Here is a 144,179-nt window from a genome sequence, read left to right as displayed (position 1 = left end):
TAGGAGGGGCATTCAAGAGTGGTCTTTTTGAGAAGTGACAGATTACCTAACACAATAATCCATGCGATTGGACAAATTGGTTTGAAAAGGAAGACAGCTGGCTTTGTTCCAACACCAATAATACTATTAACAGCAGCGGCGGAATGATGCCAGGAGGGCGGGGGGAGGGGGTGCTGCTTGGCAGACCTGGATCCGGGCCAGCTGAGGGGAACATGCTCAAAGAACTTTCTCCCCCCCCCCCCCCTGTTTTTCTGTTTACACTCGGCCTTTGGCAGCCACAGAAGGGCTGTTAACATCGGATGTTGTGTAAATCTAAACAGGTAAAGAGCAGAACCGATTTTTAAGATGGAGAATTTTCCAGCAATTCATCTTGAACACAGAACTCCAGCATTCCTCATTCTCTGGGAGGCCTCCTTTGCCACCAGATAATTTATGACTCCTCGATCTTGGCATTGCGTTAAAACCCAAGGCATGTGACAAACGATATTTTTTAAAAAGTTTTCTGTGAGTCGGTTTCTAGCAGGAGGAATTTATGATGAGTTGACTTAATCCTTGCTTTTCGGAGACTTCTAAAAAAAGTTCTTTCTCTCAACAATGGAATTGTGTGTAGGGGCTGGGAGACCAGGCGATGGTAAGACGTCAGGGCCGCTGTGTGAGAGAAATCTCCCCAGACGACTTCTTAAAGGCCCCTGTGTGCAGCCCGGCATCTGTGTCTGCCCTCTGAGCTAATTGTGCTGTATGGCTACTGGCAGGCTTCCAGCTTTACCTGAACCAGTTCCGCTCCTGAGCCCAGCCAGGTTGCCTCTGAATTCAGTTATTACAACTAACCACTGTGAAATCATTCACAGACCTTGGAAATAACATATGTAAGGTGATTTATTTATATATTTTGACTAATAATCTTAACTTGTCATTTCGTTTTTAAAATTTGATAAACGGACTGGGAATTTGAAGAGGGAGCTGTTTGTGTTAAATTTATAACCCTGCTTCCTGGCATTTTGGAATTGGTTATTGCTTTTGGATTCTGTTCTTGTCAGAGGGGTGTGTGTGTGTGTGTGTGTGTGTGTAAAGAGTCCCTTGCTCACTCTTTTCTGGTTTTCTCCCCAAATAGTATGATGTCACAAAGACAATATTTGAGAGGTGTAGGTTTCACAGGATGCATTGGTGTTTTCCAAATTTCTATGCACTGACAAAATGGAAAAGTGAAAAATGTGGGCAGTGTTTTACTAGTGCAGTTTTGGCCTTCTCTTGCTGTACTTCCCAATATAAAGTCAAATGGCGTTTCAGCGACTGTTCCGTTATTTTGACAGGCAAATAGAAAATTCAGAAGCCCAAATCGATCTATTTCTTGTCTGTTTCCATTGCCAACTGCATGAAATTCAGTGATGTTCACGATTTCACTTCACTCTGACCTGAATAGACATGGTTATCTTCCTAACCCTTGTCTGTTTCTATGACCAAAGAGAAATGGATGGAGAGCCGTGAGACAAGGGTCTGAATATTTCATATCCCAGTTGCGGTTGCTCGAGGGAAAAATAGGAGGACAATTATTTTGACTGAATGCAGTTGACTGATACATCTCTTCCTAGTCTCTGCCTGTGCAGACGTAGATCTGCGCAGCTTGGCTAAACAACAATAGTTCCGGCAAAGAAAATCAGAGATGTGGCAATTATCTGCATAATTCAGGTAAAAAACTACTCGCCCTGGAAACACTTTCAAAGGGAAAAATGGTTTTGTGGGGACTTATTTAGATCAGAATCTAGCAAACTTTCTTCAAAGAACCAGGTAATAAATACTTTAGACTTTGCAGACCAGATAGACTCCATCGCAATCCCTCAACTCGGTGGTTGTAGCACTGAAAAAGTCAGAGGAAATACTTAAAGGGGTAGGCATGGCTGTATCCCATAAAACTTTATTTATAGAAACAAGCAGTGGACTGGATTTGGCCTGGGGGGTCACGGTGGCCAACCCGTGATTTAGTCCCACTTCCTCAGTTTACTGATGAACAGATGGACCCAGTAGGATGGAGCACAGTACTCTGAGTCACCCAGCCAGGTATGTGAGGCTAGAATCCCTCACTTGCGGCTCCCGGATACCATGATTCCTTACCCAGACAGCTTTCCTCAGTTACTCCCCTGTGGATCCTCGTTCTCGAAGTCGTGTAAACGTTGACAGCCAGTGATTGCTATGCTCTGTGGGAGTAGCAAGCACCTGTGTGAGAATGTACCCGCGTGGAGCTGCCAGGGCTGTTTATGGGTGTTAAAATGAATCAAGATATAAGAAATCTGAAGTGTGTGCAAGCTACTTATTTTCAAAATTGGTAATGTTTTTACACGGTCTTTTCTCCTGTCAATCTTTGTGGTTGCCCCGGCTTTTCCTGCAGACGTGCCGGTGGAGCTCGGGGTCTGGGACTGGCTCAGGGTGCTGACAGGCTGTGGGAAAGGTCTCAGGCAGAGACTGAAAAATGGAAAACCGACACCTTACAGAAAATGAACAGGATGACATGGTCTGGGATGTCTGAAGAAGTGAAGAAATGAGATGTTAAAGCTGGATTAGGCTGCAAAGCCTTTCTGAGGTTCAGAACTCATCTGTCATGGACAGGTACTGCTTTTGTCTGCCCCATGACTGCTCCATCGGCCATAGAGACTGGGGCAGGATTGCCACATGTCACCCACTAGGTGAATCGGAAGCCTTCCCCGCACTGTTAGAACACGGGTCTGGCAGTGAGGGCGTCTTTCCTCAAGCCGGAGCTGTCTGTGACCGTGCTCCCTTTAGCAAAAGAAGCCCCTTGGCAGTAGAGAGAATGGCTCCAACGGCATATAGACCCAGGCACATGAGATGCGCAGAAAGAATTCTGGTGCCCAGCTTTCCTTTGCGATGCCCAGATCAGCTCCGATCCCTGAGGTCTTTCTCTGGCTCTGTGAACACAGCAGTACCTCCTGATTACTGTCACCCCCCCACCCTCCAACTTTGCTTGAGCTATTTTTAGTTGAATATTCGACAGCCCAAACCAAACAGTACAGACTGTTTTTTTAAAAAACCGTATCATTGGTAAAAGTATCTGTCTTCAAATGTCAAGTTGTATATAAAATCTATATTTTCATGTAAAATCTGTTTCTTTTTAGCAGAACTGATGCTGCTATATTCCTCTGACATTCATTATGCTCCTAAGAGAAGCAAAAGTTACCTTCCAATGTCTTTTTAGGGAGAAATGTATAATTATATCCAGAACTTAATGAGTTTATGTGCACACACTCATAGCACATACATACAATCATACTTACCCTCTCTCCTAGTCTGCAAGAAAGGTTGCTATTTTGAGACACAGCTACCTTTCGTAAAAAGAACAAATAATAAAAAGAACAAAGAATAAAACTTCCACAGAGGTTTAGGCCAGTATAGAGGAACTGAGCAGTGTTTAAAGAGTGCTTTCATTGCATAAGGGGATTCTTTGAGATTTGGATTCATATAAGCACATAACTGGTCTCCTCTGCTAAGGTGAAACAGAAGCTCAGGACAGAAAGCCAGGTGGAAAACCAGAAATGAATGTAAGCAGTGTTCACAAAGTATAAATTTCAAGGAAAAAGATTCTATTTGATATGCCAATTTTCATATGAGGCAGTCCATAAAAAGCTTGATAATAAATAGTATATTTTAAAGAAACCTCTTGATTCTATGCAATGGCTATGCAACCAAGTCAATAGTAGAGACAAATTCATGAAAGAAAATGTCAATCACCTTGATTTCCAATGGTGAAGACATTCTTTTGAGTTTTTACAACTTATGTACAGTACAAATCTTAAGTGGACAGATTAGTCAGTGAATTTTGATATGGAATCACCACTCAAATAAAGATTTACAGTATTTCTAGCACTCCATAATGTTCCCTCATCTCCCCCTGCCCCCGGCTCCATAAATTCCCACCAAAGGTAACCACTGTTCTGGATCCTTTACCATATATTAGCTTTGCCTGTTCTTAAACTTCATATAAATGAGATCAAATGCCATATACCCGTTTAAGTTTGACTTTTTCCACTCAATATATCTGTGAGAATCATCCAGGTTGTTGAATGTAGCAGCAGACTTTATTGTTTTGTTTTGTTTGTTTGTTTTTCTGTGTGTCTCTGCTTTGGTCTGTGTGTGTATGTGTGTGTGTTTGTTGTGGAATAGTCCATTGTATGAGTACACAGTGATTTATTTAACTATTTTGTTTTTTTTTTAAGTTTGTGGCTATTACACATTAAAGTGCTAAAAATATTCTTGTATATATCTTTTTTAAAAAAATTTATTTTTAAGTAATCTCTATACTCAACATGGGGCTTGAACCCACAACCCCAAGATCAAGAGTCACATGCTCCACTGACTGAACCACCAGGTTCCTCTCTTGTATGTATCTTTGAGTGGACACATATACCTTTCTTTCTTTGTTAATATATCCCCAAGAATGGAATTGTTGGGTCATAGAACAGGCATATGTTTAGACCTAGTAGATACTACTAAACAGTTTTCCAAAGAGATTGTACTAATATCTACCCAAAAATGTTCCATATCTTCAACACTTGACATTGTAAGTGCTTTTAATTTTAGTTTTGTTGGTGGTCTTGTACCGATATCTCATTGTGGTTTTAATTTGGATTTCTCTGAAGACTAGTAATGTTGAGCAATTTTTATTTGCTTACTGACCATTTGGCTATCCTTTTGTAATGCTCAAGGTTTTTGCTCAGTTTTAAAAACATTGGGTTGTCATTTTCCTTATTGATTTGTAAGAGCTCTTTATATATTTTGGGTACTAGTCATTTGTCAGATATATGAATTATAAGTAATCTTCTCTGAGTCTATAATCTTTTAATGTTGGGTTATAATGAACAGAATTTCTTAATATTAAGAAAGTCCAGTTTTTCAAACTTTTGAAATCAACGCTTTTTGTGTTCTGTTTAAGAAATCTTTGCCCACTTCAAAGTTATGATAATGTTCTCTTACATTTTCTTCTAGAAGCTTAATTGCTTCGACTTTCACATTTAAGTCTATGATATGCATTGAATTAGTTCTTGTATAAAGTGTGAGGTAGGGGCTCAAAATTCATTTTTTTTTATATGCAGATCCATTTGACATTTTTAATCATTTATTAAAAAGATTCCTCACTGAATTATAAGGTACTTTCATTGTAGATCAGATAACTGTGTATGTATGGGTCTATTTTTGTGTTCTCTATTTTTTTTCCCCTTTGGTCCGTTTCTCTATGCCTATGCTTCCATTACTGTTTTTACTGCTGTAGCTTTCTAAGTTTTGTTATCCAATTACATAAGTCTGCCAGATTTGATCTTTAAGATTTCCGTGGCTAGTCCTTTGTATTTTTATGTACATTTTAGAATCAGCCTGCTAGTTTCCACACAAATCCTGCTGAGATGTTTAATGGGATCACACTGAATTTATAAGTTAAATTTATTCCCAGGTATTTTATGATTTTTAGTGCTATTGTATTTGGCATTTAAAAAATTTAATTTCTAATTGTTTTCAGTATTACATAAACATACAATTATTTTTTGTATCCAACAACCTTGCTAAATTAACCTAATAAATGTAATAGTTTGAAGTTTCATTTGGATTCTCTCTGTACACTTAATCATATTTTCTATGAATACTGATATTTTACTTTTTCCTTTTCAATCATTTTACCATTTATTTCTTTTACCATTTATTTCTTTTTCTTGCCTTACTGTACTGGGTAGGACCTCTAGTATAATACTGAATAGAAGGAATATGAGAGTGTTGCATGTAGAGTTTTGTAAATTCTTTTATCAGATTAAGGATTTTCTCTGCTCTTTCTAGTTTGCTGAGAGTTTTTTTTTTAAAGCATAAACAGTTGTTGAATTTTATCAAATGCTATGTCTGTGAGTATATTTGAGATACGACTATATTTGAGATGAGAATATTTCTTTCTCCTTTATTCTGTTAATGTGATTAATTATTTTATTTTATAATGTCAAATCAACTTTGCATTCCTGGAGCAAATCCCATTTGGTCATGACTTATTACCTTTTTAATCTATTGCTAGATATGATTCATTAGTATCTTGCTTAGGAGTTTTGCATCAGTAATTTTCTTAGGTCAGGTTCTAATATCAGTGTTATGGTCTTCATCAAAAAGTTGAGAAAAGCCTTTTTAAAAATATTCTCTGGAAAGGCTTGTGTAAGAATTTATAACTGAAGCCATTTGAGTATATGATTTATTTTGGGGGAAGTCTTTAAATTATAGATTTAATTTCTTTAATTGATGTAAAAATATTCAGATTTTCTATTATTCTTATGTCAGTTTTGGTAAATTGTGTTTTTCTGGAATTTGTTTATTTCACCACATTTTCAAATTTATTTTCATAAAGTTCTTCATAATATCATCTTATTATCTTTTTAATATCTGTAGGATTTGTGGGGATAGTCTCTTTTTATTTTTATTCAAAAATAAATTATTTTATTCATAAATAAATACATTATTAATTTACTTTTTAAAGTTTATTTATTTATTTTGAAAGAGAGAGAGAGAGCGCACTGGCAAGCGGAGAAGAGGCAGAAAGAGAGGGAGAGACAATCCCAAGCAGGCTCTGCACTTGAGGCCGACGTGGGGCTCAATCTCATGAACCATGAAATCATGATGTGAGCTGAAACCAAGAGTCAGACGTTCAACAGATTGAGCCACCCAGGTCCCCCTAATATCTTCTTTTAATCCCCAGAATTGGTTTTTTGTGATTTCTCTCTTTTTAAAAATAGTCTTACTATATGAATTTTATTAACCTTTTCAAGCTACCAACTATTTGGTTTGTTGATTTTTCTCCATTACATATTTATTTTATCAGTGATTTATGCACTTATTTTTATCATAACTCTCCTATTTTTCTTGGATTTAATTTGCTGTTTTCCCCCCAAGTTTCTCAAGATGGAAGCTTATCTCATTAACTGTCAACCTTTCTTCTCTTAAAATATATGTAAATACTTAATATATTCATTTATATTTTTAATATATGCATTCAGTTCTGTAAATATCACTTCAAGCACTGCTTTAGCTGCATTCCAAAGGTTTTGATATTCCGTATTTTCACTTGACTCAAAATATTTTTTCATTTCCATTTTGATTTCTTTGATGATCTGTGAATTATTTAAAAGTGTGTTCCTTAATTTCCAAATACTTGGTGATTTGCTATTTCTTTTTCTGGTATTGATTTCCCATGCAATGCTACTATGATCACAGAAAATATTTTTATTTCAATCTTGAAATTTGTTGAGACTTCTTTTGGTCCAGTTTATGGTTTATTTTGATAAATGTTTCATAGGCACTTAGAAAGACTGCATTCTCCAGATGTTGGGTGGAGTATTCTAAGTACACCAGTTAGGTCAAATTGGTTAATCACATTTCAAACTATGTTTTTTATGGATCTATTATCTGCATGTTCCATCAGTTACTTAGAGAGGTGATTTGAAGCTGGTACCCATTTGGCTTTGAAGAAGGTGGGCTGGGCTGCCTTATGTAGCTGCAGAAGCTGGCCCTCCCCTTAGGGAATATGTATATGGCACTTCCTGAAGGTGTGGGTTGGAACTTCGGCTGAAAATGAACATCAACCTAGGACTTGGACCTCTAAAGGCTAGACAATCTCAAGATGAGCCCGAGGCCTGTGTGAAACATTTAGTGCCATATGTGAAGGACCAGTCAAACTCTGTCGTTTATGTAGTTGGCTTCTGGTTGGATTTTTTTATTTCTTCGCTGTGCTATTTCTTTTTTAAGTCAGGCCATAAAAACACCACTTTTCCCAGGCTACAGAGTATACACTAAGACCCCTGGCCAAGTTCTGTGTGAAGATCCTGAGGAATGTGAATGTGAATGTGGAATAACATAGATGCTGGAGGGTGGGTATATGGTAATTATCTTTTATATGGAGATTTGCTTCCTTAGCAATTTCTAATTTGGGGGACCTGACACTGGCTGAGCCATGGGTTCAAACATCTCCCTCAAACCTATTTCTACGTGGTGAACATTTCCAGATGGGTGTACATGCTGACCCCATATTGTCTATGGCTCTGGGCTTGGTACCGGTGAGGGGTTAACAAGCAAGCATAGACCTCTTCGGAGCATCACGCTGGGGAAGGACAAAGATTTTTGAATTCAGAAAGACCTGGATTTGAATCCTAGTGTTACACTTTCTTGCTACGTGGCAAGGACAAAGTCACAAGCTATCCGAGCCGCAATGTTTTTATCTGTAAAACTTGATTCACAGGACTTATGTTTAGGATGAAATGAATAGGAAGCTAGCAGCACTGTGCCCGGCTATAGAGAAAATGAACACATGCTCTTCCTCCTCCTTCTCTCCTAGTGTCCTAAGTGAAAAAACTGAAGAACGACCCTAGTTTTTGCTTTGATGTTAGACACAGAGTGTGGGGTTGGCAGAAGATCCCAGCAATGGAGTAAGGCCGGGAATAGAGAGGATTGGGGTCCACGGCTCTTTGCCGTTGAACAACAGCAAAGTTTTCTCACAAAAGGAACAAGCGCCCGTTCACAGCAATATTCGACCCTGCCCGTTACTCTTGGTGATGCTGATGCAGTTACTCAACCCAGGAGAACTGTAAGACAACCAGGAAAGACCTGACGGGCACTCCAGCTTGTGTCCAAACGTGGAAAAGGCCCTCACACATCCGGAGTCGACCCAGATATAATTCTAGTGTTTTACTTTTGCACAGGACTGGGATCTGTTAGCACTCATCACTTTCTGAGATTTGCAGTAAAGCACATCAGAGGAAAATGTTATTGCCAGTGACTGAAGGAGGGCTGGTAGTTGGGACTCAGCAGGAACTCGGGCAGAAATGGAAACGTCGGCTCAGGCTGGTGGAGGGCAAATCAGGAATAAAGAGTCATTTTAGGGCTTGGGTGGGAGCTTCTGGGAGCCCTAGTATCTCTGGGAGGGTGTTCAACTTGACCTGGGGTAATGGAGGACAAGCATTCTGGGTCAATACAAGCCTGTTTAAACTGTGAGAATAAGTTATAGGCAAAGCACGAGGCAGATACACATTAAGTAAGGTCTAGTCCCAGCATGGGCTTCATCTTTTGCAAGATAAATGGAAGATTCCAGAGGGTCTTCCTGGGTTGGTGCGAGATTAGGCAGCAACTGATTAGTGATATCTTCTGTGGAGCAGGGAAGGGCTGGTTGACCCACATGGGCTCTTTCTTTCTTGATTTCCTTTAGAATTTAATTTTAATTTTTCTCAAGGAAATATATTTACAAAATGGGAAAAGGCGATGATACTACAGGGCTTTAATGAGAGCAATGTCTGATCTCACCTTTCCCCATACTGGAGTCCTGCCTTCTGCCCCCTGGCTCCCTCTCCAGAGGCAAACCTCTTCCACTTTTTACAAGCTATAGATTCTTATGTCCATATTTCTTTTTTTTTTCTTTTATTAAGAAAAGACTCAGACACAAGAGTTGAGAGAATGGTATGAGAAACCCCTTATCCATCACTTGGCTTCAACCATTATCATCACATGGCCAGTCTTGTTTCTCTCTCCGCTTTATCTCTTTCCACTAAAGACTATTTCAAAGCAAGTTCAAGTCACTGAGTCATTTCATCTCTAAATAATTCACCATGACTCTATAAATAAGGAATCTTGTTTTTAACATAAACACATACCATCATCTCCTTAGTATCACCAAATATCTGGTGTTCCAATGTACTTGATGATCTTATCATTTAAAAAATATTTTGACTCACTGTTTTTAAATGATATGCTTATATTTGAGCCACTTATTTTCGAATCCAATAGCATGGTTGCTGTCTTCCAGGGACCCTCATCTATTTTGCAGAGCAAGGTTGCGAATCACTGAGGGGCACAAAGGTGGCCGTGGGTGAGTCCTGATGGCTTCCCAGCTGGGGTCCCCTCTCCTGCAGCCTCCCCTGCAGATGCTGGCATTTGGAGCAGCCGTGTGCTGGGATTAGCTAACATGGGGCTTTGTGTTTGAGAACACAGTGTTGGAGACAAGTGTTAGAAAGTGCACTTACGTAGTCACGTTTATTCGTTCTGGACACTGGGAAAGCAGCAGTAACAATGCCAATTGTTTCTGAGGTAGCCAGTGTGGAAAGACATCATGGGTTTTGGAACTAGAGAGCTGGGGTTTAAATCCAGGCTCTGTCACCTAGCAGCAGCTGTGTGACCTTGAAAAAATGACATGACCTCTCTGAGTCTCAGTTTTCATATGTGTGATACAGGGATACCAACGTGTACCTCTAAGGGAAGTTATTGTAAAGACTCAATGAAATAACACATATATCACACTGGAATAGTACCTGGCACATAGCAGGGACTCAGTGAATTCACCTGCTCTTTGTCTCTTGGTATATACATATATATGTTACATGTATGTGTACGTGTGTGTGTAAATATATATATTTCCAAATATAATATTTTACTTTTTATAGACAGATAGACAGCAAATCCCACTCAATTTTATTTTGAGTATTTACCATTGTATTCACTACAGAACCATATAGCCTTTCTATTTAAACTTCTACTTATGACTGCCTAAAATAAAAAACAGAAAACAATTCCTTTCAGTAAACCATCCTTAATTCAAATTAAGAATCAAATTATAGAGTTGAAAAAAATAAAATAACTTATCAGTTTCACATAATGCTAACTAATTGAATGTAAATTCTTTTGGTCTGAGGTGGTACTCGATCCCATGGCCCTGGGATCCATGACTTGAGCTGAAATCAAGAGTCGGATGCTCAACCGACTGAGCCACCCAGGTGCCCCTCCCTGTTTGGGCCTACTTTTCTTTTTCTTTTTTTCTTTTTTTTCTTTTTTTTACATTTTATTTATTTATTTTTGATAGACAGAGAGAGACAGAGCACAAGTGGGGGAGGGCCGGAGAGAGAGGGAGACACAGAATCCGAAGCAGGCTCCAGGCTCTGAGCTGTCAGCACAGAGCCCGACGTGGGGCTCGAACTCACAAACCACGAGATCGTGACCTGAGCCGAAGTCAGACGCTTAACCGACTGAGCCACCCAGACGCCCCTGTTTGGGCCTACTTTAATGGACACATGACTCATACAGTTAAAATTGTTTCAGTCAGGGCTCCTCTGGTTGCAAAGCACAGAAAGATAGTACCAACTTGCTTAAGCAAAGAGGCATTTTACTGGCTCCCAAATGGGGCAAGTGTAGAGGCAGAGTCGTCTCCAGTTATGTCATGATCCAGAGGCTCATCAAGCATTGTTAGATTTTTCTCTTTCTCTTGCCATCTCTCAGCTCTATGCGTTGGCGTCCATCTATAGTTTCTTCCATTGTCAAAGGTGTTCAGGGTAGCCACCTACCATCTCCAGCTTGTCTTGTCCATGCAGCCCTTAATCCCAGAGGAAGAGGAACTTTTGTTTTTCAGGATCCACAAATCACCTCTTCTGGAAGACTCATTTTGGCTCACTTTGGTCATATGCTCCCACAGACGGTGAGAGCACAGCATGGGCTGTGCTGGTTGCTGGGATAGGCAGTCTCACCAGGACCACATGGAGGCAAAGAGGTGAGTCTCCAGAGGAGAAGCAGAGTTGATATCCTCTAAGGATAGTGTTTAAGGAAAAATAATTATACCATTTACCTAACTTATTTGTCAAGTGGATATTGGTCATGCTCGCACAATCAATATATTGTAATTTTTATCAAACTGAGAGGGTGAGTTTTAAGCTGGGCTGTAAGGGAGGAACACACATGGATTAGCAAAAACTCAAGCAAAGCCATGGCTAACATAGGCATGAAGACTGACATTTATTTGTGCTGCCATGAATCAGGCAATCTATTAACCCCTTCATGTGTAGGCTTATATAATCCTCATGCATGATAACCCTACGGGGCAAGTATTAGCATTACCCTCATCTTAAAATATGAGGAAACCGAGTCATAGAGAAGGTTAGGCAATGTGTTCAAGGTCACACAGCTGGTAAGTAGGACTGGCATTCATGCTGAAGTTCTAGCTGTTCTAGAACCCCAATTCCAACCACTATGCCCTTAGATATATCCTGTTAAAAACATTTCCATTTAAGAAATGTTGAACTCTATCATGTATCATGTACAATGGTAAGACTGATAAAGCATTCATTTGGTTCTAGATGTGGGGAGATACCCTTGGGTCTCTGGTGCACAAGCGTGTGTGGGTTCTACCACCTTCACTCGTGTGGCAGAGCAGTTGACCTGGCAAAGGGACATCTACAGACATGAGTGGCACAGTGATATTGACACGAAGAAATGCCCAGGCTCCATATTGTCCAAGCTGGATCGTTCCAGTGATTTCCATGGATATCTTTCCTGGGGCCATAGATTACCAAGGCTCTGCAAAGAAAGTGAAGGTTGGACTATAAAGCACCAGTCTAACCTTAAGCCAGTGAAACCGCAAGGCAACATTATTCAGAGTTTGCTCACATCAGCATAATCTGGGTGAACCAACCCCAAGGACAAGCCAAAATGAGTAAGGAAAGGCAGGTAAATGACATACAGTCATCAGAGGCAGAGGAAAAGACAGGACAAATTGACAAAGCCAGCTGTGTGACATTTTCTAACCAGCTTTCCATCATCTTTTTGGCTACAGGGTCCACAGGCACAACCCAAGTCCCTAAGTTGACAAAGAAGAAAAAGGACATGTGTGTGTTTATTTTGCGTGCCTGCATGAGAATGTGTGAGAGTGTTTAAATTCATGACCAGCAACTCTGTTGTATGTGTTAAGTGGCTGAAAAATTAGGAGAATGCCAGGCTCTGCTTTAATTGAATTTTCTAAAGCATAAATAAAAGGTAGGAGAGGGAGATGGATTCTTTGATTGATGTCTTCCCTCAGAGTGTGCACAGCTGGTCCAGAGTCCCTCTCTTGCCTAATTAAGGGACCGTATTCTGCTCACGCTCAGAGCTGCTGCCTGTGTGCTGGTCTGGAAGCTAACATCAAACCCATGTGGCCAGAAAACGCCTCTAGAGGTAGGGTGAGTACAGAAGACTGGACCCCTAAAGTGTTCTGGAATCTATACAGGAACAAATGTTAACGTAATGGAGACTAAAGAAACATGATATACAGCTCTAGTTTGGAGAAAACGTCCCTAGAAAACTGGCTTCAAGTGAGGTTTAAAAATACACCCCAAGGGTTAACCTTTAAGAGCTTCATGAAGATAAGCCCCTAAAACCTTTGAAGACCAGCCTTTTGTGGTGGGAGTTGGATTTGGCGAGGCTGGGCGAAGAGAGAAACCATCTTGTAGTCTTGTCTTCTATCGTCCATTTTCCTCACTAGGGCCAGGACCCCAGAGAGGCAAGGTAGGCACTTAGGGCATGAAATTTAAGGAAACATTCACTCTCTGGTGCTTGCAATACCACAGTCAGACACATCTTCCAACCACGCAAATATGAGTGCCGCAAAGATGGAGTCCAAAGGCCTTAAGGCTTACAGAAGTGCTTCTCCCATTTTAATGTGCCTATAGACCACCTGGGGAGCTGTCAAACATAAAATGCAGATCCTAGGTTAGTAGGTCATGAGCTGGTCCTGAGACCATGGACTCATGGTCCTGGTCCATGAGCTGGTCCACATTTCTAACAAGCTCCTGGGTGAGGCTGAGGCTACTCGTTTGGGAATCACACTGAGAAGAGTGAAGATTCAGATGTCAGCTAAGTAAGGCCATGAGCCATATCCAGCCTGCTGCCTGTTCTTATAAATAAAGCTTTATTGGAACAAATTCATTTACATATTGTCTGTAGGTATGTCCTTGATACAGCAGCAGAATTGAGTAGTTCTGACAAGGACTGTACTGACCACAAAGCCTAAAATATTTACTATCTGTCTTTTATGAAAAAGTTTGCTGATCCTGGTTTACAAAATCAATTTTTGTTCATCACTCATATTTTAGCCAAATGCCATGTACTTCAATTTCTAGAGCTTTGTGAATGATGTTACTTCTCTTTTGATGTTCTCTTTTCTTTGTTACCTCTTACCTTGTCATTCTGATCTCAGCTTAGATGTCATTTTTTCCCATGATGCCTTGTTTGACCTCCCAAACTGAGCTAGGTGACCCTTATATATATTCTCAGAGATTCTTGAACTTCCTCTTGAGACACTAATTACCCTGGACTATAATTGCCTATTTCATCGTCTGTATCTCCTCTTAGAACACAGACTTCTTAAGGATAAGGACAACATCTGCTATTTCTTGCATTCCTAGCCCCAGACACACAGTTTTCAGTTTTAAATTTGATAATTTTATGATGACTTTAGATACCTTTCTTATTTTTAAGCACCTTGAATGGAAAGAGGTCTTGACATTCCAGGGAAGCACAGCCCAGTCTGTTTCCCATTACTGGCCTCCTTGAACAGGATGAAATACTCAGTGGTCATCCACTCTAGTGAGAATAATGCCACCACACACACCCAACACCACACACACACACACACACACACACACACACACACTCACACACACACACACACACACACACACACACACAGTGGTTGTCAGCTCAGATTCCTGCATTGGCCAGAGGACCTACATGCCTTTTGAGATTAAAAATACTTGACAATTGAAAAATGGATCTATTTTTTCTGGAATCTTCTGCATTAGGATGCCTAAGAGCTTCAGTAAGAGTTTTGGGGTGTGGGATGTGGAGGGAGATAGTGAAACTCTTGTTTATAATGATTCTTGGATTGTTCTCCTTTAACAGGGACCATGGAAATCCAGCTCAATGGGCCATTTCAAGAAAATAATCAACCACTGGGTCAACTGCCTCTTTTAAGAGGCCAAGGAGTGGTTTTCAAAGCTCATTTCAAAGCAGGGCCAGTGGAACATTGGGTGAAGGGCCAGAGTCTGCCCCATGAGTCACTGTGGGCCAGCCTGGGGTCTGGCTGCTGCAGACAGGCCCCTGCAGTTCCCTCAGATTGTTCCTTGAACAGCACAGCGTGTGCCTCCAGGGTGGCCCTCCGGCAGTAGGAAGAGGTGTCCAGTGGCGAGGCTTGAACATGTTAAGTCAACCATTGATTGAAGGTTGGTTAAGATTAGCTGGGTGAGATGGTCTGAGACAACCAGATGTACCTCCAACCACTGATTCCTTCATTCTTCCCTGAGATGCTGAAATCATCACCACAATGTTTGCACATCACGAGGCATTTACCTCTTTTCCCCACACTCTTCATTTCTGCCTGTTTATGGTCAGCTCCACCAGGCTCCATTCCCTCGAGTTCATGGGTAACTATCAGAATCTATGTACATCCAATGCCGCTGCTTTTTCGTTATCACAGATGAGTACTTATGACTTTTTAATATCATAGGCATTTCCTCCACAATTTCTCTCACTCTTTTTTTTTTTTTTTTTGAAGTGAGAAAAAAAAAAGCTCCTTAGGAGAAATTATGTAACTCTAGAAACACCAGCCAGCATTTGAGACATCCTGTGACAGTGAAAAGCCAAATTCCAGATGTTGGGTTTTGATACTCTAAAGCGATGTGTGAAAGGAAGGGAAGGATTGCAGGCAGGTCAGGAACTCGTTAGAGAATTGATGGTCCCCCCACCCCACCAAGGCGCACATGGTTAAGAGTTCAAGGCAGGCAGCTGAAAAAGGCTTCAAGGGACAGGTCAAGTTGGCCAGGACCTTCAGCCCTGTCCGCTGAGCAAGCAACGGTCCTCCACCTTCAGATGTCTGGCCTATCTTCCCTCCTGATGCTTTCGACAAGCTTTTACCGATGGCCATCTGAGGTAGGACGGATAGGACGAGGTGCTTGCAGAGGTTAGTTTATTTATTTTCCTTTGTGCGGGAAAGGAAATAAAAGATTTCCCCCCCTTTCAAATATGAAGTAGATGCTCATTTCTCTGTTTTAGTTTTGTCATAGCCAAGATTCCTCAGGCCACACGCAGACATACTTTTTAGTTTTGGCAAGAAGTAAACAGCCAAAGCTCATAAATTATATTCAGAAATATTTGGTGCACTTAGTTGTGTAGAGGGGTTTTAAAGGAAAGGAAAGAAAACTGAGACTGGGTAAAAACAAGCTTTATCTAGAGGAAAACGAAATCCTTCATTGTTTGAAGACTTGAAAGCAGTCACCAAGAAACAAAAATGAACTTTTGAAGTTTTCAAAGGAATCATATTCTGCTTCCAACGTTAACAGCATGGAAAATATCTCTTGATTTCAATATTTTTGGATTAAGTGTCCCAATGACAGGGTGAAGAAGTGGTTGCTTTTAAGAGCCGATGAATCACGAAGAAAAAGAAACTGCTCCTGGAACTAATCAGTGATCTAATACGGAACCGCTCTGGGGTCAGACGGTGGGCAGGAGTCAGAGAATCTGGCTTCTCATCTTCCATTCCTGGGGAGGGAAGCCTGCATTGCCCTCCTGTGTCTGAAAGAGGTAACTAGGTGTACCCCATGTGAAGAGGCTCTAAGTGCAACTCTTTGCATCTATCAGAAAGGATGCTGGTAGGAATGGTGCTTGTTTGGGGAAAGGATTCTTCACTTCTTAAGAGTGTTCGCCTCCATTTATCTAGTGGATTGCTTCAATACATTTAAAATAGAATTTAATTTCTAGAACTTGGATTGCCACAAAGTTTTTGTTTGTTCGTTTGTTTTAGGTCTCTATTGCGTAAAGTGAGATATTCTTGTATTCTTGTGCTGGCTAACTTTGTCTCAGATTTATGGGGTATCAACTCCAACTTCCTTGCTCAAAACCTCCGGTGTCTCCCCACCACTTGCCACAAGCTTTTGCAAGTTTGGCATTCTTGATATTGGGGCTGGATAATTCTTTCTTGTGGGCAGCCATCCTGGGCATTGTAGGGCGTTTAACAGTGTCTCTGGCCTCTACCCACCAGCTGCCAGAGGTATCCCCACTCTCGCTTGTAACAATCACAAATGTCTACAGACATTGTCAAATGTTTTTCCATGGTGGGCAAAACTGCCTTCAGATGAGAACTAGTCTCTTAAATGAAGGATATAGGTATTTCTTTCTCTACCATCAAAAGTTTGGACCCCACCTCCCTTGCTCTCTCCTTGAGGCACGTTTATCTACGAGTCCCCATGATACATACTTTGTTCATTATCTCTTTTTGGTCACGTGTCTTTCTCCCTTGACGCCTTTCTTTTTGCTTGTTCCTGTATAAAGCCTTCCCCTTCTTCAGATATGTCTCTAGTTCCATCTCCATCAGAGTTCTCAGCCCATATCTTTTTCCCTTCCAGACACAGGTAGTGTTTATTTTTCCCCTTGTGCTTTTTGGGCCAGCAGAAACTCCACCTATGGTTAGGGAAATCTGAGAGCAGGGAGATCTTGAGGTCCTGGGGACAGCCCTGGAGAAGAATCAAGAATCCAGAGTGGAAATGACTACCTGGAATTGCCCAAGAGTTCCTGTTACTCAGAGGGGACCAGATACTTCTGAGAGAGGACGAGACTCAATGCAACTTTGCAATAGGTTGGCAGTGATGCCTGGTGATCACCTGAGGAGGCTGATTCCAGAAATCCAGATGGGGACAAGGAACATGGCTCTTGGGGATGGGTGACAACACTGAGGATAATTTCCTTGCATGCCGACATCTTGGCACTGCATAACCTATTTCAGACAGTCAATGGTGGCACCGAATGGGTAGCTTAGAAGTTTAAGTACCCCACAATCCCATCCGATTCTTCTCTAGTCCCTATGATAATGATGATGATGACGATGATGACGATTTTATTACTTAAGAGTGACCAACTCTCTCAATTTGCCAAGATGTGTCGCAAGGAGAACCTGGGACTTTCAGTTTTCAAATTGAGGGAGGGGCACCTGGGTGGCTCCTTGCTGAGCGTCTGACTCTTGATTTCGGCTCAGGTCATGATCCTAGGGTTGTGGGATTGAGCCCCATGCTGGTCTCCAAACTGAACGTAGCGCCTCCTTAAGATTTTCTCTCTCTCTCTCTTTTCCCCCCCTTGACCCTCTCCCCCACTTGCATTCTCTCTCTCTAAAATAATAAAATAAAGTAAAAGTTAATTAATTAAAAAAATAAAATAAAATGGAGAGAGTCCCGAGCATGTTGGAATGAATTAGTCACCCTACTGCCACTGTTAACTACGGCAACTGTCACCATCATCATTACTGCAGGTTCTAGTCTTCTCTGTCATGTACAATTTAAGTTGTCTCAACTTTAGGCAAAGGCAACTGAAAGCTACTTAAAAAAAATTTTTTTTTCTGATCTGTAACATATAATCCAAGAGAAAAAAATTGTGCCTATCACCAAACATCTTTCACCCAGAGGTCCGTCCTCGTGAGGCTCCTCCTATATAGAATTCTGGAGTTCCCACTGCCCATAGGGCTTTCATTATGCCCCTGGCTGGGATACCGTTCTGTCTGATGGGGGTCATGAGTGTGGTCATGAGGTTGCCCAGTCATGAAAGAATATCCAAATATTTGAATGAGTAGGTTAGGTTTTCTTTTCCATTTCTGCAGTTCAGGCCTCTTTACTGATTGAGCCAACTGGGTGACTCCATCTATGCCCCCTGTATTTGCTATAGGCAACTGTTCCATTTGTAAACCACCTTGAGTTCCAGATAATTTAGTTAGCTAACCTGGATTCTCCAACAGAACAAAACTAGCCAGCAAAACTAGTTTAATTGTGCTAATCCGAGTAGACTTGGTCACAGAAGTACTTGTCCTGAATTCCAGTCTCATATACATTACTGACCAGTTAATTCTCCCCCACCTCTGGCTCTCTCATCTATAAAATGGAGAAAATATTGCTTCATTTACATCAAATGAGGTGAAAGCATGCTGAGAAATGTAAAATGTTATGCAGATGGAAGTCTTTGTACTGAAAATGCTTTCTTTTGGTGACTTTTAAAAGAGAATGTTATATTAACCTTATCCTGGATTTGTGTTCAAAATCTTATGATGCATCAGCACTCGATTTCACATGTGTGGTATAGCTGTTATTTTTGGCTAATGTCATTATTCCATTCACTGTGCAGTCCTGAAGTTTGAGCCCTGAGACAGCACATGGGGAACGGAGACAATGGAATTCTCTATCCTTGGATTCCATCAAATGCCCTCGACTTCACACAGGGTCCACTTGATGGTAACTCTGAGCTGTATTGCTCCAAAGATTAAACTACCACAAAGTATTAAAAGCCTTGTTCCGGATGGACAGAGGCAACACTACCTAAACACGCCTCAAAATTCAAGCTCGAAAGAAAACGATCCAATTCTATGATTCCTATGTGATGTTTCAGCCTGGGCTATGAGGGCTGGGTGTTGGGTAGGACGTTGGGTGGGGCCTATTTTACTGCTTCAATAGTATTTTTGGCATTGAGAACATCATGGAGGTTCTGAGAGAGAGAGAGAAAGAGAAAGAGAGAGAGAGAGAGAGTGTGTGTGTGTGTGTGTGTAAGGAGGATGGAGGTGCACATCAGCTTTAGAGTTAGACTACCCTGGGTTTAAAGAGCTCTTTACCTGTGACTTTGAATTAATGATTACTGAATTAATAATACTCATATTAATAATTAATATAATTATGCTGGCTAAGTTGAGATGAGAATGTGGTCTTTGTGTCAAGGATGCCTGCCTGGGTGGCTCATGATGAGACAAACCTGGGAGGGTGTTTGAGGGAGGATGATTCAAGACAGGAAGAATTAGCTCTGGCCTCATCCTATCAGCTTGACTGTCTTGTAGGAGAATCACCTGGGAAGTAGGTGTGTGGAAGGCTGGTTTCCAGAAGGGTCTACTGGCAGGTAGAAGAGGAATAGAGGAAAATTGTCACCTAACCTTCAGGCAAAGGGGAGAACACTTCAAAAGGTGTGGCTGGGAGGGGCAGCTGGGTGGTTCAGTTGGATGAGTGTCTGACTTTGGCTCAGGTCATGATCTTGCAGCTTGTGAGTTCGAGCCCCACATCGGGCTCCTTGCTGTCAGCCTGTCAGCGCAGAGCCCGCTTCAGATCCTCTGTCCCCCTCTGTCAGCCCCTCCCCCGCTTGTGCTCTCCCCTCAAATAAATAAATATTTCAAAAAAAAAAATGTGTGGCTGGGAAAAGAGAGTCTTCAAGAGCCAACTGCAGCCGGGCCCAGACTGGGCCTGGTGAGGGATGGGAAGGTGGGTTTCAAGGTGAAGGACAGGACCTCTGTCGTCTGGCAGCTCCAGGCTGTTCAAGGGCGTTCAGATAAACCTGATTCTAGACTGTGGATAGAATGACCCAGTCTTCCTTCTTCCTTCCTTGCTTTCTCTGCAGATTCCACTCACACCACAGTCATTTCCATGTGCTGGAATCCAGCCCACCTTGAGGTCCATCTCAAAGGACTCCTTCTCCCTGGAGTGACATAGCTCACAGTGCTCTCGCTGCCCTGACTGTTGGGGTGAAGGCAAAATAAAAACAGAGAAGGAAACAATGTGAGGTTTTGGAGAGGGTAGGTTGTAGATGGACAACGTTTATGTTACTAAGTAAGGATATTTTAAAATGCACGACCAAAACTATTGTTATTTAATTTTATAAAAGTTAATATTTTAATTTCAAAGATAGGAAGAACACGTATCCAGAATAAACAAAGGCTTTTTAAATACAACAAATTTAACCTTACAAAGAAATCTGTTGTGCTGTCCTTTTTTATTTTTCTTTGCCTCATTTCACCTTGGATTACTGAAAAATACACTATGGGCTTATATTCCCCCTGCAGAGAGTGGGATCTCAACCTGTAACAATCTCAGCCCTGTAACAATTTATTGGTTCTTTTTTGGCCTTTCTCAAGGTCCTCACTATGCTGGCATGCCTTTGGGCATCCTAATCTCCTTGGTAGAAGTCTGGCCTTTCTTATTTCTGTATCCTATAAAGCTCTTAGTCTAGAGTCAATCCCCATAAAAGTTTGAATGGATGGATGGATAGGCTATGCTTGAACAAGATAGACTTCTGGGTGGACCGGAACAAATGATAAGGGCTTTCTTAGGTGACCTTTACTGCCCTAGTTCCAAACTGGAACTAGTGCTATGATTGATTGCATTAGCTGTCCTTTTTCTGTAACCTTATAGTGCCCTACAAGGGGCCTAGCCATATGACTTATTTGAGAAAATTGGACATTAGCACACATAATGCAAACAAGGGCTTGAAAAGGATACTTGCTTATTTCCACTTGTGTTCTTGCACTTGGTTATTGCGTTGAAAAGAAAATGCTGGAAAACTGCCTGCTGGGAAATGAGGTAAATGAAGAAAGCCAAGTTATCCCAGTCAAAGCCAACCTATATTAGCCAGCGGAAAGCCAACACTCCGACACCCAAGTAAAAAAAATAACACTATTATAGGCAGAGGCAACTGGTCAAACTGCAGCTAACAAGAGGCTCATGAGATTTCAACTGAGATCAGCTTTGTTAAAATCTGAAGTGAGCAGAAAGAAGACTGAGCCAGAAGAGGGGATGGAAAGAAAAGGAAACCTGCAGAGAGGGGAGGGGGCAAAGACCACCTCTGCCCACTCAGCAGTTATCCCTGGGCCTGGACTCAGCGGTGGCCCTCGAGTTCCTGGGGACCAGCTGAGAGGGGTGTGGCACCTCTTGAACAGGATCAAGGTCCCAGGAGATGCCCCTCTGCTCCCTGGGACTCTTGGCCCTATAGTCCCAACCTCTAGCAAATGATTTTGCTGGTCTGATACACAGGTAAGTACTCACCTGATTCTGAGTTTGTTAATTAAACACATATAAAATGCATCTACATATTTTCAAAACAATGTGCCATAAAAAATAGCAAAGTTTTGATATTTAAAACTAAGCCAGACTAGACAGGCATCCCGCCTCTTGATGCCTCTGCTGCATTATCTTTCATCTTCTCAAATTTCTCAGCCAACAAGCAGGGGCGGGGGGCGGGGGCAGGCTTATAAAGTTTGCAAATATATAATCAGCCAGTACTCTCAGCTTTTCTGAATTCACTACTATGGAAAATGCTTTGCCTAGCTCTGGCTACAAACTTCCCTACCATCTTGGTGAGATTTACTGCCTTTTAACACAAGCCTCTGGTACCTCTTGTCAAGCCATAGGTCAGGTGCAAATGAACCATTTTCTTCTGGCTTTTCTTAAGTTTTCAAAATTCAGCCCTCCTTGTAAGATACGGAATTCTGCTTTGAAAGGGCTTGAGAAGAGAATAAGTAGAACGAATGTCGGCCGTTCACCAGAAACCATTTGGCACCCATGGTCAAAGTGGTCTGTGGAAGATGGGATTGATGTAGCTATCTTCTAGAAAATGTGTGATTGTACTTCTTGGCTACACCTACATGTGTATCTATAGAAATCACCTTGCTACTTTCTCTGAAAGTAGTTTCCCTGGTATAGACATAAAATACCTTACCTTTTTCTGTCCTGGGCAATTTGTTAAAGGCTAGGCAGTCTTTGGTTTTGAAGAGACTGTAAGCAGTGGTGGATATGTGGAATGGAAGGTAAGTGGTTCTTCACCCCGGCTAGACAGGAGAAGCATATGCGAAGCTGTAAAATGACCCATGACGGTTACCTTTATGTGTCAACTTAGCTGTGCCACAGTGCCCAGGTATTTGATTGAACATCATTCTGGGTGTTTCTGTGAAGGTGTTTCTGGATGAATTTGACACTTAATTTGATCAAAGTGGACTCTTCCCATAATGTGGGTGGGCCTCATCCAATCAGGTGATGGCCTGAATCAAACGGAGGACTGAACTCTCCCAAGCAAGAGGAATTCTGTCGGCAGGCACAGTTTGGACTTCCAGTGCAGTACTGGCTTTCTGGGTTTCCGGCCTGACCACTTACCCTGCAGATACTGGATTTGCCAGCCTCCATAATCACATGAAATGGTTCCTTAAAATAAATCTCTCTCTTTATATATATGCATCCTACTGGTTTCTGTGGAGAATGCTGACTAATAACAGCAGTCGTGTTTGGACCCTTTCCCCTGTCATTAGGATGCAGTTGGCCCTGTGGTGGGCCAGAGGACTGTTATTTCTGTAAGATCTCTGGTGATACACATGTGACCAGTGTTGAGGACTACTGCCAGAGTCACTGTCTTCTCCTTGCACATAAAATAGGTCCTGGTCCATGGGGCACCTGGGTGGCTTCGTGGGTTAAGCATCTGACTTCTGCTGAGGTCATGAACTCACGGTTCATGCGTTCAACCCCGTGTTGGGCTCTGTGCTGACAGCTCAGATCCTGGAGCCTGCTTGGGATTCTGTGTCTCCCTCTCTCTCTGCCCCTCCCCGCTTGCGCTCTTTCTCTCTTAAAAATAAACATTAAAAAAAATATAACATAGGTCCTAGTCCAGTGATATCACTGTCATTTGAGTCTTGATTCTGCCGCTAACTGGCTGAATAACCTTAGGCACATAATTCTGAAACTTTCTGAGGCTCAGCGTTCTCATCTCTGGGGGACCTCAGATTGCCGTGATGATGACGACGAGGTGTACCATGCAATGAGTGTGGAAAGGTAGGTGAGTGTGAATGTGCGCGTGTCATACGCCTGTTACTTCTGCAATCTTTGTGTGTGAAAAACACAAGGCTCTGTGAGTGATCGGGGAGGGGTTTCTTCACCCTCCGGCACTCACCTTCGGCCTCTCCTCTCAGGTGGGCAGCTCAGTATCTGCTGTCAGCCTCCTGTGGCTTAGAGCCTGGGGTCTGCCCCGGTTTCAGCACAGCAGGGGCCAAGTCAGGATGGGGTGGGGGGGGGGGACCCTGGCTAGTCAAGATTCAGCACTTGTAGTTGATTTCGGTGGGGGGGAGCGGGGGGAGGCGCTCTGCACAGCGGGACTATCCGGGGCTTTGGGTGAAGCCATAGGTCACTTTGCAAGTGTTGGTGAAACAAATTGAAACATTGTGGTCCAGTCGAGGAGCCACACATCTGAGCGATTTTCACGGTTAGCCCTCGCCTGGGGCGAGAAGCTTCAGCTCATGCGTGGGTGAAAGCGATCCCGCTCCGGCCCAGGGGGCAGCCTGCTGCGGGTGGCTTGTTCCTTTCAGGCGGCCACGCTCCCGTCCAGGTATCGGGAGGCCCGGCTGGGAAGCACGCTCCTTGGTGCAACTTCATACCAGGACATTCGAGAGGGTTATGGGAAACCATTTTTCCCTTACTCTGTCATCTGGAATGACACGGATTCAGGGCGTGTAAAAAGCGTGTCCTTTAATTTATGGCGACATAAACAAACCTGAGCAGCCTGGACTGAAAATCAGAGATGAAGGTGATAGGAGAGAAGCGTCTGCGTGGATAATGCTGTTAACATCCTTTTACCTCCTGTGACGGGGCTCCGGGAGGGATGGCTTCGGCACGCGGGGTCTTTGCAACATGTTCTGCTCACATTAAAACTGTAGAAATAGCAGTCTTTGTTTACTTCCTGCATTGGAAGAGGGCGTTTTTAAGAGCGGAAGGAAAGCGCTTTACTGGCAAGGATTGGAGAATAAGAAGTCAGTCTACATTCCGAAAAGCGTATAGCAGGTATGCAAGTTTTCGCCTTATCCAGTAAAATGCAGTATTCAGTGGCTACCAATGGAAACCCCTTAGCAAGATCATGAAATTCTTGATGGTTTCAGATGTAATCTGAATCTGAATCTGAATCTGTAATCTGAATCTGAAGTGTAATCACTTCAGCATATACTTATAGGCCAACTCGGTAAGGTTCTGTGCTAAACTCTGAACAGGAAAAAAGATGTGTTCGTGGAATGCCAACCCTAAAGGGACTTAATATTAAAATGCAGTGATTAACACAGTATGCAAGTTCCAGGTTTTACTAGTCGAGTAATTATATGCAAACCACTTTAAGACTCAGTTTCCTCATCTGTAAAATGGGTTTGACAGTGGTGATGATGTTGATGATGATGTAATAAACACATATTGAGCATTTACTGTGTGCCAGGCTCACAAGGAGCTCAGTTGTAAGAGCATGTATTTGTCATTCAATCCTCATAATAACCTGAAAAAATAGGCTACTATTATCTCTATTTTTACTTCCTTCATAGGGTATAGCTAGGATTAAATGAACTAGTGTATATAGAGCACTTAAGACAATGCTTGACATTTGCAAACCTCAGTAAATGTTAGTAATAATAATAAATATTACATTATAATTGGTTGCCAGAAGCCAGTCCCCTAATAATTGTAATATTTTCTCTAAGAGAGGTATAAGAAAAATGCTATGAGGGTTCCAAATGGGAAGACAGTACGTCTAGCATGGGTAGAGACTCCATGAGAGAGGTGGTCTGGGAACTGGGCCTTCCAGAAAAGATGTGATCATGACAGACAGGGTGGCTGCAAAGGCATGTAGGCAGGGGCACCAGCATGGACGTGACCCACACAGTGACCAGGAAGTAAGCCAGTGTGGGGCAAGTCTGGGGCGACTGTGACTAAGCCAGTTGGCCGAGGGCAGAGGAAATCTATAGGTTAAGATTGAAAACGTGTGTTGTATTGTGGAGCGCCCCCAAGCATTCCAGTTTCCACTGGATCTGGTAGGCGGGGAAGCCACTGAAGGACTGTAAGTGGTGAACGCCATGGTCAAAGCTGTTTGCCTCTTGAACACAGTGGCGCTCCAGGAGTTTCCCAGGGAACACATAAAATGTTGGCAAAACCATCAGTCCTGGGATTCAAAATGCACTCAGAGCCAGGCCATAGTCCAAAGTGGATACGAGTTTGGCTTTAAGGGTAGGATTAGATCAGACCTGAAGACTCACAGGGGCCAGATTTAGCGGGTCTGGTCCTGGCGTCAGGGGCAGTGCCAATAGTTTATCTGTTTTGAAAATGATCCTGCCCATCTTGCTTTCGCCTTTTGCCCTTCTGATAGAGACAGTTAAAAGGAGCAGCACGTAGCACACACCTGAGACCGAGCCGTGTTGGGTGAAATCTGTGTAAAACTTGCCACTAAATAGTGCAGCATTTCTTCCCCACTCCCTGTTACTTCTAAGTGGGACAAAGAGTGATTTAAGGACAATCAGTTCCTTGTGTATTTCTTATGTGATTTCAACACGCAGGCACGGAGCTATAAAGCTGCGTCCCATGAACCCTGTCCTTTAAGAGCTTAGAGTCTCCTGGAAAACCTAAGATGGGAGCATAAATAGCTGTGAGATAAAGTGAAAAGGAGGTAAGAGCATTTGGGAGCGTGCAGGCAGCGTGCTTGGGTGGTGGTGGTGGGGGGTGCAGGTGATGATGACTTTCCTTGGAGAAAGGCAACGTATATTATAACCCACCCCCCTGATTTTGTCCTTTATAATTTAGCACACCATCTACTGTGAGCTGTTTGGTATAGCGTCTTGAAGTCAGACCTTGGTTTGAATCTTGGCTCCGCCTTTTACTAGTAGGACTCCCCTGGTACATTTTTTGAGTTTCTTTTTCTGCAAAATAGTGATGATATTGGGGTATAATAAGGCAACGTATCAGTTAAGATCTGTAGATACTTTTGTGCGCAAGTAGCAGAAAACCCAACCCAAACTGACCAAGTGGGGAACTCCTTAGCTTGTAACAGAGGCACTTTAGAGTAGACTAGCTTCCAAGTGGAGCCATCTCGTCAAGGGGCATCTCTCTTCTGGTTTCTAGCCTGCTGTTCACAGTGTCAACTCTCCTCGGACCTGTTCCACTTCCGCTGTAGCATGGATGTCAATGTCCACATGACTTTATCCATATTCACTTCAGTTGAGCTAACTTAGGCCAGCGCCTGCTCCTTAACCAGGGGCAATCATCATAGGTGCCTGTGTGAATTGCTGGAAAGTTGTGAGACCTTATGTAAGTTTCTTAATCTTTCTGTGCCTGAGTTCCCGCCTCTGTTGAATGAACTAGATAGTACTTACCTCATAGGGGTGGTGTTAGAATTTAATGAATGATGGTTACCTTAGATCAGTGTTTTGCTTTGTTTTCCTAGACCATCTGCAGCAACCTATTGGTAAGTCATGAAATAAATTTAGTGGATTGTGGCTATCTTGAAGCCACAGAGAAAAGAAACAAAATAGGACAGTAGTGAATAGAGAATCTCAGAGCGTGTAGCATATGATAAACATGAACAGTGTTTCATGAAACCTTTTTTAAGGTTTTATATGTATTTGTGCATGTACTTGGTTAAGACAGAAAACTTATTAGTGAACTTGATACATGGAAAAAAAAAAGTTGAGGAACATCAGCTTGACTAATCAGGGCGAATTGCTTTAACCAGGACATCGAGAGAGAGGAGAAACTGATGTTGGGGAGAAAGACAAATCACTAACCCTTCCACAGGGATTACCAAGTGCCAGGCACTGATTTAAGAACTTTGCATATATGAACACATGAGACATTTGCATCAACTGTATAAGTTAGGCTCCTTTATTAAACCCATTTTCCAGATGAACATTGAATGCTGATTCTTAGTGTAGTGTAGTAAAAATGTGGGCTGTAGGTTCAAATCCATGCAACCCAGTTCTAGAGCCCAATTTTTACATTATATTGAGAATCAGCATTCAATGTTCACTCCCTAGATTATCAGTGCTCAGCACAGGGCCAGACACGGAGAATAAGCACTCCAGAAACGTAGTTATCATTAGGAATATTTTTTTGAAAAGACCAATTTGCAGTCAGGAAATGCCCTTCTTTGGTTTCTCTCCAGCCTGAGGATGTGTAGACATATCCACGGGAGGGTAGGAAGCCTTGACCTTGTGTTCAAGTCGCATGCTTAATAAAGAGGACACCATGGTGTCCTCAAAAGACCTTTTAGGACACAGCCAAGTTTTTCAAAGGCTGTTCATATCTATGGGGTGGTCTGGGACAAAGGTAATTTGTTTTAAAATGGGCCACCTCTATCACCCTGAGCTGTGTTAGCGAATGGTTTCAATGGTGCATCCAGAAACACATAGTACTAGCCCCTGGAGCATGATGAGGTAGGGCTGGTAGATGAGCATCAGCTTGATTCTTGTGTTTAGAAGATATTCTGATCTCTTCCTGGGTGTTTTGAAGGGAACCTGGGAGACTAAAGTGAGGGACCTGTGTGTGCCCTGGTGTAGGCAGGAGCAACAAAGAAATATCCTGGAAGATTCTGACCTTATTTTATACAGGGCGTCTAATCTAATACAGCGGAGGAAGAATTTTTGCAAAGAGTCCCAAGAGGACTAATAAAATGGCTTTGAATTTCATTATGTTTGAGAGGGAGGCACTAATTCAATTAGCCACAAAATGAGAATTTTCCTACCCCTTCTGTTTGGAGCAGCTCCGAAGCTAGGCTGCACCCAAGGAAGTGCTCGGACTGCCTTTGGATATAGTCTTGCTTGTGAGGAAAGGCGATTCTTGTCAAATTTTAGGCCACCTTCTGAACCTTTAATCTTCTGCTCTGTGCAGTTTTTGGGAGCCAGGATAGCGTAGTGAAGAAGAACACAGACCTTGCATTCAAATCTCAGCTCTGCCATTTATGGGTGTGAGCCGTGAGCAAGCTACTTAACTTTCCCAAGCCTCAGTCCCCTCGCCTGTGAAGTGGGGTTAGTGAAAGTAGGCATCATTGTCATAGGACATAATATGAGTATTAACTTAGTTAATAGATGTTAAAGCATTCAGAAGAGTGCCTGAAGAGATTTCTGCTCTTCCGGTCTTAGAGTCAGTAGACAAGCAAACAGAAGGGAATCATCACACAAGCAGTCAGTGCCTGACATGGTAAAAGGCCCAAGGAAGGAGCAACTGTCTCTGGAATATGTGGGGAAGGAAGGAGGTGAACTTGGATCTTGAACGATTCACAGGAGGCCGCAGAGACGGGACTCAGGAATAGCATGTCTGAAAATGGGTCTTGTGCTCCCATAGTGTCTCCGGGGATTGGTGGGCATTTACCAGGGGGTGAGGCCAAGCATTTATGGGGTGGGCTGGTGAGGTAGGAGGCTGGAAGGTCCCTGGGGGCAGGCAATGAACAGGACTGTTCATTTTGGCAAGACAAGATCGTTCCATTAAATTAGGAGTTCTGTGAGCTTTACAGAATTCAATAATTCTTGTCTAGTTTTTTTTTCTTGGATAGAGGATTTCAAATACTTTTGGAGAAAGCTCATTCCATAGCTGAATAGTCATGTCTTGGGGTTGACATTGGATCTTTCACTGGTGACTGCTCTGGTGATCCTCCCTCCACTCCCCCCCCACCCCCCACCCTCCCCCCGCCACCAACAGGAATTTGCCATTCTGGTTAAAAGGATTCTGTAAGAATCAGAAAGAAAATGTCTGCAGTTTGTTCTTCCTAAACCTGCTAAATTGTTAAAATCACGGTTACAATTTGATATGTCCATGGAATATGTGGTTTTTGACTTTGGCAGAATGTGCCATTCTGCTCTTGAAATTATTCTCATAAGTTTTTTTTTTTAATTTGTCAGTTTCAGAACCCTATTTACTGCATAATTCCTACTTGTAAATGGGTGATGTTTTAAAAATTCATTTTTAAGTCTGTTGTTTGGACCACAGATTGCATAGTTCCATAGAAATGACCCTGTCATTTGTTAGGTCTTTAGGCAAGTTTATCAGACTTAGTTGACACAAAATGTAGCTGAACAGTAGCTAACATTTATTAAGCCAACAATACAATTACACTAATACAAATTTTTGTTATGAAAAGATAAGAAGACACTAATGGTGAATAGAAATTTTAAATTACTGTTATATTTAAATTTTTTATTTTTAACATTTATTTTTGAGACAGAGAGAGACACACTATGAACAGGGGAGGGTCGGAGAGAGAGGGAGACACAGAATCCGAAACAGGCTACAGGCTCTGAGCTGTCAGCACAGAGCCCTACTCGGGGCTCGAACTCATGGACCGCGAGATCATGAGCTGAGCCGAAGTCGGACGCCCAACCGACTGAGCCACCCAGCTGCCCCAAATTACTGTTATATTTAAATATAGATCAGCTTTCCTAGATTGCTACTCTTTCATATCCTTGATAGTTTATAGGGTGCTTTTGGATACATTATCCAATTAGAGCCTCAAAACCAGCCCGTGTGGGGAGTGCAGAGAAGGAAACTGCAGTTCAGAGAGGCACACTGGCTTGTCCAAGAAAATACAACTTTCGTCAACACTCTTCAAAAAAAAAAAAAAGGTACATTACAAATGGATGATGAAGTAAGGTTAGCTTCACAATGTCAATTGTATAGAAATCTTGCTACATTTTGATTCGAAATTTTAGAGGAGATGTTGGCTATAAGATGACAAGATCCTGCAACTGTTTACCTAATCTATTAAGTATTTATTGAACTCCTACTAATCAGTCCTGTTTTTAGGGGGGGTGGGCAGGGGGAGGGTAGAGAATCATAAATATTCAAGGCTTGGCTTCTGGTCTTTTTTAGTTATTGTGGTACAAATTGTAGGGTAGAAGGTCCCTTACCCAATGCAGGTGGGGCTGGGGGTCTGTTGGTTAATCTAAAATTGTGGTTTAAGGTAATAACGGGAACAACAACAAAAAACCACACGTTTTCAATAGCAAATATCACCATGTCTTTCTAAATACACCTATTTACCCCAAATAAGTCAACACCTTGTAGAAAAAGCAAATTGTTTCTATAGTAGAATGAATATGTCTTGCTATATTCTAGGGCATAGGAGAAAAAAATGAGAAAATGGCAGACTGAGGTTATGTGACAATGTAACAGTCATCTGCTCATATGGAGCACCTTCCTCAGGCTGTGATGGCAACTTTTCTAGGATTTATTACTCTGTGATTTTTAATTTGCATGAATACTCCTTAAAACCAGAGACCTGCCTTATTTTTTCTGTGGGTGTTCCATGGCAGCTAATTCTGTGCTGAGTACCTAGTGCTGGATAAATGTTTGACGAATAAATGAAAGGATAATTTAACACAATATTAGCGATGTTAGTAGAATAATAACGTGAATCGGAGTCTCAAGCAGTCAGTTATTCTTTCCTGTTTAACTGTCTCCCAGAGACAGCCTTAGGCCTTGGGAGTTGAATCTGCCTCGGCTGAATTTTCAAATGACATGGCCAGCTTTCTTAAAAATGTATTTCCATTCCATTCCATTCCACACTTTGTTATGATTCTTGGCTGTCTTCCTGGACCTTGTGACAAATCCTCACGGAGAAAATGCCTTCTACACTGGGACATGTGCCAAGAAGAGAGGTAAAATTCTACCCACCACCATTTTTTTTTTTTTTTTTTAACTTTGAGGATTCAAAAAGGGGCGGTAGGACATTTTCGTCTTACCTCCAGATTTTTCCTGGAGTTTATTTTTGCCTTCTGTGATGCATTTAAGCTCTATTGTTCCCAGTGTATTTATTTGTAAAATGGATTTAATTCTGTTCTTGTAAAGCCTTTAGAAAGGTCCGTCAGGGGCAGGCAGGGGTACACAATGCTTAAGAATGATGTTAAGGTTTTAAAAGAGATTTATTTGACCCTGAGGCCAAATGGCACAGCCTGCAAATGTGATAAATCTAGCAAATAAATAAACAAATAAATAAATAAACATAAATGCCTTTGAGGAGGCAACAGGCCAATAGGCAGCTTCGCAGTTGGCATTTGCTTTTACAAGAGCACTTGTTAATCCCACATGCTCAGGACAGTTATAAAGGTTTCATTTCCTCCCCAGACCTTACTTCCCCCGCGGGTGTATGGAGTGGAACACTTTATTTGAGACCAGAGTCGTGAATGTACTCCCTGCAAGGTGATGACTTCATGTATATTGATATTGCCAGTAGGGGTTTATTTTCTTTCTTGCGAGGCTGTGATCGTTTGAAGTAAGGAACGACGACCAACACAGCTCTTTGCACAGAGCTTTATACATAGAATGTGTTTGAGAAACACTTGTTAAGTGAATGAATGAAGAAGGTCCTATTTACAGCTGTACCTCCAGCACCAAGCACCGTGCCAGCACCTGGGAGGTGCTCAAGAAATACTTGTCAAATGAATGAATTGTGCCAATCATGGTTCAAGCAGGTGTTTCTATCTTCAGTACTCTTGCAGATCAGAAGCAAGGCAATATTGGAGTTTTTCCGTTGCTGGAAAGGCACATTGTCATTATCTGAAAAAGTCAGCCTCAGAGCTTATCTCAGTGACATGTGGTGCTGGATTGTAGAAGAGGGAGGAGAGAAAGACTAGAGAATGAGAGGAGAGAGAATCAGAAGCACAAATGTCAAACATATCTGTCTGTCTACCATTCATCTATGTATCGTCTACTGATGCAGAGATACACACGTATATGAAACTAGCTGTTGAAATTTATTAATCAACGTGGAAAACTAACATCCACATTTATTTCCATCTCCATCTATTTATATATAAATGTAGTTTGTGCCTTTCTCCTGAGTGAGAGACCTGAGTTCCACTGCTGTGGGACATTTCTGCCTGTATGCCCACTGACAGCCTAAACTCTCTCGTGTCCTTGAGGACCGAGAGGTTGAGCCATCACAGAAGTCAGCTGTACCCATCTCAGGATCCACTTTAGATAAGGTCTCTATCTCAACGATCCCCTCCCACTGTTTTACATGGAAATTTTCTAGGGGGTCCATCACTGACGTGCTGCAGATATCTGTGTAAAGTCTACTCCTACCACCCTTTCTGCTGCTCAAAAACCTTCAGTGGCTCCTCATTATTTATAGGTTGAAATTCAAATGCCTTAGTCTTGTTTTTAAAGAACTTTATAACCTTTCCTTGGAACTCTCTCCTAAGACTCTTAAGACTCTATTTATAAGACTCTATTTATATTCCGCTTTTCTAGCCGGGCTTGTACTTTTTCTAGAGAAACGGCTGTTCATTTCCATTTCCCTTCAGTGACCCTCAGTGAGCACCCTGCTATATGCCAAGCCCTAGATAACATTTTGTTTGTTTCTTCACCTGTTCGCTGGACACAGGAATGCCAGCTCTCCCTCCTTCCAGCTGAGCCAAATCCTGACATCCTTTAAGGCCTGTCTCAAGTCCTTCTTTCGCCAGGTAGCCTGCTTTGACAATCCCAGCCATAGTCCTCTTTCCCCTATTTGGGCTGGTCACTTACGATTGTGTGTTGATATATCTTATAATGTTTGCCTTGTCCCCCTAATTGCATTGTAATTGTGTTGTCTGCTCCCATGAGGGAAGAGTTCCATCACAGCCTTTCTCTCTCTCTCTCTCTCTCTCTCTCTCTCTCTCTCTCTCTGTGTGTGTGTGTGTGTGTGTGTATAGCTTGCTAAAGGCACTCCTTAACTGGGGGCTAATTGATTGTATAACTACTTTTCAACATTTTGAACCTTTTATTATTTTCTAAATTTGTACCATTTAACAAAAGTGCCTTTGAGGCAAACATAATTTATTATACAAAAATTTCAAATCTCAGTGTTAATACACACATAGATTTGTTTATTTAATTGTTTATTTATACACATCATTTTAAACATGGACATTTAAAACACGAGTTTGTCCTTTCAACTCTCCTTAACCAACATTTTCTTTTCTGGAATGTTGGTAAAAAAGTAAACTTATCACACTCATTTCTACTTTGTGAGCTCGGAAGGATTGGAGAAAGGTCTGCCTCAGGCTCAATCTTTCCCTCATTCCTGGTGGAATAGTTGAAGGGTCATAAGGAAAGATTGTATTGCTGAGAAGTCTGGTAAAATCTCCACCATTGACTAACTATTGACTAGCCATGCTACTTTGGGTGAGACACCCATGGCTTATGCTTCAGTGTCCTCATCTATAGAAAGGGGGAAAAGGGGTGCCTGGGTGGCTCAGTTGGTTAAGCGTCCGGCTCTTAATTATGGCTCAGGTCATGATCTCGTGGTTCACGGGATCGAGCCCTATGTTGGGATCTGCGCTGACAGCACAGAGCCTGCTTGGGATTCTTTCACTCCCTCTCTCTCTGCCCCTCCCCTGTTCTCTCTCTCTCTCTCCCTCCCTCTGTATATATCTATATCTATATCATCTATATCTATATCTATATCTATCTACACCTATCTATCTATCTATATATCTATATCTATATATAAATCTCAAAATAAAAAAATAAACTTAAAAAAAAGGGTGGTGATACCAGCTGAGGTCATGAGGTCATGTAATGCGCAGGAAAATGTTCTGAGAACTATAAAGGTCTATCTAAATGTTAGGTCTTATCATTGTCATCATCATATTACCAGCATCCCAATCACTTTATCACCCCTGCCACCATGTGCCCTCAACTCAGGCATCAAGATGAGAAATGCTTATCGGAGCTGATGACTTCTTATAGGAGGCATCAATCTGCCATTTTCCAAATGTGAGTGATTTGTAGCTCATACCTTCTTTTGTACATTACAACTTCTGAGGACACTGAGTGGCGTAGACCATTTGCCTCTCTTGCAGCACCAGGGTCCCTTCTGGTTTTTGTGACTCCCGCTCTCACTGCTGCAGTGGGTCTTTTGGATTATAAAATGTCTCTGGGGAATAGACTGGGAGTTTTAGTTTAACACTGTGAGCAGGTGGTCTTGCATATCGTTATTTTTTTGAACCTAGAAAAACATCAGCTGTAAAACACACCATTATTTCTAAAATCCCCAAGAAAGGAAAAGCTAACAATTTTCAAGTATGCCACACCATTGATTACAGATACATTCTTATTTCAGAGTTGTTGAAATGTGAAAAATGAGTGTCTGGGAATTAGTCACATACAGTGGGGTGATGGCCGGAAGAGTTTGCTTTGAGTCTTCTAAGCCCCAGCCGTGGTGGGTCCTGGGATCTCCGTGCCCCCTCCCCCTGCCCCAGCCTCCTTTGTACACATATGCTGCTAAGCACTCCTAGGCTGAGTGGCCACTGGCTGACGTCCTGCTTCTTCCAGGCTTTTCGTTCTGTGTCCTATAAGGGCAGTGGGAGGAGGAGTTGGTATGGGCAGAGGGTGACGACAGGAGATGCCACCCCCTTTGTCCCCACTTCGTCTCCTTGTTGCTATGTTAAAATTTTTTTAACATTTATTTATTATTGAGAGACACAGCATGAGCATGGGAGGGGCAGAGAGAAGGGGAGACACAGAATCCGAAACAGGCTCCGGGCTCTGAGCTATCAGCACAGAGTCCTATGTGGAGCCCGAACTCACGGACTGTGAGATCATGACCTGAGCTGAAGTCGGATGCCTAGCCTAACCACCTGAGCCACCCCAGCAGCACCCCCCCCCCCCACCGTTGCTATGTTAAATCAGCCTGGTAAGAAACTGCCCCAGAGGCAGAGCCTTCCAGGTCGGAGGAAGCACATTCCTGGGCTTATATGTTCTCTTATCCAGAGGCACTGGAAGATCAAGTGCCCACTTGAGGCTTTTCCCAGCCCTGAGTAGCTCCTATTTGGTCAGGGTTCATCTTGTGACAGGGACCTGCCAAAGTGACAGTAACCTGATACACTAGGCCTGGGCTAAGAGCAAAGTGGTTTTCTTTTTTTCTCAGAGATAGAAGCGAGGGCTGGAGGTAAGCAGAAGGTTCAAAGCTATTTGCAGCAAAAGGCCCGATCCCTGCCCTTGCATGCGCGGGGTGGGGGCAGGGGCGGTCACCCGTGTTCTCAGGTGTCACTGCCAGCGGCAGATATTTCAGCACCTCTTTTCCTTCAAACGTCTTGGGTTTCAGAGAGGGAGGTAACCGGACCCTTCACATTTGTTACAGTAATGCTGTTTCAGGCCCTGTTCCTTGACCTTACAAGTCACCTGCTCCTCTTGAGATATTGTCACCCTGTGGGGTGAGACGTCTACTATCCAGATTTTGCTGACGATACTGGGAGTAATGTGCAGCTCTAACTCAGGTTTATCATTTAGTGTGGCTCTTTGGGTAGCTTTTGGTAGCAAAGTGTGTTATTCTACAGTGGCTGTGGAAAGGGTTTAACTGCTTTCATTTGCATAATGAGTTAGAAGGTTCTGTGGATGTTGCCTCTGACCCCTGAAAGGTTGTTTAATCTCTCCATAGACTTTCCGTCTGCAGTACAAGTCTGTTCTCTAAGCATTGAAGAGGAGAGGCTTTTCAGTGGCTTCCCAGCCCTACCTCAGGAAGCCCAAACTCCTTAGTATAACATTCGTAGCCGAACCGGTCAGGACTCTTGGCTCAAACTAGCTCAAGGGAGATCAGTTAATGGCTCACGTGACTGAGAAGTCTAAGGATGGATCTAGAGCCTCAGACAGAGGTGGGTGCAGGGGCTCAATCAACATCTTCTGGGCCCTGTCTCTCTCTCTGTCACCTCCTGGCTTCAGGTCCCTCATTGTCAGGGCTTCACCCTACAGGCACAGTCTGTTCAGAAAGTGGGGAAGATGGCCGCCCACATGCAAACTGATAATCTTTCAACATAGGAAGAAAGAAGCACTTCTTTTTTCTGTTATCGTTGTGTGAAGCCAGGAAAGCCCTGACTGACCCTACTAGGATCTTGTGTCCAGCCCTAGACCAGTCATTCATGCCGGCTCTGATTAGGTCCTCCCGAGCCATGTGCCCACCCCACGACTGTGGATGCCTGGACTCAGTGATGACAGACCCACTGGGACCACACGTAGTGAAGGAGGAGCAGCTGTCTAAAGGCAATATGGGTGGCGGGTGTACAAAAACACCTCCTGTCTTCTGTAAAGGTCCTGTATGGTTTGGCCCCTTCTGTCTGTCAAGCTCCTCTCAAGAGTCCCGAATGGCCTCTTACCTACCGATCAGATTAGACTATTTTCTCTGGTGAAGATATGACTTCAGCTTACCACCTTATTTTCTTTACCCCCAGTGTCCCCTGGAATTTCTTCTTCCCCTTCTACACTTGTCAAAATTCTTCTCAGCCTTCAAGGCTTAATTAAAATGTTACTTCCTTCAAAACTTTTCCCTATATTTCTGGTCTTTCCACATGGCAGTCAAAGGATTTGGCTGGCAGCACATTTGTGAAGTTTGTCTGTTCTTCCCTCCATTTGCACCTGCTTACGTGTCTGCCCCAGAAATGCAAAGATCAAACTAGTCATTTAGTATTGGTCCAGTGTCATGTGGGAGATATGCAATAAAAATGTGTTGGATGGATAAAAGTTCTCTCAAGATCTTTTTTGAGAGGATCTCATGTGTTGGATCTACCCAAATACATATGCGCATACATTGTCAGAGGTTGAGTTCACGTATGTCCTATCTGCTTACTGATAAACACAGAGCACTTTCGTATATTCCCAGTAGCACTCTGGGAATGACATTGCTCTTTTAGTTACAAGTATACTGTCTGTCTCATCTGGTAACTTTTCCATCTCGGGATTAGGGAGCAGAACAAACTGGGAGTGGGGTCATGGAAGAAATTCTGTGAGGCCAAAAAAACCCCCCAAACTGGGCGGGTTGTGGGATTGAATCACATCACCTCTGGGAAAAGAACAAAAGCTAGGGGAGGTAGCTGAGCGTAATGGGTAAGAATGCGCCTCCAGGTTTGAGGCCAGTTCCCACTGCTTGTTAGCTGTGTGACCTTGGGCAAGTCAGCAAATATCTCTGAGCCTCAGTTTCTATGTAAAATAGAGACCATAGAGCTTTTATGTGGCAGGATGATTGTGAAAACAAAACAAGATAATGCATGCAGGGTACCTAACATAATACCTGGCTACTAGTAGGTGCTGCCCCTGCCCCATCCTCTCTCTCTCTCTCTCTCTCTCTCTGACACAGACACACACACACACACACACACACACACACACACAGAGGTGGTGGTACAAATAATTGCATGATTTTTCTTCAGTGTGACCAGCCACACTGGGGAGGTCCATACTGGGAATGCATTAAAGAATGCTCTCTCTCTGTTCTGACTGTGGTTATCTGGCTACTATTGTTGCGATCTAATGACCAGAATGATGACCGCAGTGAGAGGTGGGAATATGTGGATGGCCGGGAGCCAGTTGCCTCTGTTGAGAACTGCAGTGCTGGCGTCGACTGCAGTGCTGGCGTCGACAGCAGCAGTGGATGACTGGATGACGGGTTTTTATTTCCACTGTGTCTGAAATGTGCAATTAGCCTGGAGAGCGAGGAGAGCAGAAACCCCCTTTGTCCAGATGACACCTGGTGTGTGGACGAGCCCCCCCGCCCCCGTCTCTGGCTAAAGGATCTGCATGTTCAGGGAAGGAGACTAAGCCATTTTCTGGATTAACTCTGTGTTTATTTGTAATAAACTATTGTAGGCGCTACAGGAAAGGAACCCCAGAAAGTGGTCCACTGCCAGAATGATGACGACTCCTGGAACTTTCTCTGATTCTTATTCTCCCTCCTACCTTGCTCATCATCTTATGTATTCAAATCCTTCTTGTATTTATATAGAACAGCTACGATGCTTCACCCAGACCATTGCACATCATCACATCAGAGAGGAAGACACATGTGTGATTCATTTTCTTAAGCCTCAAGTCTAAGGATTTACCTAAGGACCCAGGAATGTCATGAGGTAAGTTTTGGAAGTGTCTGAGGTGGTCTGATGATTATCGATTGGCAGGCTCACCTCCTCTTCCACTAATTGGCTATGGGTTTGCATTTACAAACTGTGACCCACCGTGTTGATAATCTGATGGAACATTCTAGAATGTGGAGAAAAGTAAATGGATGGTCATGAGTGTGCTTACGCCCTGTGTAGCAGTCCTGGACACCGAAGGGAGGCCCTCAGGAGCCATAGAGTGTTGGGATGGGGTCAGGACTGGAGGGCTTTAAAGGTTATCTATGCAGACCCAGTCATTTTACTAATAGAGATCCAAAGAAGCTGTACTTTCTGTCCAGGGCTCCCCAAGCATTTATTTAGTTTCTCTCTTCATGTGAGGATTGATCACACTGCATCATGATTACTCACGAGTCTGTCTCCCTGTGCGTTCAGATTCTTCAGCTGTAAGTAACAGAAAACTCAACTCACACTACTTTAAGCAAAAAGGGGACTTGATTGGCTCAGTAACCAAAGAGTTCAGCTGGATCCAGAGGCTTTAACAATGCTCTTGAGATCCAGTCTTTCTCCGTTTTTCAGTTTTGCCTTCCATTGAACTGGCTCTATTACTCAGGCATGCTTTGCCTGGTGAGGCCAAATGGCTGCCAGCAGCCCTACAAATAGATCTTCCCAGCTCCAAATCCAGAAGAAAAAAGAAGACACGTTTGTCTGCTAAATTGGCTCACGTTGGCTGTGAACCACTCCTGAACAAGTCATGTGGCTCTAATGGGCCAGCCGTGGGGCACATGCCCTGAAGCTGGGGATGGGGTCAGTCCTACCTAAACTGCAAGGAGTGAGGGGGAGGGTGGGTGCTCAAACAATATCTAGGGCACCATTGTTATAAAGGAGGAAGAACTGGGGTGCCTGGGTGGCACAGTGGGTTGAACGTCCGAATTCGGCTCAGGTCACGATCGTGCAGTTGACAAGTTCGAGCCCCGCGTCGGGCTCCGTGCTGACAGCTCAGAGCCCGGAGCCTGTTTCAGATCCTGTGTCTCCTCTCTCTCTGCCCCTCCCCTGCTCGTGCTCTGTCTCAAAAATAAATAAAGATTAAAAAAAAAAAAGGAAGGAGGAAGGACAGAAGCTGAGCATACAAAGAAAAATAAATAGCTCCTGCCCTCCCAACTCAAACGTGAGCTCGTTAATAGAAAGACAGTGCCCATGAATTTTGCTTCTGCCCTGCTTCCTAGGGCATTCCTACCCATGACCAGGGAAGCAGAGACTCATACATGGTGACTATTGTGAATTTCTAGCTATGGGAACAGCTGGGCTAATTCTTAGTGTGAGGTTTTCACACCCTTGATATTGGTGACATGGTGGCTTCTGGAAAGGCTTAAAATCATCTATGCTTTTGGCATCGTGTCCCTTCCATTTAAACAATGTATTTAAGAACGTATTTTAACTTTGCTGTTCAAAGTCAGAAACGTCAACGGCCTTGGTTTTGGCCAACGCCATGTTCTTTGGCAAAGTGATTGGCACTTTGGTAGTTCTTCCTAACTTACAGGTATGCCAAACCTGTAGTTATAGTAGGGATTCAACTTGGCTAATTGCATTTGTACTGGACACATCTCACGAATATCTTCATATTCTTTCTGCTTTGCCTCCAGGCTCTCAGCCGCTCTCTCTGCTCAGTCCCTCCTGTGGCTTTCACTCGCTGAGGGCTGACATCATTCTGCAGCCTGACGCCATGCTGTCACACACCCACCTCTCTGGTTCTCTGTGACATCCTGGCTCCGATGGAATGCTGCCCTGCAGGCCATGGGCTGTGTCATAGGGACTAGATGGTTCAATCTGGAAGTGCGGGGTGTTAACTCCCCATGGTGCACTCATTGACCAATGGCAAACAGGAGATAGACAGGAAATTGGTAAAAACATTTCCTCTCCCTCCAGATTCTTTGAGGCCCACCGTGAAGCATCTCTTGGCCTTGCTTTTTATCCTTCCCTGCCTCGCTTCTCTTTCCTTTCACTTCTGTTGCCCCGAGACTATACCTGCCAAAGAAAGCAACAGAACTTAATTCCTGCTTCTGGCTCTGTTTACTAGGAAACCTGGTCTAACACATTATTTCGTTTTTATGTCCCATTTACTCTCAAAGCTGCAGAAGAGGGTTTTAAGTCCAGTCATCTTGATTGGCTTTAATAAAATGGGGGTTCTCTCTCTTTGCCTATTTGTAAGATGAATAAACTGAGGCACGCAGTGGATGTAACTTGGTTAACATTACAGGCTTAATCATTGGGCCACTTAAACACAGAATCTGAGTTTCCCATCTCCCCATTGAAGGTTCTGCACCCAATCACAAGGTAAGCCTCCATCTGCATGTACAAAGTGTTAGGGAATAATTGGGACAAATATCCCAATCATTCAAGCTAGGCAAACCAAACCAAAATAGCTACATAATTGAACTCAGTGTCTCCACTTCACATTGGGACTCTGGAAACAGCCAAAGACATGCTACCCAAATGTTGCCGTTGTGTTGTTATAAGTGCTCCTGATGGTGGTGGGTATGTATTTTTAAACAGCTCATTCCCATTTCTTTTTTACATTTGTTTTTAATGTTTAGTTTTTAGAGAGAGCACGTGCAAGCAGGGGAGGGGCAGAGACAGAGGGAGACACAGAATCCGAAGCAGGCTCCAGACTCTTGAGCTGTCAGCACAGAGCCTGATGCAGGGCTCGAACCCCCAAACCGTGAGATCATGACCTGAGCCGGAGTTGGACGCTTAACCGACTGAGCCACCCAGGCACCCCCATTTCTTAAAATATTTTGCATTTTGGGCCAAATTCCTTTGCTTTTTAACTAATGGAGATGAAAATACAGTTTCAGCAAAGGTAATAGACTCTTCACAGGAGGGGAAATGTCATGATACATAAAACATTTCAGACTTGGCTAGAGACGTAGTATAAACATGAAGGTAAGGTTAATTAGTACGTGTATATTTTGTGCTCTGGTGTCTTACTGATTTCAAAGTGACTCTTTGCCATTGTTACGAGTTTGCTTAAAATGAGCTTTTTAAAAAAGATCTGAAATTATACTCAAATACTTATAGAAAACCAGTAATAAAGAGGAATCAATTACAAGAAAAAAATTCTGGTGATAGGATAAGCTCCAATCCAAACCTAAAAGGAAGATGTGATGGTTCCTGAACTCTCCTCTGTGTGGTGGCTAATATTTAGGGTAGGGAGTGGGTGCTTGAGTTGCCCTGATTTATATAGAAATTTTTAAAATTCATAATTGTGTTATTTTGGGGATCCTACTCTCTTTCAAGTATTTTCATTAAAAAAAATTAAGTTTAATTTATTTTGAGAAAGATACAGAGAGCAAGTGAGGGAGGGGAAGCGAGAAAAGGAGACAGAATCCCAAGCAGGCTCTGTGCTGTCAGCACAGAGCCCAGTGCGGGACTCGACCTGACAAACAGTGAGATCACGAACTGAGCTGAAATCAAGAGTCAGAGGCTTAACTGACAGAGCCACACAGTTGTCTCAAGTATTTTAAAGTAGTTTTTAAAAAATGTTTATTTATTTTTGAGAGAAAGAGAGAGAGAGAGAGTGAGAGGCAGAGCACGAGTGGTGGAGGGGCAGAGAGCGAGGGAGACAGAGAATGTGAAGCAGGCTCCAGGTTCTGAGCTGTCGGCCCACCGCCTGACACGGGGTTCAAACTCACGGACCTTGAGATCGTGACCTGAGCTGAAGTCAGACACTTAACTGACTGAGCCACCCAGGTGCCCCGCCCCCAAGTATTTTTCAAGCACAGTTGAGGATCTGATGCTCAGAATGCAGGTGTTTCATCATGGCACTACCGTCAGCACAGCATACGTTCACCTGCAAAGACAACGCATCAATCCGGCAGGAAAGACACTCATGCACACAGGCAGCCCAAATTGTCAATGACACACCAACAGTAAGAGCACGATAGTGCTTTCTGGCACCCATTTAAAACTGCATGCGTGGTGACTGTTCTAGAACAACAGCCAATTATATGCATACTTCAAGTACTTAAAGTAGAAAAACTCTTGGCTTTAATGAATGTGCATCTAAAAGAACTGAAGAAAAGTTTTACTTTGCTCAATGTTTCCAAACCTATCAGTTTGGAAAACGATGGTTTTAGGTTTTTGATTGGCTCCCAGCTTGGATTTTGATTTTTTCTGTAGCTTGGGTCCTGGAACAAAGAGGGAAAATGATTAAGACTTCATAGAAAATCTTGATCAGGCATTCAGAGAAAGGCCACAGCTATATTCTGTCCTGGAAAGACCAATATGAAATACCATTCACATGATGTAGTTGGGAATTACAAAGAAGGACAGGGCCTAAGCCATGGTGTCCTTGTGGGAGAGACTGTTAGAAAGAAAGGCATGACATCTTTTATTTATTTATTTTTTTGAGAGAGAGAACACTGAGGGACAAAGAGAGAGGAAGAGAGAGAGAATCCCAGCACAGAGCCAGCACAGAGCCTGATGTGGGGCTCAACTGCATGAACTGAGAGATCATGATCAGAGCCGAAATCAAGAGTTGGATTCTTACGTGACTGAGCCACGTAAGGACAGTCCACGTTAGGACTGTGCCCTAAAGGCGTGATATCTTTTAACATCTCACCTGTCAACCTTTGCTGAAATGATAGGTGATGTGTTGATCAGTTCTCATGGAAATCTGAGAATTTATCACGTTCTGATCAAGTGTATGGAACAAATGGAAACCAAGATGAGCCAGATTCTTCTCTCTTGATTCTTTCATCTCCAGAGTCTTAGAAGAAACTTGGAAATTTCAAAAAGCTCTCTGTTTCCCAAGAAAGATAAGGAGGTTCCAGAAAGGAACAGCAATTGGCTATTTGGTGTTGTGAACTTGTCAACACTACTTGACAGAGAAGCAAATGGTGCAGAGCAAGAAAACTGAGCTTTGAACCTTGGAACATTTTCAAACAAAGATCTTCTGCCAAAGAATCTTTAATATCTATTACTGACTCTCAAATTATAATAAAAATACCATGAAATTCAATGAAACACATTCATTTCCAATATACAACAATGCTAGGCTTTTGGTCCCAATTAAGCACATGTTTTTCCAGGGCGTTGCGCTTTGTGAGAATTTGTTTTCTCACAAAAGGTTAAACAGCTCTTTCACATGAACTGCTTCAGTTTCTAAATGCATAAACCGTAATAAATGTTAAACGTTAGAGAAAAAAGATCATGGGACAGAATTTGGCGATTAGCTCTTTCTGGCTGTGGAAGCACCATGATACTCAACTTCATTTTGGAATAAGGTAAACTTTTTCTCATTACTTAGTTTAAGGATTTACTGGACACCAGCATCTTGAGAAAAATCATCTGTGGCTGGTTCATTTCTGTGCTGTTCCAATCCAGCTTTTGGGCTCCATGGCTTGTCCAGCCCTCAGCTGAGCTAATGACAAATGCTCATATCAGGGATGCATCATTATTAACCTTAGGAACAAGCTGAGCCATGTTACTTTCTTACCTCTTCCTTTGTTCCGTTATCTCCTTCCATTCCTTCTCCTTGTATATTTAAGAGCAAAACAAGTGTTTGAAAGTTAAAGGGCACAATATTTTTCAAAGCCAGTCAACTGTATGAAAGAAACAAGGGAAATCTTACATATTTGGATTAAATTTATAGTCCACTGCTATGAAGAAGGCACTCAATGCTCATTACTCCCAACCAGAGTTAATTTTATCTTTAGAATGACTTTACTTTTCTTAGTTAAGTTCCCTTTTAAAAAGCCAGTCTTCTCCTAGATAATGATTATTCTAGTAAATTCATTATAATCCATGAGGTCTGGGAAAGTGAAGCAAAGATTAATGTGCCTGTGTATCTTTAATCCCTGGTCTAAGATCATTGTTGAGGTTCAGGGTCTTGGAAAAATTTAGCCTTATTACTGTTTAAGGATCTGACAGCCAGCTGTCTCTGTACTTTTAACAGATCAATTCATTCATTTTTTCAAATGAGCTTTTCCAAAATGCTTCTGTGCAGTGCCAAGAATATACTTCTCATATTTAAATTTAAGGCTGATATATTGGATTTCTTTTCTTAGTCAATTATTTTTGTTTTTTCCGATTCATTCTGTATCTCAATTCCTTCCAACTTATTGCTGTTTTATCATGAGGGCTGTGAATGTGGCTAATAGAAAATAGTGGATAATTTTAAAAGTAATGAAATTTACCTTTGAATATGGGTATATATGATGTTTTAGAAATTCGTAACATTCCAAGGAACATGTTAGAGCCATCCTCACAGGATTTGTTCCAGTGGGGATTACAGGTGGTCATTCAGATCCTCAGTTCCTGTCCCACTGTGGAGAGAGACAGAAAGACAGAACTCTTAGCACAAGGCAACCTGCTAAGTAAACATTTATGTTTCTGGCTCAGCATTTTCCTGAGTTGGTGAGTAGGGAAGAAGTTAGGTATTATTATGTTGAGTGCCTCTTACCGAGTCTCTTGGTTTGCATGGGAGAGAAAATGAAAGACAGAAGAGTGGTGTTTAGGATAGATTTTATTGCTCTTTTATAAGAATCTGACAAGAGTAGACTGGTTCGCAGTGGGGGTATCCTCACACATAAGTAAGAGTGAATTGTCTAAACTTATATAGAGTCTAAATGGTAGCAACCACTTATTCCATTGAATTTGAACTGTAGCAGGTTTGGTTTAAGGTTATTCCCAATGTAACCGGTCAGTGGAAGTTACTATAAGAATATACAATCCACAAAGATAGTACCCAATGGATATTATACACCAGGAAGGAAGCCTTACTGTCATCGAGGACCCAACAGACCATTTAAGTCCTGCTAGCACACTGCAAAGAAAAAACGGGAGAGACACAGTCCCTGATATAATAGATGGTGGAATGTGGGGCCAGAGAGGGCTATGTCAACCTCTTGGTTGGGTGCAGTCAGGAATTCCTTGAGAAAGTAGTAAACAAAGATGGTTGTCTTTCCAACACAGATGATTTGATATTCAGATCTCATACTATTGGGCCTTCCACTGAGAAGCATTTGGAACCCGTTGTCTGTGGTAAGGCCAGAAGTGTGAGCATCTCACAACACTGGATCTGAAATCCTTGTGAAAAATCATGAGGAGGAGGGATGGGGTTATGGGGCTTTGGAGGGTGATGTGGAGCCCCTGGATGGGAACCCAGGTCGCCATTCAGCACCCAGGAGCTCCAAGCATCTGCTCACTCGGGGCTACTCCAAGTGACATTTTTGAAGTAATCCATCCTGAGCGAAATGCTCCCTGTATCTTTTTAGATAGTAACTGAAGTCTATTTTCGGTGGCACTCCCCCCCCCCCCCCAGGAATTTAGATCTCTTTGTGTGTATCCCTGCCTATCCGCCCAATCCCTTAGGTTGGTTTCCTCTCAGCTTCTGCGATGAAAATGTGCAGAGATCGCAACCAAAGACCTGCAAAGCAGTTTGGAAATGTTTATTCGTTAGTGAACCCTTAGTGTCTCCCATGACTGCTGCAACTTCTGTTGGTACAGATGGCAAAGGGCTGGCTCCTGAGTGTGTCTTCCTGAGGCCATAGAGCAGGAAGATGACAATCAAGTCACCTCTTATCATGCTGCCCACTTGCTCCTCTGCATAGAGCCCCAGTGCCAAAAATCTAGTTCATTCCAAATATCCCCAGGCACAGTCTTCATGTAGGTGGTACATATTCCAAGACCCAGCATCTGGATGCCTGAGACCAGGGTATTGCTGCGTGGATGGACTTCAGCCACTCCAGATGGGGTTTATGTTCAGGAAGTATGGGACCCCCGCAGAGCCTTCAGAATGAAGGAGGAAATAAGAGACAGAAAAGAGATAGATATCATGGCCCTGGCAGCACAGAGAGGGCTTTATGTACATGTTCTTACAGGATTTGGCTAAACATCGTGTACGGTTTATGTGAAAGTGGGAAGCCCTGTAATCCCTGTCCCTGAAGCACCATAGAAGTATTGCAACAGAAAGGCCAGCCAGCCTTGGGGCTTGGCAGTGGCTCTCTCCAGCACTCAGTTTGGTCCAAAGTGCTGCCATTACCATTTGGATGTAGCTCCCTGTAATGTGCAAAGGCTACCAGGAAAATGCTTGCAGTCACAAATGCTGCCATCACAGGACACGGAAAGACAACCACGTATCTTTGTAGGAGGCCATCATGGCTCGCATTTACCTCCCTTGTTTGAGGCAGAATCCAGAGAGGGTAGAGAGAGGAGAGGAGGGGGTAAGAGGCAATAAGGCAATTTTTGCCAGTGAAGCCAGGAAGCTCAGGTAAACGCACCCCTTCTTTGTCGTTTTGGGTCTTCAGGGTGATCGGCTGAGGCCGAGGAGTCTTTGGGGGCGAACCCAAGTTAGCTTGTGTGTGTGTCTGGCCTTGAGGAAAGGAGAGAGCAAGGCAGAAAAACAAAAATGGGAAGTGGTTGCTTGGAGCTGAGTTTGGCTTAGGGTTTTGAACTCCGTTTGAGCCTTTGGGCTCCAAGCAAAACTCAAGGGGGAACGAAAGCCACAGGAACCCAAACAAGGCTAAGGCTTGGCAGGAAGCCCTTTGTGGGGCCGAGGGCTTTTCACACAGCTCTGCCTATGCCGGCCTTTCGGTGGTGGGTCCACCTTCCACCACAAATAGCGTTTCTTTGGGCTCGTGTGAACCAGTCATTGAATGTATTCAGTCAGGACTTCAGTTTTCCCAGAAGTAGAACCCCTCTTTGACACCTAAGACCGTGTCCTTGGCTGGCAAGTTATTTACCCCGTAGCCCAGCCAGGCAAGGAAATGATGTTTTTGTGAAGCAATTCACCCTGGGGTTGAAGAGATGCGGGGGGTTGTAAAAGGAAAATATGAGCAGAGATTTGGAGCTGAGACTTAGACTCTGATGGGTGAGCCCCCTGCCCACCTCCCCCCCCCCTTCTCTATAATAGTCCTAGAAAAACAGAGGTGATGTCGTCATAGCAGCTGCTGATGGCCTGACAGACAGTTTCCGCAGCGCTACATGAGGCCCTTTGGTGTCCCTGTCAGGAGATTGGCGGCTGAATGACACCAATGAGGCCAGGCCTGTATTCCCTCTGGGAATGCCGCCCTAATTGATAGACAGAAGGCAAAGAGAAGGATTGTTTTTGAACCTGAAAAGAATCCCCTTTTTTTCTCCCTAAAGCTCATGCCCCCACTCTCCACAGCTCTATTTTCCCCTCCCCCCGACACTTTTTTTTAAAGGTGTTTTGTTCCCGAGCAGTTACAGGGCTTAATGGAACCGAATGACTTTTACCCTTCACAATCTGTCAGTCAAAAGCCCGACTCCAGGACTGTTAAATAAAGTCCTTTCAGAGGCAGACAGGAGAGGAATGTGTCAGTCAGGCAACAGACCCTGTTGTGTTTTAATCTGTCAGAGGGGTGATGGGGGAGGGCAGCGGGCCCCAGGCAGGGCACATTCCCAGCAGCCGTTAAGAGGCCTTGACAAATCCAGGTGTGGAGCCAAAATGTCACCCAATCACCCACATTCTTGAGGTGTGGGCTCAGAGCCCCCAGGCACTCGGGTGTGCAATCAACTATGAGATGTTTGGGCAAACTTTCAGCACAGGCTTCAGACTAAGCATTTTTAACATAAAACCAACCACTAAGTGCTGGGTATCGGTACAAGGCATGGCTTTCAAATTAATATCCCGCTTAGCCGCGAGCCCTGCAGACAGTAATCCTCCAACTGAAGGGCCTTCACGTAGACTCCAATTCCAAACCAATTTTGCAGAGCCACTTTCGTTTTTTTCTAATACTTTCCCTTCACATTATATGACAATCCATTAATCTTGCCCATTAACTTAAAATTGCTGGGCAATTTTTTTTTTCTTTGAGAGCTCTGAACAGTTGCTTTTGTTCAGTATGGATTCAGAGCTTTCCATAATAAAAAATGTCTACCGTTAGACATACTAATGATCTATTCCTTATGTTTCAGTGACATTTCCTTTAAGGGATTAAAAAAAAAAAGTTGGAAGAGGATGAGGGTAGAATGGAAATGGGGCAGAAGCGGTGGGGAAGTTAATATTTAAACAAACAGGGCTTGTTCTTATCAGAATGCTACAAAGTACCAGTGCAGATATTTCTGCAAAGGCCAAAGGCCCGAGTGTTAGGGCAGGAAAGCCACCCACCGACCCAGACAAGTGGCTTGCTCATGGCGGAGGGGTCGGCGGGACAGGAGATCCGCAGTGTCTCAACTCTGAGGGTTGTTTTGGCTCAGGGGTACATGTGGGCATATTATTTATTACTTGCTTGCTTTTTTCCCTCTCTTTGGGAGACTTTGCACAAAACAAAGGAATTTCTCCCCATTCCCCGGTTGTCTTTCCTTCCGTATGCCATCTTCCACCTCCCAATGCACAACTCCCAAGATACACAGAATGAGCAGAAAATGATGTCTCTCCTCTTTTTCCCCTTTTCACCCCATGCCCAGAGCCAGGTATCGGGGTGTCCACCTCCTAGCCATCCCTGGGGCCATTGTTGATACTTGTGTGTGTTCATAGTGTGATGAGAAATCCCCCCACCCTCTTCTCTCTTTCCATCCCTCTCTAGCCAAAACAGAGAGGCTGTGTTTTCTTCTATCCGTGCATTCGGGCCTCTAGGGGTAAGCCGATTTTCGACGAATTAAAGTAAGATGTGAAAGGCCTCTGGCCTGGGCTGATAAAACTGTCACGTTGAAGTAGTTCTAAACATGGTTAAAACAAATGTGGCACACTTCATGTTACTGGAGCTAAACATTTGCCAAAGAAATGGATGTTCAGCATTTTGCTACAATATATAAGCCTGGAGACTCAAAACAGGCGAACCCGGTTTTGCAAAGCAAACCAGCTTATTTCTGCATTAGGGTGGAGAACCGCACTTCTCCCGAGTCCACTGATAAAGTTCTGGAAGCTAATCTCAGAATCTATTGCTCCTCTGCAGTTTACATGGTGCTGAGTTAGATTGGAGGCCCAGAGGAAACTTCACGGGAGCAATCTTCCTCTAGAATATTAATGAAGTCTTCAACTTCAGCCCTAGAAATATGTGCACTGAGGCTTCTCGAGTTCATCCTTCACCGATTATTAATGATCTGCCACCCTTAGAAAAAAAGCCATTTCTCGGCTCCCTTTCTGCCTGCCTTCCTTTCCCTCCACCTAAAACAAACATTGCATCTGGGGCACTGCTGGAAACACAGGGGCCTTCTTCACAAGGGAAACAGTTTTCCTTTATGCCTGAAATGCCAACGGATACCGTGGCTTCTGTTTTTAACATTAATGGCTACACAAAAACTTGCAAGCAAACCCCTACAGCTGATAGAAATGCTTCTTGAAATGGCAGTGTGTGCTCTAGTGGGAAAGAGAAACCTCTAGATAAAGCCCTCGTCCCTCCAAATTCTCTGTAGGTGGCAGTCAGAAAGCTGCTCTGGCTAAAACGCAAATAAACACACAGACGAACAAATAAACAAAAATAAACCCCAATCCTACTTGTTTATCTGGCAGTCCCCAAGTTCAGTGAAAGCCCAGTGAGGAGCAGTTTCTCATCCTTCCTGGGCCATGTCTACAGCTGTGGATGGAGACAGGCAGAGCCTGTTGGTAAGTCACGCCCTGGGGCAGTGTGGTGACACTCTCAGCGTTGGACTGGTGGTGCCCACATATGACCCAAATCTCCTGTCCCCTCACTTGCAAAAGGAGCCCATCCTTTGGTTTGTTGGTGGCTGGACAGAGCAGTCACATATTGGCCATAACATTTCTCAGCCTTCACACTTAAACGATTCTTATGAAACCTACATCCGGCTAAGTTTTCATTCGTGATGACACAGTTTCCTTCCTAGAGTTGTACATGGAAGCAACTGGAAGCCGCATTTGAAGGTGGTTGAAAAGTCCCACTATTTTAATATTCAGCAACTTCAGTTAGAGCAATAACGTGCTCTTGGAGTTTCATCTGAAGATGTCAAAACCAGATTACCAAACAGCCTGAGGAGCTGTCTCCATGGGCAGAGCCTGGGGAAGTGAGACACAAGTTTGCAAATCAGTACGTCAGTGACTCAGGATTGGCAACAGACTCAGAAACTTGGCCACCGCTTGTCCAGTTCATTTGTTATCAGTTCTTACATGATTGATTTCTTTCTTTCTTTCTTTCTTTCTTTCTTTCTTTTTTCTTTCTTTCTTTCTTTTTTCTTTCTTTCTTTCTTTTTTCTTTCTTTCTTTTTTTTAAGTTTTATTTATTTTGAGAGAGAGAGGGGAGGGGCAGAGAGAGGGAGAGAAAGAGAGAGAGAGAGAGAGAGAGAGAGAGGCTTCATTCACACTGTCAGTGCAGAGCCCAATGTGGGGCTCGAACTCATGAACCATGAGATGGTGATCTGAGCTGAAATCAGGAGTCAGACGTTTAACTGACTGAGCCGCCCAGGCGCCCCAGTTCTTATGTGACTTCTAGTCAAATCAGATCATCTTTATCATCAATTATTTGAAAATAATAATTTTAGTAATGTTTATTAATTGTAATATGTTGATTAGACATTATATTATGGTGTAACAGTAATAATATATGCTGGACGCACTCCACCTACATTCTCTATGCTTATCCTACTTACACCACAAAGACACCTGTTTGTGGGCGGTGTTTACAGCAATTAAGGGAATGACCTCTGGTGACAAACCGTGTGCTTTCAAACACGGGTACTGCCAGTTACCGCGTGTGATCCTCATCTATAAAACAGGGGTGATAATGGCACGCACTTCACAGGGCTTTTGTGTAACTAAATGAGTTCACATGTGGAAAGCCTCTAGAACTGTGCCTGGCACGTCCTAAGTGCTGTGTAAGTGCTGTTACTTGTTATTGTTTGGTTCCACTGTGTGCAGCCGGCATTAATCACTCAAGACGTGGTTTCCACCAATGGGAACAGCGTTTTTTTTCCTCCCCATGACTTATTCATTCCCAAACTGGAAGCCTGGGTGCCTTGCTCTCCGAGGGCTAGCATTCTTTATCAACAACAACAGGCACTGGCCTGACCGTTGACCACTATCCATCCTCCAACTGTTCTGTTGGTGTATAAAACAGCTCCAAAATGGCGGCAGTGAATTTCTTGTGAGAAAGTGGTTTTTTAAAAAATTTTTTTTAATTTTTTTAATTATTTTTGAGAGAGAGAGACAGAGAGAGAGAGAGATAGAGAGAGAGAGAGACAGAGAATGCAAGTGAGGGAGGGGCAGAGAGAGAGGAAGACACAGAATCTGGAAGCAGGCTCCAGACTCTGAGCTGTCAGCACAGAGCCTGATGCAGGGCTCGAACTCGATAACTCCAAGATCGTGACCTGAGCTGAAGTTGGACGCTTAACGCACTGAGCCAGCCAGGCGCCCCAGGAAGTGGTTTTGAAAAAGCTTCTGGGGAAAACTCCTTTGTGAGCAGACAACCCTGAAGGGACAGCCATTCCCCCAGAGTCATGCTCAATGAATCCCCTGTGCCGCGTTCCCTAGAAGCGGCTGAAAACTTCTGAGGAGCCACAGGATGGCACCTTGTTCTCTGGATCCCTGTGTGTTCTTCTCACTGTGCAGTCTCAGAAGTGCTGGGCCCGGCCCTTGAGGCCATATTCTTTCAAGATGTTTGACCCTGGCCATTAAACCTGTCTTGGTTCTCCCCCAGGCTGCCCTTGATCTATACTGTTTAGTGCCACGGCAGGATATTAAAGTGGCACCCTCTGTTAAGAAAATAGTCTTGAAACTAGAGAAGATCTCTTAACAGGGCACACAGCAGAGCGTGGTTGCTTAGTAAGGGTATTCTTGAAAGCCAAAACCCCTTCCTTGGCCCGCCCTGGGGTGTTCTCAGACCATCTTGCATAGTGGATGAAGTCACACCCTTTGGGCTGCAAAGCACACGCGACTTCTGCCAGGACACTGTGCCTGCTGCCTCCTAACTGCGACCAGATCTGCCACTCGCCTTTCAGAAAGACAGCTAAACTTGCCAGGCGTGGCCCGCTGGCCTGTTTAATTGAAAGACCAGACCACGCTGAATTTAATCCAGCTCAATTCAACAAATATTCATTGAACACCTCTATAGGCCTTTAATCACTTATTTTCTTTCCTATCAATAAATCGCTGGGTACATATTGCCATGAAACAAGAACATCTACAGAACCAGACTATTTTAACGTCATTTTCTGATAACCTTGGTCCTCCCCAAACGAATTCGGAAGTGCCTGTGTTTTTTGGCTCATTCTAGAAATGGAATGTGGCTTGCCCTCTAGCTCTCACCTCTTGCAGGTTTGCCTAGGTGTGGTAGGTTTGGACTGGTGTCCATACACAGCTTTGTTTGGTTTGGGGTAAAGTAAGGGGCGCTTGAGTTTGAACCTTGACCAGGTCTGACCTGGTCACAGGATAGTCTGTACCCCTTCCTCCCAACAGGAAGCAAGCTATGGATCCATCCTGTTCTTAGGGGGGCAGGAGGAGTGGGGGAGGGTGGCACTGTCCAAATTAGAGTAAGTGGTGAGCTGGTCTTTCAGCCTCATGAACACCAACTTTGTAATAAGGACCTAGTTCGTTAATCAGCAAATGAAGTGTTTTGGAGCTCACGGGCAGGATGGTGGGGGCACTTGAGGACGAATGAGCGAGACAATACTGGACATCGTAGTTTTGTCTGCCTCTCTTCTCCTTCCGCTGGGAAATTTCTTCGTCTCTATCCTAGGTGTTTCCACTGGATTGTTTGTTAATAATAGAGCCTCATCCCTGGCTGTCTTAGGCAGTTAGTGGTGCTGTAACACAGTGTCATAGACTGAATGGCTTTAAGGCAACAAAAATTTATTTCTCACAGTTCTGGAGGCGGGAAGTCTGGAATCAGGTGCCAGCGCAGTTGGGTTCTGGTGAGAACCCTCTCCAGGTTGTAGACTGCCGACTTGTATCCTCACATGGCAGAGAACAGAGACGAGCAAGCTCTTTTGTGATCTTTATAAGGGCACTGACCTCATTCAGGAGGGCTCTGTCTTCACAAACTCCTCTCATCCTAATTACCTTCCAAAGGCTTCCCTCCCCAACACCGCCACACTGGGAGGTGGGTATCAAGATACGAGTTTTGGGGGTACGCAGATATTCAGTCCATGATGCTGACCCTGGGAGTAGACCCATGACCTAGGCTTCGGCCAAATCCAATCTTTCTCTCACAGGGATTGGGCCCAGCCTTGGGCATACGGCCTAAGTAAGGTCAATCATATCCTTCCATGGGAGCTGGTATATGGGCACTGGGACAGATTTAGGGCCTCTTGCTTTTGTGTGTAGAGAAAGCCTGTGATAAGAGAATGAGGCCAGTATACAATATACAAACGAAGAGAGGTAAGCAGAACAAAGAGATGGAAAGAGAGAGAGAAAGAAAAAAAGGACATTGTTATTATTTGAGTTCCCGTGCCTAAAAAACCCCCAACCTTTAACTTCCTAGTTTATGAGCCACTAAATCTACTTTTCCGTGTAAGGTTGTTTACATTGGGTTTCTTTCACTTTTGATGGAAAGGTGCCTGACTAACATATAGGGTTTAGGGACCAATAGTACATACAAGGTTTAGCTATTCCTCAACTAATGACTTGGCTTTGGCAATCTCTTAACTGATCTACATACCTCTTTCCTCACTTGTAAGTGGAGTTAAGTGTGGCTACAGTGGAGGGCACACAGTGCCTCTTAGGAAATGTATGTGGAATAGTAGGAATAATGTATGTGGAAAGTAGCTAATAATATAGGGATAGTATTGGGTTTAATCCTATGAAACTTCCAATATATGATCATGTTTTGTCCTATAAAAGAAGCAGCTTCGTGTGGTTAAACTGCTAGCAGATTTCGTTTACTGAGCAAGTAGAACCCCATTGTCAGTTAACATTGATTGTGAGGACCTACTATGCACAGGCTTTGTGCTAGAGGCTGTGGGGGAATTAAAGGTGGAGAATACAAGGTCCCTGTTCTCAGGGAGACCACAGCCAGTGAGGGACACACAACTTACTAAGAAACCATTGCTAAAGTGTTGGCCTCACCCTAGAAACTATTGAAAAAGTCTAGTGTTGGCTTTTTTTTTTTTTTAAGATTTCATCTTTATCAGTGAAATGTGTCTCGTACAATCTGAGAAGGATGTAGATAGTGTCAAACTGAAAGAAGAACTCTGACATCACACTTCCTAGAACCCCTCCTTTTGCAACTTCTCTCTTTGAATCCCTTTGGAACTGTCACTCGTCAGCCCAAAAGAGTCAAGGATCAAGGAAAATGCTGAACACAAGATGCCTTTTCAGTCATCTCTGTGCCAATTCACCCTGTCTGCATGAGAATTTTCGCCTTTTGTCCCTTTTGTCTGGGAAAGAACCAACTTAAACTCTTATCTGTGCTGGCTCAAATCCCCAATTTACATCAAGCAGAGGCTGAAGAATAATAATGGGACACAGCCAACGAATAATGCAAATTTTGCTATGACTTTAACCCACACGTGACTGGGTTGTCCCACGATGTGGCATTTGAGATGCGTTTTTATGCCCATATTTCTTGCTGTAGATTTCTCGACATGGTGCAGCAGTCTGGTGTGACGGCTGATTCTAAATACCTCAGTTTCAGGATGTTTGTCCATCAATTCTCCTGCACATAATGTGTACTTAAGACAGAGCCAGAGCCTTGCAATTTGCCCAAATCAGGCTGGCTGCTGATCTCATGTAGGAAAAGAATCACCCACGGAGAGCACAGTTCTCACCCTTCTCTGAGCTGCCATTTGGTTAGCTTTCCTTTGCTGACTCACTGGGGCCTGAGGACTTCTTCCTAGGAAGGGAGTCCTTCTCAGCTTTGAGTAAACAGCATTCTCTTCTTTTTTTCTTTATTTTAGGTCCTGTTTCCTCTTTTTACTTAAAAATGTCACCTTCGTGTGAAATAACCTGCTATTTTGCCAAACCGGTCTGTCAGTATAAGGAAGCCTGGGAATGCCTTAGGGGACCTATAGAGTAAGTGCTCTAATATATGTACGATGGGCTGAAAGTAAAAATGCGTGTGGGAAAGGCCATAGTCACTAGCATGCAACCCTGATGTTTGGGTTTATCTTTTGTAAATAAGAGAGATGTTCTTCTTCTACGTGTACATAAACACAACAGTTTAGTGTAACCCAAACTGTGCTGTGCGGCCTCAGAGCTCCTGTGGCTTTGCCAAAGCCTCATGCTCGTGTACACACATTTCACACGGGGCCCTTCCCGTTGCTAAAGGAGCTCAAGTCATTTTTTTGTGAATGTCCTGTGATTGGCAGGAAGGCTGGCTGTTGTAAGTATCATATTGTTCCGTGGTAGAGAATATATTTTATTGCTAGTTCAATAGCATTTCACAGTTATTAAGCCAGAGTCATTGTCTCTGCAAGCTCCCGAAGGCTCAGAAACTTTGGGGCACAGGCAAAAAAAACCCCACACATGCTCAAAACCTGTCAGTTATCCCCATTGTCCCACTGTGGCTGTCATACTCTGCCTGTGGTGTTTAAAATGTTTTGGGGGAAATGTTGAGAAAGTGGATTTCTAAGCATATCATGTATAGCCATTTTTTTTCATAAATAAGAATTTATCAGAAATCACATTTGTTTTGCAACGCTTGAAAATAAAAACACTTGAAAAATGGCACACCTATATTATTACAACTGCAGATTTAAGCAGGTAGATTTAAAAAAAAAATGCTTGCAGCATTAGCAGATAAGGCCAATTTTCTCAAAAACTCCAAGATCAATGCCTGCCTGAAACCATGGCTATGCCCAAGTAAAAGGATCCAAGCAGGAGATGGATGGATGCGATTGGGCGGGGAACACATATATTTCTCTGTAAGTAAGAGCTCCCCCAGTTTATCTAGCAGATAATGAAAATATCCCGGGTGGATGACCTTGTACAATTGGCAGGTGTTAGGTGACAACTGAGAGCTTTGCCAGGAGAAAAAGGCAGCCCCCTTGGACAAATCTACGAGCTCCTGTGAGGAGACAGTGTGGGATCTTGGCTGTTTCTGTAGGGCAAATGTGACATCCCAACAGGAGCACATTGTCTTATGTGGGTCACCCCCGGTAAGAAGCACTTAGGATCTTCCACAAACACCCAACTTCCTGGAAATTTGATTAACATTTTGTTATTTTTCCTGACAGCGCTGAGCCGGTTCCTGCAAATTTTGCCCTCTTCAGCTCTTTGTGTACTTTCTGTATTGTTTTCTTTTTCTTCTTTAGACCAGAGTTTGTGAGGCCCCGAGGACCACACCGACACTGCAGTCGGTGGATGTTCAGTTAATCTTCTGCCGAAAGGAAAATGTATTCTTATTTCTCTTCAAGTGCCCGTGGCAACAACAGGGTGTGGGCAGAAACTTGTGTTTATCTAAAGGAGAACAGAATAGCTATGACCTCTCTTAGCACTTCTGGCCAGCTCTTCTCTAATGATGCCACTCTATGGCTGGTTTCTAATATTTTTCTAGAAGTAATTGCAACTTTAAAGGAACATACTCTGTTCCCTGTTTAGAGGAACATGCCTGGGAGGAGATATACCCAAATGGTAGATGGTTATCTTTAGGGGGTTAAGGTCATTTTTTTTCTTTTTTTTAAATGTGTTTCTGTATATTCTGAATTAGTACTTACACTAAAAAAAGGCGGCGGGGGGTGGTGGTGGGTATTTTGCCAACAACCCTTTCCACAAGCTTCTCAGTGTTTTGGTGATTTTTAATGGGGTTACTTGTAAAAAGATTGTGTCTCCAAAGAGGATCTGAGTATAAGGGCTTAGTCTGCTACCTACATTAGGGCATCACTTTGAATAAGTCAGGGTTCCTCACATAAGATAAGACCAAAACCTACACTGGTAGAAATTATGGCAAGAATCTAATGGCATGACGTATGGAGAAGACTATGATACATGTAAAGTGCTCCTCGGTGGGAGGAGCAACAATAGCAATCATTTGTTTGCAAGGAATCAATGGGGCAAATGTAGACCAAAGAATCTGCAACAAGGGAATGTGCACCCTGGTGACCTGAAACACACAATATTATACTTCGGTTAGCATGGATGGAAGAACCCTTTCCAGGAGCCTTCCAACTTGTGCAAGCAGTTTAATATTCTTAGTACCAGCTTCCAGCACTGTTTTGTGAAGGGAAAGTGTGTGTGTGTGTGTGTGGGTGTGCGTGTGTGTGTGTGTGTTGATAACCACAGTGCCCACATGTAATACACAGGGACATCAAACAACATTTAAAAGTAATCATTGAGGTGCCGGGGTGGTTCAGTTGGTTAAGCATCCAACTCTTTTATTATTATTATTACTACTATTTTTTGAAAACTTTTTTTAACGTTTATTTATTTTTGGGAGAGAGAGGCAGAGTACAAGTGGAGGAGGGGCAGAGAGAGAGAGGGAGATACAGAATTCAAAGCAGACTCCAGGCTCCGAGCTGTCAGCACAAAGCCTGATGCGGGGCTAGGACCACGAAGTGCGAGGTCATGACCTGAGTTGAAGTCAGACGCTTAACCGACTGAGCCACCCAGGCGCCCCTATTATTATTTTTATTATCTATTTATTTATTGAGTTTTATTTTATTTTATTTATTTTTTAATTTACATCCAAGTTAGTTAGCATATAGTGCAATAATGATTTCAGTAGATTCCAGTGAATCATCCCCTATGTATAACACTCAGTGCTCATCACAACAAGTGTCTTCCTTAATGCATCCAGCTCTTGATTTCAGTTCAGGTCATGGTCTCCTGGTTTGTGAGGTCGAGTCCTGCATCTTTGGGCTCTGTGATGACAGCACAAAGCTGCTTGGGATTCTCTCTCTCTCCCTCTCTCTGCTTCTCTTCTAGTCCTGCTCTCTCTCTCTCGAAATAAGTAAACACTTAAAAAAAGGTAATCAATATATAAAACCCCACTACCTGACTGATTCAAGGGGTTTTTAAAGACTGTTTTATGTGGGGCCAGAGGTTTGGTATGCTGTCACAGAAAGGTAAAAATCACTAGAAACAGAAACCAAAAGCAAACAGAAATAACAGCCGTCTCTCACAGAACACCCAGCCAATCTGCTGAATGAAATAGCTCTCTAGTGACCCAACTGCAGTGGTGTTTCCTCGCTGTAAGGAAGAAGTGGAAGACAAGGCACGGCCGTGGTGACGATAAACTGTCTTCTGGGAACAGAGGCATGTTGAAAAACCAGTGCGTATGTGGGAATACCTTGACTGTCCCTGAAAACACTGGACACTCCCCGGTCTTGTCGAAGATGTCCTGTCTGCACGGGCTCAGAATCATGTTCAACACAGCCCACGTGCTGGAGCGGGGTGCTCATCTCAGGTCTGGACTGTCCAGCAGGGAAGGGGTTACGCGCAAGAGTGATCAAAGATTTAAACTGTCATGTCGACAGTAAGCTGGGGGAACAGGCTATGCGGGGGCCTTAATAAATCTGCCCTTGACTTATGGCCGAACTTCATTCAGCAGAAAATTATTTCTGCAGCATATTGAGTGCCGTGCTCTGATGGAGACAGAAATAAAAGAAAGGTGGAAATGGGGAGAAGAGACTGGAAATTCAATCCACATGTGGTGGGGAGGACTCTTCAGTAAATTCTTTCTCAGATGAAATAAGAAACAGAATGTGTAAGACTCTCAGAATATGGTACATTCCTTTTACTAAAATGTCTTTGGGGAAGAACATGGGCAAGGAGTGATTCTCGGGAAAGACTGATATGGAGGGTGGGGAGGGGGAAAGAGGGAGAAAATCTTAGTGATTTAGACATGATTGTTCATTTATTTGTTAATTGAGTTAGCCAGGCTCTACTGAGTGCTTACTAGGAGTGAGATGTTGGCTATCAAGATGAGCCTCACGTCTTGAGGGGTTCACGGTGAAGGAATTAGATCCACTCTAAATTTGTCCCCTCCATCCCCAAGCTCAGTTCAGTCCAGCGCAATGGAGATGCTCTGCTGTCCAGAGGAGCAAAGTGCTGCAGAATCTTCTCTGAATAAAGTGTGAGAGCACTAGTCAGATTTTAGGTATCACAGAAACATCAGCACATTTTCCCAATTCAACATAAAGAACAGACTTTTCAATAATTTGAAAGGCTGATTAAAAAAAAAAGACATCTCTCTTTTTTTGATGTTTATTTATTCTTGAGAGAGAGAGACAGAGAGAGAGAATGAGTGGGGGAGGGGCAGAGAGAGAGGGAGATGCAGAACCCGAAGCAGGCTCCAGGCTCTGAGCTGTCAGCACAGAGCCCGACGCGGGGCTCGAACCCACGAATGGTGAGATCATGACCTGAGCGAAAGTCAGACACTTAACTGACCAGGTGTCCCCAGACATCTCTTTCTTAGAGGATATGTGATTTAAATTTTCTTATTGCTTTTCCTTATGACATTTTAGAAAGAGAAGAAAGGCTTAAGATTGGGGGACTCAGTATTTTTCAGGCCAATTCACGAAGGCACAAAGAGTCCTTTCAATACCAGACCAAAGATAATTTGAATTCAGGAGACAGTTTAGGAGGCAAGACTTGTCTTTCTCTATCGGTTTTGAAGCTATTGGGAAACACTCAAGAAGATAATGAAGGCTTTTCCTCTTGTAAATAATTTATTCACTGTTTGTTTGTTTTTGTCTCCCTATACTTTCATTCCCAGAGCTGTAATGAGTTTTAGGAACAGAAGGTGTCAGATATTGGCTTGTTGCTTTTGTTGAGATCTCCAAATTCATGACCCCTCTGGGCATTCTAGGCGCAGATAATATGTAATTTACAGAGATCTGCAGCTTTTGTGTTCTCTTCCCTCCAAGTTTTGGAGCTTTTTGTTCAAAGGGATGATTTGTTTCTTCGTAGTGGAACCAGCCACATTGAGTGGAGGATCTGACACCCGGTGGTATTCCGAGCCTTCGCAGAACCTTGGTAACCATGCTGCACATTTCTGTGAGCTGGGCTTGTGGGTTCTTCCTGTCTAGGGAAGGAGAGGGACCAAGGCAGAACCAGCCGGTTGTCTTCAGGAATTAAGGTGAAGGCTCAGGACATGTGCGAAAATAAAGATTTTCATCTGCTAGCGATCACGGTGGTTGGTTGAATCAGAGTAAGGATATGGTGGGCTGAAAGAGGGGAATTATGCTTATATTCCTCTCTCAACACTTCAGAGAACAAGGATACGTTTAGGCCAGGGGTTGTTCCATGGAGGACGGGACTATCACTTAAGGGCTGGGTTAACCGTCCAATGTGCAATACCCAAGGAAAGTTTGTCTCTGGTAAAGAGTGTGTAGGTCCCTGGAGGTAAAACCAATGCAAATGATCTTTTCTGACTTTCCTCTCTGTATCGCTATCCCTCTCTCTATCTCCATTTCCATCCCTCTTTCTCTTTTGATGAAAGAGAGTTGGACTCTGAGTGGCCTGAAGGGGTCTGGGGTTCTGGTTGACTCTCTAGATAAATCTGGATACAACCTTGGGGCTGCAGACCTGGATGAACCAACTATTGCCAAGAAGACAGACTGTCAATAAACTTCTCTTGCTGTGTTACATAGGTAGTGATGTATTTTATTATTTGGAGGATGTTACTCATAAACTCAATTTAATATCTTTTTGTGCACGTGTTTTTTTATTTTTTTTTTTAAACCTTACTACCTGTTTAGCTATACAAGTAGATTTCATCCTAACAGGGTATCCTGGTGAAGGATATATTACATATGGGTGCACAGAACCTTGTGCTTTGTTTGGCTACCCTGGGTCAGTTATGTTGTCACTCCGTTCCTGGTTTTCCCCATTTGTACAAGAAGAGAATACACCTCTTTTACTCTTGTATGAAGACTGAGATGATCCCCCTCTTCACGTTATCCCTATCAAGAGTTAAAGTTCTCTGTGAAGCTTCTATGGAAGTAATAATAATGATGATTTAACAATTTTTGTCATTATTATTTGGCCACTCTAATTTAGAACCAGGAGCAAAATTGTAGACATGTGATGGTCTCATGAAGAGTGTTAGTTATATGATCTACTTTAATTCACAGTCAATGAATAAATCCAAGTTGTCTCCCTTAGACATCATTTATCTCTTTCTGCCCAAATCCTGCCAGGAGATGTGCCAAACTGAGTTCTTGGAGGAGTTTTCTCTCCCTGCTTAAGAGAGAACTGTTAGACAGCATCTAGCCCAGGGTTCGGGGCAGCTGAAGCCCCCTCGTGCTTCCCTTTATCCTTGGCCAGCCTCTCCTTTTCTTACCTAGGCCAAATTCCTTCTCTTTCCACTTGAATTCAGAGAGTTCATGCTGGACAAAGGGGTTGGAGAACGCAGAGGGACCTTCTGACAAATGTCTTGGTGTGAAGGGTGAGCAGGAGGCGGGAGAAGCTAAAGGGAAAAAAAGTTAGGGAAAGAATGAAAAGGAGGTGTGGGGCATCTGGAGGAGGGTTTGGTTATCAATTCCTTTGAACATTCCTGCTTTGCCAGGCAACAAAGACGACTTGAAGCATGTAAAAGAAAGGAAAGCCCCAGAGCTCAAACAAAGCTGGTAAATTACAAGAGAGAGAGCATCAGGGCAGTGGGTCCTCCAGGACGGAGGGTGGGTGGAAATCCCGCCCCCCCCCCCCGCCCTGGCCCCAAACCCATGGCTTGATTCCAACTCAAGAGAAAAGGACAAGAGAAGAATGTGCCTGACTACACTTTTTCCAAACCTTGTTTTTTAGCTTGCTATATCTAAGATTGAAACCTAGCCAAATAATTGCAGGGAAAATATTTGGTTAGGTTTTGAAAGACTGTTTGGAGAAACTGACTAGTTGTAAAACGGAGTATTTGGAATGACTGTCTGGGAAAGATAAACTTAAAAACTGGAAAGGTGAGCCCCGCAGACCTAAGGGAACAAAAAGGCAGAGAGGAGAGCGTGGTGTTTTGCATTTGGGAGGATGAGAGTGAAGGTGTCTATGCAGTCATTTGCCAGGTTTTGAGTTCGGAATGTTTTTCTTGATGCGGCTTCCAGGAAGGATTACGACCTTAGTCTTTTATGCAAAGTGGTGTCTTATTATAGAAGTAAAAGTAATCGCCTCCAGTTACCGCATCTGAAATCCAGAGCTGTGCTCCAGGAGTCCATCGCCCATCTAGTTAACTGTAGAAAATAAAATCGGAGGGAATTTGGCCTTCAGTTTGTAGGGCTGGAAAATGCTTTGAGAGGCCTTCTGGTTGGATTACTTCTAAACCCTCCCTGACAGATGAAAATTTATCTTATTTTTAAATGTTCCCCAGAGGAACAGTGTCCACCGACTCCCTTAGTAACTCATTCCAGTTTTTAACGACCTCCACATTCAGGAAATTCCTTCTCCTGTCTTACCTAAACCTACTCTGCTACAGCTTAAGTCCATTTTCTTTTGACCTACCCCGGAAGAAATGGAGAAAAAAGAGGTCATCCTCTTGCATAAACATCCTTTCACATAATTAAAAATTGTTTGAATCTAGAAAGTTCTGTATCTCCTTTCTTGATCCCATCAAAGCTCCCCCCTTCCTTTAGCCTTCCCTGGGGGGATCCGCCTCCCAGTCTCTTCCCCACCTTTGCTGTAGCCTCAGAACCTTCGTCTGTTGCCTACAGTCTTGGCTGTGGTTGGGGAGAGAAGAAGGAATGAGGTAGTGCAGTCCTTCCCTCATTTCCTTGGGCTGCCTCTGCCAGAGCTGATGTAAGAGACTAAACAGTAGTGATAATGTACAACTTAAACATTGTTCTTGTCCACTTGATATTTGTTTTCAAAATCAAATTTGTCTCATACATCAGGTCTGTGGACATGTATGGGGTACATATCTTAAGGTTTTAGAGAGGCCGAAAAGAAGTATGAGAGTACATGAATACACTATACAAAGACTTGCTCAGTAGAACACAAAGGTAGGTTCAATGGTGGCCCTTAGGTAAGCAAAAATAGACTTTCTCTCATGGACTCCTTCTATTAGGTATATGCACTTCACAAAGCATCCTTTCAGCTCTGCCCAATTTTTATTAGAAATTTTCCATGAGTCAGTTTCCGTTCCTTGTGTGGAACCACTGATCCTTGTGTGGGACCTTGTGTGGAACCTTGTTCTTGGTGATAAAATCTTAAAGCTTTAACTAGATAGGACCATTGCCAGAACTTTACTCAAATGCTACCAGGGCGGGGCGAAGTCTTGCCTTGTTTTCTTGGGCATCAAAGCTGTTGACTAAACAAACTGATGTACCTTTTAGGATTTATTTTTGCTTTAAATGAGATCTAATCTGTTTGTACAGTTTCCAACACTTTTACATATGCGAGGATCAGACAGTCACATAGATGACTTTATTATAACTTGCATTTCTAATTCCTAAAAAATGCTAAGAAAATCTGAAGCATTCTCAGATTTCCCTATAGTTTTCAAAACATGCTTATGAGGGTGTTAAATAGGAAACAGGTGCTTTAAAAAACCCTATTTCTATTTTTATGACTCATGTGTTTACTCTTACTTGTGCCTTAGCAACAGATCATAGAAGAAGCCAGAGAGAGTTGCTTGTCTGTCATTATGAAGAATGAGTTCATAGCAAATCAGGGGATAGTCTGGTTTGGAGAGGGAGTCCCAGAGCCCTCTAGGACTCCACATGCGGCCTCTGGGACTCCACATATTTATCTGCAGAGAATAAAAAGAGACAAAATCACCATCCTCAGAGAATCTACATTTAGTTTAGTTTTATACATTTATCTCCCACAGGACCTAATAGAGTTGGGGATTTTACCCTTAAAAACGTATGTCTTATTGGGGGCCTGCCTGGGTGGCTCCATTGTTAAGCATCAGCTCAGGTCATGATCTCATGGTTTGTGAGTTTGAGACCCACATTGGGTGAGCTCGTGCCCAGCTTGGGGTAAACGTGAGCCCCACTTCAGGTGAGCCCCGCTTCTCTTTCTCTCTCTCTCTCTGCCTCTCACTCACTTGTGCCCTCCCTGTCTAAAAAAATGTATCCCTTATTTTGTAGCCATTAAGAGTTACTATTTATGAGAAATTTATAATAATATGGAGAATGCCTCCTGGGTTATAATGTTGGAGAAAAGAAAGATACAAAGTTATCTATGTATTCTAAGTTAAAACTAAAAACAGCAATGTAATCATCTTTTTACACACACACACACACACACACACACACACACACACACACAATAAAGGTTACAATAAATAGGCATACAGAAAAGATGAAAAGAAAATACAACAAAATACTAATGGTGCTTGTCTTTGGGTAGCAGGCTGACAGGCAATTCTTCTGCTTAGTACTTTTCTGCATTTGTCTTTTTTTTTTTTTTTGGTAGTAATCACATATTACTTTTAAAATAGAATGACACATGTTCATTAAAAAATTATTCCCTTCAATCTCTAAAGGCTTTAAGATTTTGCAGAGTCTGTCATTAAAACGTACATGGGATGAGTCAGTTCCTAAGCCACTGTCAGTGAAGACTTGAAAGACAAGCACCTGTGGAAAAGAGGTGATGCTGAGAGGGAGGAGCATGGGAGGGAAACAAAATCAAACTTCAGTAGCAGCACACTTTTCCCACTCCCCAACAGCTATTCTCTGGACAGTCTCAATGTTTTGGGGGGCACAGGTGTTTTTTCACCTGGATATAGAAGGAAGAAATAAACATTTAATAAGTGCGTCAGGCATTGTGTATTCCATCCCATTTTATGAGCAAGGAAATTGAGCTTGGAGGCATTTTGGAGTTGCTTAAAGAAAGTCAGAGGTGCGGTCAGGATTCAAATCCAACCCTGCCTGGCTGGACAGAGGTGATCTGCTCTCCCTGAACTTCCAGAAATGCCCCTTAGACCACAGGGGCAGAGGTTCCCAATGTTCTGGAAGGGCTTTAGGTTTGGCAAGTATGTGCCTGGAATGTTCAGAGTAGTCCTAATTTAAAAGAAATTGCATTATTTTTAAGAAAAGCCATTTAAAAAATATGTAACTAAATGTGACTATAATTTTAGTAGGTTGGTCAGAATACTTTCTTTTTTTATTAAAAAATATTTTTTGGTAATCTTTATTTATTTTTGAGAGAGAGACAGCATGTGAGCAGGGGAAGAGCAGAGAGAGGGAGACCCAGAATCTGAAGCAGGCTCCAGGCTCTGAGCTGCCAGCACAGAGCCTGACATGGGGCTGGAACTCACAAACTGTGAGATCATGACCTGAGCTGAAGTTGGACGCTCAACCAGCTGAGCCACCCAGGTGCCCCGGTCAGAATACTTTCTATCAATTTAAGCATGAATCAGAAAATTGCTGGAGCGACATTACCAAGATGGTGGCATGAATTATTCCTGACTTTGCTCCCCTTCCCAAGAACAACTAATACCTACTCATGAAGAAGACACTGCTGGGGGAATCCTAGAACATGGGGGTAAGGCTGAAGCACCTTACAGAGATCAAGACAGATGGCATTAGAAGGTTAAGAGGAGAGGCTTCTCATTGACCACATTGCCCCTCCCCCAGGACCACACAGCTCTACACAGAGAGGTACCCCTGAATGTTTGGTTCCTCCTCTGGGAAAAGAGAACCCAGCAGTGGAGGACAGCCAACCTCCCTCAGCATTGTGGGTTGCTTTGAGGAAACGCTTGACTTGATCTCCTACTGTGGGGACTACCCTGCAACCTGCAGGGCCTGGCCACTGGGAATCTGGCTGTGGCAGAGAAGGCGGGGAGGGACTTGCAACAGCGAGCACGTGGGTCTCTGCAGACTGGGTTCATGTCTGCAGTGCTCAAGTAGTAACACCACCAGTGGTTTTGGTCATCTGCAGAACCAAGCTGGCAGCTCACACGGACCAGGGAACTTGGTGGAGTGTAGATCTGCTTGATTTGGATCCTCACACGAGGAATTTTGCCAGGCCCGAAGCCCCGTTTGCTCATAGCCGGGCAAGGTGCTGAGTCACAGTCCCGTCCACTATAATGAGTGCCTTCCAGCTCCATCTGACCAGAAGGGCTGGGGACAACTGGTGGAAGTTGTGTGGCCCAGCTAAAAGGTGGGCAAGCAAAGCTGATCACCTCCAGAGTAAAGTCAGTACCAAGGGTGGAGTCTTCCCATGCTAAGCACAGATAGGGGGATTAATTCATAGCCAAATTGGAGGGTAGCTCTTTCCCTCCCCAACTGGAAAGCCCATTTGGGAAATTGAGAGTAGCCTGGAGTACCCAGGCTGGGGGCTGAAACACAGCCATGCCTACTGTGATGAGCACTTTCTGGCCCTATCTGACAAGAAGCGCTGTGAAAATGCCTGCAAGCTGTACGACCCAGTGGTACTCAAGTTGAAAGAAGGGCAGAGATAGCTGATAGTTTGCAGAGCAAAGCCAGTGGTCCTGTTCAGCCAAGGAACTTGGGGTGTGGGTTGGCTTGAGTTAAGACAGTGAAGAGCATTAGTGATTTTAGAGCTGCTTCTCCCGTTGCACCCAGGCAAAGAATCTAATTCATAGCTTCACTCATTGTTGAACACAGTCTTTATCTTGTCTAAACAGGGAACCTAGGTAGAGTGCAGGAGAACCTGCAGAGCCCATTCAGTGGCCTGTGTACAGTGGCACTTCAACAGAGAGCACAACCTGTGGCTTCCCCTGTCTGCAGAGCAAAACTGGTGGTCTCACTTGACTAGGGAATTCAGTGCACGCTCAAGATTGATTCAGGACCTCAAACAATGAGCTGTATAGGTCTTGGGCTCCAGTCTGCTGCTCTGCTGGGGGAAGGAAACTAATTTATAGCCACATCTACTACTGAATATAATACCCAGTCCCAACCATCTAGTATGCCTGACCAGTGAATCCAGGCAACTTCAGAATGCATCCTACAGCGTCACTTGGGTAGGAAAACTCATCTAACTGCCCTCAGCCAGTGGATAAACCCCCATCCCTATCCCTATCCTTAGAGCTTGAACAGTTGCCTTGCCCCCCAAATAGACCATAACAGAAGGCCCCACTTGTCCAATGACATTACCAGAAAACACACCAAGAAACCCAAACTGGGCTAACTGGTGAAGAGCTATCTCTCCCAAAGCAAACTTGTAAAGTGTCTAAGAGTAGCTCCATTACTCAGATGAACAGATATCAACATAAAGAATCAAGGGTCACAAAAAAGTCGGGTAACTATGACACCATCAAAGGAAACTAATAAAGCTCTAATAACTGACCCTAAAGAAAAGGATATCTATAAATAGTCAGACAAGGAATTCAGAATAATCCTCTTAAGAAGGTTTAGAGAACTATAGGAGAACACAGACAACTAAAAAGAATTTGAAAAACAATGCATGAACCAAATGAGATTTGACAAGAAAATAGCAACCATTAAACAAATAGAAATCCTAGAGTTAAAAAATACAGTAACTAAAGTGAGAAATTTCACAAGTAGGCTCAAACATGCAGAAGGATCAGCAACCTGAAAATTAGGACATTGAAAATTACCTAGTCAGAGGAGCAAAACAAAACAAAACAAAACAAAACGTTGAAGAAAGCCTATGAATATTCTGGGACACGATGAAAAGAAATAGTATTTGCAGTATGGGAATTCCAGAAGGAGAAGAAAAAGAAAAAGAGAAAGGAACAGAAAGCATATTTAAGCAATAGTGGCTGAAACATCCTAAACCTGGGGAGAGAAATGGACATGCAGATCCATGAGACCCAAAGGATCCCAAGTAGATTGAATCTGAATTGGGCTACACTGAGACACATTATAATTAAATTGTCAAAACTCAAAGACATAGAAAGAATTTTGAGAACAGCAAGAGAAAAGAGAGAAGTTACACATAAGGGAACCCCTGAAAGACAGCAGATTTTTCAACAGAAACTTTTCAGGTCAGAAGAAAATGGGATGCCATATTCAAAATATTGAAAGAAAAGAACTGTCAACCAAGGCATTCTATACCCATTGAAGCTGTCCTTCAGAAACAACGGAGGGATAAAGACTTTTCTGAACAAACAAAAGCTGAGGGAGTTTGTTACCACCAGACCTGCCTTATAAGAAATTCTAAAGGGAGTTATTTGAGTGGAAGTAAAAGAACACTAATTAACAACATAAAAACTCAAAAGGTAGCATACGTATCATTGGTAATGGTAAATATATAGTCATAGTTAGATTCTGACATACGGTAATGAGGTGCATAACTCACAAATGTAGTTTAAAAGTTAAAAAAAAATGAATGTAGCAAAAATAAACATGAATACAATGATCTCTTACTAGTTACACAATATAAAAAACATGTACATTGTAACAGCAATAACCTGAAATGTGAGGGGGAGAAGTAAACACATGAAGTATCTGAATCCTATTCAAGTTAAGTTGTTAGTTTAATATAGAGCGTTATAACTTTAAGATAGCTTATGTTTGCCTCATGATACCCATAAGGGAAAATCTTGTAGTAATTACACAAAAGAACATGATAAAAGTTTCAAAGCATACTGATATCAAAGACACAAAACACAAAAAAGACAGCAGGGTAAGAAACAAGGAATAACAGATCTATAGAGCAACCAGAGAACAATTAGCAAAATGGAAATAGTAAGACCTTACCTGTCAATAATTACTTTAAATGCAAATGGATTAAATTTTCCATTCAAAAGACATAGAATGGCTGAATGGATTAAAAAACAAGATCCAACAATACATTGCCTATAAGAGACTCACTTTAGCCTTAAAGACACACATAGAATGAGAGTGAATGGGTGGAAAAAGTCATTTCAAGCAAATGGTGACAAAAGAAAAAAAAAAAGCAGTGTAGCTATATTTATATCAGATAAAATAGACTTTAAATTTAAAATGATAGAAAGATGATAGAAAGAGACAAAGAAGGTCATTTTATAATAATAAAGAGGTCAATACATCAAGAAGATATGACAATTGTAAATATTTATGCATTTGACATAGGAGCACCTAAATATATAAAGCAAACACTAGCAGAGCTAAAAGGAGAAACGAACAGTAATACAATAATAGTTGGAGACATTAATACCCGTTTTTCAACAATGCATGCATAGATCACCCAGACAGAATCAATAAAAATACAGTGGATTTGAACAATGTTATAGGCCAATGTACCTAACAGGCACATCCAGAACATTCTACCCAACAACAGCAGAATACACATTCTTTTCAAGCTAACATGGAATGTTTTCTAGGATAGACCATATGTTAGGCCATAAAACAAGTCTTAGCAAATTCAAGGAGACTGAAATACCAAATAGCTTTTCTTGGCCACAACAGCATGAAACTAAACATCAATAAAAGAAAAACTGAAAAATTTATGTTCACATGGAAATTAAACAACATTCTCCTGAACAATCAGAGGGTCAAATAAAAAATTAAAGGGGAAATAAAAAAGTTTCTTAAGACAAACAAAAAATGGAAACACAATGTACCAGAACTTGTGGGATGTAGCCAAAGCAGTTCTAAGAGGGAGGTTCACAGGAATGAATACCTACTTTAAGAAGCAAGAAAGATCCCCAATACACATCCTAAATCTATACCTTAAGAAATAAACTGAGCCTAAGAAAAAGAAAAATTAATAAAAATTAGAGCAGAAATAAATAAAATGGAGAACAGAAAAAACAAGAGAAAAAATGAACCAAACTAAGAGTCAGTTCTTTGAAAACATAAACAAAATTGACAAACCCTTAGCTAGACCAATCAAGGAAAAAAGAGAAAGGACCCAAATCAACAAAATTATAAGTGAAAAAGGAGACAACTGATACCACAGACATTCAAAGCATCATTAAGATGCTTCTATGAACAACTATAGAACAACAAACTGCACAATCTAGAAGAAATCAAAAAGTTCTTAGAAACATAAACTTACCACGAGTGAGTCAGGAATAAAGAGAAAATCTGAGCAAACCAATCGTTAGCAAGGAGATTGAATCAGAGATCAGAGTCTCCCAAAAAAGAAAAGCCCAGGACCAGATGGTCTCACTGATGAATTTTACCAAACATTTGAAAAAGAAATAACACCAATCCTTCTCCAGTACTACCAAAAAATTAAAGAGGAGGGAACCCTCCCAAACTCATTTATAAGGTCAGTATTATTCTGATACTAAAACCAGAAAAGGACACTACTACAGGCCAATATCTCTGATGAATATAGAGGAAAAAGTCTCAGCAAAATCCTAGCAAACCAAATTCAGCAGCGCATTAAAAGAGTCATTCACCTTGACCAAGTGGGATTTATCCCTGGGATGTAAGAATGGCTCAATATATACAAACCAATCATTATGATACCTCATAGTAATAGAATGAAAGAAAAGAATGATACAATTATCTATAGATGTAGATACAGATATAGACTTAGATATTTCAGTCTGGTTTCAAGATTTGTGCTGAAAGTCTCTTAGTTCTTGCAATCCTAATATAGCCACAGAATCTCTAGGGCTTACTGAGTTGTGAGTTTAATCAGACTTCTAGTAAGCTTCAGAGATACTTTCCTAAGGTTTGTCTTCAAAGGACCAGAGGCCATGGAATGATCTAGCTAGTACTTTGTTTACTGTTTTCTTTATCAACTTTTAGGCCCTTAGAGGTTACTGATCACGGTATTGGAGATTCTCTTACTTACCACGTTAGAGGAGGTAGACTCAAAAAGTTGGAGTCAGTTGGCTCTGTATCTAAGAGGTCACACAGCATTGGGTGGTTGGTAAACTAAAGCACTTACTTGGGGATCCAAGTAAAATAACTGTTTAACACACCCAACATTGGTCACTCTGGAAGCCAGGGCTCCAGAACTCCTTTCAAACCCCTGTGGAACATCTAAACCACCATACCTTCAAACACTGGCTAAGAGTTAAGGAAGAAGCGAAAGCTTCCCCAGGTGAATTTTTTCTTTTTCTTTTTCTTTTTCTAAGTAAGAAAACTCAGATTTTTGCATCAATAGATGATAAAGTTCTATTGCTCAGCTTTTAATGATAGCATGAATTTTAAGTAAACATCGATGAAATACAACTTGTCAGCACAAAAATACCGCCTGTCATAGTCATTTGTGTATAAAATATGACCTGCAGGTTTGAACCATATGGTTACATGAGTTCTAATTTACGTGGCATCTTCTTAAGTCAGCAGAATGCGTCCTGGCCTGCCTGTGGGAGGTGGAGTCAGCACCTCACCCACTGAAGTGGAAAGGGCTCCCTGGGGCTTAGGCCAGTGTCAGCTGCTGCAGTGGAGGCTGGAGATTTGCAAGGCCAATGGCCCTGGCCCAGGCCCGTGAGGGCCATCGCTTGCAGTGGCACGGTTGTCCTGATAATCAGCCTACAAAGTCGGACATGCAAACTTGAAAAATATTCAACACCGCAGCTTGTGACTTAGGCGTTCCCTCTGTTCTCACTGGAGGGGGAGTGGGGGGAAGGTAAAACAACCTCCTCTAGATGTGATGGGAAGAGCGGACATTTGGATGCCATTTTGAAGCAACGTTTAATGAAGTGAGAAAATGCATCTGCGGCGTTGTGCTTCGTGGCACATATATGCAAGGCCAGAAGTGCACAATGGACACATTCTGTGATTTAGACATGAATTGGAAAAGCCAAGGAAATGCCATGGAAATAAAAATCAGACTCCAGAGTCTAAGCTGAGCCAGAAACAGACGTACTTTTTGCTACTTAAAAAAGAAATTCTTCTTTTCCCCCCTCAAGCTGTGCCCTGTCACTATCTTAAGATGACCTTTCCACCGGGTCTCCCTGAGATGCTTTCAGGGAGCTGGTTGGCTGACAAGTGACTCTTGACCTTTCTGCAAATTCATGGGGAGCCCCAGGGTTCTCTGGCTGCCCTCTGGGTGGTCCCTGAAGACATGGTTGCAGATGTCTGCTCCTGATAAGTGTGGAGACCAAAGGCAGGAGGCGACCCATCAGGGGCTGCACTGGAGGGTGAAGAAGCAGCCGGGGGAAGTGCTGGGCCCCGGAGCAGCTGCTCACGCTGGGAGACTGAGGGCTGCAGCTTTGGGCTTTGTGTTTCTTTGGCAGGTGTGGGGGGAGGTGACTCTTGCTTTTTGCGATTTCTTTCCCCTGCCACTGTCAGCTGACAATAAAATCTTTCTGGTGTTGACATCCTTCTGAAGGATGCTATCAACACTGAGACCCAAAATAAGGCTCCGATATTCATTCCAAGTAAGTCTCAAAGTGAAGTTTGCAATTCACATTGCTTTGGAAGAGTAAACAGAGCAGCCTTCTTAGGAAGGGATGTATGGCCAGCAGGTACAAAAGGGGAATAACTGACTAAGCATACACGTAACGGAGAAAATCTATACATCGTTGTTCCAGTTGCTAATAAATCACCGTCGCTGTGGAGAAGAGAAGAGATCCAGTGTTTACTGAGTAAACCTTACTTACATACCTACTAAATACCAAGTACGACCCTAGCACTTCCCAGGACGTGTGGCTTTGTATGGTCTTTACCACAATGCTGGGAAGGTGGTATGATTGCTCCTGTTTTAAAGATGAGAAACCGAAGTTCACAGAGATGCAGACACGTGCCCCTGGGCACAAAGCTAATAAACGGTGAGCCAAGTGACTCTTGTTTGTGTGGATCTGGATCCGGTGTTCTTTTATCACAGAAACAGCTGGTCCGAGGACCTATTAGGCTATTGTTTAAAATTAAAACCGTTTTCTTCATTTCCAGTAATGAGCTAGAATTTAGTTACCATGACTTGAGATGAGGCATTCCTATCTGGGAGTTTTTCTGCTCAAAGAAGTTCATCCCTTTTTGTCCCTTCAAAGGGATCCTGTTTGTTTGCCCATTTGTGTTAAACCCACCCCAGGTATGTACATTTCATCATTTCATCTAGCCCTTTTATTGGTTGTCTGCTCTGGTGTTTTTTTTTTTTTTTTCTCTCAGATTCCTTGTTCTCCAACTTCTCCTTCTGGTGCTTTGGATCCTGTGTCTTAGCCACTGTTCTCTATCTGCCTTGGTCTGAACAACCTGGTTTGGTTTTCCTCTCTTTCGGTGCCGACACAGACCTGCTCCCAGGCATCACGTGTGCCTGTGATGGGCAAGTGTTTCTGGAGGCAGCCCCTATCCTCTGGCCTTCCTGGTCCACAGAAGGTATTGGGTCACCCTTATCTGCACCATAGTTTTAGTGCAGGGATTTGTTTTTTACTTAGAAATACCCTGACAGTACAATACACATTTCTGCTTTCTCAATAATATTAAAATTATTATAATATGGTGAAGCAATGTCCTAATATGGTCAGATCATGAAGAAGGTCAAGACCAAGAGCCTCTTGACAGTTCTGTTGCTTTGTTTATCTCTGCTGCTGGCTTTTGCACTTAATACCTTGTCTTTCTGCCATCGGTGTAGCTTTTCATGTGCAATTGCCTTAGACAAACTTGAAGGTGCTTTTTATCATGCTTGAGGTAGGAGGGGCAAGGGCTTTTGATAAGTCTCTCCCTCTCTCTTTTTTTTTAGAGACAGAAAGAGAGTGAGAGTGCAAGCAGAGGGGAGGGGTAGATGGAGAGAGAAGAACGTAAGCAGGCTCCACACTCAGTGCAGAGCCTTGTGCTGGGCTCGATCTCATGACCCTGGGATCATGACCTGAGCCAAAACTAAGAGTTGAATGCTCAACCACTGAGCCACGTGGGCACCCTAATAAGTTGCTCTTGTTTTAAGGAGATCTCTTTTGCTTACTTATCTCTATTACTCTCAGTTCTACATGATTAAAGTTGCCTGAACTAGGTGGTATGTAGCCAATTAATAGCCCTACCTTGAGAAGGTTATATATCCGTGGTCTCAAACTTTCAGCCAACTGAAAGCACTTCATTATTTTCTTTTCTCATCAACCCAGTGTTTCGAAAGATTTGATCTGCAAATTGCATTTGTTTTTCCCATTATTCTATTAATTTCCCAGAAAAACACAATTATTCAGTGGCAGAATGAGATTCAAACCCTGGTGTGTCTGTTGATTGAAATCTGAACTCCTGGCCCCTGTGTTATGGGTCAAATTGAGATAGTACTAGGTCGAACGTCTAGAATTGTTAGCGTTTGACTATTTCTGATCTTCAAAAATGGCAATGGCTCCACCAAAAAATTATGGTTCCACCAAAAATTATTGGATTGAATTAATATCATTTCAGACAAAACCGACGCTTTATACGTCAACTGGCCTAGGTAGCCTTATCTTGGAAACCATATGACTTCTGGGAAAACTTTTGTGGTAATGGCAGTCGCTCTGACACCACTTTACCTGCCATGCACCCTTCCCCTAATCTGCCCTGCTCTGCTCATTCCTTAGACTTCCAAAGTCTCCTTGGGATTGGGGACATTAGCTTGGGAAACACTAAATAAGATGTATACTACAAATTATGTTTGATGGGTGTTTTTTTTTTAAGCTTAGTATTCATACCTCATTAGTATTCAAATAGGATTCTAGGACCTTTTCACTTAAACATTGTCTAGTTCTTTGTCCTTCGTCATAAAGTAAAGGAGAAACTTAGAAGAAGAAAGAGAGAGCATAAATTTGGAGGCAGAAAAACCCCTCATGACTTGGACTTGTGTACTCTGAGTGAAGCATGAGATTGCTTATGATTTCTAACTATATGGAGACTTCCTCTGTAGAAGTCATTCTTCATCATCATCATCATCATCATCAAAATAGCTAACATTTGTTTTATAGCTTCCAAAGAACTTTTATATACTTTGGATTCTCCTAACATTCCTGTGAGACAGATATTATTAGTTCCCTAATTTTTCAGATAAGGATATTGAGTGAAGCTCAAGTTCATGGTAGTGGGCTCTTTGACTGTAGAGCAGAGCTGTCCATTAGAACCTTCTGCAATGATGGAAATGTTCTGTATTTGCGCTGTTCAATATGGTAGACACTAGCCACATGTGGCTATTGAAATGTGGCTATTACGACTGAAGTTTAAGTTGGAATGGCCACATGTGCCATATTAGTACACCTCTAAAACCTGCATTCTTTTCCTTGCCACATGTTTTCCATCTGGGGCAGGGATTCTGCCCCAAAGGAAAAGGAAGGAACACAAACTCTAGCATATAATTTGATGGCTACAAAAGAATTGTAAGAGGCTGAAAAGACTTACAAGAGGTTACACATGAACCTTGTGTGATATTCTGATTTGCCTGGGATTCTTAAACTATCTTATGCCCAAAAAACCCCTCCAGGCCAGGCTAAAAACCACACTCTCCCAGTTTCCTTCCAGCCATATGGTCTTATGACAAACATGACTAATTCCTGCTCTGTTTGGTCTGACTCTTGTTAATCTGCCAAATGGTTAGTACCCATTATAAAGCAGCTTTTATCCAGAGATTCTCATTAGCATGGGAAATTAGTCTAAGCCTAAACTCCATTTTGCCAAATCCCCCGTCAGTCTGCTCTTGAAATAGAGTCTGTTCACAATAGAGGTTTTGTTTGTTGAGTGTCAGGGCTATCTTCCATGAGGTCAGATCATTTGCTGCAGATTTTTTTTTTATTTTCAAATGTATAACACTATTTGCTGCAGCCCAAACTTTGGTAGAATTATATGTGTATATATACAAATTTATATATATTATATATATTTATTTGTTTAATATATATATTTTAGTTATATATATTTATTTATAATATATAAATATTTATTCATATATATAATGTATATAATATGCATATATTTAAAACTTTTACTTCTGCTACCAAGAAGGAATATCTTTTGTTGCTCAACAAACAAATTTCTTATGGCTTCATAACAAATAATTTTAAATTATTATTTTGTTAAATTTCACTTTATCCACTGGTGGATATTCTAATTATTCACTTGTCTAATTATTCTAATCTAATTATTCCCTTGTCACCAAAACCTCTCAATGTCGCCAAGAAACCTTGCTTTTTCTACACTCTTCCATCAGGGATAGTAAGTAATACAAAGAATCAGACATGGATGGATGAAGACAAAATTAAAAAAAATAAAGTTATAGGAAGGAGGATAGGTATGTATATGTGATTCCCCTAAATTTGATGGTTTATTTCTTTCAAAATAATTTTTTATTAGTTTTTACAAAATAATCCATACTGATCAGAAAAAATGAGAAGACTCAGAAGCAGTTATCCCAAGACTTTCTCGAGTAAGTAAAAAGTTTTAAAAAGTAGTTTTGTTTCGTGTTTTCAATGGACACTAGGTAGCCAACTCTTTATTTGGTCAAATAAAGACAATTTTTTTTAAAGTACATCTTTTTGAAAAAATTTTTTTTACATTTATTTATTTTTAAGAAACAGAGTGAGACAAAGCATGAGCGGGGGAGGGGCAGAGAGAGAAGGAGACACAGAATCTGAAGCAGGCTCCAGGCTCTGAGCAAGCAGTCAGCACAGAGCCTGATGCGGGGCTCGAACCCATGAACCATGAGATCATGACCTGAGCCAAAGTCGGACGCTCAACCGACTGAGCCACCCAGGTGCCCCATATAAAGACAATTTTTAAAAAGAGAGAAAGAAAAAGAAAATGAACATTTTCTATCACTTTCTTAGAAGAAAGGGTATTATAACACTAAAAAAAAGAAGAAAACAATTTCAGAATAAAGAATAACCACCTAAAGTAAACAAATGCAACCTTATAAGGCTCCTTGCAATGTCTCTTTTTCCTCATCTTGACCCAGACGTGGGAATGTCATGTTGGAAGAAAGAACATCTGTAGAGAAGAAGATAACAGGCCACTTGAATCCCACTTCGCATCCTGTTCAATGATTTCATTACACTTTATTGGAATAGTTCTGACAGTCTGTGAAGGAGATCTGCATTTTCGGTGGTGTTTCCCCCCCCTCTCTGACTTGTCTATCTCCCTTTCTACCATGTTTGCAATGCCTGCCTAAAGGAGAAGCCTCCAGGAGGAACGACTGCAAATCATGCTATCAGTACAATCTTCAGAGACTCTTGAATCACATATGTTTTTTCCATCTTGTTGACTCTCTTTAAAAAATATTTATTAGTTCAACCAAAAACAAGATGGGAGATAAGTTGAATAAGAAACGTGTACCACAGTTTCCTCTGTTCCAGCCAAGAACAGTAACCAAACATTAGGAGAACTTACAGTATGCCGGTTAAGAGCTTGGGCTTTGGAACCTGCTGTTCTTAGCACATCCATTTACCAGCTTGGTAATGTTCTGAGTGTTGGTTTTCCCATCTGTAAGATGGGGACACCTATGTCTTCTCACCTATTAAAGTTGTCATAAAGATTAGCTGCCAGTTTGTTAGCGTAGGATCTGGACGGTGGTCAGGGCACTATTGTGAGTGGCAGCTATTGTTATTTTTATCTGCAGGACACTGGGCGCTGGGTGGAAGGTAAAGGAGCTTTTGTGTGTCTCATTGTTCAGGGTGCATTGTCACTGCTCACTAAGTATCGATCCTAATTGTCATAGAAAGTGGGTGCGTGCTTTTTGGAAAGGGCACGAAGGGTCTGTGCAGGGCAAATGTCAGCTTCTTTGATGTGCTGCTGGATCATAGCTAGCTTCTTAGAAACTCCAGCAGACTCAAATTTGCCTCCTCCTGAATGTCGATATTCTCTGACGTGAAGAATCCAGGACGGAGAAGTTGAGAGAAATCTCAAGTGTGGGTGGGATTCCCTGCAGAAAAGCTGTCCAAGGAATGCAGGGGGTGCTGAATCCTGATTCGTCAACCCTTTGTGAAGGGGCCCAAGATCTTAGATGCTTCCTGGGAGGGCTTCGCTTTCAGAGAAGACAAGTTCTAGGAAAAAGCTTGTTGTTTGAGGAAAAGCAAATATATTTTTATTTCTTCCTCTTTATTCTAATTTTGTATTTGTCGAGGGGCAGGAGTGGGATGGGGGAGATGGAGTGGGTCATAGATGGACTGCAAAACTCCTCTGCAAATCGACTGGGTGAAAGCAATTCGTGTTCTAAATAAGTATTTTACTATTTCTGTCCACCACAAACTGGCTTGGTTTTCCTTGGAAGGTTTTGGTTAACGGGAGAAGAACGTTTTTGCTGCAGATAACATTTTTTTTTTTCTTTTTTCTTGGCTATTCCCCTCACTAGGAAAGAACGCTTGACAGCTTACAATGCCCCAGATGGTATTGTTTGAATCTAGAAGTGTAGCTTGACTAAAATATTGCGGCTACAACTTTGGCAAATTATTTACCTCCCCTAAGCTTCCCTTTCCCCATCTCTCAAATGGGGATGACAATAATACCTAGCTTATAAGGCATTTGGGAAGAACACATATGATAATGCTTGCAAAAAATTGAGCACAGTGCCTGAGCAGAGTCAGGTCCAAGAGTCAGTTGACAGTAGATTGTCATGGGACAGGTAGAACTGGGCTCTATGGGTCCCAATTCATTTCACTGATTTTTTTCCCTTGGGAACTTGTGGGGGTGTGTTTCCTCCAGCCAATCAGAAGCAAAAGTAGGGATGGTGGCAAAAGGAATCATTGCTTCTCCTAAGCACAATCTTAAAAGAGTGCTATGTTTTCAACCTATTTTAAGCTAACGTGTTGACTTGAGATTTGTTTATTTACAGTGGAAAGATACTAGACAAAGCCAAGAGAAATATGGCATTAGAACAGTCAAGTTAGAGTGGAAGTTCTCTCACATGCATTCCGTCACCCACCCCTGGTGTAGGTCCTTGCCCCCTGCTGCACCCCCCAGCTCATCCCACTGTTATCTGAACACTTCTGACCCTCTGCCTCCCAGTATTGGGCTCTCAGTCCCCCGCCTTTTTCTCCCTGTGCTTTCCTAGGGTTGAGTCATGCTTTATTTGGGACCTAGGGCTATATAAGCCTCCTCTCCCATAGCTGTTGGAAATGAAGGTAAATTGACACACAGGTGCTCAAAAAATTGTAATAAATTTCAAGAAAACAGCCTACCAGTAACTGGTGCCTTTTTTGAGTTTTCTAAGCCTGGTGATAGGTTGTGTTGCATCTTCCACATTTTCACCTTTGTGATAAACTCTTACTAAATGGGTCGTTAGGCTTGAAGACGCAGCAGAGTTTGCGCTTTGACTTTTGTTTTTCTTGTATAAAGCAAACTTTTCCACTATGGGGATGCAGTGTATGCCTTTCAATATGCTTAGTATTCTGTTTTCTGAGTGCCTCACAGATCTGGCTGCATCTCAGGAAAAAAAAATGGGGGCAGTGGTTTTCAAACAGTTCTGGACCTTGGCCCTGAGGATAATTCAGCGGGTCTGGACTGGCGCCTAGAGATGCCCATTTTTATCATCTGTCCTGCGAGCTAATGATGGAATCAGGTCAAGGACCAGCATTTAGGAATTGCTCTATCAGTGATAATTACCAGCACCCCCATACATGCTGTGGCTCCCCAGCAGATAATAAATCCCTCCATAGGATTAGAAGCTCAAGGCCTCCCTTTTCCAAAAGAGACAGCCCTCAAAAAGATTTTGAATGATAAGAAGCCAAGCCCGATCAAATTCCCAGGGATGGAATTTAACAGTGACTGATTACTCATCATCTGCTAGTTGAGTATCATAATAAAGATGAATGGGAACTTGGGAAAGATCTCTCCATAACTCACCTATAGCAGTCAGTGCACTGTAGACCACAGGGCAAGAGGCTGGGCCCTGGGAAGGGCAGTTATTAGTTAATAGGTACACACTGAGCTTATAAAATGTTTTATTAAACGACAAAATCCTAAACATTATACGGAGTTCTATTTTGTGGTCCGTATGCTGACTAAATTCCCAGATGACTTTAATGAGCGAATGGCAGCCCATTAAAATTACAGTAGTTTTGCAAAGAAAATAGCTCCCCAGAGGAGGAGAAGAAAACCACCAGGCTGCTACTGTGTTGATAATTGTCCCGAGAGCTCCTTTCTCTTGCCCAAAGCTCGCTGGTGGAAGAGAGTCTGCTGTTCTGAAAACTGTTCCCCTCCCGTCTGGCCTGTCCTCCTATGCCTGGGAGATACCACTGACTCTTGCTAATCAGTTCCCAGCCTTGCTGACCTTGAAGCAATGGGGAAAACAACACCGTGTGTGCATTTTGCTTAATAAAGAAAACATTATTAACCACTGGGAGAGAACGTATTTGTTTTTTCCATTTCGGTATAGAAACCTTCGCTTTTTTTCCCAAGAGACAGTCTTGTGAAACAATAACCTCCGATTCTACTCAGTTATCCAACTGGAGCCTCTGGCTTATGTTAGAGGTCACTAGAATTTTTGCTTTGTTTTGTCTTCAGAAAAGACACTGTTCCATGCTAGACCAAAGGGACAGTTTCTGACATCCTCTGTATTTTTCTGAGTGCCTGTGCAATGCCCAGACATGATTGGGACACGGCTCTCTCACTGTCTTAGGATCGGTTCTACAGAGACGGCATCTTGAATATTTCTTTTCTGTGCACATCATCATGCAAACGTATTCTAGAACCCTTGCCATTACTGGTTCCTAAGTGGAGATCAATGTTCAACTGACAAATTCTCAGAGGCAACAGAACAAAAAAGATACTCATTATATTAAGTAACATTATAGTATACTATATGGATGATAGCACATGGCAGCACTATCCAATGGAAATTTCTTTGATGATGGAAGTGTTTAATATCTGTTCTATACCTATTAGAATAGGTAGCTACACATGGTTACTGAGCCCGTGGAGTGTGGCTAGTATGACTGAGGAACTGGATTTTTTAATTAAATTAAATTTTTAAGAACTTACTTCTTTTTAGAGCAGTTTTATTTCACATAAAAATTGAGAGGAAGTTACAGAGATTTCTCATACACCCCCCCTGCCCTGACTCACGCATAGCCTCCTTCCTTTATCAACATCCTCTATCGGAGAACATTTCTCATGATTGATGAACCTAATAATGATTGATGCATCATTATCACAAAAAGTCCATAGTTTATATTAGGATTCACTCTTTTTTTTTTTTTTTAAAGTAGGCTCCATGCCCAATGTGGGGCTTGAACTTACGACCCGGAGATCAAGAGTCACATGCTCTACTGGCTAAGCCAGTCAGGTGCCCCGGGGTTCACTCTTGGTGTTGCACATTCTATGGGTTTGGACAAATATTTAATGACAAATGTATCCATCAGTATAGTGTCATCCAGAGTATTTTCACTGCCTTAAAAATCTTCTGTGCTCTGTCTATTCATCTTGTGTCCTACCCCCCATCCCTAACTTGTGGTAGCCACTGATCTCTATACTGTCTCCATAGTTTTGCCTTTTCTAGAATATCACATATTTGGAATCACACAATACGTAGCATTTTCAGATTGGCTTCTTTCATTTCATAATATCAGTTTCAGTTTCTTCTATGGCCTGATAGTTCATTTCTTTTTGGCACTGAATAATATTCCATTGTCTGGATGTACTACAGTTTATCCATGTACCTACTGAAGGCCATCTTTGTTGCTCCCACATTTTAGCCATTATGAATAAAGCTGCTATAAACATCCATGTGCAGGCTTCTGTGTGGACATACATTTTCAAATAATACGGAGCAGGATTGCTGGATCCTAGGGTAGCCTAATTTCATTTTAATGAATTAAAATTAAAATCACAAGATGTGGCTGGCGGCTACTGTGTCAGGTAGCCAGACACACACACACACACACACACACACACACACACACACAAGCTTTTTCCAGAAAGAATTTGAAGCCAGGTAGGACATATAGTACAACCTTTAAAAGAAAAGCAAGAGTGAGGCAATGTGGAGCCAAGAACAAAGGTTCAAAATATATACCAGAGTTATCTACTTCCATCATGGACTGGCCCTGACCCGAACTCTACATTTTCTAACAGAGAACACATAAAAAAGAAAAAAAGTCAATTACCCAAATGAGGATGTCCAACAGCCTCAAACAAACCAATTATTTAGGAGAATTACAATGTAGTCCTAAGATTGAACAGGAATTCTTCCCAGACATTCTCATTTCATCTGCACTGTTTTTCTTCTTAAAACCCTCCAGCAGCTTCCTACTGACCTTAGAATAAAATTCAAAGTTCTGACCATGTTGTGTCAGTCAGAGTTCTTAGGTGCAAGAAAGGGAAGTGAACTGTGGTTGGTTCTAGCAGCGAAGAAAGTTATTAGAAAGTGTTGGGAGTGGGGAGCATAGAACCCCTAGGGAGGCTGCCGAAGAGGCTCAGAAAGCAGTCAGACCAAGGAAGTACAGGTAGAGCCGGGACCATAGCCAACATCTCACTACAAGGCATTTAGTGAGCACACTGCTCTTGCCACGGTTGAACATTCCAGGCCACTGTGTGACGACCACTCCTACTCCCGTGAGATTCTGAGCTCTGCTCTGCAACTGTGGCCCTGGTTGCCCTTGGAAACCTATTCTGATGTGATGCTACATCACCTGAACTCCAGGTGGATTCGCCAGGATTCACGCTTCTTTGCATCACTACCTTCCGGTTTAAAGACTGGGGCTTGTGCATCTGATTGGCTGAATTAGACCATGCACCAGTACCCACCTGCAAGGGAGGCTGGAAGAGAAAGTCCTTCATGTTTTTAAGTTTTATAACAAGATTGGTATGCCTCCTGTTAAGACTCAGAAGCTGAGAAATTCCAAAAGTTCTTAAAAAATAACAAAGGGGTTCAGCCACTGGGTAGACAACTGAGAAAGAAAGGAAAGAAGGGAAGGAGGAAGGAGGGAGGGAGGAAGGACCCACCAAACATGCTACAGGGTCCTACGTGATCTGGCCCCTACCTGACTCTACAGTCTCTCCTTTGGTCACTATTCTCCAGCCTACTGACTTTCTTTTTGTTTCTATAACGTGCTTCTGCCCTTGCACTCACCATTCCCTCTGCCTACAAAGCTGTCTCATGACTAAATCTTTTCATGACTGGCTCTTCATCATGCGAGTCTCCTTTACAACGTCACCTCCTCAGTGAAGTTTTCTCTGGCCAGGTACTCTAATCCTAGTTGTCCTTGCTTGTCACTCTCCATCTACTCCTTCTTTATTGTATCATTCTATCTTGTCTTTGCTCTAACACGCGCCACTAGGCAATACCATGGTATCCATTTATGGATTTGTTTGTGTTTGTCTTTCCCATCCTTGACCCTGGAACAGAGGCTCCATGAGAGCCGGGATTCCCTACATCTTGCTCACCACTGCATCTCCAGCACTTAGAACAGTACTTAGCTCAGGGTGAAAGAAGACAAGATTTGTTGAGTGACTCACCAACGTAAATCCTTTACAACATCACATTTGATATAACAGTGTGTTCCATGTAACAAGTTATAACAACTTGAGGACTACTGCTAGTCAAATCTTTTATATTGGAAGAATGCTTTCCAGCTTTACAGTTTCTCTTCATTATTTTATTTATTCCTCAAATAACCCAGTGATAGATATATCAGCATATGCGTGGCCCAGAGCATGGAGACAATCACTCCTATTGTCTGCTGCCCATTAGTTGATCCTCAAGACCATAGACCTGTAGTAGCTTGTATAGTTAAATTATGTTGATTGCCATAATGTTTTGATTGCTAAGATGTTACTTATTTTAACACTAAGAATTTTAAAAATCCGGTGCAGTAGGCCCCATGTAGAGAAACACTTGCTAAGACTTAAAAGAGGAGGGGGCTTCCTACTCCACCTGCCTGCTCTGATCTGTCGGCTCCAAAGTGGACCTAACTTATAAGTCCTTAGCTTTTCAATCTCTACCCTGATCTGCTAAGTAGACTTCCCACAAGTTTTATTTTTGGCATTCTCCTTTCTTATAGTCGATATTCTACTTTTTGAGTGACAGAAGTGGTTTCCCACTAAATTTTTTTCTTGAACGATTGGTGCCATATTTTTTTTCAAGTTAAGGAAACTCTGCCAATAGCTTTGGAACATTATTTGTATTTTGGGACTTGATGTCACCTAATGGAGAGGTCACCTCATTGAGACTAACTATAATAAAATATATTGCCCCAGTTAAGTATCAAAACATGGGGCAAGGCAGTCAGAGTGGCCAAAATGAACAAATCAGGAGACTATAGATGCTGGAGAGGACGTGGAGAAACGGGAACCCTCTTGCACTGTTGGTGGGAATGCAAATTGGTGTAGCCGCTCTGGAAAGCAGTGTGGAGGTTCCTCAGAAAATTAAAAATAGACCTACCCTATGACCCAGCAATAGCACTGCTAAGAATTTATCCAAGGGATACAGGAGTACTGATGCATAGGGGCACTTGTACCCCAATGTTTATAGCAGCACTCTCAACAATAGCTAAATTATGGAAAGAGCCTAAATGTCCATCAACTGATGAATGGATAAAGAAATTGTGGTTTATATACACAATGGAATACTACGTGGCAATGAGAAAGAATGAAATATGGCCCTTTGTAGCAACGTGGATGGAACTGGAGAGTGTGATGCTAAGTGAAATAAGCCATACAGAGAAAGACAGATACCATATGGTTTCACTCTTATGTGGATCCTGAGAAACTTAACAGAAACCCATGGGGGAGGGGAAGGAAAAAAAAAAAAAAGAGGTTAGAGTGGGAGAGAGCCAAAGCATAAGAGACTGTTAAAAACTGAGAACAAACTGAGGGGTGATGGGGGGTGGGAGAGAGGGGAGGGTGGGTGATGGGTATTGAGGAGGGCACCTTTTGGGATGAGCACTGGGTGTTGTATGGAAACCAATTTGACAATAAATTTCATATATTAAAAAAAAAAAAAGATAAAACAGCCACAAAAAAAAAAAAACAAAACAAAAAAACCATGGGGCAAGGGAGGACGTCACTTTTTCTTTAATTCTTTAATCCCACCTCACTGTCCATTTTGAGATTCCCAGAAAGAAAGTCCTGTTGCCCAGGGTGCTGTCTAGTTGGAAGCAGAAATCTGCACTGGGGGCAGGTGGTTGTAGATGCTTCACCAACTGAGCCCTGTTGAAGGATCTGAGGATCAACAGGTAAACTAGATTAGGGCAGCCATTTGTGGGTTCTAAGTTGCACACTGCTATACCTATACCATATGCATAGATATTGTAGTGAAGAATGAAGGTCTGGGACAGAAAACCCACCCTGGGGATTCCTTGAAGGTTGTAGGAGATGCCTGGCCCTTCAGACTAGCCCTGTAGTCTCGAGAGTTTAGGAAGTGATGATGCATACGACAGACGTGCAGGGTCACAGTTGTTCTCGACCACGCAGAGCTTAGCCACTGTCCAGATGGAAACTCTGGCCAAGTTAACTTTACTGTAGAATCTCTAGACGGGCCCAGATATTGACAAGTTCTTGAACTGTTTCTTATAAGAGTAGCAGTACTTCTAGGAGAAGGCACATCAATTTTCCCTGTGGCTATGATATCACAAGGTAATAGACTGCATTTGGCACGGGGCCATGTGCGCACTTTATTCTGCAAGCTCTAAATGAAAACTGATTTTGTTACTGTGTAGTTACACCATACCAAGAGCACAGTTGTTATTTCCTTTATATCTTAAAAATGGTTATGATGTTTTAAAGGGAACACTTGTACATGGAGGTATAAGGTTTTGATCAGAAGAAGGCTGGGCAGGGGTGAGAAAGCTGGGCCTTCCTTGATCCTTGCCTATCTTGGTTCTGTTTTGGTCCATGTGCCGTGTTGCTTCTGTCTGAGGAATGCCTTCATGTTCTTGATGCCAATGAGTTCTTTGCTCCTAGGACCACTATCTCCACTCACCATCGGTTTGGGTGACTGCAGATCTTGAGACAGGTTTGGGAGAGTAACACCAGGAACTGAAAATCTGGCCTTCTCATTTTATGAGTGAAATCAGCTTTTTAAGGAATGAGTGGAGGAAAATGATTTTTCCCCTCTGAGGCATCTTCACACAAAATGGAAGGGGGATGCGTGAACCAGCGTAAATTCAGTGTAAACACAGTTGCAGTCGTTATTAGGTGCTACCGTGTACAGGACACAGCGATGTGCTGGGGATACAAAATGAATAAAGTGTATGTGCCAGGAGCTCATTGGCCGGTGGATAATAGTAAATAACCAGACCAAAGGTCTCCATAAGTTTCTTTTAGAATTTAGAGGAGGGGCACCAGCTTAACCTGGAAAGTATGAGTAAATGAGTAAATCTGACAGATGATGTCAAGCGAAGAGAAGTGGGACAATGGATCCAAGTCTTTAAAAAGAATTCAGAGAAAGACACAGGCAGAAGGAGAAGGGTTCTAGACAGGGAGAATAGCACCTGAAAGTGAATGAAATCAGGGCAGTTACAAGGGACTGGTCCAGAAAACGCAAAGCTGGGGAGGGTGGAGAGGAAGGTGATGTCATCTGAACCGCCAAACTTTCTGAAGAAACAAACATGGCAGCATCGTGTGAGGTCTGAGTCTGGCTGGAGATCTGTAAAACAATTATGCTGACAATAAGCTCACTTACAAGGGTCGAAAACAAGATGCATGTCACATACATCAAGCTCATTCAGACATGTGTCGGGGGAAACTGAGAGACTTAAGTCCAAGCAATATTGTTAATATTCTCCATCAAATGCTGGATCCAGGCCAAAGAGAGTTTTCTGTAATAAATTTTTTTCTTTGGATTTTATCCTGTGTGATATATAAAGCTTAGGGCTGTCTGTTGAGACACATTCTTTAAACCAGAAACAACTGACATTTTGGTCTTGTAGAAGTTGAGTGTGTATGGCTCCAATCTAAAAGGGATGGAAATTATTTTTATTCAGCAAAGAATCTTTTTTGGAGATATTATAAAGCCCACTACAAACATGAAGTCACTGAGCCTTCCTCTTTGCATGGAAAAATGTGCCCAACTGGCCCATGTGGAAATCAATTTTCTTTCCTGAACTGGCAAAGAAGCACCAATACGGGGATTGAACTTAATAGGTCTGGAGACACACACACCAGTCGGGCACCAGGTGCTTTTCTAAGGACTGGCCTAGCAGGTGCCATCTTCTTTAACACTGGCCTGCAGCAGTCATTCGGGAATTCAGTATTTAGGGAGTGCTTTCATGTGCCAGGCTCAGCTCCAGCCTGTGGGTCACTGTGGCCAACAGGACAGAAAGAGGCCCCTGCTCTCATGAAACTCAAGCTCTGGTTGAGGCACTTGGCAGTCACAGAATCATAAACAGGAGATTACCAGGGGGTGGTTCATGCCCTGAGGACAATCTAATGGGATCCTGGGAGAGGGAATGGCTGGTGGGAAATGGTCAGGGAAGGTCTTCCTGAGGAAGTGATACTGGGAGGAGGCTCAGATAATAAGGAGGCAGCTACACAAAGATCCACGGGGAGGGAAGAGCCAAGTCCTTGCAGAAGGAATGGGTTGGCAAGTTCACAGGTGTTAAGGGACGGTTCAGGCTGAGGCTTCTGAGACCAACCTGCCCGGGTTCCATCTCAGCTCTGCCACCTGCAACTGTATGATTTCAGCCGTGTTACTTAACCTCTCCAAACTTTACTTTTTTTCCTTTGTAAAATGGGAAATGTTAGAGTAGCTGCCACAGACATTATGAGGTAGAGCAGGAAGAATGTCTGACAAAGAGTGTGCTTGAGTCAGTGTTGCTCTTCCTTTTCAATAATTACTTCAACACGTTTTTATTAAGCATCTACTATATTCCGGACATTATCCCGCAAACTCATTGTCAGGTGTCTTCTTCTTCTGTCAAAGTTTAGGGAAACATTTCCCTCTTTCGACTATGACCTTAGGGTTGACAGAAGACATATACGTAGGGGAGAAACTATTTATTGCAATATCACTCGTGGTACTTGTGAGTTAAATGGATTATTGTACCTCAAAACCCTTATTTCCCCGATAAATACTTACTGTGTGCCTGCTCTGTTAAGCACTATTTTAGGTACTTGAGACAAATCATGAACAAATTAAAGCATTTGAGCTCATAAATTTTACAGGCGAAAACTCTTGGAAAAGACTTTTCCATGTCTAATTTGATTAGAGGTTCCAAAAAACAATTCTAAAAAGGTATGAGAGGCTCTTGTAAGCTTTCTCTGGGTACAACTGAACACACACACACACACACACACACACACACACACACACAAAGTATTTCCCTTTGGACCACCAGCAAAATTGCAGTTATGATTTGGGCTCATGGCTGCTCATGATGATAAAAACTCCCTTGAGGCTAGATTTGAGGCATCATTTGGGGAAATGTTATTTCAGGTGCCCACCATCTACTGACCTGAGATGCGGCTTTCTCATTGAAAGAAGGGAAAGTGATGGCTGCTGATAGCAATCACATCGGCTGGTTGTGCGGATGAAGTGAGGTAATATAGGCAGAGGGTATAGCATGGTGTCTGGCACAAAGGAAATAAGAACCCTGGCTGTTATTCATATGCAGATATTTTAGACCCATGGCATAAGGTTCCCCGACCAAATTGTCATTGCTAGATGGTCTTGGGAAAGAACCACACCCATGGACTGAAAACCCCCTTGTTCTAAATTTGAAGCTGAGCAATACAGGCTGTAACCTCATTAGCTCTTGGCCAATGGCACTATGCTGTCTCTTGAGACAAATGTGACTAAAGTATCACTTTGGACAGAGGACAAATATGTTGTGTAAGTATGCTGAACCAGGAACTTTTGGGTTGCGTTTTCCTCTAGGACACAAATGGGTAGAAAGGCAAAGAAAATGAAACTATTTAAGAAAAATTGACATTTTGTTTTTCTAAGCAGAACAATGTTGAAAATTTGAGTAGTAGGAGACTTGAAAAACATTCCAAGCATATAACAAGCTTTACAGATACCTATTCATCCAACAAATATTTATTAACACATGCTATATTCAGGCCATATTTTCTGACTTTTCTCTTCTAGGATCCTAGTCCTCAATTTCATGGTGTATCTATTGTACTCATCCCAAACTTATTCTGAAAGTATAGCTAAAATTTATCCAACTTCCAAACAAGTCAGCATATTAATAGGGAACGTGTGAGTTTTCTTTTGATTAAACTTTGAAATTTAATTAGTAAGTCTCTGGAGAGTGCAGTTGATGTTACTGTCAACATTATGCAGTCGCTGATCCAACAGGATCTTGGCCAAATCTGTTCTAATTGTAGAACAGGGAGAAGAAGTCTATAGACTTGTCAATGTCAGCTTTCCCCAAGCCTGTTCTTCTCCAGGAAAGGACAGAATTTAGTTTGCACACCAGTTTTGTATAGATAGAGACATACATTCAATTTCTCCATTATCTGCTTTTCTATCTTTATATCCTACCTTTATTGGTACCCAGACCTGAGACATTACAAGAAAAGGAAACCATAGACTTCCATCTCTCATGGATATAGATACAAAAATCCTCAGCAAAATAATAGCAAATTGCATGCAATAAAATATAAAAAGGACAATACATTAGGACCAAGTGAGTTTCATTCCAGGAATGCAAGGCTGGTTGAACATGCAAAATCAACATTCAAAATCAACTAATATAGTTTACCCTAGTAACAGACTGATGAAGAGAAGCTATTTGGTCATTTTGATAGAGAGCAAGCATTTGACAAATTCAACGATCACCTGAGATAAAAACTGTCAACAAATTAAGAATTCTTCAACCTGATAAAGGGCATATGTGAAAAATCTACAACTAATAAAATAATATTAATCTATGGTTATCAGACTTGGTGGTAAGAGACTCGAAACTTTCAACCAAAGATTGGGAACAGGCAACGTTCTGCCCTCTTACTGATCTTATTTCAGGTAATCAAGAAACAAAGTAAAGAAGGTGTACATCCTAGAAAAGAAATAAATCTGTCTCTATTTTTAGACAACATGATTGTCTATGTAGAAAAGCCTAAAGAACCTACAAAAATGCTCCTTAAACTATAAAGTGACTTTAGCAAGTTTGTTCGACACAAGATCAACATATAGAGTCAATTATATTCCAGCAATGAACAATTGCAGATAATGAGAGGTTGGTGTTCACTGTGGATGGTTATAGAGAAGCAAAGGGGTAATGCTAGAATGAACCCAGTGGTGTTGGATTGGAGTCAGAGAAACCAACATAAATGCACATTTGTTTTCACATGTATACCTTCAAGTAGACACTGAAGTAAATATGTACAGATAAATACGCATGGGTCAGCATACATATATATGTGTCCTAGCTCTGTCCACTAAAAGCAGGGACACCCCTCAGCAACAAACACATCTGATAATGTTGCTTTCTCCAAATGTTAATCTCCAGATTAACTGTTAGCGACTATAAATTAATCTTTAAATTTCTTGGTGGTTCTACTAACGTTCTTCATTTGGTCCCGGATCCGATGTACAATCTCACATTGCATTTGCTACTTACTGTCTCTTCTTACTCTCCTCTGATTTGTGATACTTTCTCAATCTTTCATAACCTTTGAAGAGTCCTGACTGGTTATTTTGTAGACTATTTCTGAAGTTGTGCTTTTCCCAGTTTGGGTTTTGTCTGATGTTATATGCTGCTTCTCTGATCACATTGCTCTTGATTTAAATACAAATACATAATTCAAGAATGTTTTTTTCTCTGACGGACATTACCTGGGCAATCTTTTCTGATGTCAAATATACACCTCTGTTGGGAATTAGTTTTTATTTGTGAAGCCTTTTCCAAGGCTCTTAATGTGGGCTTTTTTTTTTTTTTCCTGGTTCCATCTTTGGAGGAGGTGAAGAACAATCCTCATTTCGAGCCCCCTCCTCAGGATTCAAACTGACAGCAAAGGAATAGGTGTGCTTCCCTCAGGTCTGGGAGACCAATCACAGAGGCAGGGCCACACTTTAGCCCATGCAGAGATGTCTCTGGCTTTTTGAAATGAGAGCAAGGCTCTTCAGCCAAAGGTTCTGTCTCCTCCCTTTTTAAAATTAAAAAGAAATTTTTTTCATTAAACATTTTTTTAAATATTTATTTATTTCTGAGACAAAGAGAGACAGAGCATGAGCAGGGGCGGGGCAGAGAGAGAGAGGGAGACACAGAATCTGAAGCCTGTTCCAGGCTCTGAGCTGTCAGCACAGAGCCCGACGCAGGGCTCGAACTCACAAACTGTGAGATCATGACCTGAGCTGAAGTCGGTCGCTCAACCAACTGAGCCACCCAGGTGCCCCCTGTCTCCATCCTTTCCAACATGGAAACTCCTCTTCTGAGTTGCTGAGCACGCAGGTACCCACCTCTGCAGGTTTGCCTGTCAAACACTTGCTTTGGGTTTGGGCTTAGCCTCTTACTCTTTAAACAAAGGGAGTGGAGACCCAGCGACATCTCCAAATGCACTCTCTGCCTTTTGAAGCTTTGAGAGGCTCCTTGCACGGGCATAAATCAAAGGAGAGGGAGCTTACTCATTTAGCTCGTCAGAAAAATCCCACTGTCATCATGTCACATACAAGAGTTTATTCTTTTAATAGCTTTATTCTTTTCCCGTTAGGAAAGGAATTATTCCAGGGCACTCATTCCATACTGTATATTAGCCATTTCGTTTTTCACAGAGGGAAAAAGTACCTTTCCACACATGATTAATACTGCAGTTGAATACCAGAAGAGCCGACCATGTGCTGGCTTTGGGCCATCCATCAGCAATTTAACATCTGTAATCTAGCCACAGTGAGTCACTGCTAACATCATGAACAAATCATGGCTGGTCCGTGGTCAGAGCAGTTTATGGACCTTGTGTGAGCAGAACACACATTCTCTCCTGGGATCTGAAAATGAGGATGGCCTATAAGGAAAGCCACATATGAGAGGACCCATAGAGTTTTGTCTTTAAAACATGCCCTTTTTTAAAAAGTTTATTTATTTATTTTGAGAGGGAGAGAGAAAGAATGAGTGGGGGAGGAGCAGAGAGAGAGGGAGAGAGAAGAGAAGGAGAGAGAGAGAATCCCAAGCAGGCTCTGCATTGTCAGTGCAGAGCCTGATGTGGGGATTGGACTCACGAGATCATGACCTGAGCCAAAGTCAGACACTTAACTGACTGAGCCACCCAGGTGCCCCAAAACATTCCTATTATATTCTTGCCAATGGGAGTTCAAAGCCCTGTTCTTCTCCCCTTAAAGGAGATCAGGAAGACAAGAAAGGCTCATGTTCTAGAGACAAGGGGGCAAGAATTGTCAGAATGGGGCTGTTTGCAGGATCAGAACAGTGGCATAAATATTCTCTGATTTTTTTCTCCAATGGGTCTGAATTGATAGCACAAGTTGGAACCAACTGGATGGGGTTGGCATCCCAGTTCACAACTGAGCATTTGTCTTTGGATGAGCCGCTTAACCTCTCTGACCTCCTGTTGTCTCTGGGATCTATACCCACAGCCCAGGGCCCGTGTGTGAGGCCCCGTGGAGCTGCACTAACATATGTGCATATGGTGCCTGACACATAGTAGGTATTCACAGAACATATGTTTCTGCTCTTCCCTGCCTCTGTCCTCTCCAAAGAGAACTATGTGTCTTGGTCAGGATTAACCTATCAAGACAACTTTTCTGGAAGTTAGTTGAAGGGCAGATCCTGTAGGGGAACATGAATAGCTTTATAAATTGCCTTCAAAAGTCGCACCAAATCCTTTAGTCAGTTTTAAAGGAACTGTTTACCGCTGCATATGGCAGTCATTATTTGGAATAATAAACCCTCTGAGAATCTGAACATTCATGGGCCAACAGATGGGTCAACTTGCTTCGCAATTTAACAAAGTAATTTATTTCAATCACTGGGACAGGGCATGTGAAGATTACTAATTCAGTTCACAAGCAAAAGGAACAAACACCAATACGTGGCTGAATTGTGCAGCCATTATGGAAATGCACACCTGTTCAATTGGTTTTGAGACGGTCTTCATTTCGATTAGTCTTCCCTTTCCTTCGAAGGTGTGTATAAATTGCCGTGGATTCTTCTGCCGAAACTCATGTGCTAATTGGCGTCAGGATGAGATAAAGATCTCAGGGAAAATTTATACCATAGCGCAGGTAAAATTAAGGTCATCAAAGTCGGCGTTGGGAAGTAAAACAGGTGTATCAGAAGTATATTCTTGTAATAATTGGGCAATGTGTTGTTCTTTCTTCTTGAAGCAGTCTGCCCAGGGTTTAATAGGGAAGGAAAAAAGCCAGGATCTTCCATCGTTCATCTTCGGATCTGCTTAAATCTTCCACATCTTGACGTCTTCTCTCTTTCTCCATCCATGCTTGCTCGGGCCAAAGGGAGCAAGGAATAGAAAAGGCGGTCAGAGAGTTTCTCAGGACATGTCTGTGCTCAGAAGTGGAATTCAAGGTGTTAAAACGAACTGGAGTGGAATACCCCCGATCTTCCCATCTCTTCACCCCACACCCTCATACCGAATTGGACAGAACCTCCATGACGTTGTCAGGAAGCTTCCCACAGAAGATGGCACTCACTATATGTTCGATTAGATTGTTAATGCTACAAGGATGGCTTCATTGTCCTTTTTGAAAGGAAGATACTTTTCTTTCTTCTATACAGCCTTCCTCCACTTTGAGGACTGCTGTTATTAATTCAAAGTAAATGATTTCTCTCTTCCTCACCATCCCTCCCTGAATATTTAGTTATTGAGTTGCCTTCCCTCTGCCAGAGGCCAGGCTGGCCACTGTGCTTTTAACCCCACATCATCCCTCAGACAGCGGGGAGATGGAGGAAGATACGGCAATTATCGTTCAGCGGAGAGATTGCTACAGTTGGAGGTGAGTGTGGGTTATGAGGGGACATCGAGCCAGAGCTATTAGAAGACCTTTCTTTCTTTCTTTCTTCTTTAAATAAGTCTCCATGCATATGAGGACAGTGAATAAATATCCCGGTAGGGCTGCAAAATTGCGATGTATCTTGCAAGTTTATACTTACCAAATTTTCAACACCCACACAAACTCAGGGACTGTACACATAAACTCCTTTAAAGGCAGCATCAAGTCTCAGTTTGAAAAATTCCACGGATCCAAGGTCTGGGCCAAGTGGCCCCCCCCTCACCGCCGGGCCCACCTGGCCCTCGCCGTCCTGCCTTCCCAGCTCCCCTTAGCTCCATTTGGACGGCCTACCTCCCCACATCCCTGCCCGGCCTCTCCTGAGCACTCTAAGCTCAAAGTGTCTCAAACCCACATTTTCATCCTGTCCTCAGTCACCAAATCAGTATTTCTGTCTCCAGTGCCTCTTGAGGTAGCACCGCATTGTCATTCCCCTAGTGCTTTGGCCTTGTCATCGTTCCTGACACTCTGACCTGTTTTCAAGAACAGTTGGCTCTTCCTCTGCCGGTACCTCCAGCCCCACCTACCCCGTCCCTCCTCACTGCCCCTTGCCTCGGCTAGGGCCCTGGGGCCGTTCACCTGCATTTTCTCAGGCCTGGCCAGAGGCGTCTCCTCCTCCAGCCTCTCACCCACACGCTCCACCTCTCGCCCACCTGGCAGACGGTTCCTCCTGGTACCCAGGCCTCTCCCAGCTCCCTCTGGCCCACGGAATAAAATTGAAACTTGCCAGCCTGAGGATCAGCCCTTTCTAGAAGAGTCACTTCCCATTCCTGTCTCTTATCCTTCCCTTCACACACTTTAAGTGCACAATAAGCAAGAATGCTGGCTGTTCCTCAATTTCATCTTTGCTTTTCCACCTCTGAGTGTTTACGGACGCCGCTCCTCTGCGGGCGATCCACCGCTGAAATTCTGCTTGTTGAAACTCTATCCTTCCTTTAAAGTTCACTTCAAATGTTTCAGGAAACCGTCCCCCCCTCCCTGCCCCCCTTGAGCCAGATGCACGGTTCTGTCTTTTGAACACTAGTAGCTCTTTGATTCTTTTACTGTCTTATGGAACCTATCTTTTCCTAACTTGCATTCAGCTCAATCCCAGTCCACACACACTTAGCAAGTACCTGTTAGGAGCCAGAGACTGGGGTATGTGCTGGGGGTAAGCAAGATAGATACAGAAGATCCCTTTCTGGGGCGCCTGGTGGCTCAGTCAGCTAAGCACCTGACTGTTAATTTTGGCTCAGGTCATGATCTCCTGGTTCAAGATTTCGAGGCCTGTGTTGGACTCCACACTGACAGCATGGAACCTGCTTGGAATTCTCTCTCTCTCTCTCTCTCTCTGCCCCTCCCTTGCTCTCTCTCTCTCTCTCAAAATAAATAAATAAACTTAAAAAAAGAAGATTCTTTTCTTCATGGAGTTTATAGTGTAATGGAGGAAGCTGACAGGTCAATAGTCAATTATAATAAGATGATCAAGTAAGATCATATCCAATGGTAGTACAGAGATGGGCTGCTCATGTAGACTGTAGGAGAAGCAGGCCCAGAGTGGGGGAGGAAGAACCCACACACACAACCTTCAGTTATTTATATTTTAACTTATCTTTTCTGGGTGGACATGTTCTTGAGGGAACCTGGCTCATACTGCTGTATCCCCTGTAGGTCGGAGTATGATGCCTACACATAGGCAATGAAACAGTGTGGAAAGATTTTTTTTCCCCAAAATAACGTGTTAAGTCTTAAGTTTGCAGGAAGTTCCCTGGTGGAGAAATAAAAGCCTCAGGAGAAAAGTAAAATAGAGTAAAATGCAAAGAGGATTTCTGACAGTAAAGCTTGTACATATTTCCAGAGCTTGAATTGGCCAATATGCTGTCTCCACATGGAGAGCTGTCTTCATCATTTGTCCCATTTTACAGCTTTCACAAATAAAGGTACAGGCTTTGGAGCTGAGATCAGGAAAAAGCCTCTGAAGTCCAATGGCTTTGCAGCACCATTAGTCCCCTCTGGAAACTGCCAGGACCTTTAGTAGAATGATTTATGTAGAGCCCACCGTAGGGGTTGGATAAGCAAATGCTGAGCACTGAACATGGTAGAGTTTGAGGGAAACCTTCTCAATCTTATAATATGTTGGCTGGGATCTACAGACTGGCAAGCTGTTGGCCAAACCCTTTTCTTTTCCTTCTCAGGATTGGATGTGCGGTCCTCGCCTCACTTGTGGTTCGTTTGGTCAGGCGACTGAGTTCTAGCCCATGGCATGGGAGCAGGCCTGGTGGCCACCACCTCTGCCTTCAGGCTCTGTCTCTTTGCTGCAAAGTGCCCTGTGGAAGATGCAGTCAGAGATGGAAACAGTTAGGGTCTTTGCATTTCCATGTGAAAGCTGCCAGCTTGCTTGGCACGCCATGTTGGGCTGTTCGGTGAGCAAGAAGAAAATTTCGACCATATCAAGCCACCGAGACTAGGGTTATTTGTTAGAGCAGCTGGTGTCACCCTAACTAATACAATCCACTCTCCACCATGTTCAGGAAAGTGACGACAAAGAAGCAAAAGCATCCCTGACGGGCTCACTGAGAGACCAGACTTGCCTTGTGCTGGGTTCGTTGCTTTGTCTCTGAATGCCCGCGGCGGGCCTCTGGAAGCTGTCGCTTTTAGATTTGTTCAATACTATGTTTGAAGTTGCTCTGCATTAAATTAAAAAATCAGTAGTTTGAATGTGGATGCAAATTCCTAATAGCTTTAGCAACTGAAGAAAAATTTCCAGATGTTTCACAAAGCACTAAAATACTGTACATTGTTTTCTTTTTCAATGGGAAATTATTCACAGGGCAATAAAAAGTTGTTTTTTCAGTAAACAGATTATGTTTCAGTCTGCGGTGTGAACACTTAAATGGAACGATGCAATATGCCGCTTTTTTAAAAGAGGGTTTTAAACATGTCAGTACAAACCTTTCAGCCCTCTGTCCCATAAATTCCACTTTTTAAAATGAAATCAACCTGAGCCTTGTGAAAGCTCACACTACTATATCAAAACCAGTGAAATCTGCCTGTTTATTGCCGCTGATGGAATGTGGCAAAGAAACATTCTTTTCACATGGGACAATTTCTTCAACTTTACACCAAGTGAAATTTAATTGCTTTCGCTTCCTGGAATCATTAGGCATTAGTCCCTCTGGAGGCGGAGCCAAAAGGAGAAGGTGAAAAATACGTCTGTGTTTAATACATCTCACCTTGGAATTTTTATCCTTCTTCCCTCCCTTACTGGTGATGTAGCAGGTTCCAGCCTGGGAAGGCACTTCAGACAAATTTAAGGAGGAGGGAAATTATAAAGGAAAAGAAGCAACAGGTGTCCTGTTATGACCAGTAGTCCCCGCAGAGGTAAATGGCATTCAAGGCAATTCCCAATCATTGCTATCAGTCCAACACTTGGAAATTTCTGATTCTTTCAAGTTCATTTTTGGGGTGTGTTTTTCGTCTTCACACACAAAAAGGTAGTAAGTGCAGTACCAAGTCAGCAAAAAGAAGCACGGGCAAGCGTTTCTCTGGGCCGTGCTTGTATTCCCGGCCGGCCGGTCAGAATTGGACGACACAAGTGCTGTGCAAGATTGGTATTTGTGTTGCAACAGATTGTCTCACTTTTCAACGGGATTCATGGATCCTTTTAGAGTTAGTTATAACCCATCTATTAGAGTTTTTCATGGAGTTTTTGAATGAGTGTTGCGGTGAATACTTGATAGGAAGAAGGAGAAAGGGTGAAATTAAAGGCCTTTGATGAAGTGACCACCCTAAATGAAGGTGAGCATTCTCTTCACGGACAAGGGAAGACAGAGGGGAATGAGAGCTACTGGGAACTCAGGGCTTCCAGATCACACTCCCTTTGTAGAGTGAGGTATACCTGTGTTACATGTTGTAAATGTCCCCGCTTCTGAGAGCCCTCATCCCAAGATAACCTGCAAAGCATTCATTGTGGTCCTTGGAAGGACATGGTGAATAGATGTCTGAGATTTGAAGACCCTTCACTCTTGGTAGCCACCAAGGACGGGATACAGAGTTGAAAAATGTCCAAGGGGGAAAGCAGAGCAGGACTTTTTTGGGGGGAAAGGGGAAAAACAGTTGTGAGAAGAGCAATTTCTTTACAGGCAGGAATTTCAATTTGTACACATGTTGGTTTCACAGTTCAATAGAATTGGATTCTGAGCATCCTGGAAATCAGGTTTGTTTTTTGTTTTCGTTTTTTAAAACAATGGGCACCATTCATACCTAATGGCGATCTATGAACTCTGTGTGTGTTGTGTGTATTTAGACAATGAAGAAAATAATTATTTCCTATTAAAGCATTTTACAATGTGGATAATTTGGGGTGCCTGGGTGGTTTAGTCGGTTGAGTGTCCGACTTCAGCTCAGGTTATGATCTTACAGCTCGTGAGTTCGAGCCTCACATCGGGCTCTGTCTGACAGCTCAGAGCCTGGAGCCTGCTTCGGATTCTGTCTCCCCCATCCCTAACCTGCTCCTCCCCCACTCACACTCTATCTCTCTCTCTGTCTCAAATATAAATAAACATTAAAAAAAATTTTAGATGTGGATAATTTGGGTGCAAAAAAACCCCCAACTTGATTGAAGTCTCTATATTTCATTATGTTTGATTACTCAGACTTCTGGTTTACTTTGAAGGCATATTTTTCAGAGTAAGAGGATAGAAGGTATTTCATTTGATTGTTCATTAGCTTGATTTTAAGCTAATAAATATTTATTTTTTAAGTTTTTAAATTTATTTTGAGAGAGAGAGAGAGTGAGTGAGCATGAGCAAGGAAGAGACAGGGAGAGAAGGAGAGAGAGAATCCCAATCAGGCTCTATGCTGCCAATGTAGAGCCTGATGCAGGGCTCGAACTCACGAACATTGAGATCATGACCTTAGCTGAAACCAAGAGCCGGATACTTAACTAGCTGAGCCATCCAGGTTCCCCAAGTTTATAAATATTTAGATAGCTGGTTTTGGGGCCTCCATCTGTCCTGTTGAGCCAGGCCTCACAACTCTAAGGGGAGGGACCATCCTAAAGATCCGCAGCCTCTTCCTTTTCTCTCCCTTACATCCAGCAGAGAATATTTTCCCCCTCCAAAGCCCTCCCTGAATTTGCTTCAGGGGCTTCCACTCCAATGAAAAGTTTAGTTTAGGAGAAGTTTCTCCTTATTAAGAACTTTGTCCCACAAGGAAGGAATGCTTTCTGAGGGCCCATGTATAGTTTCTCTTCTAGGCTTTGGGGAGGTTATACTAGCCAAACAGATCCAGTCTCTGCTTTTATGAGGCTTAGTGGGGAGACAGACATTTAAAACCAGACTAACTCAACAGCCACTTATCTACCATGTGGTCAGTGTGAGGAGGTCTGCCGAGGAAGGTTACAGAGTCTGCGAGGGTGCATGAGGCAGAACCTGGCAAGATTTCTTTATTGACTCTTTCTGCCAAGACTTGACAGTTGAGTAGGATTTGATTGGGAAAAACAGACATGAAGACTATTTGGGGCAGAGCTGTAGTTCAGGGAGGCTGGGAATGGGCAGCTGGTGGGGGAGGAGGCTGGGACAGGTGGTGGGGTGGGTGATAAACAGGCTGGTCATACACGTAGGGAAAGTAGAGTGGTGGGAAGTCAGCATGTAGTACAAAGGTTTGGAATGGGCCTTGCCAAAATCAAAGTTGCTTGCAAAGATTTGAACCTGTTCATCCTGGGGGGGTTCTAAAAACATTTTTTTGTGTGTCACCTGGGCTGAATATCCTCTTGATGGGGCTGCAAGCAAAACTTTGTGGGCCATGGTAAGACTTCACATAGTGATCTGAGAACAATGGGAAGACATCAGAGGGTTTTAAATAGAAGGGTGTCTTATCAAGTTTATCAAGTGCCACCAACAAAACTGTCATCTTGACCCAACAGAATTAGTAGCTCCCAATGTTGAGACTTAAAGGCTTTGCAAGGAATATTATAATGTGTGCGTGTGTGTGTGTGTGTGTGGTGTGTTTATGACAAGTCATGATTATTAATTTTTAGAAACTGTTTAAAAGGGGAAGGGGTTACCAATGTTTATAGCTGCCCTATCGACAATAGCCAAAGTGTGGAAAGAGCCCGAATGTCCAACGATGGATGAATGGATAAAGAAGATGTGGTATAGATATACAATGGAGTATTATTCGGCAATCAAAAAGAATGAAATCTTGCCATTTGCAACTACGTGGATGGAACTGGAGGGTATTATGCTAAGTGAAATTAGTCGGAGAAAGACAAATATCATATGACTTCACTCATATGAGGACTTTAAGAGACAAAACAGATGAACATAAGGGAAGGGAAGCAAAAATAATATAAAAACAGGGAGGGGGACAAACCATAAGAGACTCTTAAATATGGGAAACAGAGGGTTACTGGAGGGATTGTGGGAGGGGGGATGGGCTAAATGGGTAAGGAGTATTAAGGAATCTACCCCCCAAAATCATTGTTGCACTATATGCTAACTAACTTGGAGGTAAATTAAAAAATAAATAAATTTAAAAAAATAGGGAGAAGGGATTAGTGAAACATGAGGACATTTGATCTGCCTAATTGCTGTTCAGTCTAACAACACACAGCTACACTAAAAGAGAACTGAACTCAGTATCTGACTTATAACTGTTTGGGACCAATTGATTTTTGCAGTAATCTCACTCCTAAAAAAAATTGTATTCTTAAAAGAAACTCATGGTGAGAGGAGCAGAAGCTAACGCTGACATATCAGTCTTTGATATGGAGGTACAGTAGGCAGACATGAATTTTCCCAGATTAAAAACAAATGTGTAATGGAAGTTGAAATATAAAGAATTTCTCCATTTATCTTCTTGACTAAAGGGAGAAAAAAGCATCATACACACTGTAGATCATTTGAGTTTTAGGCTGATGATTTGAAACATTTTTATAATAATTCAGTGGCTCTTTTTGAATATCCAGATGTTAATAATGGTTCCCTGCTATGTGATTAGGAATGAATCTGCCAAGGAAAAATGAAGCCTTCTCTCTTGGGGAAAGTTGAGTTACTTCTGTTATTTTCCCAGGCTTCCTGGGGAAGTCTATCAACATACGAATAAATGATGGGAATAGGAGTCTGGCTGGTCACCACGGAATTATCGGCCTTGTTTTTTGAGTTAGACCTTTATTATTTACACACTCAGTTTGAAATACGACAAATGTAGTAGCCTTCCAATGATTTTATTCCTTGAAATCCAGCAGTCCTTATAGGTTTTGAGGTTGGAAAGCCTGTGCTATTTTAAGAAAAGTTTCTGTTGTCATTGCTTGTGAAAGCCATGACTGCTGCCTAAATTAAGAAAAAATATGAATAATATGAATAACAATGGGGGGTTTCCTTTCTTTAGGTTAAACTTTTTTGGGGGGAAGAAAAACATCATTTTCTTTTTAAAGAAAAGAAACATTTAGAAACTATAAACCTCTCTTAGAGACGTCTCTCAGAGTAACCAGCTTGGATAGTTTTTGTTTTACTGCTCTATGCCTGATATGTCACTTGCTTTAATTTTCTCCTTAGTATCGAAGGTACCATGCTAAGGCATCTTCGGTCTAGAATCCCTTTCAGAATAATTGTGTTCAAGCATTACAATACTTCATGTGGTCTTTATCTACTTTTGCAATCTTCATGTATACTTAGGAATTGGAACATTTCTGTTATAATACTTAAAAATGAAGATTTAAATAAAAAGGCCTCTAGATCAGAGGCTTTCAAGGCACGGTCCATGGACTGTTTCCTGGGAATCCACAAGATCAAAGTGTTTTCATACTAATAGTAAGATGTTATTTGCCTGTTTCACTGTCCTGGCATTTACACTGAAGGTACAAAAACAATGGCGGGTCAGCTTGCTGGCTCCTTAGCATAAATCAAGGCCAGGCACCAAATTGTACTAGTGAGCATGTGTTCACCACCATGTACTTACAGAGGGAAAAAAGCCACTTTTACTTAGGAACACCCTTGATGAAGGTGTAAAAATTATTCATTGTATTAAAACTTGACCCTTAAGTGTACATCTTTTTAATGCTCTGCGTGACAACAAGGGACATGAGCGTTAAGGCTTCTCCTGTACCTTGAAGTACAGTTGTCTTGAGGAAAGGTCTTGTGAGATACTCTGAGCCGGGAGCTGAACAGTCACTTCCTCCACGGAGTCCCCTTTTTACCTGCAAGAATAACACACACATTGTGGATATTTAGACTTGGCAGATGTAGTGGGTCTTTTTTATGAGAATAAACAAAATATGCTTTTTATGTCAAAGAAGTCACTGATTGTAATGTATGGCTAATAAATAATGAATGTAAGCTTTCAAGAGAAAATTGGAATTTTGGAAAACTTGTATTCAGCACCATGAGCTTGATAAATCCAGAATATTTAAAGACTTTTCTGATGACATCAGAGGTGATAGTAAAGCATGCAATACTTTAGATACTGTAATATTAAATGGGATAACATTTGGAAGAGTGAACCAACACTTCCCCAACAACCAACAGTCAATGTGAAGAAATCATGCATGGGTAAAAGAGTCACGTAAGGTGCAAAGTAGAAAATGGATTTTAATGTAACGAAGTATCAAAAGTTAATTTTTATGGTTTCAGACTCTATAGTATAACTAACCTTTAAGAAATTACCACTTGTTGAATTTTGGTGTAGTATCAAAGAAGAAGATCCACAATTATCTGATAAAATTACCAAAATGTTTTCCCTTTTAACCACTTAATCATGATGGTAGACAATCAAAACAATGTATTGCAGCAGAATGAAAGTAGCAGCAGATATGAGAATCCAGCTGTGCTAAGTTAGACAAAGAGAAAAATTAGATCTGCAAAACTGTAAAATCATGCCATTCTTATTACTCAACTTAATTAAAAAAATAATTATGGGGCGCCCGGGTGACTCAGTGGGTTAAGCGTCTGGCTTCGGCTCAGGTCATGATCTCACGGTTCATGGATTTGACCCACGTCGGGCTCTGTGCTGACAGCTCGGAGCCTGAAGCCTGCTTCAGATTCTCTGTCTCCCTCTCTCTCTGCTCCTCCCTCACTTGCACTCTCTCTCTCAAAGATAAACAAACATAAATTTTTTTTAAAAATTTAATTGTGGTAAAATACATATAACATAAAATTTACAGTCATCACCATATTGAAGCTTATAGTTCAGGAATGCAGTGCATTCACATTATTGTGCAATCAATCCATACAACTCTTTTCATCCTGCATCAGTAAAACCATACCATTAAACAACAATTCCCCATTTGCTCACTCCTCCCCAGCCCCTGGCAACCACGCTTCTACCTTCTGTCTCTATAAATTTGACTACTCTGGGTACCTCATATAAGTGGAATCACAGTATTTCTTTTTTTATGCCTGGCTTATTTCACTTAGTATGCATTTTTGTTCGTTTTGGGAGATTAAAAAATGCTATTTATGTTAACATGCCCTTATTGTTATTTTAACGAATGGTAAATACTTTACAGTTCCCAGTTTTAAATTCTAATACAATCAGTACCGATAGATAAAAATCAGCTCTTTGCAATGCTCAGTAAGTTTTTCAGAGTATAAAGGGGCCCTTAAGGCAGAACGTTTGAGAGCCACTGTTGTTCTAGATACATTGTGTCACGGAAAGCTTATCACTCTGTATGGTTCAGAGAGCCTGAGTCATTTCTCAACATCCTACAGCTAGCAGATGCCCGAACTCAGATGCCACCTCTTTCAGGAAGCTTCCCCAGAACTAAGTGCTCTCTCTTCTGCTCTCTAGGTGTCTTACACACGTTTTGATTGTGCCAGCAGCTGCACTACCGTGGTTTTAATTCTTTTGTTTTTCTTCCCACCCTGTGATGGCTATCAAGGCAGGAACTGTACGATGTTCACTTTGCATCTCTATTTATTCTGTATTTACATTAACTGAATACTTAATAAGTGGATGGATGACGAAAGCCAGATGGTGGCCAACAAACTTTGAAAGTTACAGGTCAGCTGTATGTCCAAGTGCATGATGTGGAATTTTAAGGGGCTCTGAACTGAATATTGTTAATGGTTATTATATAGTTTAATGGGTTTGAGAAGAAATACCTTTCATGTGGAACTTGTCATTTCATAGATTTCATTGTTCAGTATGAACTTAACGTTAAATGTTAGGTAATTAATATTCTAGTGAGTACTTTGGAAAGGCACAAAATTGCGAAGGTGGCCCTCTAATGCGGAAATTTGAAAAATTGTGTCTTATTCCCAAATAGTATTACTTCTGATGAATAAGTTTTCTTGCTGTCCTCCTTTTGTACCTCTGCTGATTAGAAGAAATCTATTGGTTGAGATTCCTCGAAATCTTTTTTTTTTTTAATTTTTTTTTAACGTTTATTTATTTTTGAGACAGAGAGAGACAGAGCATGAACGGGGGAGGGTCAGAGAGAGAGGGAGACACAGAATCTGAAACAGGCTCCAGGCTCTGAGCTGTCAGCACAGAGCCCGACGCGGGGCTCGAATTCACGGACTGTGAGATCATGACCTGAGCCGAAGTCGGCCGCTTAACTGACTGAGCCACCCAGGCGCCCCTCGAAATCTTTATAACATGTGCAAATATGAGTTAATACAGAATATAAGAATGTCATAGTATGGGGTTTGAAAGCCCGTGCTAATATAGCTTAACAAATGTTTTTTAAAACCTCATCTTTTCTTCACAATGGCTTTATTTCTTACTTGTTGAAAACATGCTTTGAAGTCTTTCTCTTGATAGATGTTCTGTTTCTCTAAAGACATGGAACCACTGAGGAAAGTTTTTGAACTTGATTATAAAGAGTCTGTGTTAAAGATTAAAAACTCGTGGAATGACACATTAAATCCTTGCACTCTTCATATGTTATTAGTAATAAACACAGTTAATACGTATAGATGCTGCCATGATAAAGAGATTTTCAGTGCTGTGAACATTGTTTTCTGATTTACTATGATTTGGGTATTTATTGATCTAGGACAATTTCCAGCCTGAAGTTATTAGGGTTTGGGGTCTAAATTAGGCAAGATATCAGAAGATCTTAAATTCCATAAGGAAGAGTGTCTGGGAAATGTGCCTTTTGCTGGTCTCTGAGGAGTAAAGCTTTTGATCTTCTGCATACTTGGTTTTGATTTACCTCCAAAGCCACGTTGACCACTTTGGCGCTCACAGCTACAGCGGAGTCTTTTAACTAGAGTGATGGGGCAGGCTTCAGTTCCCGTTGCATTCAGACCAGATGCAGGTCTTGTCTTCCCCTCCCCACTTGAAGAGTGTGGGGAGGATGCATTATGAATAATGTCTTCCTCCTAGGGACCTGGTCCAGGGATCAGAATTTTTTGGAAGTGAGTTGGCCTGCTCTTTTATCTAACCCTGTTTCGCTCTGAAAATCACAGACTGTCTGAATTGAAAGGGAATCAAAGACAAAGCTATCCAACACGCCTCTTTCATGGTAAAGAAACTGGGAACTAGAGAGACTAAGTAATTTGCTCAGTCAGTTGTGAATTGGTGACTGAAACTCAGGTCCCTCATTAGAAGTTCAGTTTTCTTTCAGCTACCAGCTAATGGAGAATGTTCGTGGACTTCTTGGAACGTAGTCCTGGAGTGTATAGTGAAGTGGGGTCAAGCCCACCCCAACTCCTCTCTCCCTCTCTCTCTCTCTGTCACACACACCACACACACACACACACACACACACACACACACACACACAGCATTCCAGTCTCAGGTCCAACCCTCAGCAGCTGTATGACCATACTCAGCTCACTTATGGAAACTTCGGCTCTAGGAGGCGATTGTCTCCGCAGAGATGCTTGCTCCTGTTTGGGCTGTGGCGTGGATTCCATGAGACCATGTATGTGGAAGCCCTCTGTGAGCTGTAAAACGTGGATGAGCGTAATGTAGTGGCATTAACAGAAAGCCAAGCCCTGAAATGCTTTAGTGTGTGCACAGGTACGAGAAATCTCGCAAGGTGGTGGTGAAGCCTGCCGTGTGTTCTCCTTTGCATAATTCACAACTCTGTAATTATAATATTGTTATAACCAAACAGGCAGTCCTCCCCCTTCCTCTCCTCATCCCTTGCAGCTTCTTAAGCCCAATTCTCAATTTCAGAACTTACTGGAGGTCCCCGTGGGCCTTCGGTTTGTTATTTCAAAGCTATGATAAAAAGAGTTTAAAGGTATAGACATGTTTAAGAAAAATATACGTATTGCTCTGGGCCTTTTCATTCACTCTGTGATATCTGACAACCTTGTTATACTTGCTAGAGCTGTGGGCTGCGGGGTTTTCGGTGGGGTGGGGCAGCTGGGTTTTGACCACTGCTCTGCTCTGTGTCCCTTTGGATCACTGTGTAAAATAAGAAGGCCGGCTCAGAGGACCTCTTAAGGCCCTGTCTCAGCCAGCCCAGGCTGCCCTAACAAAATACCTTAGACTGTGTGGCTTAAACAATGGGAATTTCTTTTCTTACAGTTCTGGAAGCTGGATGTCTGACACCAGGGTGCCAGCGTGGCTGGGTTCTGGTCAGAGTTCTCTTCTAGGCTCCCAGACGGTTGGCTTCTCTGCATCCACACACAGCAGAGAGAGAGAGAGAGAGAGAGAGAGCAGTTTAAAAAAAGAGTTTCGTTTTTGTTTTGTTTTGTAACCCCACTTTTTATTTCTTACACGAGTTAAGAGACAAAGGCATGCAAAATAATAACTATCCATGTTACAGGGCACACAATATAGAGAGAGTTAATTTGGGACATCAGTAACAGAAAGGGAGAACAGAGCTTTCTGGGGCAGAGTGGGGGGAAGAGTTGGGGGGTGGTGACTTTGTACCCTACTGAAGTTAAGTTGGTATCAGTTCAAACCAGATTGTTACAAATTTAGGACGCTAAATGTAATCCCCATGGTAACTCTAAAGAAAGAATTTAACAGATACACACAACAAGAAATGAGAAGGGAATCGGGTTCACTGTAGAAAATCAACTTCATTCCCAAAAAAGCAGTAATGGAGAAAACGAGAGACAGAAAAAGGTAGAAAACATAAAGAAAACAAATAACAATATGGCAGAAGTTCTTCCTTATACTAATTACTTTAAAAGCAAAAGGATTAGACTTTCCAAACAAAAAACAAAACTTGGCCAAATGGATAACAGACAAACAAAAAAAAATGGCTCTTTTCTGGTAAGGGCACTCATCCAATCATGAGAGGCCCATCTTCACCATCTCATGTGAACATAATTTTCCCCCCAAAGCCTCACCTCCAGATACCATCACGCTGGGGGTTAGGAGTTTCAACATAATGAATTTTGGTGGGTGGCAGGGTTGGGGGGGGGGGGGGTGGTGGGAATGCAATTCAGTCCATAGCAGGCCTCTTCTAATCGAAAGGCTGCGAGTCAACATTACATGTGGAATGTAATGCTAAGTACTGAGAGATACCAGAAAATTCTTGGTACAGAAAATCCATAAAAGATCTAACTCCTAAGGAGGACATAGCCCATTTGGAAAGCAACTGTAGTACAAAGCCATATGAGGAACAAGGGCCTGCAGAAGTTCAGAAGAACGAGAGAGCACTTAAGGCTGGGAGAATTAGGATGGCTTCCTGGAGGAGGTAGCATCGAGTTGGATTTTGAAAGATAGCAAGATGTCAGTAAATGATGGTGGGTGTGGGGTAGGTGCCAAGTGACAAGCACAGAGATGGAAGGGGGTTGGAGAACAGATGAGTCAACCTGCTGGCCTTGAGTTTAGTTGGAGATAGTCCCGGAAATACTGCTTCAACTCAGACAATCCTAAAAGCCAAGCTGAGAGTTTTGGAACCTATGTGATGCCTGGAGAACCTCTTTATTTTGTTAACAATCAAAGTGGACTTTGGGGAAAAGTAACCCTACTGCAGAGATGGGACTTCCTGGGGCAGAGAAAAGATGAACAGAGAGACCAGTCTGGAGCCTATAGAGAAGTGTAACTTCTCACTTTCTCTTAAACATCTAGGATGTCCGTTGCAAAAAACAAACAAACAAACAAACAAAACAAAAAAACCAAAAACAGCCTTGGACTTATTCACCACTGGAAGCTGCAACCGTCCTTCTGGTTTTGGCTTCTGCTTTAGGTAGTCAGATTTATTTCCTCTTGTCAAGCATTCTACTCTGTTGACATAGTAGACAGAGGCTCTGGGTACATCCTGATAGGCGTCTGTAGCCAGGACAAGAAAAATGTTTTTAGGAGCAACTGACACAGGGGAGGACTGGCATTTCACCGGTCCCTGCAAACCACTGCTTTGGCAGGACTGGACTGCCTTGCTTTGGCAGGACTGGAAGGAAAGCATGAAGAAGAATGTGCTCGACATACGTGACATCTTAGGAGCCATCCTCTTGATGGATAGATGACTTTTGGTCCAGTTTTCTGTATCCCTGACTCCTACAAGTTGAGGCAGGCAGTCTGTTTGCTTTTGTAATCCAAAATTCCTTAGGCTTCTCCTGCTCTTGAACTTGACTGTTTCTGGCCGCATGGCAGGGGCACCTGCGCCCTCCTGTCCAAGCCTCCTGATCTTATGTATGGGTCTATTTCCCATGGGTTCACACACAGCTCTCAGGGCCCCTTTTGGTGCCTGTTTCCTCCAAAGGCACTGGAGAGTGCTGATTCCTGGACACCGACTATTGGAGTTTCTGAAGATTTCAGAAGCTACCAGGCCTCCTTCAGCTCTCACTCTACTAGAGCCACTTTGTGGTCAGAGAGAAATGGGGAGAGGTGGTCCACGGTTTCCCCTCGGGGTCTTTGGTGTCTCTGGCTGGAGCTAAGAGCACAGACCTTCTTCCTTCCAGGCTGTTTACTTCCTGATAACAAACACGCGAACCCTCTTGTCCGCAAGATTTGCAGATGCGGCCGGACCCTGAATCGCAGAGCCCGAGTCCTGCCACAACGCACGCCAGCCCTTACAAGGTTTGCTTGTGCCCTGTCTTGGTTGTGTAAGTTTAAAGCTGGCTGGGACAGCGGAGCAGGTGCCAGGGGCACCGACGGCAGCTGCTCACAGGGTGTTGGGGGCTCTCTGGTGGGCCAAAGGGTGGCCCAGAACCGCATGTAGATCTGAGGCATCAGCCAGGAACGTTTCATTTTCACAACCCCCCAGAGACAGGCTGGGTTCTCACGGTATCAAGACAGAGCTGGGGTTCTCAGAGGGACGAGCTCTGTGACAAGACTGCTGGCAGCTGAGTCCACTGGGTTCCTGGGGAGGGTAAGGGACAGCGATGCAGGACAGTTGTCCTGATACACCTGTGCCAGACCTGCCACAGCACCACATACCGTATGGTCTCATCGTGCCCTGTTTGGTCCTCCTGGGCATATCTGCCGCTGATTCCATCTGAGCTCATGCTGCGCTTCCTCAGTCGTTACGGCTTTTTATCATCCACTTTATTACCCACCTATTGACCTATCCCCTACTGACAGATATTTGCGTTGCTTTTAATCTCTTGCTGTTTTCACAGTGGTGCCATAAGTTATATCTAACATACATCATTTCACAGATGAGCAAAGTACTTGTAAAGGGCGATACCTTTCTCGAAGCAGAATTGCTGGATCAACCAGTATATTCACTTAAACTTTAGGTAAATATTACCCAGTTGTTTTCTGTACAGGCCATCCCTCTCTCCACTCGCACCAGAAATGAATGAGAGTTTCCATTATCTCACGCTCGTATCAACACATTCTATTTTTAAGCTTCTTGGTCTTGCCAAACTGACCCGTGAAAAAAATGTTTTCTCATAATAGTTACAGTTTGTTTCCTACTATCCTGAAAGAGGTTTTGCACCTTAAGAGAGCACCTACAAAAATCACGTACCACCCAGCCCTTTCTGAGTAGGCAGAGGACAGAAGGGAAAAATAATTCAGAAACCGAGGTCTCAACCAGCTGAAAGATCACTGTCATACGTTCCTTGAGGACGAGCACGTGCCTTTTTCCGTTTCATCTCCACTGGCGCACAAAACTCACCATAAACGTGTGTCAGGTTGAATTTGCGTCACTTTGGTGTAAGAGGGGAAGTCTTTTTCATATCTGCCCTTCAAAACTTTGATGTTTTCCTTTCAAGAGTTTGGAAGTGCTTTCCTGAAAAATTCAGTTCAAAGAGTTCAAGTTTCAATTCTTGTTAGAGTATTACCTCCTGAAGGCTCCCTTCAACAATAATGCCATTATTTCCCCGACTTTGTTGTTGTCTTTCCAGAATCATTGTGCATCCGTGAGGAAGGTGTCGGAACCACGCGGCTCTGAGGGCATGGGGAGAAAACATTCTGTGAACCGTCTGGACTCCAAAGCTTGAAGAAAAGTTTCTCAACAGCCTGCATCTGCTACCAAAGTTTTCATGTTGCACGAGCCAGTATTAAACGTCAGTGAATTACAGCTTTTTGGTGCACTAACCTTAACTTTAAGACATTTACCAAAGGAGTTCTAATCACTGGAGCCCAGGGGAAACATTAGTATTATAATCTATACTGCAGCCCAGTATTGAAAACTTTATTAGCATGCGGGATGATATATCAAGATCTGTAAAAAAAAATGAATCATTTTCGCAATTTGTCTTTGCAACCATTAAAACTTTCTATAAACATAGATCTATGCATCCAATAAAGAGCATCCAATATGATGCTTTTTGTATGCTCAGATATTTCAAAATTTAGGATAACAGTGGTAGTGGCAATGAAACTGATATCTATGTTCCTTGTTCTGCCCCCCGTCGGGCATAGAGAAATATCTGTTTTTAGCCACCAGGTTCCATGCTAGATGCCATGTAAAAAAAAGATTATGGATCAGATCTCATTGCCTCTCTTCTTCCCTTCCTGCTTCCTTGTCTTCTTTCCTCTCCTCAGGTAGATGCAGTCAAAAGCGTATGTAGGTGTACTTCTGGTTTTTCTAAGCCTTTGTACAAATACATTATTTTTTTCTGAAAACCTTTCCATTGGCAACAAACCCTAAGAAAGTAGGTGACTCCACAGCCCAGAAATAGTGGTTACAACACCACTTTCTTGTGCAAAAATCTTCTTTTCACGTATCCGAGTGCTCGGTATTCTAACGTTAGGGTTTTTATCCAATTAGTTTATTTGTTAAATATTTTTTAATGTTTGTTTATTGTTGAGAGAGAGAAAGAGAGGGCGTGAGCAGGGGAGGGGCAGAGAGAGAGGGAGACACAGAATCTGAAGCAGGCTCCAGGCTCCAAGCTGTCAGCACAGAGCCCAATGGGGGGCTTGAACTTGACAACCGCGAGCTCATGACCTGACCTGAAGTGGAACGCTTAACCGAATGAGCCACCCAGGTGCTCCTTGCCTTCCTTTGAATTACTAGCCTTGGCACTATGGATTTAAACATGAAATGGACTGGCAGGGTCAGAGTCGTGTATTGGAGTGTCTGTTAATTTAGATGCTGTGTGATGTTGAAGCTGAACCACATGACACTGAGCCCCTCAGAATAGATGGTGTATATATACTAACGAGCTCATTGGATGCTTCATGTGGGGAAGACATGATCATAAATGGGAATACAGCCAAATGAACATATAACACCGAAAGTTTGGCAATGCAAGGAACAGTTATCCGGGGCCAAGAGTGAGAAAACAGATGGGTACTCGGACTAGACCACCCAGGCGAGCACAGCCAAGGTGCTCATCACGGTGGTGTGGATGATTGTCCAGTCAACTCCCACCTCCTGCTCTCCTTGCGAAAGATCTTGGGTGAGAGAGGGTCCAGAAACAGGAGGCAGAAGGTCATCAGTAGAGACACTCCAGTGGGGTCGCCCTGAAGCTAACTTGTTCCCAGTTGAGATGACTTTCCGAGAGGTTGTTCGAGGAAGTAATTTGGGCGTTTAGTTTACCTTGGAGAGATCTGAGGGCTTAGTTGAAGAGAGGAGCCAATTCATTAAGATTAGATTCTGCTGAGGTGGCAGAAACCTCACCATAACAGTGGCCTAATAAAAACTCTATTATTATTCATATAAAAGATGAAGAGATGTGTCAATCTGGAGCTGATATCTTGTTCTACGATGTCAGGCACCCGGTCTCCTTCTACCTTGTTGAGCATGTGGCTTCTACCATGGGACACAAGGTGGTTGCTCAAGCCCCTGACATCACATCTTTCCAGAAGCAGAGAAGGGGAGAAGGGAAAGAAGGGCATGCCCCCTCCCATTAAACACAGTTCTAGATGGTGCCCACAGCCCTCCCTGCAGTTGCACACCTATCCAGGATTACTCAGAATCCTGACATGTCCAGCCCCCAAATTAGAAGTTCTTCTTGTCAAAGAACAAGGGGAGAAAGGATTTATTTTGTAGTATAGCCATCAGTCTTTGCCACTTGAGGGCAGACAAGAGGAAGGTCTTGAAGTTCTGTGAGTCGATAGGGTTGGGCTTCCAGGGCTGGTCACTCCAGATCTGTAACTCGGGCACTACCAGGAAGTGCTGTACGCTTGTGGGGTGAAGACAAGGTGGGGGCAGGTTGGAGAGGCAGCTCGTTTCCCGAGGCCCATGCCCATGCATACAAGCACCATGGGATAGACCCACCATGTGGACCAGCGACATCTCCTGACACATGCCCCTCACAACAGCACTTCTGCAAAATGGTAGAAGGCCTGACTCAAAAGTTGGGGTTCTAAAATAATTCTGTGCAGTGTCACTTTATAGACGTGAAGCAGGCCTCTTTATGGTGAGAAGTCTCAGGACCTTTAGTGTGGACGATAGCGTATTGTGGAACTCCAAGGGTAGGATCGGGCCTGTGGTGTCCTCCCTCCCTCCACCCACAGTGCATCTCCAGGATCCTGGGGTGCCCACCCGTGGACTCAGAGACCCACAGGACAAGAGACTCTGCAGGTGAATCTCCTGGTGCTGTCTCTGGCGATGTGAGTAACAGCAGACTGGTGCTGCATGAGGAGATTGGGGGAGGGGCAGCAAAGGGAGCGAAAGATGCCGAAGTTCAAGTTGAAAAAGGAAGAAGTGATTTGCAATCTGGATGAGATAGCAAAGGCATGGGGATTAAAGTGGAAACTCTCAAGTAGGACAGGTGTGACAAGAATTCTGATTGATCCTCCTCCCAGGATGGCAGAGAGAGAGGACCTGATTGTTATGACCCAAACGAAGATCAGCAATGCATTCAAAGCAATAGGAGAGGGAGCGCTCCATGTGTAACCTGCAGGCCGACCATGAGATAAGGATAGCTTGAGAAAGCCAGAGTGACATTAGACATGTCCTTCCACACGCCTTTTAGCTATTCTGGATAAAGGGCTCATCATAGACGCTGCTTACGAGCCGAGCTTTAGCCCTCCAAAAATATGGAGAATTATCTTTCCCTCAGATTTAAAACTTTTATTTTAGGGAAAACGTCCCCCTTTTCCTAAAAGGTGTAGGGAAAATAAACTTCCAGAGGAGGAGTCGGTGGTGGTGGTGTTCATATGCAATGGGGAAGTGGGAGTGGCCTTCCCCGTGTCCCCTCTTCTCTATGTGGGTTTCTCCACATTATCTGCTATATGGAGACAAGTCTATGTCTTTGCAAACCCCATCTTTGAGGGGTGGAGAGACAGAGAAGGAGGGACAAGAAAAGGAGGGTGAGAAAATATCATTTTTCCCTTGCAACATCCATCCCTACCCCTTCACCGCCCCCCTGCTCTGTCACTTCTGGCTCTATCTTTCCACAATTACTGAAATTCACTCATTTGATACAACCTTCTGGATGCCCCTTCTCCCTCTCCATTTTTGGGGTTCCTTCTGTATTTTGACTTCACAACAGAAAACAGAGCTTAGCTACTGGCTTTTTTAGATGTTGAGAGCACACAGTCAGTGGTCCCCAGTGGAGCCTCGTCCATGGTCCAGGCTGGGGCTGGGGTGCACGTTCTGGGCTGTGATTGAGGATCAAATGGCGGGTCTGCTGGCAGGTGCTAGGTAGGGGAGGCTTGAAGTTCATGTGCATGCACACTCTCCCCGTTATCTTAAGCCTCCTTCAAGCTGCCTTTCATTTATTTTAACCTGATTTTACTGGAACAAATATGCTCAAAGATCGAGTTAGGGGTGGAGACAAAGTACTGCTAATTCTCCCTTCCCTCTGCCCATCAATAACCAGTCACTTTGTGCAGCTCAGCAGAGCGGAACTGAAAATTCCTTACCCTTGTTTGTCTCCATACCCGTTGGAATTTAAAATAGAGAGCAAAGGTAGTTTCTGAGAGAGCCTCTCCTTTCCATATTTGAAGATTAGCAGCACGGTGTGTATTTCTAGCAGGACTTGGTATGACCTAAGCGATGCTCTCAGCACTCCCCTAGAGGCACTATTCTGTGCGCAAGCCCATCTCACATGGTATATGATAACTTGTCCCCAGTGCTGCAGAAAACTGAGAGGGAAGAGTGAGAGAATCCACTCATGCATAATTGAAGTCTAGGCAGATATTTATTGGATTCATAAGCCTGAGTTATTGACAAAGAGAAGGGCGAAATAGCAGAATTGTCAGTGGCATTAATAATCTGTGCCAAAGGGTAGCAGCACCTACGTACTTCAAGAGGGCAATACAAAAGGCACACACGTCCAGCGGAGGAAGACATTCAGTAAGCTCTGGCCAGGGCAGCTCGAACAAATCTCTACTGGATCCCCAGCTTGAAAAGCTCACATTGAGACTTGATAAATGTGCCACTTCATTTCTCTGAGTGGTGTATTCCATACGCGGCCAAACACTTCAACACTTCAGACCACATCCTTTCTGATTTTAGAATTTTTCCCAACAAGAGTACGTTTTAAAACCTGAACTCTTGGATGCAGGAAGAAAACTTTTGTGGACAGACCAAGCAGAATGTTCAGCTGGCCGTGGCTGCGGGGAAGGAAGACAATATAGGCATTTACAGGCTGGGCCTTCTGGAATCCTCGTTGAGAAGTGTTGGATGTGGGCTCCGGAGGGGTCTGCCCACCTCCCCATCCTTACACTGTGCTGCAGCCCCTTTCAAATATCACACATGAGCAGCAATAGAAAGCTTCTTTCTTTCCCTGAATGGGAGAAGTTAGACTTAAGTTTTGTGCTTTGTATCGAGCGGGGCGCTTTATTTTTTTATTTTTACTTTTGATCGTCCCAAATTAAGTGTTTTGAAATCAACTGACATTCCGTACCCCACCCCCACCCATGCCTTTCTTGGCAGCAATTAATTTTTTGGTCTGGAATACTTTCAAAACCTATGGAGAACTAACTTCCACGAGCCACTTGGTTTTCAATCATAAATGTCAGATACATAAACAACGCGTGCAGCACTGTCTCACATAACACAATTAAAAAATGTAAATACAGGGTCTTTCAGTCAAATCAACTGTGCAAATAAATACACTGTGGAATGTGTTACATATGTGCATCTTTAAGGTTATAAACACACACATCTGTTTAAACCCTGTGTGTACGAAGTTTGCACACAAGTAAAAGTTGGCGATACTATTTTTTCTTCCTCACCCTGTTAAAACAAAAGTGCATTTGTGTGTCAAAAAATCGAGTGCAATCTAAAAATGATGTGTATTTCCACCGCGTGTTTTTATATAAAATGAAATTACCCATCGTACTTGGCATTTACGTGACTTACATTCCCCTTCGTCATGAGCAATATTCTCATTGGATTGTGTTTACACTGTACCTGCTGGAACCTGAGGGATTCAGGTAAGAGCCGACCTGGGATGTAAGCTCCGTTCTTCCCCTGCGGCAGCTCTGTGAAGCGGGCAGGGAAGCAACCGTCGAATGAGGTGAGCAGGGTTTCAATGACATGCAGGCCGGCTCTGCCTGTAAACATCAGCACATCTGTTCGGCCAGGCACCCTGTCATCTACATGGCAGCTGGGGGGGCACGTAGAGGCCAACTTTCTGTCAGGAAGCTCAGCACATAAACTCAGAAACTGGGTGTAGAAGGAGGACGTTTTAATTCTCACATCTACTCCTTTAAAGTCAACACAGTTTGTGGGTTCCAGTTTCTATCATGCTGCAAAAATACTTCGTGCTGAAAAAGCACACTTTTTTAATGCTCGCAGAAGTTGAGAATTAGTAACCGTTCTAAATGAGCAGCAGCCACAACCACAAGCACATGGATACTTGGGGCCCTCAGATGCAAACGACCTCATGCACAAGAGCGAAGTGACGTCATGGATCTTGAGCTCTGGCTGCAACCGTCCAAACCCTCGTGGGGCTGACATTCATGGCCCTGAGGCCCAAGCACATTGGGTCTCTCACTCATCAACAAAGGGAGAAATTTGGGCCAATGTGCATTTTCTCAGAGTTGTGGAATGTCTCGTGAAGGTGGGCCATGATGTAAGCTATTGACCTGGAAGCCTGGAAGACCCAGAGAGGCGACGATCTGCTCTAAGAGCTGGTTAGTAACAGGGCCACGTCTAGGATCTGGGCCTAGTCTGGTAATCTTGTGTTTTGTTTTTGGTTTTAGGTCAGGAAAAAAGACTGAGGAAAAACTACAGAGGTTTCCCATAAGCCCTCTCTTCCACCTACTCCCAATTTCCCTGATTTTTAAAATACCATCTTGTAACAGTGTGGAGGTTCCTTAAAAAATTAAAAATAGACCTACCCTATGACCCAGCAACAGCACTGCTGGGAATTTACCCCAGGGATACAGGAGTGCTGATGCATAGGGGCACTTGCACCCCAATGTTTATAGCAACACTTTCAACAATAGCCAAATTATGGAAAGAGCCTAAATGTCCATCAATTGATGAATGGATAAAGAAATTGTGGTTTATATACACAATAAAGAAATTGTGGTTTATATACACAATGGAGTACTACGTGGCAATGAGAAAGAATGAAATCTGGCCTTTTGTAGCAATGTGGATGGAACTGGAGAGGGTTATGCTAAGTGAAATAAGTCATACAGAGAAAGACAGATACCATATATTTTCACTCTTATGTGGATCCTGAGAAACTTAACAGAAGACCAGGGGGGAGGGGAAGGAAAAAAAAAGTTAGAGAGGGAGGGAGCCAAACCATAAGAGACTTTTAAAAACTGAGAATAAACTGAGGGTTGATGGGGGGGTGGGAGGGAGGGGAAAGTGGGTGATGGGCATTGAGGAGGGCACCTGGTGGGAGGAGAACTGGGTGTTGTATGGAAACCAATTTGACAATAAATTTCATATTAAAAAAATTTAAAAAAATTCTGAAAAAAATAAATAAAAGTTAATCTTGGGGGGAAAAATACCATCTTGCATTAGTGTGGAATATTTGTGAGTCAGTATTGATATGTTATTGTTAACTCAAGTCCGTAGTTTATATTAGGGTTCACTCTTTATGTTATACATTCTATGGATTTTGATAGAAGTATAGTCACCTGTATCTACCATTACGATATCATATAGAAGGGTTTCACTACCCTAAAGATGCCTTGTGCACCACTAGTCATCCTCCCCACCCCCTTCCTCAAACCCTGGCAACCACTAAACTCTGTCCATGATTTTGCCTTTTCCAACATTCGTATAGTTGGAATCATACCACATGTAGCCTTTCAGATTGGCTTCTTTCACTCAGCAATATGCATTTAACGGTTCTCCATGTCCTCTGGTGGCTTAAGAGCTCATCTCTCTTGGGGCACCTGGGTGGCTCAGTCAGTTAAGCGTCCGACTTCGGCTCAGGTCATGATCTCGCGGTTCGGGAATTCAAGCCCCGCGTCGGGCTCTCTGCTGACAGCTCAGAGTCCGGAGCCTGCTTCGGATTCTGTGTCTCCCTCTCTCTCTGCCCCTCCCCCACTTGTGCTCTCTCTCTCTCTCTCTCTCTCTCTCTCTCTGTCTCTCAAAAATAAATAAATGTAAAAAAAAAAAGAGCTCATTTCTCTTTAGTGTTGAATGATATTCCATTGTCTGGATGTTTACCCATTTGCCTCGGTTGCTTGCAAGTTTTGGCTACTCTGAATAAAGCTGCCATAACAGTAACATTTTTACTGTGGTACACTCCTCTCACATGGATTCGACCTCACATGTCAAGCCTTTGCAAGATGTATTCCTAAAAGTGATTGCGTTTGGCAATGTTTGGGTCCAATCACTTTCCAGCAGTTCCTGCCCTGTGTAAACCCTGTAAACCTCCAAGGCCCCTCTGTTTCAACTCTGAACATCTCTACTATGACATACCCATTCCAGCATCTGTTCCTTTATTCCCACCTCTTTATCCTATTTAGAATAGGTTAGACCCTCAGGTCTGCCGATCTGAACCTTACTCACCCTTCTAGTCTCCTTCACATCCTGCCTCTTCAATGAAGCATCCCCTCAACACAGAAAAGAACAGTCAGGGGGATGTGGTTTGAATCCTAGCTCCACTGCCTTACTTAAGCGAGTTACTTCGTGGAGTTCAGTTTTCCCATCTCTAAAATGGGTCTATCAACATTGCAGATTGCTGCACAGATCTATGTAAAGTGCCCAGAATACTTCCTGACACCTCAGTAAATGATGATGCTCTCTGTTTCCTCCTCTTCCTTATCATTGTTCTCATCACCTCCAAATGCAGAACTGATTCCTCCTCTGGATTCTCTGCTGTGTGTGTCCATGTCATGTCTCTAAACTAGAATGTGTGTGTGTGGGGGGGGGAGGGGTGGGGGTGGTGTGGTACTTAACCCCTTTGACACGAACAGGGCCAGGGGCAGGGTTTTCAAACTGCATTCCTTTTGATATTAAATTGGTGAGGTTACATAACAACCCCTGTGTTTGTGGAATCCTGGTCCAGCTAATCTCTAAACACCATTTTTGCTGGGGCTGCATGAAGACACTCTTCTTGGGCATCCAAACTATTTTTGAAAGACTAAGGAGACAACCATCTTGGATGGGGGGTATATGAGAGTTTGCAGCTAGCATTCTTTTATTCTCTTCCCTCCATTACTCAAGGCTAAGGATCCCTTTGGAGAACTACCCTTTGAATGACAATTGGAAGGTCTTCTTAGTGTGGAAAAATACTTCCTCCTTTTTATAGAAAAGGAGCCTCACAGGAATGGATTTATTTCACTTCTTGACCAGGAGTAAAAAAAAAAAAAAAAAAAGAAAGTAGGGTGGGGGGGAGGAGATTCTTTCTTAGGAGGTGGTGGGGGAGTGTTTAAATTCAAAGGACACTTTGACCTGATTTAACCTGGGTTTCCAGTTTAAACATGTTAACTCAAAACTGCTATGGTGTAGAGATTGGGTCTGGCCCCTGGTGTATTATTAAGATATTCATGGTAGATGTTGTATTAAGAACTGGTTATGTAAACAAGCCCACAGACTAAAACTCAGCTGAATTGAATAAAGCAATTGGCATGGCTTTTTGCTTATGGGACACCATTCTACCCTGGTCCTTCTTTGTTTCCGGTGAAACTGACATAGAGATGCCTAAGTATTGGTTTTGCCATCGAAACAAGTAGATACTTTACTGGCATTGCCATTTGTTTTTCTACTGGGGTAGATATGACTAGGAGCACAGGTCAAGGTTAAGCTATTTGCCAAGAGCCTCCAACATCTCCCCTCCCCACACTCTGCCCCAAACCCCAAATTCAAAACCAAACCCAAATAACCTAGAGCCCTTCAGTCCTGTGCAGGAAGTTAATTGGAATCACCCAAGTGGGTTATTGTTCCTCCTTCACTCGTTTGCCACAAATCAGTTTGTTTTTATTTGCCTCCAAACCCCCATTAAATAGAATTTGTCTTGTAGCATACAAATCATTTCCCATGACCGAAATGCAGATCTGTCTCCTTTTCCTAGTAAAGAATCTGAGCTATGTTTCTTTTCAACAAATCCCTATTCCCCAACCTATATTATACATCTCACCATGTTTTGTCTACTTGTCTTCTGATTCCAGCTGTGTCATTTTAGTTACCATGCCTTTGTGTCTCAGGACAAATATCATAGAGTAGGAGCAAGGTAAGGGTGCCGGTGATACACTATTAACCCAAACTTGGTTCTTGCAAGCCAGCATCCTTAACCAATGACCTACACCCCCTCGCTGTTGACAGGAGCATTTTTTTTTCCTAATGCATATTTTAGTCTTGATTGACCATCAACCATATGGCATGATTGTCCTGTGGGTAAGTTTATTATTAACAGCTCACAGCTGGAGTTAGAATAACTACACATGGCGGTGACATTGCACTAATTGACCAAGACACGTCTGAGAACAAGATGCAGAACGTGGCCACTGCAAATTACTTCAAGCACAAATGGAGAGCTTAGTGGGAAACACCAATTTCAGATTAGAGATTCTCTATGAGAAGACCAAATTGGTCAGGGGAGAGGGGCTGGCTAGAGAGAAGAAAGGAGGTAGATGAGTCATGCAAAGACATTCTTCTGAGCCCCCATTAGGTCTTTATTCAAGTGAATTATTTTAAACAGCTTCCTGTTAATGAGAAAGAAGCAGCCACACTTAAAGGGGCATTAATCCTGAATTTTTAAGTGCTCAGACAATTAAATCACTAAATCCATTGGGTGCCTTCCGTCCATATTTCCCTGTCTAATCCTGCTGTCACAGGCAAGGCTGGGCAAGATTTGAGAACAGCATGTGCTGTGTTAGCTCCAACACTTAGCATTAGAGTCAAAGAAGCCGAGTTTGGAGGGGACCCGGGGACTGTCTGCACCAGTGAGTGGGGTGACGGGGTGCAAGGACACTGGCCAGGGGTTTCACGTGTGTTAACAGGCTACCACTGAGTCCTCTGGGGAAGGCTCCTGAAAATTATGAAATGTGAATAGGCTGTTTGTGCATCTCTCAGTAAATTTCTTTCTCAGATGTTTCCAGCCAGTGTGGCTCGATTGAGAAATGGCTGGGGGAGAACAGAGGATAAAGCCAATGAGCTCAGTGTCTTATAAATCAGCGGCACCGAGCTGAACTGAAACTGTCAAACTGTGGAAAAACCTGCTGCCATACAAGCTTGTGAGTCTTTTCAAAAACAAAACTGAACCCTTGTCTTGCTCTCTAGATGGGAGAGGGCTTAATTAAAGTTCATGGAGGAGTGAGGAGTGGAAAAAGAAATACGGTTTGCTAGGAAAATAAAAAAGAACCAACTCAAGGTAGTACATATGTAACATGTCCCAATTCTGATCTTGGCTCAGGCACAGAATTACAAGTGGGGTCGTGAAAAATAGCTAAGTGCTGTCATTAGTAAATCCTGCCAAGAGGTCCAATAATACTCTCTGCTCCAAAGCCAAACTAACTGAATAACCCTATAGTCACCAATGTCATCATCCCCACTGCATGGATGGGGAAACTGAGGCACAGAAAAGGTAAATACCTTGCCTAAGGTCGTAAAGCTACTCAGAAGACTGGTCAACCAGTTGGCACCAGAATCCCGCTCCCAACCACAATGGCACTGGTCTCTCTTTAGGGACACCGTAGATCAGGCTATAACCTGTGCTCTGGACAGTAGGCAGGTCCAATCCTGACAATTCTCATTCTAAGAAAGTCTTGCTCTGCCTTTTCATGCCTCAGATCTATCCAGATTCTGGAGTTGTGCCCCTGTTGCTTAATCATTCCACACTTAAATGTGTCTGAGATTATGTTAGTGCTTTTTTTTCCTTTTTTTTTTTTTTAAGTCTTTATAACCAACTGCTGAAAAACAGCTTTAAATTTGTAAGCGCTGGCATTAGGAGGACCCAGTTAGGTTTCCAATAGCAATTGTAAGTCTGCCAGATTGCATTGTCTCCGACGTGTGAAGGGGTCAGGGTCAACCCCTTGTGCACCAGAAAACAAGGCCTGTGCACCCGGCCTGAAGTTGTGTTACCGTTGCCGGGGAAACCATAATTGAATTTCCTGAATTATACACAGTGTGATAGAACGTTGAATAACCATATTTATTTGCCTTCTAGGCCCTGTGGCATCTGTTGTTTAGCTCACAAAGCTCCTATTGACTGAAAGAGGGGGCTGTCGATCCAAAAAGCTGTGATGGGCGCATGAGGCGGTGGGAGCTCTGAGACTCCTGGGTAGGGCCGAGATTTCTTCTCCAGTTCTGCAGTTGCCAGACAAACGGTCTGGCACAGGGAATCCACCCATACAGCCTGAGGCCCTGGTGTGAAATCGATCCTCCTCTTCTCTGATGCTTTCGCTTCTCAACCTGGGGGAAGAGAGAGGCAGTGTAGGAAGGGGCAGTAAGGAAAAGGAGGGGTAGCGGGAAGGAGGCAGAGGGGATGGAAAATTAGAGATGGGTGGTGGAGGAGGCTTGCGAGGCCACGGGTGAGCTCATCTGTGCTGGGGCCACTGTATGGGAGACAACGGCTGGGGACAGGGCGTGACTTAGGGACGGATATACAAGCGGAGGAGACACATTCCAGCCATCAGAGGTTAACCACGTGGTCAGAGGTCTAGATGTCTAAACATATTGTATAAGGTCTACAAGCAAAAAGCCGGGGGGATTAGAGGAAGGGTCCCTTAGCTTTGATGAGCACGCTGGAAAAAGATCTGTGAGTCTGATGACGTTTAAAATGGTTCTTAAAAGATGAGTAGGATTTCAGTGGGTGGTGGGCTTCTTGAAGTCAGGGAACAGGATAGGTGAAAATCCACGTAAGGGGTGTAAAACACTTACATGGATCCTGGGCAGTCTCTGAACCGGTCACCCCCCAGCCACCAGCTTCCCCTGCTACTCATTGCCACCACCGAGTCAGCCAACCAATGGTGACTTCTCTGGGGCAGACGAACAGGGAGCAGAGGAGGGAGAAAGGTAAGAGAATCGGACTTGAAACATGGGACACAGAGGCTCAGAGCACCCCCCTTCAGCCACAGTACTGAGTCAGCCTGCTGAGGGTCACAGAGTTTTGCAGCCTGAACTGAAGTCTGGAAGTGTCTCCAAGTAGGAATCGTTTCTGGGGTGCCTGGGGGCTTAGTGGGCTGAGTGACCGACTCTTGATTTCAGCTCAGGTCACTATCTCATGGTTCGTGGGATTGAGCCCCAGGTTGGGCTGTGTGCTGACAGCACGGAACCTGCTTGGGATTCTCTCTCTCCCTCTTGCTCTGCCCCTCTCGCTCTCTCTCTCTCAAAATAAATCATTAAAAAAAAAAAAAAAAGAAATAGTGTCTGACTGAAACAGTGAAGCTTTCTAAGCTGCCATGGTGTGGGGTGTGGAGTGATTTCTTCCCTGCTGCTGGCTTCACTTTGGTGTTTCAGTAAGGAGATAACAGTAGTCACACCTCCATTACGCTAGGCACGCCTCTTCAGACGCGCCAAATTATCTGTTTCCTCTGCCCTGCGGGAGAAGGCTTTTTAGAAATAGTTTCTTCCAAAATAACAAGGTGTGAAAGAAATGACTTTTCTCCCCCTACGTTTAAGTTTCTTAAAAGGAACGTTTCAAGCATTGATAGAAAGTAGAGAGCAGGGCACATGAGCCCACAGGCTCCCATCATCCAGCTTCCGCCGCGAGGGCTGATGGGTTCATCCCTCCACAGGCCCGCTGCGTGCATATCCATGGCCCCTGGCCCCATCCCCTGGATTATTCTGAAGCAAATACCAGACATCGTATCATTGCATCCATAGATACTCCAGTCCTATCTCGATTAACAGCAGCTTTTTAAAATATGTCATTACAACGTCGTTTCCATGCCTGAAAATAACAATCCCTTAATAGGATCACATTTCTGGTCAGTGTTAAAATGTCCCCAGTTGACTCATAAACATTTATTTACTAATAAGCAGGACAAAGCCTTTACACCACATTTGGTTGTTGTGTCTCTTTTAATCTGTGGCTCCCCCTCACCCCTTTTCTCTTTGCAATTTGTTGAAGACACTAGGTGATTGGTGCTGTAGAGCTTGCCGCATTCTGGATTTTTCGACTCCTAATGAAATAACAAATCCAGGCCATGAGAATCAATGGTTGTAAAACCATCAGGTGAGAGGCCAGCAGGAACTTCGAAATGGATGTCCAGGTTGACATCAGACCAATCCTAACAGACCAATCCTAACATCTCACAATAACCTGAGGTTCCCATCGCCTCCTGTGATGAATGCTTACCAAAAATTTCAACTGGAATCCCATTGATCCTTCAGCTCTAACTACCAGTTTGTAGCAAATACAAGGGACAGAAGAATATGGAACAGCACACGATAGGTTGTTTTTTTTTTAATTTCTATTTTGATGTAGCAAACATTTATTTAAAATTTATGTAATTACTCTGTAATTATCAGGCATTATAGTGTGATGTTTCTCCAAGGATTACTGAGGAGTAGGGTGTATTTATGCCTCACGACAGGAACTCAGATTGCTGTAATGTTTTGTTCTTTTGCTTACCTTTGTACACTTTAATCTACTTCCTAAGGAGGGCTGACTGTACCGTAATGACTTTTGCGTGCCTCTGTGATCTTCCTGTCTTCCTCCACCCTAGCTCCTCTCCACGAGGTTCTTTCCGTTTCACTGTGGTCCGAGAAACCAAATATCAACTTCTTCAGAATTTATAAAATAAAAGTTCTAAGTGAAAGCTAAGTAAGGGCTCCTATTTGTAAATGCACAAATATTAGTGGATAGAGTTCAGTAATAATCATTAAGTTTTTCAGGTGTTTTTTTCCTCCTTAATTCTGGATAGCAGAAGCTTTGGGATAAATGAGATGTAACCAGTGTTCTATACTAGTCCCATGGGATAGAAAGTGTGGTCACAGCACCCAACAACAAGCCACAGTGTGCATAGGAAAAATGGCAAAATTCCAAGTTGGAAAAACCCAGCACTGCACACATACATGAAAGTTTGATGAGAATGTCACCTGGCTTAGGTCATTAAAGACAAGGAAATGTAACAGCCTTGCTGTCGACATTCCCTTCTTCTCAAAACACCCTCTTCTTTTGGGTTCCATGAGCTAACACTCTCCTAATTTTCTCCTACCTCTGGGGATTCTCCTCCGTCTTTTTCCTGGCTCATCTTCCATTTTACTGACTGTTAAATATTGGAAAAGTTCAAGGCTTGCTCCAGTGTCCTGTTCTTCCCATCCTACAGCCTCCGTCTGTGAGCTTGTCCATGCTTATGGTTTTAATTATTATCTATATGCTGATGACTCTTAAATCTATATATCCAGCCTAGGCTCTCCCCAGAGCTCCCAGCCATAAATCCATTTGCCTATTCAACATCTTGCCTTGGCCATCTCACAGCACTTCAAACTCCACGTGGCCAAAAACTGAACTCATACCTTTTCCCTCAAACCCTCACCTCCCCCAGCATTCCTGCTCTCAATACACAGCACCGCCATCCAAAGATGAGCAAGCAGACATTGGCAGCCATCCCTGACACCTCTTTCTCCCTCATTGCCATATCCACTGCATCAGTAAGGGTTGTTGATTCTCATTTCCAAACCTGTCCATGCCTCTTCATCTTCACGTTGCCGCCATGGTCCAATTTCTCACACTTCCAGTCCTAGATTACTTCCAAAGTCTTCTATTCACACCATGTCTTCTCTGTGTTCAATCCGTTCCGTAGCCACTGTTTTTCAAAATTGTACCAAATGTGCCGTTTATAAGTGTATCATCTCCCCGGTGCCTTTAGGATAGACTAAAATCCTTATCATGGCTAACAAGGCTCTGGTGTCTGCCTCCTTCACCTTAATTTCCTCATTTCATGACCCCCTTCCCTGTTCTCTAGGATCCAGTCATACTGGTTCATAGGAGTTTGGGCCCCAGGACTTTTGCACAGGTAGTTGCCTCTGGTAGGATTGCTTTCTTCTCTTTTCCTTTTTTACCCAGTACACCCCTATGTGTCTTTCTGAATTCAGCTCTTTTAGAAAGTCTCTATTGGCTGCTGGTTTGTCTCCTCAATGCCATGTTCACAATCCCTGTTCTTTATGATTGGAACAACCTCACAATTAAAGTAACTGAGGCCCAGAAACATTATGCAACTTGCTTAGGGATACTTCCAGATAGTGGCTGTGCTAAAGCACACACTGAAACCCTCTCACTTTAACAGCAGCTGGGTCTGTTGTCAAGTATTAGAGGTCTGTGTCAGGTTTCAGCCTCTAAATGATGTGTAGAAGCTGGAATGAGTTGAGAGAAAAGGAATAAGCTAATTAAAGGGAAGGCAAGTAGGACCTCTGAAGAAAGGTTAAAGGAGACAGGACTGTTTAGTCTAGCCCGATGTAGAGACATGGGAAACAAGGCAGATTTAAAGTTTTTTAAGTTCAGGAAGGTAGCGATGGCAACAAAAATATTTGTTTGAATGACCAGAGGGCATGAAAGATTACATTAGGCCGTACATCTCTGTAGCCAGAGAGGGCTTGGTTTGATAAAGGAAAAGGTGATCGGATTGGAACAAAATGGAGAGTTAGCGCCTCAGTGTCTTTTTGCGGAAATGGTTCAAAGCAGGATCAATAAGCATCTAACTTACCTGGTGGTTTCAGGGTTGACCTACCTCAGGCAGGAAGCTGAACTGGCTGACCTCTGACCTCTGGAGGTTGTTTGGAATGAATGAAGGAAAGAATGAATGTGAAAGTGAGCCTCGCCTTCAGTCACAGGCTAGATCACGTCCCCAACCTGCCTGGGGTGGAAAAAGAAATACTGAGTGGCATATGTCCCCAAGGGCTCCTCAGCTGATCACACTCAGTTGGCCTTATCTGGATCCCAGGTGTTTCCATTTATCTCTGATAAACTGTCAGCCAAGAACCAGCTTTGTGGTGGGAGGTGGGGGGATGAGTGGAGGGGAGGGTGATACCCCAGATGTTTTCCGAGAAGATGGGAGAACGTTATTCTTCAGTACTAATGCATTTCGTCATCCCCTCTGCTTGCAGATGTTAAATTTGGGAACACTTCCAGGTTCCTTTTTCTCTCTTAAAATAAAATTAGTTGTGTATCTTAAACATCCAGGACCCAGTCATCCCCAGGGTTGTATCTCTTTTGCATATGGATAAAGCTTTGGGAGTTTAAGAGGATTCTAAGGTTTACCGGCTGTGATCCTTCCCGTCTAAGGAATCCTGTGGGCTGCCTGGGCTGGAAAACAGGACAGATTACAATAATCAGAGGTGACATTTTCTGAATGCTTACTGTGTGCCATGTAAAATCAAATCCCATGGCAACACGGCCAGGGTGGTATCAAAATCCATTTTACAGGTGGGTAAGTTGTCCCCGATGTGTGTTGTTTCCCCAAGTTCATAAAACTACTAAGCAGCAGAACCTGTTCAAACCCAGGACTGTGTGACTTCAAATAATAATTGCGACCATTTTAGAGCTTTCTTAGGGGCCCGTCACTCATTAAATCCTACGTGTAGGTGCTATTAGGTCCATTTTGCAGGTGAGGAAACTAAGGCATAGAGGAGTCCAGTGGTCAAGCTTGCACATCTAGCAAGTGGCAGAATGGAGCGCCAAAGCAAACAACTTGGTTTTGGAATTTGTGTTCTTAACCATGACCCTGTCCTGATTTTCATCCCCTTTTTACACTCCATGGACTGTTAGGGTTGGCTGGATGCAATTTTTTCTCAAACTAGCTGATCTGAGCTTTCGACAGCTTGAGGTAGAACCTCCTCTCCCCGTGTCGTCTTATCTTTCCATTGATTTTCTGCTGTTTGAGCCGTGGCAGGCCCCCCACCCCGGGAGAGTGGCATTGGCTACAGGTGGCAAGGTGGTGGCTCCAGTTCAAGTCTCTCCCCCAGAGTTGGATGTTCCAGAAAGGACACTGTGTTCCGCGGAGCTGTCTCCCTGGCGCGGGCTTTGATCTGGGAAAGGGGGAGCCTCGCTGCAGAGCTGAAGCTGTCTCTCTGCTTTGTTTATGTGAGTGTCCTTCCAGGACTCTGTCTGCGTTTGGGGTGGAAACGCCCTGCCAACAACCACACCCCCCCACCCGGCCCTCTGTACAGCCAGCATACCTCCTGCCTTTTTGATGAGTCCTCTGCCCTGGATCGAGAGCCATGTCTCGTAGTAGCTTGGAGACTACAAGTTTCCCTGGCAGCATGAATGATCTACCACGACGTGCTCTTGCCTTTCGGAGTTGCCCTCCAATTTTTCCAGGCCCGATTCTGTAAATCATTTCATCTCGCACAAAGACCCAGCTGGGAGCGTTGATGATCTCAAAGGGGAGGGTTATTTAAAGCTCCATTTAAGAATCTATCCTCCTTTCAACAGATTAAAGCAGCTCAAATATGTGACCAAACGTGTTTTTCTGTGCATATGCCAATGCGCAGGTAGCTCTGGGGCCTTTGAGAGGAAGTAGGATGTGCCCCTACTCCGGGCGACTTTGGAAAAAGTGACTTCTCTGTGTATTGACAACTAATTTATCATTGGAAGCACGTAAGGTTTTACTCTATGCAAGTGCTCATCGGGTGGCTGGTGGTGGAGGGCGGGATGAAGTGGGGAAAACTGAAATGTTTTGAAAGAGACAAGTAAGCCTCAAAAGGTCATTTAGACTGTCCTCTTGGCTTCTGTCATCCCAAGAAGATGGAAACCTATTGTGGTTTTCAAGGTAGATTAAGGTTAAATAGCTCACAGAATTGGAAGAGTGTTTGGGGTCACTATCTGAAGTCTTTCGCGTCATAATTTATCCTCACTTGCCTTTATTCCAACACTGAAAGAACTGGTTGAAGGCAGATTGTAACGGAGAAGGTCCAATAACCACGAGCTGGTGAATGTTCCGTCAGAGAGGAGGCTTCTTTAACATCTCTGATCTTCTGTCACCTGTTGACAAAACAGTTGCCCGCATGCAGGGACCATATGCTTTTGAAACGAACATTCCTGAATGTTGAATGTTAGAAATTATCTTGCTGGTTTTTGGAGTAAAGGCAGGACTGCCTCCTGGTAACTCACTTGGAATAGAAATCCAAACTTGCTTTTCAGAGTTAGAGCGCATGCAGTTCAGTGAAGCAATGAGTTTAACAAAAATGTAACAAAACATTTCTGTTGAAACTTTTTTCCTTAAGATAGGAAACTCCATCCAGCAACAATCCAGGAATGGAATTTTGTAAATTGTTTAGTAGAGTTATGATGACTAAAGCCTCTCACAAGATGATGTAAGCAGATGAGAGTGGGAGGGAGAAAGGAAGAGCTGATAACCTTCTGTTCGGCATCACAAAAATGTTATTTTGTTTATATCTCACAAAAGCTTCTCTCCTTTTCACAGATGAGGAAACAGACACTGAGAGATGTGAGAGGAAACCTTTCTAAGGTACAATTAATCTGTGCCTGAGCTTGTAAAGGAATCACGGCTTTCAAACTCTGAGACAGGTGCTCCTTCAATGCACCAGGCTGCCTCGCCTACTGCCTACGAGAACGCATCATGGAGGGCACCCATCTGCCTCTTTGCAGTGACTCTCAGGGGTGAGACAGAGCTGCCTCATGACCAAGGCAATACTGTCGCACCGGGGAGAGGAAGTAGGAAGTAGGAAGTAGACAGGGACTTCCATTAGGCTGTTCAGGGCCACTATTCCAGCTCAGCTGTTCTCTGGCTGCCTGACTTGGGGCAAATTACTGAAACTCTTTATATCGCAGTTAGACTCAATCTGTATAAAAAGGGAGTAATACTCCTGCCCAACTCATAGGGTTTTGTGAGTAATTAAATGAAATGGAAAATGCTTCACCCAGTGTCTGGAAAAAAAAAAATGCTCACCAAGTCTATATAGTTTCTGATTCTATTTGGAGCTTACATTACATATAGTTATTAATTTCTTTATCATGAAACCACCCACAGTGAAATATGGAGATTCTTATGAAAGGCAAAAGTCAACACTTGTGAGCGTGATTAGATATACCAAAGAAGCAGCAGAAAAATCCTAGAGAGCATCATAAACTGGCTGGCCATACTTGTTTTCCAAGCAAAATAGAAATTCAAAATTGAGGAGCAAGGCTAGAACAAAGGTGAAAATTGTAAGGAATTACAGGGAAGGCCAGTTCCCCGTAATAACCAGTAACCCAAGAGCCATTAAGGAGAAGGAACCAAACTAATGCTTTTGTTATAGGTAATTCCATCAGTGCCATTACCACCCGTGTAGTTTCTAAAAAGGCGAATTTAAAAAAAAGACTCAATTTTGTTAAAAATTAGGTGTAGTGTAGCCTCCAAAGTGAGCTATGAAATACTGCCCTAAGCCAGAAAAAATGTTAGCCATCTTGCAAGGGTATTCTTTAAATTAAAAAAAAAATTTTTTTTTTAAATCTTTATTTATTTTTGAGAGAGAGACAGTGTGCGAGCAGGGGAGGAGCAGAGAGAGAGGGAGACACAGAATCTGAAGCAGGCTCCAGGCTGTGAGCTGTCAACACAGAGCCTGGCACAGGGCTCGAACTCACGAACCGTGAGATCATGACCTGAGCCGAAGTCGGAAACCTAACTGACTGAGCCACCCAGGTGCCCCTCCCTATGGGTATTCTCAAAAAAAAAAAAAAAAAAAAAAAAAAAAAAAAAAAAAAAAAAATTAAATAAGTCAGTTTCTTCTTACTTATTTATTTATTTATTTTTACATTGGACATTTTGAATTTTCCATTATGTGAAGGGTCTAAAGTCTTTTGCCAAGAGCAATGAGATTTGTGGGTAGGAAAAAAAAAAGCTCACAAAACACCCCTTTGTCTATCAATTCCATTAATTTCTATACAATTAGAATACGTATTAGTTTTCCCTGCACCAATAGAAAACACGCTGGTGGGGGGAATCCATTCTGGATATGTCAAAACAGGACCTTTGTCAAACAACTCAGATAAGTTAAAATTTCTCCTTAAAACAGAAGCTTATTTTTTTTTTCCTCCTAGATTTTCCTTAAGGGGGTTGAGCTTCTGATGATTCCCTCTACAACCCTGCATTTCGGGGCCATTTTCTTCTGCATTTCACCTTGGTGGTGATATCATCCCTCTCTGTATCAGGGGGGAGGGAGGGATTAATGAAAATAAAGGTCAGCCCTTCCCTATCTCCTTTGGGGCCATGTCGTCTTAGTTTTGATCATTTCCCCCAAATTAAGATTTCTGTATAAACCCCTCATGTGTGTGCTTGGCTGGCAGTTTTATGGCTGACCAAATTTTGCACTGGCCAGTGTTCTGGTTGGCTGAATGTTTACACAGGCTGTTAATCAGATGGGGAGGGAGGAGTGGATGTGGGGACTGTCTGTGAGCCGGAGTGGTCCTGTTTGCTGTCGTGTGCAAGGGCCTGCACTTTGTTACTACAAATTACATAATGACATGTTACATTTCAAAGTGTATTTTTACTTCAGGGAAAATTAAACCAATAAACAAACAACTCTGGTGGAAAAAAAAAAGAGGAAAAAAATGAGATCCCTGGTTTCCAGATCTTCCTCTTCCAAAAGGTTCTTAATTAAATTGTAGCTATAAACAAATCTTTGTTTTATTGAAAAGAGAGCAATTGCATATAAAAGCTATTTTTGAAAATTAGGATTCGAGCGTTTGCTGGACTAGGGTCTGGCCCATGTTATGTGTTTTATGATCTGTCCAAAATGAAAAGGCAGGCTCGTGTAGTGATGGTAGATTTTCAATTTTTGATTGCTAATCCCTCTCAAATGTTGCTCCTGCCCTGCTTGAAAGGCGTATGTAAACACAGGAATTCTCCTAGTTTTTCCAGGTACTGATTCAAGCAAAGCTGCTTAGCGTAAGGATGAACTTGTCGACTCTGGATTCTTGGTTACGCGGCAAATCAGGTGTATTCAACAGCACACTATCTACATTTTAGCAACTTTGAAGCAGTTAAAAAAAAAAAAAAATCAACCCCTCTAAATCAACTTCCAAGCCTTTCACTCACACCTACAAATTCAAGATGAGTTTTTTTTCTGTAAGCTATTGAAATCAGAATGTGCCCTGGATCCAAGGTTATGGTGATAGCCCTTCTGGGTAATAGTCATGTGCATACGTGGTTCAATTCTGCATTTATAGGTTCCCCCCCCCCCCCCGCCCCGCCCCGCCCCGCCCCGCTACCTGAAAGTAGCACGTTCCTATGAAACCCTTTATAAGCTGAAATGGCATAAAGCGAATAAGCAATTACCATTAATTTATATGAAAAATTTTTTGAGCATTCCCAGACCCAAAATATAACCTCTCTTAGGCTTTTCTGATACCTTGGGACACATCTTGCTAACTATACACAAAATAAATCAAGAGAAAGCACAGATGCTCACAGACACAGTTCAAAGCTGTGGCGGCTTGCTGCTGAGATGCTGAGTGTGCTTCTCAGGAAGGAGTTTGGTGGGACCGTTCTCGCTGCTGGGGGTGCACGCCGCCTCTGCTTCTAGCTCCCTGCAAAACCAGCACTGAATGCTATTTTTGCTCCCCTCCCGCCTTTTTAAAAAAATAAACGTGAAAATCCTCTTTGGATTTTTTCAGTTAGTGACGACAGGTACTAATGTCGGTCTTTTGTTAAAGTAACGTAGTGTAACGTAAACTTTCGAAAAGTGGGGGGTACTTGCATGTGCTGGTTCCGACACTTTTCTTCAGAATAAACTACGTTATCAAAAGAGAATGTGTCCTCACTGTCTTTCCTCCGGTTATGTGGAGTACTGAGAATAAAGACACCTATTAAACTGCATGGTAAGTGAATTATTTCACCAAATCAATCTCGCCCACATCTGCTGTTATCCGAACCATCTGACCCGGAATCCACTGGGTTTGTTCAGGTGTTTGGCTGCTACTAGGAATTGCCACAGCCCGGTAAGTGGCTGCATGAATTGTCCCTTTTATATTTTAACCATATTCCACGAGGCTTACATTTCTTAGGCGAAATTACAATGTGATTTAGGATAATTTATCAGTACAATCCACAACATGAGAAATCACAAGAGCAGCTGAGAAGAACTGTCTACATCTTCCTATTGAGTTTGTTTATTCTTAAATTCAGGATGTTTAAAAAGAGACCTTTTCTCTTCAAATCTTAGAGACAATAATGGGGTTTTGAACCTTACAATTAAAATTTCAGATTTTTCAGTGACTGAAAAAACTTAAGAAGAAGAAAGGATAGCAAAATAAAGGGCAGATACATAGGGTAGGTTTTTTTTGTTTGTTTGATAAAAGGAAACCATTTTAGGCAATGCTATTTGGTAACAGTAGCCATGTAAATGCACGGCACCCTGTTTTATTTTGTGGCCAAAAAAATACACTTTCCTCTGTCTCATCTTGGATCCTTGACAGTTCCATGTGAATAATCAATTTAGATTAATACTTATGAAGGTTCGTAACCCCTGAACCAGACCGACCATCGGCCATTCAAGTAGTTTTGTTTTTGACTTCAGGCGTCTTAGCGCGAGGACTGCTGTCTGGGGGCATTCTACTGGGGTTTGGCCTTGACTTTAGAGCTGCAGAAAAGACCAGATTTTTCACTACTGTCACCAAATAGCCGAGGGAAGTGAAGAGTCAGATATTAATCCAGGGCTTTCATCCTGTGAATGACTAATCCAGTAAGAAAGAAGATTTTGAGCCAAGCAGTAATCAATGGACCAATAATCCACAGTGTGCCTGTGAATGGGTTAGATGTTTTCATCTTGGTTTTTGGCTTAGCTAGCATTTGACGTGGTAGATGGGAGGGAAAGTCACATCATAGCTTGTTGAATGAATGAGTGAAAATGGGTAATGTAACAATAATAATAATAATGAGGTCCTTTCCTCTCATTTTTTGATAGGACGCCATTAATTTACCCATGGTGACAACTTCTCTCTTCTGTCTATTTTGCCTTCCATGTCATGGTTTGCATCAAGGCTCCAGGGGAAGATCACCATCAGCACCACAGATACCCTGCACAAAGCCAGACACGGGAAAGAGAGAGGCTTAAGGTAGAAGGAAGGGTGAAAGTTCAACTTTCAGATGGCAATTCGGCTGTAGACAACAGAATGAGAAAGTGGTGGCCATGTTGCTTCTTTTACCTTCAACTTCGAATTTAAGTCCTGAAATGTATCTGCTTCTGTTTCTATCAATCTGTCTCTGGATCACTGATCATCCATCCACCTATCTATCTATCTATCATTTCTCTCTCTCTCTCTAACAAATCTATCACCTGTCATTTATCGATCATCTATCTATCATCTATCAGCTATTTCCTATTTTTCTATCCCTTCATTTCTCTCCCTTTCTCCTTTTTTCCTTTTCAAAAATAAAACTGGTACTAATGCAGAAGTCTGAAATTAGACCTTAAAAGCTATCACCACTCTTATTTTCAAGGGGTGGAGTTTTTTCTAACTTGTCTGGCTTTAACTTTCCTATTCTCTTCTGATATTTGTCCTTATTGCTACATGTCGGAGAACCTCTTTGAAAATTCTTCTGTTTAATGGGGTTCAGGGAAATAAAAATCTACTTTAAAAAAGATAAAATGAAGCTGATATGGACTTGGTAAGTAATTTCTGTGGAGGTCCATTTTCATATGCATGCAAATCTGTCTAAATGTTGTTTCAAATTTTAAATCATGTGCACGTAAAACTCATAAAACTCATTTATGTGTTTTTAAATGCTGTTTAAAATTTTAAAGTATATACACACACACAGAGCTTAACATGCATTATAATAGCATGCAACCTGAAAAATAAGTTTGAAAACTGAACTGGCTTTGCAATGCAGCAATAGACTAATCAAGTATCATTTTATATAATGTATATGCCTCTGAGTGCAGCATGCAAATATGCTATTTAGAATATTTTCCTGATTGAATGAACAAGCCCACAGGTTCACCGTTTTATATTCTCTTAAAAACATGAAACTCATTTTGAAAATGCTGGTTTAAATGGGCGTTATTAAGTCTTTATCAGTTCTGAGCATTTCAGCCTTTTGCATCCAGAAATTTCTCAATCTGACAGAATAAGAAATGCATTTACATGGCCTAAGCTCTTAAATTGTCCCTTTCAATTAATGCCCCATCATGGAGCAATCTGGAAACCATTACTCAGTAACTCTTCATTATAATTGCTTGCAGCTGAGTATCCAGCCCTTGGTAATATAAGAATAAAAGAAAACTCAGTTAGTAACAAGTGCAATTGATTCCATTCAGAATTCCCCTGGTGCTTTGCCATGTTTGGCCTGCTTGAGAGGAAACACGAGGGTTTGGATTTTTTTTTTTTTTTTCCTTTTGGGGCCAGGAAATGAATTGGCAGACATAAGATGGTTTGTGTGGGGCTTGCCTTCATTTTTCAGCTGGTCCTAGTTAAAAATGAGACGATGGGGCTCCTGCTTTCTCCCCCACTGGCTACATTTTTTGTTGTTGGGTTTTTTTGTTGTTGTTGTTGTTGTTTTTAAGAGGGCTTTTCTGGTAATAGATAAGACTACAAAACTTCAATTTGCTGCAAACTAACAGCATCCAGAAACTGTCACCTTCCGTGGCCACAGCCGATCTTGGGTCTTATTTCTCCTAAGGAGGGGGTTTTAGAATTTGATTCACTCCTACCTTGATCTTGCCTTTATGACAGCAAAGTCCCTGGTGCATTTTGTACAGGTGGGGAGTGTTTATGTGTTTGGAGGCTATCCATCACCAACTCCAGAAACGTAAAGATCTAAAATTATGATAGATGAAAATGTGAAAATGTGATATGGTAAACTCACCACCACCACCCCCCCTCCCCCGCCACAACCCCTCATTCTCTGTGTAAATCAGGAACTTGGCTTTTAAAAATGGTGGAGGGAAATATTCTTATCACTCATTCCCCTCAGAGACCACGCAGCTCAGCACTGACACCACACTGGCACCCAGCACCCGTGTCCCACTGCACTCAGCACCAGTGACCATGGGGACAGTCAGTTCATAACATCCTACCTCCCTTCTCCCCTATAGATGATTGAGGCCAGGGGACAAATGTGCCCTACTTCATGAATTTAATTTATGTAAATTATAAAATACATTTTATTACAAAAAATTGATGCTCGGCATAGAAAAATAGAACCCAATAAACTAACTGCTCTTAGTTAATTTCCATTCTTTGGTTTCATAATAGTAGGGGAAAAAAGGTCTCTATGAAGTTAAATGGCATTTCATTTTGATTTGCTGTAGAAAGAAACTTGTAAAATCTTCCATGACTAGGGAAAATTGCTATAAATATTTTAGTGTCTTTCTTGTATTTTTTTCTATGCATTTATTTTTTTAAGGGGAGGTTGGTTTTTTTACATGGGTGTAATGATTCTGTGTTTTCTACCCTGTTGTAAACTTAAAAAAAAATCTGTTATTGTTATTACTAATTACAAATTTGGAAAGCCTACATGGTGGGGGTGGGGGGGCGTTAAGCTAGAGACAAGCACTTTCATAGTGACCTCAAGCAAAAAGAACAAAAGTAAGAGCAGAATTCTCCCTGACCTTTAGAGGATCCAGGATCTCAAATTCACAGAACCAGGAATGCCAACTTTCCCAGACTCTCAAGCTCCACCGTGATTAGAAGGAACTGCAAACAAGACTTCAGGGAGAACATTTTTTCCATTGAGAATTAAATAAAAATGAATACTCAGAGGCAGGTTTCCTGAGGGCGGGGAGAATTGGATTATTTTGTGTGTGCCTGATTTCACATTTCCCTAAGAGACATAAGACAATCAACTGAGTGCCTTGAATTTATGATAATTAAACATCATCAATTTCTCTGGCAGTATTTAACATTTTTCTCTAGTTCCATTTCCTTTATTTTTTATTTTTTATTTTTTTACCATTTATTTGTTTTTGAGAGACAGAGAGAGACAGAGCACGAACAGGAGAGGGGCAGAGAAAGGGAGGCACAGAATCCGAAGCAGGCTCCAGGCTCTGAGCTGTCAGCACAGGGCCTGATGTGAGGCTCGAACCCACAAATTGTGAGATCATGCCCTCTCGGATGCTTCACCGACTGAGCCACCCAGGGGCCCCTCTCTCGTTCCATTTCTTTAGTAAGAAATGTGGCCTATTAAAAACTGGATTCATTGAGGCAAACCATAAGAGACTCTTAAATACAGAGAACAAACTGAGGGTTAACGGGGGGGGGGGGGGGGGGGGGAGGAGAAAATGGGGGATGGGCATTGAGGAGGGCATTTATTGGGATGAGCCCTAGGTGTTGTATGTAAGCGATGAAGCATAGGAATCTACTCCTGAAGCCAAGAGCACCCTGTATACACTGTATGTTAGCTAACTTGACAATAAACTATATTTAAAAAAAAAAATCTTTAATTTCGTAGATAAAAAATACGTGATAATGAAATCAGCTGATGTCCAATGACTTTGTGCAGTGACTGTGAATTCAGGTCAACTACTTATATTAATGGTTCCTGACCTAGGAGGGTGTTGGTAGGATGGGGGTATAGTCCATTTCCAAAGAAGACGTGTCTAGTAGCTTATGCTTCTGTTTGAAATAATCAGTCCCGAAAGTCCAAACTTCATACACTGGTCTGGCCCAGAGCTCCAGCCAAATGGGCGTATAGCTACTCGCTTGTCTACCGATTTTTACTGGTGAAAGTCTTATACCTCTTTCATGGGAACTGGTCACGGATAGGTTCTGTTCCTTCATAAACCAGACAGCCCTGTCTGCTCAATTCTCGAGACTGTTTACAGGACTTTGGCTTTGTTTCAGGTTTTCAGCACCTTTATTCAAATCCTCTCTCCCTTCCCTGCGGAGGTAGTATTTAAGCAATTCTCCCTTTTCCAATCAATCAGCAGATCTTTCTTGAGGTCTAATTGAGTGGAATATTCCACCCCTGCCCAAGGCTGCTAATTAGTACTATTTGTGGCCTGGCTTCCCCAGACCAAAATCTTGGATGTAATCCACTCCCTTCCCCCGCACTTTTTATTTTAAACTGTGGTAAAATGCGCATAACATAAAATTACCATTTTAATCATTTTTAAGTGTATAAGTCAGTGGCATTAACTACATTCATGTTGCCTCATGGCTTGTTACGATCTTCTCTTTTCAGTGAAAATGATATCTAGTAATGTTGAGTGATTTAAAATGCTGAGAAAAGATCATATTTTGTTTTTAGAGGAGGTGAAACACAAAAAGGCCTGTACTCCCACTACTTACTGTAGAATGAACTTATTTTGCTTATCTGTATTTCCTGTGATAAGTTCTACAGTCAAATACTCTACCAAATCTAATGGTAAATTCTGAATGGATTGTTTTATTTTGCACATAGACATCCTACGACCTGAAATTGTACCAGAGGACAAAAGGAGAATATTAACAATAGCTGGCTCTCCATTGCTTGTGGAAGGGTAAACTTGTAGAGGTTGCAGACCAGAGGCTCCATGGGCATCCACCATCGGATGTGTTTGGTTAAGCCAGCTAAGCGTTTTTAAAAGTATACATTGTTTTTCATCATTGCAGAATTAGGATAATTCATATAGAAATATTTACTCCCAGTTTTTCTTACAACTTGGTAGGTCTGGCAACATGGGCCCATGTTGGGCCTGGCAGCCATCAATAGGAACCAGGGGGTGGTGGCCCCTTCAGATAAAGCAGGTGCTCTTTGTTTTGCCCCGGGTCCACACAGTCAGTTTCACTCTTTATTACTTTGTTGAAACCCTCACCTCCCACCCCCCAACTTTCGGGTGTGACCTCTACCATATCGTAGAGCTTCTTTAAATTCCCTAATTGCCCTCTTTGTCATCACTGATGACAAAACTCTCCTTAACGCTGCTTTACAGGCATTTGGGTATTTACTATAAACTAAGACCTTCATGATCAACTTGGAATAAGACGTCTGTCAGGAGAGAAAATTAAGGAAGGTCTGGAGGAGGCCTCTCTTTAGTCCCTGAAAGAAGGAGACAGCTTCTTTTATTTCCTGTATCTTCTCATTGGCCTTGAAGATAATAATCCCTGAAGGAACATGAGATGGGAGGCCAGGAGGCAAAAGAACGGGGCAAATCAAGAAGATGAACAAATCCTCAAATGGATCTTGAGCAGTTGAAGTGCACAGAGTGCTGTAATAATGTCCTAAAGAGTCTTTCCAAGGGCTTGAGTAGCACTGGGCATTGTAATCCACAGGCCACAGAAAATGGTGCGAATGCTTTGTTCCCAAGGGGACTGTAGGCCTCTAGTGAGGTCTCTCACCAAAGCAATGAAATATTTCTGAGGTAGGCTGAAGGCTGTGGACCCTCAGATCTCTAGTCTCTTCTGGGATCCAGCTTATGTTTAGGGGTAAGGAGTAAACCCACATAAGGTGGTCCTTCTCAGGGGTGAAGAATGGAAACTGGGTCTAAGGGGGGAAAACACAGATCTTTCCTTGACCCACCTCCATTCCCTTGGCCTTTGCTATGTAATTTGGGAGGAAGAGGTGATTGCATCTGTGCGTTCTCCCAGCCTCCAGATTCCTTCCCTCCATGGGGTTCCCAAATCCGGTTTGTATTGGCACATCTGGCTGAATGAGGACCAAATCAAATCTAAAAAATCTTTCTCAGTGTTAAAGGTCTCCAGCCTTTAGTGTCCATAAAAGCAAACAAGATAAAGTTACACTAAAAATAGGAACAGTAGAGAAAAAGCCCTTCCAGCATTTGCCATAAAAATCAAATGACTCCCAGGACCTCGGTGACTATTAACTCTCGGGCTCCTTGCATCGCACAGAGCCATTGCTACTAAAGAGTCTTTCTTACAGTTCTTCGGAAGTTTTGTTGTCTGTGCTCCCTGTGCATCCGGGAAGGTGCCACCTGGACCCACCGTATAAATGCTGCTGACATCTCGCAGTTGCTAACAAATGAGATGACACAAAAAATTGCTTTGTCTAGCACAGCAAAATCAAGCTCCTCAGATAAGCCTCCCTTTGACACTGGAGACCAGGGAAAGAAAGAATAATGAGCAAGTGATTTCGTAGGTTCGTAGCAAAAGGCCAGCCCCAGCTGTGTACGAAGGAGGCGCTAAAACATTGTGGGCTACCAGTTACTTCTCTGAGCTTCTCACAGCCAACACCTAACTTCCTGTCATGTCTGCTTAATTGTTTCAAATTTATGCACACATATCAATAGTAACAAAGGAGCCGTGTGATCTCTTTCCTTTCCTCTCTTAGAAGACTCTCCCCAAGGGCAGGCCCAGGATTCTCCTTATGAAGATATCTGAAAACCAGGAAAGAGAGAGGCTACAGACAGCAGGTCAGCCATGACTCCTTCCTATCTCCATCTTCCAACCGTGAGAGAATGTCCACAGGCTGTAACAGCCATGGTGGCAGGGGCTGCTGGGGAATCTGCCAACCCTACTTCCTCTTCCTCCTGGACTTACATGGACAACTGCATTTCTAGCCTCCTTTGCAAACAGGTAGCTGCGTACCCGGGCTCAGGCCAGAACAATGTGAGTGGCAGTGATTTGTTCCACCTCCAGGCTGAGCCTATGAAACCTCTCGTGGGAGGTTACCCATGCTCACTGACCCTTCGGCCCTTTGGGGCGGAAATTACTTTTAGGACAATGTTGGCAGTTCCCTAACGACGATGCTGAGCCCCACGATGGCAAGAGTCCGAGTCCCTGAATCCTCTTATGGAGGGGACACTTCTGGTGAGGAACAATCTCATTGGGCTGTGACATGAGTGAGAAATATATTTGTTACACCACTGAGATTTCTGGGTTCTTCTAACGTACCAGTTAGCATTACTTTAAAAAAAAAAACAAAAACAGACATTCAGAATTCTTCTGAATGAAGCTGATAAGGAAACAAGGCCTAGGAGAAGTCTGTAGGAAGTCGAGAATGGTGCTTTTCATTAGTGTGGATCAACACAAGAGGAGCAGAATAATATCTAGGGTGGGTCAATCAGAGTCCATCTCATATCCCCCAAACGTGAAATCCTTGCCACTTGGAGATACTGACATCTCTCCAGGCAATCGGGAGCCAACCATGCTTGTGGATGGGCCCTTGGGAAATGTCAGAACTTATGAAATTCATGGAAAATGAATTTCCATGAATGAATGAAATTCAGACAATGAAATTCATGGAAAAGCTTATAACTGGCACGGAGTGCTTCATGGACTAAGTAATTAGGTCTATCCCGGCATTACGACCTTTACCCATGCAAAACTGGAAACGACAGAAAGTATTTATGTGCTGGACATTTTTATTACAGAGTAGGAGGGAGACAAATACACAGAGAAAAGAGATGTTGCAGAACATCAGCTACCATATTCTTAGAGAAGTAGAAAGGAAGTTCTGCTTTCACAATACCCTCACCCGTTTCCTGAATTCAAAGGGAGGTGGCTACGAGTATGGAAGTAGTGATCGCTTGAGTTATTCTGACATTATTGGTGTAGAACATTCTCCAAATCCTTCTTGAATAATTGGAGAGTCTAGTAGGTGTATCACTTTGCAACTCGAAGATGGGTTTGAGTTAGCAAGAATGCTTTTCCAGAGGTTACGCTGCTCCTGGGAGGCAGTTTCTGTGAAGGACTTGCTATACATGTGGTGGCATCTGTTTGGGATGGCCTGAACCCTTCACTCTTCCCGGCCGTAGATCTGTAGACCCGGAAAACTCAAAGACCAAGACATACACACAATCTTTCTACATGGTAATAGCAAGAAAACAATCTTTCATTTAAAAAACACTACAAATGTTGGTTAAATTCAATAAGATTAGAGATATATAAGAAGTGTATGTGTGTGTGTGTATACATATATATGTATATATATATATAATTTAAAAAATTTGAACAGCTAAGCACAAAACTATTCTCAGCCAAAATGATTCTGGGCAAAAGATGAAAATCGACTCTGAGTTTTTCCTAGTTGGAAGTTCTGGACTCCGGGAAAAAGGATCTTCTGGTGCCAATGAGGCCATAGGCTAGGGAAGTGTGTTCAGTCTCTTTTTCTTTCCACTGTGTAAATTGGCTCACGTCACCTGGGAGAGAACTTTATCTATGTCACTTTCTGAAGCCAGGGAATAGACACGAGGTGGACAGCTGCCTTTCTTCTTTCTATAAACCGGGTGATCTCTATTTCCCTTATTGACAGTAAAAACAGATTCAATGGAACACAATTTATGTGATTTCAACTGTGTACTTAGTGTGAATTGAAGTCTAACCTGTCAAGGACTGATGTGCTTTAACACTATTTGTCTCTGAAATACACACACACACACACACAGGATTAATATACACGTCTCCTGCATGTTCTGAATCCTGCCATAAGTCAGTGCATAGCTAGGGTGCCATATTAAAAATGCTCTCTCTGTCTTGAGTGCATTCTGCTTGCTACATGTATTATTTACTCCGGTGTGGTAGTTTTTAATTTTTTTTATTTTTAATTTTTATTTTATTTTAATTTTAATTATTTTTATTTTTAATTTTTTTTTTAACGTTTATTTATTTCTTGAGAGACAGTGAGCAGGGGAGGAGCAGAGAGAGAGGGAGACACAGAATCCGAAGTAGGCTCCAGGCTCTGAGCTGTCAGCACAGAGCCTGACACAGGGCTCAAACTCCCCAACTGCGAGGTCATGACCTGAGCCGAAGTTGGAGGCTTAACAGACCCCGAGCCACCCAGGCGCCCCTCTGGGGGTAGCTGTTAACTGGTAATGGCCAACACAATGCGTGCATGTGAGCATACCTGACTCAGATCAGAGAAACAAAGGAAGACTATTGCCTTACATCTGAAAATATTGAGTGTTCTGGCAAATCTAGGCACTGTTGGTGAAATGCTAAAGAAAACTACAAGCTAATGTCAGCAAGGAATTAAAGACTGAGGTCTTTTGACATTGGGAAGGACATCACACATTCATCCTCACCCCCTGAAAATGGATCAAGAACAGAATGAAGTGGAGCTTGCAGAGACTCTGGCCAGAGACAGTCGACTGCTTTGGAATCGGAGAAAACGTGTAGTTGTAATTGTACCAGGAATGCATCGTGGCTGCACACGGAGGTGGTTGGTCCGGAAGGTTCTCCCCACCAGTGCATAAAACAAGGTCCACCCTGAAGCGATGGTCCTCCAAGCGTGTTTGCTGAATCAGCAGCAGCGTCACTAGGACTTGCCAATTTCTCAGGCCCACCTCAGACCTCCTGAATCAGAAACTCTGGAAGCAGGCCCATCAGTCAGTCTGTCTTCTGACCAGCCTCTGGCCATTCTGATGATGGCTAAAGTTTGAGAACTGCCATGCCACAGTGCACTAGAGCGGGAAGTGTGACTTTGCAGTCTTTGCGGACGACCTCAGTCTTCCTGTCTTCTCTTGGCATCAACCTCTTTTTATACTCTGTGGCATTCTAAGTGTTTATGGAAACACATTTTTCATGCCAACTAGTCCCAGAAACAAGCTCGAGTGAAGACGCAGTCATCTATTTTAATGCCAGAGAAAATCTAGCTGGGTTAACTTCCCCGAGAGGCAGTATGGGATCTCCAGTGGGCACCATGCTGAGTGATTCAAGGGTAATTTTATTATGGTCACTTTTCACCTCGTTGTGACCCTGAAGCCCAGATAGGTCCTCTTCTACTAAACCCCACCCTCCATCTCATTGTTTTGCCTTCTAATCAAGCAAGACTCTGCCTTGCTAGCCCAGTGCACACTTAGCCCCTTTCCGGAGATTTATTTAATGTTCCATGTACCTGCCATATTTGGCTTGATGACCTGTAACACAGCAGAATTTGAAAGGGATAAATATTCTTTTTACATTATTCTAGGGGCTCCCAGGTGGCTCAGTCGGTTAAGCATCCGACTATGGCTCAGGTCATGATCTCACCGTCCGTGAGTTCGAGCCCCGCGTCGGGCTCTGTGCTGACAGCTCGGAGCCTGGAACCTGCTTTGGATTCTGTGTCCCCCTCTCTCTCTGCCCCTCCCCTGCTCGTGCTCTGTCCTTCTCTGTCTCTCAAAAATGAATAAATGTTGAAATCAAAAAACAATTATTCTAGGTACCTAAAACACAAAGAAGTTTCCCTCAGCAATTGCTCTCCTATACTCAGATGATCATCCTGGATCCGAGTTTGTATTATCAAAAGGCTTCCAGTAGGATTATGAGCCCAGAGATCCCAGGATAGAGGCGGATCTAAGAATTCTATTCAAGTGCAAAGGTGACACGGAGAACACCTTTCCTCTGGGCCTCGTAGAGATAAGTGCTCTTGCTGTGGCTCAGAGAGAATGCAGTTATTTTGCTGCCCTGAAGGACAAGGAGGGCGTGACTAAACATTGCTTTTTATGTGGGTGCCACACCAACCGCCCTGATCTCCAGACGTGGGGGGTGCAGGCTGCTTTGCTGGGTTTGATGAGGTTCCACCTCTAAAAACCAGAGGACAAGAAAGGGACGAAGAGAGCAGGCACAGAGCTCCAGCACACGAAGCATTGAGCCTGACAGGCTGTCTGGCACCCGTGGCCGCACACAGATATTACACTTTGGTAACCGCCATCGGATGTTGGGGGCCTCGCAGATGACAGCTCCTCGGGGATCTCGAGAAGGCCACCTACACAAAGGTCTCTGGCCGGCTCCTACTTTATGTCTGCTGCCCAACAAGAAGCCAATAGCAGGAAAAGATTTACAGTTTGGTGGGCAAGAGATAAACGATTTTGGTGTCTGGATGCTTTAAGCACAAATTTTTGTACATCATATGGTTAAAATTGATCACTCCATTGACTTTTGTATGGGCTGAGCCCAAACTAATGATGTTAGGTAATCAATGAGAAAAGGCTGTGCATGAAGAATTAAAAAGCGCAATAATGGATTGCTGTTGCAAAAGGCCCCTCACAGCAAAAATAAGTGACGGCTGGTCACGTTCAAAGAAGGCTGAACCCAAAGCCACCTCCTCCCCTCTCTGACGCTCTGAGCAGAGTCTATTATAGACCAGTCTTAGAAGCCTGGCTCATGAAGTTAGCCCTCTGACAGTTATATTTCTTTTCACGGAGAT

The 144,179-nt window shown here is 42.8% G+C and overlaps 3 long non-coding RNA genes across 4 annotated transcripts; 2 read left to right on the top strand and 1 right to left on the bottom strand.

Moving 5' to 3' along the window:
* Positions 1 to 38,135: 38,135 nt before the first annotated feature.
* LOC109263853 (uncharacterized) lies at positions 38,136 to 115,158 on the top strand. 2 transcript variants are annotated; one of them, XR_008420351.1, is made up of 4 exons: positions 38,136 to 38,251; positions 49,713 to 49,805; positions 55,046 to 55,160; positions 109,823 to 115,158. It is a non-coding gene; the product is annotated as an uncharacterized LOC109263853 (long non-coding RNA). The 2 variants fall into 2 exon arrangements; XR_002078424.2 differs by lacking the exon at positions 49,713 to 49,805.
* A 6,212-nt stretch (positions 115,159 to 121,370) lies between these two features.
* On the bottom strand, positions 121,371 to 127,607 carry LOC109263852 (uncharacterized). Its single transcript, XR_002078423.2, has 3 exons — positions 127,354 to 127,607; positions 125,907 to 126,032; positions 121,371 to 121,644 (listed from the first exon to the last, which is right to left on the bottom strand). It is a non-coding gene; the product is annotated as an uncharacterized LOC109263852 (long non-coding RNA).
* Positions 127,530 to 134,643, top strand: LOC109263851 (uncharacterized). Its single transcript, XR_002078421.2, has 3 exons — positions 127,530 to 127,774; positions 128,601 to 128,797; positions 133,081 to 134,643. It is a non-coding gene; the product is annotated as an uncharacterized LOC109263851 (long non-coding RNA).
* The last annotated feature ends 9,536 nt before the right edge of the window (positions 134,644 to 144,179 follow it).

The sequence above is a fragment of the Panthera pardus genome, unplaced genomic scaffold, assembly GCF_024362965.1.
Source record: "Panthera pardus isolate Hobbes unplaced genomic scaffold, ASM2436296v1 HiC_scaffold_8, whole genome shotgun sequence".
Taxonomy (NCBI): Eukaryota; Metazoa; Chordata; class Mammalia; order Carnivora; family Felidae; genus Panthera; species Panthera pardus.
The sequence above is the reverse complement of the archived record's forward strand: the minus strand, read 5'-3'. Positions and strand labels throughout refer to the sequence as shown.